The sequence below is a fragment of the Furipterus horrens genome, unplaced genomic scaffold, assembly GCF_987537825.1.
Source record: "Furipterus horrens unplaced genomic scaffold, mFurHor1.1.pri manual_scaffold_9, whole genome shotgun sequence".
Classification (NCBI taxonomy): Eukaryota; Metazoa; Chordata; class Mammalia; order Chiroptera; family Furipteridae; genus Furipterus; species Furipterus horrens.
In genome coordinates, this window is record NW_028327179.1 from 78,826,579 (window position 1) to 78,970,757 (window position 144,179).

The following is a 144,179-nucleotide window of genomic DNA, read 5'->3' on the forward strand; positions in this document are numbered from 1 at the left end:
TTTGATTTTCTGGAATTTTGATTGATTTATATATTTTTTATGTAGATATATTCCTTCTTAGTTGTGGAGGAAGATGCAGCATGTCTACCTATACCTCCATCTTGGCCAGAAGTCAAAATTCACCAGTTTTAAGGGCTTAATTCAGTAATTTTGGTAAATATGTCCTTTCAGGTATAGTTGTTCATCAGGTTTATGGTCTATGGGCAAAAGTAAACTTTAGATTAAAAGTAAAATTTATATATATGTAAATATATATAATATATATCGTCGTCGGCAGCCGTCCGTCTCGAGAGACGATAGTGTAGCTTCTTAAGAGTCTATCTGCACCGCCGAGAATGGCTGTGCAGTCTGACTCGGGAGTGACACGGTATCTGTCTCCTCCCGTGTTGAATCGACATCTTGCAATGACGCTGGAGTGTCCTCTCCAGTGAAGCTGAAGCTACAGAGCCTGGGCAGGGTGATATGGAGGGTCTGCTGTTGCCCAAGCAGCAGACCCCACCTCTCTTCGCAGCTGAAGGGTCCAAGGGAAAGACGGAGTCAATACAGCTTGGTTTCAGGTGCGCCGCAGGAGTTGCTGGTGTTGACTACAATGTCCAACCGCCTTAGGGACTCCGGCTCCGGATTTTCTGTCGGGGTTTACTCCCTTAGCCTTTCCCCTGAAGAGGTATGCCGCAAGGCAGCGGAGGTTTTTTGGAGTCAGAGTTTTCCTTCTCTGATGTGCCCTGACTGGAAGATCGAATTTATATATATATATAGAATCCCTCCCCCCCAAAAAAAGTTAATTATCTTCTGGAGGGAGGGTTCCTTGTAGTACAGGCTTCCCCCACTATGTGAGTATTATAAAAACCCATCTGTATCAGTGTACCAACTGATCAGTTAGTATCAGTTGTGAGAGGCTGCATTTGGCTTCAGTGAATTTTTTTTTTAAGACTTTCAGCACATATGCACATTTCACAATGGGTGATTTACAAGCACAACCTGTCCACACTGTGCTGAGTATTCAGCAGTTTTTGACCAAAAATGGTATCACCTCCATACCCCACCCTTCCTATTCACCTGATCTTTCCCAGAGTGACATTTTTGTTTCCGCAATGAAAAAAGTCCTCAAAGAGAAATGTTTTATCAATGTGGAAGAGATGAAACAAAAAATGGCACAAACACTGAAAGACATCAAAATTGACAAGTTCAAAACCTGTTTTTGAGCAGAGGAAAACAAAATCTCGATAGCTATATGGCATCAAATGGAGAATACTTTGAAGGTGACTGAAGTTTAAACATGTAAGAATAAATACACAATTTTTTATAAATAAATTCCATTTTGTGGGGTCCTCCCTCATAGAACAGCCCATAGTTCAGCAGTAGAGTACTACAGTAGTAAAGTTTTATTCAGATTAATCCACTTTCCCTCTTATTTATTAAGATTTGTATTAAAAGTATAAGTATTTTATTGAAATAACAAATATTCACATTAACCTAAGTTGTTTTCAAATTTTAACCTTCATCACTATCACCCTGGCTTAGAAAACCAGACTGGTGGATCCTATTTCCTGAGTTTTCCATCTACCATTTCCCAGCTGAGGTTAATGTAGCTAATCTTAGGACCATAACTTGAGAGCTAATCTATTAGAAACATGATTGTTTTTCAGCCATTTAGTAATGTGTCAAAATGTATTTCTGATATCTTTATTTTAAAAAGCTTTAATAGGCTACCTGTCATTTAAAAGTCTGAAATAAATAACAAATTACTAGATTAAAATAATGACAGATAGTATGTGACTATAATTCTGTAAAAGAAATAAAAAAGAAAACCTTGCCAACCTTCAGAATCGTCTACAGCACTTAGAATAATAATTCCATTTAGATAATTTCTCAATAAGAATGCCTTAGTTTCAGAAATAGAAGCAGTAACATCCAAAGGGAACTCAGAATACTAAATATCTACTACACTGTTTGTACAACACTTTGGAAGGAAGCTGTTCTCCTTTAAGAAGCCCCTGAGGATACATTTTTTGTTATTGTTGATTCTCTTCCTGCTTATTAATATCCACATGTGTATATTTAATATTTTTTCTGTCAATTTTTATGAAAAAATCAAATCTTATATCTTTTTACACAATTTTTTAACTTTTAACTTTTTTTAGAGTATGTACTAGATTAACTGATCAGAGAACCTTTCATTCTAGTACACTTGAAATAGATATCTCTAGTTAACTGAAGAAGAATTTAATTTGGGGAGTATTTTTCATAACCAGAAATTAATTAAAGCTGAAGTTCAGTTTTAGTTACATAGAAATTATTTGGAATAAAATTGATAAAATGATGCCAAAAGCATTGCTATAGAAAAGGGACTATTATTTAAGAAACTCTTATTCTCTTTCACTTTGTATAAGAGCAAACTCTTCATCCTAGTCATAGTAATAAGTCTCTCCTTTATGAGGTTGTCCTACTGCACTTTCTATTCTTCAGTAACATTGTTGACATGATGATTCACAAATTCAAATAAATCTCCCCTTATCTTGGCAGAATATTAAATGCACCTTCACTTTCCTCTGACATATCAATATTCTGCTTTTTCCACTCTTCACTTAAAATAATATGCCCACTATTGAAGGATTATTTCTGGTTCTAAATGCTCCAAGAAATATGCCTTGATAATTTCTAATAACATGTTTCTTTCTCATCTTTCTAACTCTTTAGAGATATCTTTACAAATATTTTAAAATATGTTTTCTATGTTTTTATTTTCTTAAAGAATTTCTCATTAATTCTTATGTGTCCATGTTACCATCAACAAGATAATTAACTTCTTAATAAAGTCAGGTGTTATGTCATATGCAGTAGCTGTGTCCACTATAGTTCTTAGCAACTACCAAAATTAACAGTCATTACAAAAACTCATATTAAATTCACTTAGCAATTAGCCTCATTTGACTGGGAAAATTAAAATACAATTCTTTATAATAAAAGTACCCCTCTATGTATTGAAAAGGAAAAAAAGAAAACAGATTTAAGTAATAACCTTTCCTTTGGTGATTCACACTTGATCAATGTGGACACTTGAATTTTGGCAGTTCAGTTTTATGCAGGTAAGCAGGAGCAATCATATTACATCTCAGAAAATTATATTTAGATACTCATACTCCAAGTGGGAGCTCATAAATTGATCTTGAAACAAAATGTCAGTGCTAAAGTTATTATATTTAACCATGTACAAGATGATAAGAGAAAAATATTTCTTCACAGAAACTTACTGGATTGAAAACTTTGAAGACTAGCTTTGGCCTGAAAGAGCTATGAAAAAAATAGCTATTTAATTATTTGTATGTCTTGTATTCCTCATAGAACCTACTATACTTTAATAAGGACTTAAACATTTTATTGCATAGATTTATTAATTTTCCAAAGGGATAAAATATTTTTGATTTTCTGGAGAGACTTAGGCTTAAAAAGTTCATGTAAATTTTTACACAGAGATGTTTTCAGACATTTTTTCTTTCTTTTTTATTATTATTATTTTTATTGATTATGCTTGTTACAGTTGTCCCAATTTCTTTTTTCTCTGCTCCCCTTCACCCTGTGACCTCCTCTTTTCAGTCCCCCCCCCTTAGCCCATGCCCATTGGTTGTGCATATAGTTCTTCTCAACATTTCCTGTCTACTCCATTCCCTCCTACTATGCTTCTTAATTCCTGCATCATCTCCCTCCCTTTTCCCCCTTCCCCCTCCCCACTGACCTCCCTCCAATATGTTCCCCTTACCTATAATTCTTTTTCCACTCTCGTTGCCTACTTAGTTTGTCTTTGTTTCAATTCCCTAGCTTCTGTTGTTGGTTGTTCTGATACAGTTTTCATTTTAATGTTTGTAGTTTTGATCCTCCTTCTTCTAAACAAGTCCCTTTACCAGTTCATATAACAGTGGTTTGGATCTAATGAACTCCTTCAAATTTATGTTGTCCTGGAAGCACTTTCTCTGTCCTTCTATTCTGAATGATAGCTTCGCTGCATAGAGTAATCGTGGTTGTAGGTTTTTGATTTTCATTACCTTGAATATTTCTTGCCAGTCCCTTCTTGCCTGTAAAGTCTCCTTTGAGAAATCAGCTGATAGTCTAATTGGGACCCCTTTGTACATAATTCTCTTCTTCTCTCTTGCTGCTTTTAAGATTCTCTCTTTATCTTTAATTTTTGACATTTTGATTGTAATGTGTCTTGGTGTGGTCCTCCCTGGGTCCAGCCTATCCGGAACTCTCTGTGCTTCCTGGATCTGTAAGTCTATTTCCTTCCTCAAGTTAGGGAAGTTCTGCTTCATTATTTTTTCACATAATTTTTTAATTTCTAGTTCTTCTTCTTCACCCTCTGGCAACCCTATAATTTGAATGTTTGTTCACTTACAGCTGTCCCAGAGATATCTGAGCCTCTCCTCATATTCCTCACTTTTCATTTCCTCTTTCTGCACTGATTGACTGTTTGTTCCTTCCCTATGTTCTGATTTGTTGATTTGATCCCTGGTTTTCCTTTCCTCATCACTTGTCTCATATGTATTTTTGTTCATTTCATCAGGACTACCCTTCATTCCTCCCCTGTCTTGATTAAGTACCACTGTTAGGTTTGTAAACTGCCTTAGGACTATAGCTCTGAACTGAGCCTCAGAAAGATTTTCTATTGGTTCATCGGTTAAGTCCCATATTTGCTTTTTGGTTAGCTGCATAATTGGTATTTCAATCATTAATTCTGCCATTCTGACCATTTCTTTTTACCTTTGCTTCCTGAGTGGGGCACTGTTACATCTCCTACGCAATATTGGGAAGAGCCCCATGTACTCGTTACAACCCAGCAACCCTTCTCACCACACTGTGCTGCTTTGTGTGGGGGTAGAGGTCCAAGATGGATTCCTGCCATTACTCTCGACTGAGAGACCAGGAGCCTCCTCCTCCATCCCCACGCCCTCTGGACCTCACAGTCCGAGACAATGGGGGTCTGCCTTCCTCGGCATTGGAATCGCAAGCTGATGGGCCTGGTCTGCAGCCAGGGTTGGTTCCTGGGTGCTTCTCTCTCCCCCTTAAATACAGGTGTCTGTGCTTACTGGGTCCCACTCCTCATTGCTGCAGCTGCCACCTCCAGCACAGCTTGATCTTTCAGCCACAGCTTCGTCCCTCCTACCCATCTTGATGAGCACCACTTATAACTTCATGTGTTGGACTTCCATGTAACTTTATTTTCTGGAACTTCTGGTTACTTCTGGATTTATGGTAGTTGTAGTCCTTCTTAGTTGTGGAGAGAGACAGAGTGTGTGGGTCTAGACTTTCTTGGCTGGAAGTCCATTTTCAGACATTTTAAATGAAATGATATGATATACTTATTCAACGTCTTTTACTATATATGTACATATATACAAGGGAGGGCCCCCAAAAAAACTGGAATTGCCTTCTGGAGGGTGTGCTCCTTGTAGTGCAGGCTTCCCCTGCTAGGTGAGTGTTCTAGGAACCTATTTGTATCAATGTACCAGCTGATGTTGTGAGAAGCTGCTTTCAGCTTCAGTGAATTTTTTTGAAGACTCTTTTAGTGTGTTTGCCCTTTTCATGATGGGTGATTTACGAATGCCCCTGCCAAGACCACGCTGAGTGTTCAGCAGTTTTTGACCAAAAACAGCTTGACCCCCTCTGCCCCACCCTCCCTATTCATCCAGTCACAGTTCTAGTGACTTTTTGTTTATTTTTTTCCCCTGGATGAGAAAAGTCTTCAAAGGAAAACATTTTGCCAATGAGAAAGAACTGAAACAAAAAATGGCAGAAGCACAAAAAGGCATCAAAATAAATTATTTCAGAAACTGTTTTGAGCTGTGAAAATAATGTCTTGATAGGTGTATTACATCAAATGAAGAGCAGTTTGAAGGTAACTGAAGTTTAAACATGTAAGAATAAGTACACAATTTTTATAAATAAATTCTGGGTTTCTTGGTGTCTCCTTTTGTATATGTATCTATTGAATTATAATTATTATGAATAAATACATATTATATATAAAATATATAGTGATAATGTATATATCATTTTTACATATATGTACTGAATATTTATTTAATATTTAAACTTATCTCACCTACTGTGTGGGGTTCTTTTTTAGGTTCAGTGCCTTAGGCCTTTGCACTGCTTTTTAAATCTGTCACATGTATACATGTGTTGTTTCTTCATTTCTTTTTAAATTTTTGTTTATTTATTTAATTTGTTCCACTTATTTATGGATTCACTGGTTGTTTCTTGTATGTGCCCTGACCAGGGATTGAACCCACAACCTTAGCATATCAGGATAATGATCTAACCACTGAGCACCCAACCATGACCTTGTGGTGTTTCTTCATACATAGACTTAAGGGATCCTCTTCTCTGGTATCTATGGCACCAAGGTTTCCCAGACTTGTTTCTCTATGTCCTCCAGCAAAAAACAAATCTTTCTGGTTTTATGGTTTTAATTTCCCTACTGCTTCATGTTTTGGCTCACTTTCTGAGAAAATTAATTTAAAAGATACAAGAAGCACATTGTAGCAATTATTGATCTAAATTTTGATTCACCTCAGTAACCTGCCTCTTTATGTTTACACAATAGATTTCTCAGGAAATTAATTATTTTATAAAATAAAATAAATTTTTAAATTTTATCCACACACTTTTAGCTATTACAATCAGGAGAATATATTAAAATAGAACAATACTATCATTCCAAATCAGAAATGCAGCATTCATCTTTAAAACCATATCAGTACATTTAGTTTTATTATATATCTTTAGAATTTACATAGCTAGATCAAGTGTATAACTTTGAACTTCTTGTCCTCAAAGAATATTATTACATCATTTTAAACTTTCCTCAACACTTTATAGAAATTCTGTTTTCCTACATTTTCACCAGTGCTGAATATTAGAAAATTTTATTATTTCTCTCAGTTTAAGAGAAGGAAACCAGTAGCCTATTATTGCTTCACATTTTATTTCTTAATGTGATATTTTTGGTCATCTGTTTGTATTACTGTTTGTTAAACTGTCTGATCATGACAATTTGTTATTTATATTTTGTGTGAATCCCTGAAGCAGAGAGTTTATTTGGAAATATCTCTCAATCCATGGGGGAAATATCTTAATGCTGTGCATAAGTCCTTTCATGTTTTATTTTTTATTACTCTATTTTATTATTATTTTTCTCCCTTGATCTATGCTGTTAACTCCTTGTTTTATTCTTCAAGGATCCCACTGCAGTATTTGGTAAATGAAGTTAATTATGAATATTTTATTAAATATAAATATATAATCCAGTTTTGGTTAACATTTATTTACATTTATGTAAGAAGAATTGTGTTAAGTTTTTGTTGATTTTCTAAAGTTTTGAGGCAACATAATTTTAAAATAGATTTGTGATGCTCTATATACCATTAGTTTGTGTCTGATTGCTACATTGTATTGCACTGTCTCACCATATTTTACTAATGGAATAAGTTAGTAATGGACACCTAAGTTATCTCACTTCCAGATAACAATATGCTTGTGCGTTTTATTTAACTACTAACAAATTGTTTTTTTGAATGACTTTAATTATGTATGTTGGTATAATAATGTAATTTTATTAATTTACTTGATTATGTTTTCCTTCACCCATGACAATGTAAGTCTCCTGAGAATAAAATAATTTTTTAGTTTTGTTTATCTTTCTTTCCATAGCACTAACCCCATAACATTAGAGATAGAAATTTCAAGATTCACTTTTAAGAATACATTTATTTTAATCTAAAGAACAACAGTAACACCAAAGGCTGGCAAGTAAAAGAAACCTAATAGACAAAAAAAAATAAAATAAAATAAAATGTATTAGAATAAAAGCATAAGAAATTTCTCTAATAGTATTCACTATGGAATTCCTTAATGTAAGTTTTCATTAACTTAATAAAGTGTTAAAAATACATAATTAACTTTTTGGTAGAGTGTTTGGAGACTGGAGAAACAATAAGAAATTGGTATAGAAATTTAGTGAGCTATAAAGATAAAGTGTTGACCTATAAGTTAACAGACAAAATAATTTTATTTATTAGGAATAGTTTACTCATTAATTACAAGTACATCTAGAATATACTATGAGATGTCTTTACATTTTATGACATTACCAAGACCAACTCATTCTCTGAATTCAAGAACATCTATGGGTTATTATGAAGAGATGCCATCAATAGTGCCAACTGCTGACATCAATGTGGTTGATCTGAATGAGCACAGATATTTGGGATTGATCTTTGCTTTCACTTGTAAGGAGAAGTTTACTTTGGAGGTTGTTTCAAAATAGATACACTTTTAAGTATAAATGTAAATAATGATTTTAATTTTATGTATTATACAGAATATCTTTCTCTATTACCTGATAAGTTGTCATAATCTAAGGAAGACCCTGAACAAAACCAATTGTAGCATAGGAAACAAAGACAGCAGTTTCTTAGCTCAGTTTTTGCTTAACAGGGAATTCATTTTTAGAAAGGTAATAGTTTTAAGAAAATTGTTTCAACAGAAACTCTTCATTAGTAAGAAATGTGGTGAAGGGCACGCGGTGGCGCGAAAACACCTCAGCCTGGGGACAATAGGCGCCAATCCTGGGGAAAGCTCTTGGGCCGCCCATGAGTGCGGGGACGCGCACAGGGACACCTCGGCGCGAATGCAGAACCACCGCGGCCCGCAACAACAGGCGCCAATCCCGGGGAAAGCTCTCGGGTGCCCGCGAGTGCAGGAACTCGCGCAGGGACACCTTGGCGCGAATGCGGAACCACCGCGGCCCGCAACAACAGGCGCCAATTCCAGGGAAAGCGCTCGGGCCATCCGCATGGGTAGGCTCTTGGGCCACCCACGCGGGCAGGGACACGCAAACGCGAAACCACTGCGGCCAGGCAACAATAGGCTCCAACCACGGGACAAACTCTCGGGCTGCCCGAGCGCGCAGGGGCTCGCGCCCAAGGGCACCTCAACTGGCTCCAGCGGGCAGCAAGGGAGCGCGCCGTGCTGGCAACCGCGGGCGCGCACCATAGCGGCAACCGGGGGCGCACACCAGTCCTGCAAAACACAAGAACCTCTGACCTGCCACACTAGACCAGCTGCGGACCCAGAAAAAGAAGGCAACACACCAAGGCTAAAACGGAGTAAAAGCATCGCTTTTTTTTTTTACAATTTTTTTTTACAATTTTTTTATCCCTTGTTCTTTCTTTCTTCTTAAGTATTTCTTTTCTGTCCTTCTTTCTTTATTCTTTTCTTGGGGTCTTTTTGGGGGGTCTTTGGGGGGTATATATTTTTTTTTCAATTTTTTTTCTCTGTTTTTTCTTTCTTTCTTCTTTCTTCTTTCTTTTCTAACACTCTTTGTTCCTTTCTTTCTTCCCTTTTGGGGTTTTTTTTGGGGGGGGTTTGTGGTAAATTTTTATTTTCTTCTCTTTCTTTCTTCTTTTCTTTCTTCTATTTTCTTGGGGTTTTTGGGGGGCGTGTTTTTCCTTCTCCTCTTCTAAAAATAACAAACTTTATCTCTAACGTGTTGCATATAACCTCTCCTTCTCATCCTTTCTCTTTAATCGTTGTTTATTCGTTTGTGTGTCTAGTTTAGCCCCCCTATCGTCGGCAGCCGTCTGTCTCGAGAGATGATGGTGTAGCTTCTTAAGAGTCTATCTGCATGGCCGAGAATGGCTGTGCAGTCCGACTCGGGAGTGACACGGTATCTGTCTCCTCCCGTGTTGAATCGACATCTTGCAATGACGCTGGAGTGTCCTCTCCAGTGAAGCTGAAGCTACAGAGCCTGGGCAGGGTGATATGGAGGGTCTGCTGTTGCCCATTCAGCAGACCCCCCCTCTCTTCGCAGCTGAAGGGTCCAAGGGAAAGACGGAGTCAATACAGCTTGGCTTCAGGTGCACCGCAGGAGTTGCCGGTGTTGACTACAACGTCCAACCGCCTTAGGGACTCCGGCTCCGGATTTTCTGTCGGGGTTTACTCCCTTAGCCTTTCCCCTGAAGAGGTATGCCGCAAAGCAGTGGAGGTTTTTTGGAGTCAGAGTTTTCCTTCTCTGATGTGCCCTGACTGGAAGATCGAACCAGCGACACTTAGCTTGCAGGCCGACGCTCAATCCATTGAGCCAAACCATAATTACTATATAAACCCAAATACAACACAATCCCACTTTCTTACTATATTATGTATTTTTCTATCCTTTTCTTCTATTTTTATTAACATACAATGTAAATATTACTTACTGGCTTGCACAGTCTCAACTATTATTAATCTATCACCCCCTCTATCAAAAATTATGTTTTTCCTCCCCCAAAACAACTCTTATCTATTCTTCTTATACTATAAAAGCTCTAATCTCTTTACATTTATATTAATATGGGCTAGTTGGCTAACGATAGCAGGATAGAGTGGGGGATACTTTTTGAGCGTGTGGGTCTCCTGCCTGGGCTGTGTGTTTATGTCTTTAACAGCATATCCACAAAAGAACTCAAGACAAAGCGGATAGACTGACTCTCAACCAACTAGCCAGAAGGAAGATCCTATCAAAGAACATCTGAAATATAACCGAACAGCATAAACAAACGACATAAAGGGTAACTCAAGAACATCAGGCTCAGGATATCAAAGAGACTGCACCACTGAAACTCCCAGATCTCCGATAAAGAATCTCATACCACAAAGAAGGGAAGTCAAAGCAGACCATCACCCCCCCAAAAAAACAAATAAATGAATAAAAACAAACAAAAAGAATCCAACATGATAAGATGCAAAAATAACCACTCAATGAAAAGAAAAGAGGAATCCTCAGAAAGAGAGATAGATGAAATAGACATAGCTAAAATGTCAGACATGGAATTCAAAACAATGGTGGTAAAGAAGCTCAATATACTAGACATCCTTAAAAACAACTATGACAACCTCCAAGGAAGTTACCAGCAGCTCCAAGAAAATTACAGGGAACTTGCAGAGAACTATACCAGCATAAAAAAAGACATAGAAACTATTAACAAAAACCAGGAAGAATTGAAGAATTCAATCTCTGAACTGAAAAACACAGTAGAATCAGTCAAAAGCAGACTAAATGAAGCAGAGGATCGGATTAGTGAGTTAGAAGATAGTGTAGAGAAAAACTCCCAGACAATACAGCAAAATGAAAAACGATTGAAAAAATATGAACAAGATGTAAGGGAATTACAGGATAGCATTAGGAAAAATAATTTAAGGATCATCGGAATACGAGAGGAAGAAGAAAAGGAGCATGGAATTGAAAATCTGATAGGAGAAATAGTGACAGAAAATTTTCCGAACCTAATGAGAGAAAAAGCTATGCAAGTCCAAGAAGCACTGAGAGTTCCAATCAAGAGGAACCCCCAAAAACCCACTCCAAGGCACATCATAGTTAAAATGGCAACATTCCAAGACAAAGAGAGAATCCTGAAAGCAGCAAGAGAAAAATAGCAAATAACATACAAGGGAGCTCCGATAAGGCTATCAGCTGATTTCTCAACAGAAACATTACAAGTCAGAAGGGAATGGTCAAAAATATTTCAAGCAATGAAAAACAAAGGCATACAACCAAGAATACTCTACCCAGCAAGGCTCTCATTCAAAATAGAAGGTGAAATAAGGAGTTTCTCAGACAAAAGAAGACTGAAAGAATACATCTCCACCAAACCAGCATTGCAAGAGATGCTAAAGGGAGTGTTCTAAGAAAAAAGAAGAAAAGAACAAGAGAGGAGAGGAACAGAGGTACAAAGGGCAATAAATAAATACACGACAATAATAACCTTAAATGTAAATGGATTAAATGCTCCAATTAAAAGACATAGGGTAATGGAATGGATAAGAAAACAGGACCCACATATTTGCTGTCTACAAGAAACACACCTCAAAACAAAAGATTTACACAGACTGAAAGTAAAGGGATATGAAAAAATATTCCAAGCAAACGGATGGGAAAAAAAAGCCGGGGTAGCTGTCCTCATATCAGACAAAGTGGATTTCAAAGCAAGGACAATAAAAAGACACAACGAAGGACATTTCATAATACTAAAGGAACAATCCATCAAGAAGATATGACTTTGATAAACATATATGCACCCAACATAGGAGCACCCAAATACATAAAGAAAATACTAGAAGACCACAAAAAGGATATCAACAACAACACACTCATAGTAGGGGACTTCAACACTCCATTATCAACAATAGACAGATCATCCAAGCAAAGAAACACCAAGGATATACAGGCATTGAAAAACACACTAAACTACATGGATCTGATATATATAGAACTTTTCACCCAAAAGAAGCAAAATATACATTCTTTTCAAGTGCACATGGGACATTTTCAAAGATAGACCACATGATAGGTCACAAAACAAGCCTCAACAAATTCAAGAAAATTGAAATCATATCAAGCATCTTTTCAGATCACAATGCCTTGAAACTAGAAATCAACCTCAGAGAAAAAAATCAAAGACACCCAAACTCATGGAGATTGAATAACATGCTATTAAATGATGAATGGGTTAACAATGACATCAAAGAAGAAATCAAGAAATTTCTAGAAACTAATGATAATGAGCACACAACAACCCAAAACCTGTGGGACACAGCAAAAGCAGTCCTGAGAGGGAAGTTTATAGCAATACAGGCATATCTGAAAAGGCTAGAAGAATCTCAAATAAAAAACCTAACCACAATGCTACAAGAACTAGAACAACAACAACAAACAAAGCCTAGGGCAAGAAGAAGGAATGAAATCATCAAGATCAGAGCAGAACTAAATGACATAGAGACTAAACAAACAATCCAAAAGATCAACAAAATTAGGAGCTGGTTCTTTGAAAAAATCAACAAAATCGACAAGCCTCTAGCCAGTCTAATCAAGAAAAAAAGAGAGAAGACACAAATAAACAAAATCAGAAATGAAAGAGGAGAAATCACGACTGATACCTCAGAAATACAAATGATAGTTAGAAATTACTTCAGACAACTGTATGACAAGAAATTTGACAATCTAGAAGAGATGGACAAATTTCTAGAAACATACAACCTTCCAAAACTGAATCAAGAAGAAGTAGAAAGTCTCAACAGACCAATAACAAAGAAGGAAATTGAAACAGTAATCCAAAATCTCCCGGCACACAAAAGCCCTGGACCGGATGGCTTCACAGGCGAATTCTACAAAACATTTAGGGAAGAACTAACTCCTATCCTCCTCAAACTGTTCCAAAAAATCCAAGAAGAGGGGAAAATCCCAAACTCTTTCTATGAAGCCAGTATTATCCTAATCCCCAAACCAGGTCAAGACACAACAAAGAAAGAAAACTACAGGCCAATATCACTGATGAACATCGACGCTAAAATCCTCAATAAAATATTGGCAAACAGGATCCAGCAATACATCAAAAAGATCATACATCATGATCAAGTGGGCTTCATTCCAGGGATGCAAGGATGGTTTAATATTCGCAAATCAATAAATATAATACATCACCTAAACAGAATGAAAGACAAAAAACACATGATCATTTCAATAGATGCTGAAAAAGCATTTGATAAAGTACAACACCCATTTATGATGAAAACACTCAGCAAAATGGGAATAAAGGGAGCATATCTTAACATAATTAAGGCTATATATGAGAAGCCTGAGGCCAACATCATACTCAATGGACAAAAACTGAAAGCATTCCCCCTGAACTCAGGAACTAGACAAGGCTGTCCACTCTCTCCACTCCTTTTCAACATAGTGTTGGAAGTCTTAGCCACAGCAATCAGACAAGAAAAAGAAATAAAAGGCATCCAAATTGGGAAAGAGGAAGTAAAACTTTCATTATATGCAGATGACATGATAGTATACCTAGAAAATCCTATAAACTCCACCAAAAGACTACTCGATATAATAAGTAAATTTGGCAAAATCGCAGGGTACAAAATAAATATACAGAAATCTAAGGCATTTCTGTACACCAACAATAAAACAGCAGAGACAGAGACAAAAAAGAAAATACCATTTACTATAGCAACAAGAAAAATAAAGTACCTAGGAGTAAACTTAACCAAAGAGATAAAAGACCTGTACTCTGAAAATCACATAACATTGAAGAAAGAAATTAAGGAAGAAACAAATAAATGGAAGCAAATACCATGTTCTTGGATGGGAAGAATCAACATCATCAAAATGGCCATACTACCCAAAGCAATTTACAGATTCAACGCAATCCCTATTAAAATACCAATGACATATTTCACAGACCTAGAACAAATACTCCATAAATTCATATGGAACCAAAAAAGACCCCGAATAGCAAAAGCAATCTTGAGACAGAAGAACACAGCAGGAGGAATCACGATACCAGACATCAAACAATACTACAAAACCACTGTGATCAAAATAGTCTGGTACTGGCATAAGAACAGACATATAGATCAGTGGAACAGAATAGAGAGTCCAGAAATAAACCCAGGCCTCTATGGTAAACTAATATTTGATAAAGGAGGAAAGAACATAAAATGGAGTGAGAAGAGCCTCTTTAACAAATGGTGCTGGGAGAACTTGATAGGGACCTGCAAAAAAATGAAACTAGACCACCAACTTACACCACACACGAGAATAAACTCAAGATGGATCAAAGACTTAAATGTAAGCCGTGACACCATAAAAGTCCTAGAGGAAAACATAGGCAAGAAAATATCAGATACCTCACGTAACAATCTCTTCACAGATACATCTGCTAAAGCAAGAGAAATAAAGGAAAAAATAAATAAATGGGATTACATCAAACTGAAGAGTTTCAGCTCAGCAAAAGAAAACATCAGCAAGATGAAAAGGAAACCAACCATATGGGAAAACATATTTGCCAATGACATCACAAACAGGGGACTGATTTCCAAAATATATAAATAGCTGATACGACTCAACATCAAGAAAACAAACAACGCAATTAAAAAATGGGCAAAGGACCTGAACAAACACTTCTCCGAAGAGGACATACAGAAGGTCCATAGACACATGAAAAAATGCTCAACATCATTAGCCATCAGGGGGATGCAAATAAAAACCACAATGAGATACCATTTTACACCAGTCAGAATGGCCATCATCAACAAATCAACAAGCAACAAGTGCTGGCGAGGATGTGGAGAAACGGGAACCCTACTGCACTGTTGGTGGGAATGCAGACTGGTGCAGCCACTATGGAGAACAGTATGGAATTACCTCAAAAGATTAAAAATGGAACTGCTTTTGAACCAGCGACTCCACTACTAGGATTATACCCGAAGAATCTTGAAACACCAATTCAAAAGATCTTATGCACTCCTATGTTCATTGCAGCACTGTTTACAATAGCTAAGTGCTGGAAACAGCCTAAGTGCCCATCTGTAGATGAGTGGATCAAAAAACTGTGGTACATTTACACAATGGAATACTATGTAGCAGAAAGAAAGAAGGAACTCCTCCCATTTGCAACAACATGGATGGAACTAGAGAGAATTATGCTTAGTGAAATAAGCCAGGCAAAGAAAGAAAAATACCATATGATATCACCTAATACAGGAAACTAAAGAACAACAGAAACAAAGGAACTAAATAGAACAAAGAGCAGAATAGCAGTCAATAGGGGGGAGGGGAGAGGGAGAGAAGGGGGATAAGTAAGGGAAGGGTTTAATTAAAGAGCCTTATAAAAGAGTCATGGACATGGACAACGGGGAGGGATATGATTGCGGGAGAGGGGGCGGGTTGGGTGGTGGAGAGAAATTAGGGGAAAAGGGGACAACTGTAATTGAAAAACCAAAATTAAAAAAAAAAAAAAAAAAAGAAATGTGGTTGCATTATATGGCATTATAGGTGGATCACAGGAGTTGGTTTTGTTTTCAAGTGTATGAGTTAATAGACATAGTATTACTGAGTTTATATAGCCATTCATTTATTGTTCTGATTGTAGATTGGAAATATTACATTCCACAAATAAAAACTTACCCTTAAATTACTGGTTACAGAGTATTACTATGAACTTCCATCCTCCTCTAATTGTAAATCATGTCAGCATTGAAAAATACTGCTGTCAAAGAAAATTTATGGATTCAGCATCCATAATTAATAGAATAATTGATACACATAAAGAATGCACTTATTAAAGTCAGTAGATGATTAGAGGTAGCAAACTTGACATTGAAACTTTATTTTAGACTACTATCATTTTATCTGGATTTTTACCTGTACAGTTTAATAACAGTTCTAGACATCTCTTAATCTATTACATTGCATAATGACATTTAAAAACTGGCTCTCATCAATAACAGCCAGGCTTTAGTAACTAAGGACTTCATTCCCTAAGAGAGTCTTAAAAATATAATACATATTGATCTTCAATTACCCTGATTTAAGCTCACAAAATATAGAATGTCTATGATATATGTGAATGAATGTATGTACAGATAGTCATGTTGATATATATGAATGTGTATGTAAGTATATTCATGTATGTAGACATTCTTTCTATGTGATATTTCTGTTGTTTATCAGCATATTTTCTTATTAGAAATTACCACACTTTATTGGCATAAGAACAGACATATAGTTCAGTGGAACAGAATAGAGAGCCCAGAAATAAACCCAGGCCTCTATGGTCAACTAATATTTGATAAAAGAGAAAGGAACATAAAATGGAGTGAAAAGAGCCTCTATAACAAGTGGTGCTGGGAGAACTGGACAGGGACGTGCAAAAAAGTGAAACTAAACCACCAACTTACACCACAAACAAGAATAAACTCAAGATGGATTAAAGACTTAAATGTAAGTCATGACACCATAAAAGTCCTAGAGAAAAACAGAGGCAGGAAAATTTCAGATATCCCATGTAACAATATCTTCAGGGATACATCTCCTAAGGCAAGAGAAATAAAGGAAAAAATAAACAAATGGGACCAGATCAAACTAAAGAGTTTCTTCTCAGTGAAAGAAAACATCAGCAAGATGAAAAGGAAACCAACCATATGGGAAAACATATTTGCCAATGATATCACAGACAGGGGACTGATCTCCAAAATATATAAAGACCTTATACAACTCAACATCAAGAAAACAAACAACCCAATTAAAAAATGGGCAAAGGACCTGAACAAACACTTCTCTGAAGAGGACATACAGAAGGTCCATAGGCACATGAAAAAATGCTCAACATCATTGGCCATCAGAGAGATGCAAGTAAAAACCACAATGAGATACCACTTTACACCTTTCAGAATGACCATCATCGACAAATCAACAAACAACAAATGCTGGCGAGGATGTTGAGAAACGGGAACCCTACTGCACTGTCGGTGGGAATGCAGACTGGTGCAGCCACTATGGAGAACAGTATGGAATTACCTCCAAAAACTAAAAATGGAACTGCCTTTTGAACCAGCGATTCCACTGCTAAGATTATACCCAAAAAATCCTAAAACCCTAATTCAAAAAAACGTATGTACCCCTATGTTCATAGCAGCCCTGTTTACAATAGCTAAGTGCTAGAAACAGTCTAAGTGCCCATCTGTAGATGAGTGGATCAAAAAACTGTGGTACATTTACACAATGGAATAGTATGTAGCAGAAAGAAAGAAGGAACTCCTGCTATTTGCGACAACATGGATAGAACTAAAGAGAATTATGGTTAGTGAAATAAGCCAGGCAAAGAAAGAAAAATACCATATGATATCACCTAACACAGGAAACTAAAGAACAACACAAACAAACGAACTAAATAGACAAAGACTAGAATAGTAGTCAGTAGGGGGGAGCGGGGAGGGAGAGAAGGGGGATAAGTAAGGGAAGGGTCTAATCAAGGAACGTGTATGAATGACTCATGGACATGGACAACGGGGAGGGATATGATTGTGGGAGAAGAGATGGGCTGGGTGGGCGGAGCAATGGGGGAAAAATGGAACAACTAATTGAAAAACAAAAAAATAAAAATATAATAAATAATAAAGAAATTACCACATTTTAATTCTTAGTTATGGATCAAGTTGAAATCTTTAGATCTTTAATGTTACATCTGTTAATGCCTTGTTTATTTGTTTTTTATTTTTTTGCAATGTAGATACTAAAATCAACAGGTACTTTCAGTTCAAGGTGACAGACAAGAGAAATATTTACTTTTTGTGTTTTTCTGAAACCATATCTAAATAAAATTACAGAAATCTCAAAATTAATACAGTATTCCCTCTCTATATTGTGGTTCACTTATTGTAGCCTCACTGTATCGTGGGATTTTTTAAAGTATTATATTTAATTATTTATTGCAGTTTTTTCACTATATCGCAGGATTTTTCGGTACTGTATACGTATGTTGTCAAAGTTACATAGGTTTAAGAGTGTAGAATATGTTTAAGTACATAAGTAGTGTTTATAAAAGTGTGGAAAAGGTCAATAAGGGAGTGGGAAAGGTTAATAAGAGACTGGGAACTGTTTATAAGTGTGTGGGAAGGGTTTATAAAACCTTAAAATATATACAAATACTAAAATAAATGTAAGGTTCCTACTTCACAGATTTCCACCTATTGCTGGGGTGTCTAGAATGTAATACCCGCGATAAGTGAGGGAATACTGTAAACCAAGAAAAGTCATGAAATTGTGGAAGTCGAAATCATCAGCGCCAGAATGGTTTTGATGCATTGCTGAAAAGAGAGAGATGAGGGGTAGGGAGAAGCAAATTTATTTTAGGAAAATATATTTATTTAATGAGCTCCAAAAATCACACAATATATACGCACCTTAATTCTGTATGAATTACAATGGATTGTTGGTAAGACAAGACAGTGTTCAACCACGGGTTGTCAACTATGGCTTATTGTCACTATTACAAATTCCATGCAATGCTGCCAACCCCAAGGTTTATTTGATATGACTGGAGATTGGTGCTTTAAAAATGGTTAAATTAGAAATAGTCTCACCTGGCAACTAAAATTTGTTGTTATTATTAAAATATTTTATTAACTATTAAATTAAATTATTTAAAAAATAGTCTTGACAAATTTTGCCTCAACTTGCTTGTTTCTGCCAAGCCAAATTTCTCAGTACAACCATTTTCATCTAATGTGATTTTGCCTTAAAGTACAAATAGGATAATATTTTACATGTCAAAAAATAATTCTGTTCATCTACTCCTATTTGACAAGACATCAGGAGGTGGATTTTTCTGTATTATCCTTGTCCGAATTTCCTTTTATTGTCCTGAAATCTCAAAATAGATCATATGTTCAATGAAATTTTTGTCTTTAAGAAAAAAAATTAAAATAACATGACTGTAATTTATTTTTTCAAATAAATATGACACATGATCATCTTTTTCAGAGTTTCTATTAAAAAAAAACCTTTTCCTAAATTTGTTCCAACTTGCTATTTTTATTCAAATAGGAAAAAATCAAGAGATTGCTCCTTACTGAACTCTCCTCAAATAATATAAAAAATATGCTTAAATATCATAACTGTAAATAATTTCTGCTCTGGAGAGGTTAGAAAAGGCTTATAATATTTCTTCTTTAAAATTAAATAGATTAAAAATAAACAGAATTTGGATCTGTTTGAAGGAGCAGAACATTTTGTGTCTCACTTGATTGGTGTGGCTCATTTGGTTGGGCATCACTGTGCAAAGCAAAAGGTCACTGGTTTGATTCCCAGTCAAACCTGCTCAGAGTGGGTATAAGAGGCAATAAGTTGATGTTTCTCTCCCTCTCTTTCTCTCTCCCTTCCCCTCTCTCAATAAATAAACAAACAAACAAACAGACACACCTTTTGTGTCTTACTAATCTTAAAAAATGTTGGGGATAAAAATCCAAATTTACTCTCACATGCTATTTTTAAAATTATAAACACAAGACTAAAGCTGATTTTGTAAATATGAATTATATTAAATGTTATTTTAAGTAGATTTTTACCAAAAATATAAATTCAAATAATTTTACTGATCTACATGATCCCTGGTTCTGAAATTCCTGTATGGCATGTGAGTGATATACAACATCAGCTCCATAATAGAGAAAGCATTCCAATGAAGTAAGCCAAAGAAACAAGATTTAAATTAGATAATGCCATGTGTGGATCAAGGTTTTTCAGATCTTTCTTGTCATGCTGAAACTTCCATCTCCTGGAAATAAATAGCATGCTTCTCTTATCCTGGACACCCATGGGTATGTCTCCTCTCTTGGCAATAATAATATCTAAAGTTACATTTAGATGCCAATAATGTGTAGTGAAGAGTGGATCCAACTGGTGTCTCACACTGATCAAATTCTGTTGCTCTAACTCTAATCCAATATGTTATTCTATTATAAACTTGAAACAAATGATGCATTTACTTTCTAGACATGAATGAGATGCCTTATTAGATACATTCCATGAAGGCCAGAGAAAGTGGCTTCTAATTTACATGGAATAACATGCTGGTGATTATCTTTCAGGATAGATAACCATTTGTCTAGAATATAATTTTTACACATTTTGATGCTTCAAACTAGGTGAAAGAGAATATACGGACTGCAAGGCTCAATTAGATATGTGGGATGGAGCCATGCTGACAATTGGTAGTCCTTGACCTATGTCTTCTGGCACTAGACATGTATTGTCCATGATCAATTTATGAAATGAACTAGAGACCTCTTATTGAGAATATATATGCTTATTATAGGTATGACATGGTGCTAAGTACTATAAAGGTTACAATAAAAAGGAAAGGGAATGAAAGGAAAGGAAAGAAAATGAAAGGGGAAAAAAAGGAAGGGAAAGGAAAAGTAAAAGGAAAAGGGAAAGGATGGAGAGGAAACAATAATGATATATGATGAATATACCATAAGGAAAAACCACAGTCCAGAGCAGGAACTTTGTGATCACAAGCTGGGTTTGAACCCTGACCAAGCAGCTACCAACTGTATGAGCTGAGGAATGGTCTAAGGTTTAAATATTTTTTTACCAAGTTTCTAAAAAAAAAAAAAATAAGTGAAGAAAGAACTTGTCTGCCAGAAAGGAATGTTGTGGAGTACGGCACCCAGTCAGGTAAGAACTTTGTGTCTACTCCTCAGAAACTATCACACCTGGCTGGTGAGGCTGATGGGCAGTCATGGAGAAAGGGCACCTGACGTCAGACCTCATAGAAAAACTAAGAATGTCTTTGAATGTGGTAGGCTGTGATCTGGGGGCTCCAGCACTGGGCAGACTCTGGTCTCTGGGACCCTAGGTAAAGTGCTCAGGAGCCTGTGGCTTTTCAGGATTTAAACACTTGCAACTTACTGTGGGAAGTCACAGGTACTAGAAAGTCCAAAAGGGAATGGTCAGCCATTGAGGCCTCACCCTTTGCTTTGTGCCATTTTCTCTGTAGGATTTGGATTTGTGGCACACATTCTCTATCTCTGCCCTTAGTGTGCCCCTGTCCCCCTATTCTCTGTGATATCACAAGTCCCTGGATGAAGTTAGTTCAGTGCATGCTAGACCTTGAAAGGAGTGGAAAGCAAAGGAGAAGGTATCCCAGTTTCTACTCCCTTGTCAAGTTTGTTTGATGCACAACTGATTGTAGATGAGCAATTTGAATCTAAATTTCATCTGTCATTCTGCCACCTCAGTCCTTTGCCCAACGGACATCAGCCACTAGTTTTCCCTGTTATCCAGGATGATGTCCAACTTGGTTGGGGTCATCCTGCTGCTCCAGCACATGCTGTGGGTCCTGGCCACTGGCTGTTCCTCCAGGACCCTGTACAATTACCATTTGGCTTTTACATCAAGCAGAGGAGATGGCCTCCTCTCCTACAAACCACATGCTCCTCTGATGAACTAGAAGGGCCCTCCAAAGAAGCCTGTGCTGTCTGCTTGTAATTCCATGTTTGATACTTGAGAATCATCAATATCCCTCCTCCAAGGTGCAGATTTTCTCCCCCATATTGGCCACCTGAGCAGGTAGTTAAGGCTGTGAAGCTGGGAGCATTCAGTGCCATCTCACTTTCTTCCCCAAAGGAAATGGAAGTAAAGGTTCAAGAAGAGTCCCCAAAAGGTATGGCAAATATCAAAGAGGATAAGATAGACACCAGCAAACAGGATGATGGGAACATCCCCCATAGCAGTGGGAATCAACCACTGACATCTAAGGTCCTGAAGACCAAGGGAGTGTTCACTTCCCGCAAATGCATTCCTGGGCTTCTGGACCTCAAGACCAAACACCCATAAGACAGATTGATTGGGAATGCCCAGATGTCTTCCATGGGCTCTTCCTCTGAAGGTCAGGAAATCACAAGCTCACACAGCCCTGCAGGAAATGTCCTGCCACCTCTGAAACTTGACTCAGAAGCAGCAATGTTCCAGCCTAGATGGAGACCTAAATGGACATGCTGCATTTCCCTCCACAACTAAGAAGAAATACAACTATCTCAAAACTAGAGAAAACCAGAAGTTCCAGAAAATCAAGCTATAAAGAAGAAATGCTCATCCAGACAGATATGACACCTCTGCCTAAGACACAGAAGCAAACAAACACAGCCCATCTAGATGAGAAGAAAAAGAAGTATTGCCCAAAAGAGGGAACAGTCAAGGTTCCCGTGGGAGGACTAAGCAACAGGGAGATAGCCAACATAACAGATGATGAGATAGCCAACCTAAGAGATGTAGAGTTCAAAACACTGGTGATAAAGATGCTCACAAACTTGATAGGTATGCTTAGTATGGCAAATGCAGAAAGGAAGAAGTGAAGGCTATGTGAAATAAAACTAAAGAAAATCCACACAAAACCAATGATGAAGGGAAGGAAACCAGGTTCAAATCAATGATTTAGAACATAAGGAAGAAAAAAGCAGTCAACCAGTACCAAATGAGGAAACAAGAACTGAAAAAAAAAAAAAATAAGGAGAGGCTTCGGAACCTCTGGGACAACTTTAAACGTCCCAACATCTGAATCATAGGGCTGCCAGAAGGAGAACAGAAAGAGCAAGAAATGGAAAGATTTTGTGAAAAAATAATGAAGGCAAACTTCCCAAATTTGGCAAAAGAATAGACATACAAGTCCAGGAAGCACAGAGACTCCCAAACAAGCTAGACCCAAAGAGGACCACACTAAGACACATCATAATTAAAATGCCAAATGTTTGAGATAAAGAGAGAAGTAGAGAATTACCTACAGAGGGGTGCTTATAAGACTATCAGCTTATTTTTTAAAAGAAACTTTGTAGGCAAGAAGGGACTGACAAGAATTATTCAAAGTGATGAAAAGAAACGACCTACAACCAAGATTACTCTATCCAGCAAAGCTATCATTAGAATGAAAGGGCAGATAAAGTGCATCCCAGACAAGGTAAAGCTAAAGAAGTTCATCATCACCAAGCCATTATTAAATGAAACATTAAAGGGACTTATTTAAGAAAAAAAGATCAAAATTATGAACATTAAAATGACAACAAACTCACAACTATCAACAACTGAATCTAAAAAATAAAAACAAATCCAACTAAGTAAACCAGAATAAGAACAGAATCAGAGGTATGGGGATCATTTGGAGGGTTATCAGCTGGGAGGCAGGAGGGGGAGAAAAGAGCAAATGGTGCATGGATTAAGAAGCATAACTGGTAGGTACAAGATAGATAGGAAGATGTTAAGAATAATATAGGAAAGGGTGAAGCCAAAGAATTCACATGCAGGACCCATGGACATGAACTAAGGGAGGTGGGATTGCTGGAGGGGAGGGGTGTACTGGGAAGAGGGGAGCAAAGGGAAAAGAAATTGGGACAACTGTAACATAATCAATAAAATATACTTTTTAAAAAAATGAATAAGAAGCAGCAGTGCTTTCTGAGCCAACCCCATGTTGCTTACTGCTGCCAGAGAATTCCACAAAGGAAGTTCAGGGTGAAGAACATCTGCCCATCTTTCCAGGATCACTAACTTTAAGTAAGAAAATGAATGCTGAAAACACATCAAACAACAATTTTCTACTGGCCTCTGCCAACAGGAAGCCCTGCAAATACAAAATGTTCACACCATGTTGGCTACCACTGCCACCACTGCTGTGGGTTCAAGGTGAGCTGCCTCCAGTTCCTAAGCTGCCTTACCTGGATGAAAAACTAGGCACCTTGGAGAACATTGAAAGAAAGCGCAAAAAGACCTGGGGGTATAAATCTGAGGTCATGGCTGACTGCAGTGCCACCCAGCCTGTCCCTTCTTTCTTTCCACCTGGCTCAACAATGGAAGACACCCTGCCCCTGGCCACTTAAGCTGGACTGGTCCCTGATACCACTACCAACTTGGCTGACCTGGTTGCCTCGCACCAGAACCTGTTTGTCCCACTTGTGCAGTATCGAGGTGATGCTATGGGAGGATACAGCATGCCTCCATGATGGGAGGACTTGTTATTCCCACTTTTCATCAGTATATCTGGGGTCCACGTAGCCATTACACAGGTGGTGCATTTGTACTGAACAATGCCTCACCTGTGATGGGAGATGTCTGTGTCACCATGTGCCATCAGAACACTTGCCGCTCAACTATCCAGACCACAAGTAGAGTGATGGGGAATAGCACAAAACCTGCAATGATTAGATATGCTGTGGACCACCATTCTCAGAGAGTTCTTGCCTCCCCAACACATGACCAAAACAGTAGTTCTATGTGAGGGAACACCAGATATTTTTAGAGAGAAACTTAACTCTCAGTCAAAACACGTACCTCTTAAGTTACCCTTGGAACTGTCAGAATGCCACACACACACACACACACACACACACACTCTTGTTCTTGTTAATCTGCCTCTGCTCCTGTGTCTTTATTCTTTACGTCAGTCATAGAGGAAGAACTGATATATGAATGGAGATATGTTGAGCCAGATGTAACTGTGCAGAATTTTTTTTGTGCTAGTGACTGGCATATGGAAGTAACCACACTTTAATGCAGCATGTGCTGACCCCTAAAATATTCTTTTGAGTGTAAATGATGATAACCCAGGAGAAAGTAAGGTTCAGTCAGAGGAGGGGAAAATGGGGTGAATCACTTTTGCCTCTTTTCTCTATGCTTTTCTCTTCTCTCACACCTCTCTGACCTTATGGAGGCTAGATAATCTCTGATGTGAAATAGGAAACAACACTTTACAGTTGCAGTTTTTAAAAATGTTTAAATGTTGTAATGTGTGTCTCATTTAATTTAGACTAGGGTAGTAATTCTCACACATTTTCACTTCTCCCAGAGAGGATAAATTTGGCGTCTAGGTTTTTGAGTCTGGAGGAGGAACGAAGGAAGAAAGAGCTCCTGCTTGTTCTGTAATTACTGAAAACTTATGTTAACTTAGGATTTATTACACTGCTAAAAACATCAGAAAAGATCATCTTTAATAATCAACCTGGCTCTAATCTGAACTGCTAAAATATTAAATCATTTATGGTAAAACTGAGCCCCATTCTGGCTGACCCTAGAATTCTGCAGTGTGTCCACTAGCCTTAATAAAGGTAAAATTCCTACTTTGTGGAGCCTACATTCTAATTGGAGGGGAAAAAAAAACCAATAAAGACATATAAGTTATCTGACAGGTTAGCCTGTAACAACTGCTATAGAAACTAAAGCAGTAAGTGGAGGATTGAGATTTTGGGGTGAGAGAAACTGAGTTTTTAGTTTAAACAGTGGACAAAATAAGTCTCACTGGGAAGGTGACATTTAAAAAGTCTAGAGGGAGGCAATTAAGTTAGACATCTGAGGGAAAACATTCTGAATGATGGGAATAATCACTGCAAAGACTCGGAGGAATAATGCCTTGGTTTTTCAGGGAGCAGTTGGTAAACAGATGTGGGCGGAATAGAACCAGTGGGAGGAAGGAGAGGACAAAGATGTGAGTTGAATTCCCTGAACTACCGTTCACTGGCTGCATAATCACAAAAGACTCAAACTGCAAGTATCTTAGTGAATTTGGGAATTTTTTATGGCCTATTTACCTTCCAAGATGTTCAGAAGGATTAAATGAAATAATATAGGTAAGTAACTTACAAGCCATCTTGTTATTGTATTATACATGAAGATATATAATAGGTAGATGGTTAGATAGATAGATAGATACATAGATGATAGACAGATAGATAGGGCACAGAGACTGAAATTTTATGTCTCCCTCCCAAAAATCCAGATGTTGAAGCCCTGACTCCCAATGTGGCGGGTATTTGGGGTTGGGACTTTTGAGAGCCAATTGTGTTTAGAAGACGTCATTGGGGTGGAGCTTCCATGATGGGATTAGCACTGTTAAGAGGGAAAGAGAGAGGGAGAGGGAGAGACCAGAGCCTTCTCCCTCTGACACAGCAGGGAGGTGGCTGTCTGCATGACCTAAAAAGGAACTTCACTATAAATTAAATGTCTTGATTTTGGCCTTAGCCTTTACAACTGTGAGAAATAAATGTTTGTTTTTTAAGCTTCCCAATCTGTATCTTCTTATAGCAGCCTGAGCACACTAAAACAGGTGCTCGGGTAAGGAGATAAATATAAAGACAGACAGTCAGACACATGATAAATACATAGATACATGATGTATGGAGATAGAATATATAAATATGTGTGTTTGCTTAATGAGTTTCTTAAGCAACTGTGTTTTGACTGCCTTTACCGAACAATTCAAATAAGAGAACCCCGTTTTAAAGGGAACATAAAAATGTTTGCTTTTATGAAGTAAATGCATGAAAAAAATATAACTGAGTCTAAAAATACACAGCCACTGAGCCTAGTGCAACATTTACCAGATTAGCCTTGTATGATGCTGAATCAGTTACTATAGGTTGTTTATTACAGTTCTGGAGGATTAAAGTTCCTGCTCCCTGACTTCAGAGAATAGTCTGCCCTTTGTAATCAGAACTGTCTCTCAGAAGCAGGGTTGAAATCCAGTTTGCTCCTAATAGTCCAGGACTCTCTTTCTGCCATGCCTGACAATACTACTAAGGACATATTCTGAATATCCTTCATTCTTGACTTTTCTTTTTAAAGGGGCTTTGAACTAGATATGGCCTACTAAGGACATATTCTTAATATTCTTCATTCTTGACTTTTCTTTTTAAAAGGGCTTTGAACTAGACATGGCCAGGTGGCTCAGTTTGTTGGAGCATCATCCTGTACATCAAAAGGTTGCAGGTTTGATCCCCTGTCAGAATGTGTATGGGAGACAACTGATTGATGTTTCTCTGTCACATCGATGATTTTTTTTTCTCTCTCTCTTTCTCTCTCTCTCAAAAAAAATAAATAAATAAACATATCCTTGTGTGAGGATTTAAAAAAAAAGAAACCTTGAGCTAAAATAATGATTCTGATAAGGGAAATATTTAACAAATGCATAAGAAATGTAAAGATGATTTTTAATTTTATATTTTGATGCACTCACACAGTTGAAGCTATTTCTATGTCAATAAAAATAGTACTTTATCTTTATAAAAATACCACATAAATATGATAGAAACTTGAACAATACTGAAATTCAACCCTTTTTACCCCAGTTCCCCTCTCCAGAGATAGTTTTTTCACTACTTCAATATTACTCCTTTACTTCTAAACATTATGCTTATTCTGCTGTCTCATAGCATATTTACTTTAGACATTTTACCACATTAACATGGGAGGATAAATTCTAACTCCCCCGACTTTTCCTCTCTCTTCCTTTCCAATATGTTATATTTATTTTATTAATTTGCTGTTTATTTCTGGTAACTTTATGCAATTACACTAGCTTTATAAGGAAAGAGGTAGCATAATGGCTAAAAATACCTGGGCTGGGATTCTTGTTCTTTAGATTATTAACTCTTAAACTTCCTGTGCTTTTGTTTCTTCATCTGTAAATTAGGTGAAAGAATACCTATTTTATTAGGTTGTTCATGACGATGCAAATAATAATGCATTTGTAGATGATACATTTGCTAAGGGGTTAATACCCAAATTTTATAAATAACACATGCAACTCAGCACACAAAAAAATCTTGGTTAAAAAGGGGACAGAGGGTCAGACTACACCTTCCCCAAGAGGACATACTGATGGCCAATAGACTTAAGAAAAGATGCTAAACATCACTAATGAAGAGAAATGCAAATTAAAGCCACAATGAGATATTACCTCACACCTGTCATAATGGATATCATTCTTAAATTAACAAGTGTTGGCGAGGATGTGAAGAAAAGAGAACCCTTGTGCGCTGTTAGTGGGAATGCAGATTAATGCAACAATTTTGGAAAACAGTGTGGAGATTCCTCAAAATATTAAAACAGACTGGCTTTAGGATCAATTTGTTCCACTTCTGGGTCTTGTATATCTGAAGAAACTGAAAACACTAAGTTGAAAGAACATATGCACCTCTTATGTTCATTGCAGCATTATTTATGATAGCCAAGATATAGAAGCAACCAAAGTGCCTATCAATAGATGAGTGGATAAAAATGCTGTGGCATGTGTATGCAATGGAATATTACTCAGCTATAAATAAAGAATAAAATCACTTGTGACAACATAGTTGGACCTAGAAGATATTATGTTAAGCAAAACTAGCCAGACAGAAAAAGACAAATATTGTATTATTTCACTTATATGTGGAATCTAAAGAACAAAATAAATGAACAAACAAAATAGAAACTGACCTATAGATACAGAGAACAAACTGATGGATGCCAGAGGGGAGTAGGGCTAGGGGTGCTGGGTGAAAAAGGCAAAGGGATTAAGAATTACTAACTGGTAGTTACAAAATAGTCATAAAGATGTAAACTAAAAAATAAGGAATATAGTCAAAGTTATTGTAATAACTATGTGTGGTGAAAAGTGGTACTTCAAATATATACTGTGTTAAGTATATGATTGTGTAACTGCTCTGCTATACACCTAAAACTGATACAAACTAATGTTGAATGCAAACTGTAAGTGAAAAATAAAATTTTAAATAAATAAATTAAATTAAAAAAATAAAAAATAGCAAGATATTACAAACACTTATGAGAACTTTTTGAGAATGGTTACTAAAAGTGTTTCTATATTATGACTTATAAATTCTATCACTAGTTATATACTCAAGAGAATTGAATGTAAATATCTACTAAAAGATATGTGCAAAGTAAAAAAACAAAACAAAAAAGATATGTAAAAAATGTTCATAATAGCTTTATTTCTCAGTGCTCAGATTGAATACACCCCATTGTTTGTGTATAGTAGAATGGATATATAAATTGTAGTATATCCATACAATTGAACATTTTGCACCAACAAAAAAGAGCAGTTGCTGCTGCATGAAAATCATGATGAAACTCACAGTCATAATGATGAACAAAAGAAACAAACACAAAGTTTGCACTTGCTTGATTCCATTTATAAGAAATTAAAAAATAATTTCCATTGATAAAAGTCAGAAATAGTAGTTTTCTCTGGGACATAGGACTGGGGAAGGGCACAATGGATCTTTCACATGTGTTAGTAATGATCTAGCAAGTGATTATACATCATATTGCCTTACACACTCTATGCTCTTCAGGTTTTTTATACCTCAATTAAAAATAAAATGAACTAGCATATAGTACTGAGAATCCTCTCTTAACATTCTAAGATTCTCTCTTCACATTAAAGAAAAGTCAAGAAACAATTTAAATGTTTGCTTTAAGTCTTTTGAGAAAACCCATATAAAATTATTTCTATGTTTATTCTTTATATGTTATTGTTTCACAGATGTATACATCTGTAGAGATTAGCTTTAATCTTTTGCCCTGGCTTTAGTAACAAATACAGCTCAACTATTCTTGAATATATTTTGAAAAAATATGTATGTAGCTTAACTTTTGTAAAAGTTTCTATTTCTTTTCTTCTTCTTTTGACTCTTGAAGGTGCAATTTATAAATGAATTGGCATTTCTGGCAATTTTATTTTGGGGGTTGTGAGTTTCTTAGGTGTCAGCAATTTTGTTTATGAAATAAGAACACCTTTCAATTAATCAGTGGGCCATTCTTGGTGCAGTTGGGACTTTTCTTTAGCCAGAATGAATGGCAAACTATTTAGAGCAGAATAAGTAGTAGGAAACCCTAGGAACTCTTAATCAACATTTATTATGTTTTCACTGAGGCAAGCTCTGTGAAAGAACTTTGGGGAAGTAGGCCCATATCTTATTGAGCTCATCAAATTTCTTGGTGGGCTGGAAATTTTCAGCTGTTGATACTTTAACATAAATTGCACCTTTGTAATATATTGTATTGACAAATGATCACTAAGATTAACTATATTTATACAGTAATTATTTTGATAAGAAATACAATCCTGTCAGATGCCAAAGAGTTGGAATTTTTACATTTAATGATTAAACATTGCTATTTATTGATGATTTACCCTGTAGAACTGTATTATTTCTAACTATGAAATAAAAGGGTGATGTAAACACACACACACAAAAATCCACTTTGCTCAAACAATATACAGCAAACAGTGATTTCAGAGCAGGAGATAACAGAAATTTTTAAAATTAAAAACTGATAACTTTTGAATGAATTATTTGACCTTTCATCCTCTGAAACTATGTAATTTTGACAATGAGCCCAGACTGTGAACATAAGATATATTTTAAATTTTGCTTAAGCATAAAAAAGATCTCTTAATAATTAATTTATTGATTGATAATTGCTTCCATTTAGTTGTGTTCTTGGTCTGAGGTAAAATTCATTGTTGTCTGTTAGCGAATACCTGCTCTCTTGGAGACCCCAGGCAAAGTTACCTTTGCTGGAAATATGATTTTCTGTTGGGAAGCTATCCAGGCTGAAGTGCTGTCTTTCTTTCTCAAGAGATCACCTAGAGCAACAAAATTCTTGTACTCAAATGATTCTACACATTTTTATTGTGCAACATTACAGCAGATATAGATCCTTAATATTTTCTCATGGGACTTGGGAAGAGACTGCTTATACTAAGTCTTCTGAAACCCCTTTATGCTCTACCCTGGATTAATGGAGTGAGTCTTTTTAATGTATATGTTATGTTGCACCTATTCTTAATAAATTTCTATAAAAATTCAGTACCAACTACTTATGTGAACTTTATTTTAAAGGCAAACATCATTTCAGTGAAAGTCTTGTTATTGAGATCTACAAAGTGAACTCTAACAAATCTGTACATCATTTTTTTTAATATCTCCCATGAATTTATGAATCAGAAATGAAATGATTAGACTCTTGGTTCTCTACTAGTAACTGTTGTTCACTTTTTCTATACAATCTATTTTAAAGGCAAATAAGTCTTCTTGTCAAACAAGTATTTTACATAAAATATCATTAAGAACACATTAGTGATATATTACTGTATTTTATTTACCTTAACTTTGTTTTATAAAATAAATAATAATTTATTTCATAGAAGTTCACAGAGATGTAGATTTGCCTTTCTGCTTTTCTGTTTTTCTAAAAACTTAGCTTTAAACTTAGTTTTCCTACTAGAAGCAGAGGTATTTCTGCAGGAAAGCACTATATCAAGCTGTTAACTCTGTCCCATCATTTTATACACATCAGATTGCAACTGGAAATATTTATAGAGAAATTTATATGGTAGCATTAAGTAACTTCAAACTCAATGTATTTTTTCAAGGATGAACAAAGTCTTCACATACAGTTTATGTTTAATAGCCATGCAGAAGAACATTGAAGTTACTTAAGGGGTGAGAGAAAGCCGAGCCCTCTAGTTTTCAGTGCTTCTACTGAAAGTTTTAGTAATGACAAAAATGTTCTACTAAGTGCATTGCCTTTTATAGCCTAATTTTTCTAGGAGTTGTATTGATTCAATGTACTTTGGCAGCAAAAACTGAACAAATGATGTACTAGTGTAATAAATGAAGAACCCTAAGGAGAGCACATAAAATAAGTATTACAAAATAACTCCATCACAAATAGCCAGTAGCACATGTGCAATATTAAAAAAGCGAGTTTGAAACTACAAACTGCAGAACATTAATCCATTTCCTCCTTATGCTGTCCCAAAGGACAGCTCTAGAACCTGATAGGGGTTTATGTTTAAATAATGTTACACCCTGGCTGGAGTAGCTCAGTGGATTGAGTGCTGGCCTGCCATCTGAAAGGTTCCATTCCCAGTTAGGGCACATGCCAGGGCTGCAGGCCAGGTCCCCAGTTTGGGGTTTACGAGAGGCAACCAATCCATGTTTTTCTTGAATATCTTGCATATCATTTCTCTCACAGATCAATGTTTCTCTCCCTCTCTTTCTCCATCCCTTGCCCTCTCTTTAAAACAAATAAATTTAAAAAAATAAACTGCTCCTATCTTTCAGACAAATGAAAAAAATAATATTATATCCTCACTAACTGCCCTTCATGGTTTGTCCAAATTACATAAGAAAAGATAATGCTTAGGACAAAAATTGTTTTGAGAAAATGAACATCTTTGCAGAGTCTCTCTGGAGACAACCTTTCAAACTGACACTGTGATTTTAAAAAGACATTTGAATTCCTTTTAAAATACAATGGGAAAGCAATCACTAAGTGTGTATTAATAATTATGAAAATGCAGGATTGGAAGTTTCTGAGTTCATGTTGCACTTGATTATTTCTGCAAATACTTTGTAAGTGTAGAAGTTAGTAGACTTCTTCTACAGAACCCCTTCTCCTATTGTGTGCAAGAGCAGTTTATGTCACCCAAACATTTAAAAACTTCATGACATACTGAATTTATGAAGTCAATGTATTTATTTTCATAGAAAATAATATCCTCATGGGGGCCAAGAGGGAAGTTTTTTATCATTATGTTTAATGGAAATATGGATGATCTGTATTATGATCTGATATATAGGTTGTTTCAAATGTTTTGAAGTTTTAACTGCAATCCCAACCCTATTTCCAAATTCAGCCACTTTTGTTGCAGAAGTAAGTATTAGGTTCTCTGAAAGCGCAGTAGGAAGAGGCCCATTTGGAAAATCTGTGTATCCATACTTACCTGAATTTCACTAATACCCATGGTTCAGCTCCCATTTACAAATCTAATTTCCATATGGCTTTTGTAAGGTCCTAAGAGCCTGAATTTAACATGGTGAGTGATAGTATTTTTTAAATTTTTTAAAAGTATATTTTATTGATTATATTGTTACAATAGTTCTACTTTTCCCCCTTTGTCCCCTCTGCCCAGTACTACCCTCCCCCAGAAATCCTCCCCAAGTCCATGCCCATGGGTCGTATATAAAACTTCTCTGGCTTCGCCCTTTCCTATATTATTCTTTTTTTAAAAAATTAATTAATTAATTAATTAATTTAACAATAAAAAATAACATTCCCCCCTTCTCAGACTTAAGACCCTTTATAATCTTATAAAGGACAATGGGCAAATGTCTTGAGCTCCTCTAGCTGCTTCAAGCTGTACATGGTCATTGTTCTATCTACCCTTGGGTCCAAATAGTATTTTTAAACTACCAACATCACTATCAATATTTGTAAATATTTTTTCAAAATTATTTACATCAATATTACTGAGAATTTAAATTAAACATATAGAAAATAGTCTATTATGGTTTAACTTGATTAGTTATGTTGTACTTATACATTTATAGAAAAATCAATTAGAATAGCTATCATATATGGAATGGCACTTTTACTTTGATTTTCTAAGACATTAATGACACCTTTAAAATAAGACTTCATGCACTTCTGTAGTATTAAATTTCCACAATGCATAATTTTAACTTAATCTAAACTACAAAAGTTTTCCTTTGAATTATTCATGTAGTGATAAATCAAAACATACAGAAACATAGCTTGACTTTAGTGCATGAGAGGGAATGCAGTATTGTGAGAAATTTAGCTTAATTTGTTTGCATAAAAAAGTATTACATGATTGTTATCTACTTTCTATATCAAAACATTTACCATTTAGAATATTGCTTCTTATGTGTTACATTTTTTTTTTTTGAGAGGGGAGGAGAGGGAGAAAAATATCACATCGATGTGAGAGTGAACATATATTGGTTGCCTTCCATACAAGCCTCGACCAGGCACTGAATCCACAATAAAGGCATATGCCCTAACCAGGAACTGAACCAGTAACCTTTAAGCTTACAGGATGATGCTTAACCAACTGAACCACACCAGCCAGGGCCCTAGGTGCTACATTTTTTTAAGATTTTTTTAAGAGAAATGAGTTTATTTTTCTGATAATTATAATATAGATTATCCTTTTATTATGACTTTTTGCATATAAAATACAATATACTGAACTCCATATATGTGTTCATATAATTCAAATTTTATAATAGTTAGCATACTTTAATACATATACACATATATATGAAAATAATATGTCCATAGAAATCATGAAAGGTTAAAAAAAGAATGACTGTTAATTTTTATAAGACAATAGGAAAGTAGAATTTTTGGTCAAACATTCCAAAAAATCAATTTTAGTTATATTACATAGTACATATATATCACATGATTATATTACACATCAGAAGTGTGCCTTGATAGACTATAGATAGTATTTATACATGCATTTAATAACCTGCTGGAATCTCATTCAATACATACAGTCAACAATTTTAATTATGGGGTTTATATATTGATTTTTAAATATAAAGTTTTAAAAAATGCAGTGTGTAAATATACCTTGATACATTTTTTAAAATTTTGTACCATGTTTCTTGCTTTTGATTATTAGCCATATCTATGTAATGATGTAATTCAGTAATTTATTTTCTTGACTACTCATTCAAATTGGGGAATTTTTTTGTGTGTATATTTTATTGATTATGTTGTTACAATAGTTTCAAATTTCCCCCCTTTGCTCCCCTCTGCCCAGTACCCCCCTCCCCCTAGCAATCCCAGCCCTCTTAGTTCATGTCCATGGGTTATGCATACAAGTTATTTGGCTTCACCCTTTCTTGTATTCTTCTTTTTAAAATAAATAAATTAATTTTTTATAACAATAAAAAATAACAATTACCCACTCTCAGACTTAAGACCCTTTATAATCTTATAAAGGACAATGGTCGAAGGTCTTGTGCTCTTCTGGCTGCTTCAAGCTGGACATGGTCATCATCTAACCTATCCTTGGGTCCAGAAATCCCTAATAAAAGTGGGGATGTGGAGAGGATGGTGGACTTCCCACATGGGAAAGGATCTTGCAGACTCCAGGTTAGTTGACTGTCCCCAGACCATGAAATTCTTGGTTTAACAGGCTGGTGTCCTTGTTATATTCTGGGGGCAACAGATTTGGCAACAGGGTTAAAAGGCATCATTTAATCCATAACCACTCAATGACAAAATGCAGGGATTAATTTTTCAACATCTCATATTAGGGGGAAAGGAAAAAGGCTCTTTGGAGGAAGGTGTGCAAGGCATGTCACACCAATCCAAAACCCTTTTGCCCACTATACTTAGTTTGGGCTGAGGGGATTATTTTAGGTTTCCCTCCTCTCAGACCTCTGGGCCCTTTCTTTCCAAGCCATTAGGATAGAAAAGAGTAACCAGTTTTAAAGTGAAGCCCACAGACCACCCCATTCTTCACCAACCCAGCCACTTAGTTCAGCCAAACCATTGAGTCTCAGGAGGCAACAATGCAGACAGAATTAAGTGAGGCCTATACATACAGACAATCACTTAGGTAATGAGATTATAGGCTTATGTCCTATGAAAACAGAACACACATGTTAATTTATGCAACATAACCCACAAACCAGTCTCAATACCTGCAAGATTATCTTATTGGAAAGACATGCATTAGCAAAGCATTTGACATTCTTCTTGCCTGTAAATTAAGCATCTTTGATGATGCCATAGACCTAGTTTAACTTTCAAGTGAAAACAAACTTTAAATGAAAATAAACTTTAAAGATGGCTAGCTTCACTTCTTTATAGTCTACCACTGAGCATTGTGGTTTTCCTTGAATCATGACCCTTCTCCTTAAGATTACCCTCCTTGTCATTAAAGGGACCGCATTAAGTCCAGTTTTAATTTATCCTGTTCATTTGCATAAACACAACAAGAGCAGCAAATGATCACATATGATCTTTACATCTGCTTTGCTGGAACTTACACAAGGATACTTTAGGGTGACTTTCAGTCTGCCCTTCAGGGCACAGGAGCTGAGCCACATACCTGCCATTCAGCCTTGCCTGTACACACCTTTTCCAAGTCCTTCGGATTTCAATTGTGCTTTAAAGTCCCTTCTAGCCATCTTTCAGGAAAGCAACCTTCGTTCCTTCCCTGGAAAGATTGCCGTGGACCACACAACCAACCAAGATACTAGGCCTCTTTTTCTTGGGGGCTTTTATTAGCTTTGAGACTCAATCCCAGTTCCTCAGGGCTTTTTTGTAACAACCAAAGCCCAAGCATGTCTCCTTTAGGCATGACATTCGAGTCAAAGTCACAGTCAACAAAACCTCTATTAACAACTGGTCTTATTAGTTCTGTGCAAAGAACCTTATGTCGTTACTTACTTATTCAGAATGCCAAATTCTGGAGGGATCAGGTAGGAAAAAATATATACAATGCCAAGAAAAATCCCTGTCCTTCTAATATTCACTAAAATTGCATTTCCATACTTTATATTTTCTTTTGTTCACTGTCCTACATGTGAGGTGTTTTTTTGTTTGTTTGTTTGCTTATTTGTTTTTGGTTTTGGGGGGGTTGCTGGCTCATTTATTAATTTAGTTTGCTTTCATTTTCCCCCCACTAAACATTTTTGTTTGTTTGTTTTTCTATTACAGTTGTCCCACTTTTTTCCCTATTGCTTCTCTGTACCCTGCCCACCCCTTCTCCCACAGTCAGTCCCCACCCAATTGCCCATGTCCATGGGTCATTTATACATGTTCTTTGAATAGATCCTTCCCCTTCTTACCCCCGTCTCACACCCCCTCCCCCTCTGTCACTGATAGTTTACTCCTTGTTCACATACCTCTGGTTAAATTTTGCTCATTTGTTTGTGTTGTTCATTAGTCTCCTGTAATAGGTGATAGCATAAGGTATTTTTCTTTTGTTGCCTGGCTTATTTCAATAAGCATAATTCTCTCTAGTTCCACCCATGTTGCTGCAAATGGTAGAAGTTCCTTCTTTCTTTCTGCTACATAGTACTCCATTGTGTAAATGGAGTACTGGTATTTTAAAAAAACCAGTGCCTGGTCTCCAATGATCCTAATTGGTATAGGGACTTTCAATTTATCTCAGATCCAATGTAGTTTTAGTCTGCACGCATATGAGCATCAATCTGGGAATTATTTTAAAAATAGCCATGCCTGGTTCTTGCCCCATACCAATTTAATTAGGATTTTTAGAGATAAGTTAATATTATGATTATGTAAATTAAAATAATTAATGTCATAAAATTGTGTAGAACTATACAATAATAAACAATACAATATAAAAAAGGTATTATTATCATCCTAATTGCTCAAACATGAAGATTACACATGGAGAGATGTAATAACTTGTCTAAATCAATATAGTTCATAAATTGAAGCCAAGCATACATATGACTATGGTAAAATATATGACTTAGAGCCAAGAGACATTGTCATTTTTACTTCATTGGTTAAGTATTTGATGGACTATCATGTATCATTTCATTATTTTTGTAACTACTCTAGAAGACCCTACTCTGACCAGTGCAGTTTGCAAGCAACTGCCATCTATTGAAATTTGAAGTGAATTTGCCAATGCAACTTGTAAAAAAAACAACTAATATGTTTTAAGCATGTCTCTTCTATAGGACTATCCTAGCACTTTTGCTTATTATTAATACCAACAATTACCTATGTTTGAATCCTATGGAACTTGGGACAATGAAGTACAAAGAGTTCAGCAACTATTATAACACAGCTTATTACACTGGAGTGTCTGCAAAGTATGCTTAATTCTATTTTGGAAGATATCAAAGTGAAAAAGCAAATATTATTGTAAAATACTAAATTATAGAATTCCAATAATGACCTTACTGTTGCTTTTGAGTTTTTCTTTGTTTGTATTGTTTTTTCAGGGGGTGGAGGGTAGTAAAAGGTAAAAGGGTTCAAATATATGGTAATGAAAAAACACTTGACTTTGGGTGGTGGACACACAATGTAATATACAGATGATGTATCATAGAATTATACACTTGAAACCTATATAATCTAACCATTGTCACTCCAATAAATTCAATTAAAAATTAAAAATTAATAAAAATAATATAAAAATATATAACTTTATAAAATGAAGCAGAAAATTCTTAATGTGCTGATTGTGCATCTCATTAACAATATATTTAATAATTGCCCCTTAATCTAATGTTTAGTTCTACTTTCTCTAAACTAAACAAACATTAAATAAAAACATTTACCAAATACTAGCAAATTTAGTTTAGTGATTATTACTAGTTATCTACAATGTTATGTTCATTAGTGCAAATACTTGAAACAAGCAAATTAGTACTATATGGCCTATAACCTCTTAATTCATAATGTTGGAATATATCTTGTAAAGATCATTGAAGGCTTCATAAAATGTAAATGTCATTAGTATTTAGTAATTAAAGAGTTTAAAGGTTTAAATGTCTTGCTTTAAGATTAATTTGACATTATTATAGAGATAATAATTTAATTGAGATACATGGATAGGGAAGGGAGTTGGCTAATTATAGCAATCTTAACTTCAAAACTATTTGTTGAAAACATGATATTATAAAATATATGTCATTCTAACCTAGATTTTATTTGTAATCTATTTCCATTAACCATAATTATCCATGCTATCAACTGTTCAGCACACTAATAATACTTTTCTTTGCATGTAATCATTAGGGATGAGCATTGGAATTCACCATGTTTTAATGTAGTTTTTAATATTGGTGCAATATTGGCCTTATAGGATGAGTTTGAAGATATATTTCTTCTTCAAGTTTTCTGAAAGCATTTACAAAGCACTACTATTCCTTCTTTATACATTCGGTTGGATTTGTTTTGTGGAGTGAATTTTAGTCACTAATTCAAATACTTCACTTCTAGATCCATTCACATTTTCTATTTTCAGCTGCTATAGAGAAAAATTGAAAAACAGTATGAAGTAATAAAAGTAGATAAGCCTAGATTTTATGATTTGTCCAAATTTATAAAGTTGTATCAATATTAATTTAACATAAAATTTTAATGAATCACTTTTTCAATGTATTTCCAAAATATTAAACTGAGTACCCATAGAAGCAAACATCTCAAGCTCAGAGTTTACTGTGCTGTAATACTTAATCAAATTATACAATTACAAAAAGAAGTAGAACTAGGATAAAACAATTTGGTGACAAACGTAAATGAATTTTGGAGTCTCCCTGATGGGAGCATATAGAAAAGATTGCCCAGAAGTTCTCTATATTATGTGACTATCAGTGAATATATTTTCAAAGAAAATGAAGATTATGCTTTAACCTAGATAAACATTTAAGTGACTAATTAAAAGAACTTCTATAATATTTATTTATTATACTACTCAAATTATTCTTTTAAAAACAGAAATGAATTCACTTTAACCTATTAGAGTAGAAATTATTTTCATCATCTGGAAGCACTGGCTCCTCAACTTAAGTATTTGAAAGACAAAAAAATTGTTATGTGTTTTATGGCTATATATAAATGATACAAAAGGTGTCGCATAATAATTTAATAATCAATCATTTGTTACTAGTGGCAAAAAATATCATTGAAATAGTAATTATGAATCTCTTAGATGTTTTATGAAAAATATGCATTACTGGACATACATTTGTGCATAAAATGCAATACAGTGAAAATATGCATAACAAGTAAATTCTGAAGGTGCTCGTGCATAAGGGCCCCTTAATCTCTTCATAGCAGGGAGTGACTGCTTTATATTACTTCTGAGACTGACAAAATGCTGTGAAGTTGAAAGAAAGCCTAATAGAAATTTCAGGGCTGTAAAATTGATTGTGATCTTTTCCTCCTATAAAACATGACAAAACAAAACCTAATTATCTGGAGTTGCTCTATGTTGACAGTATTGTGTTTCAGCACATCATTCAGGACCCTTCTAAGTCTTTAAATTCCATGATATTTTAAAGAAACACTTAATAAATATTGTCGACTGAAGTGTCTTCCCCCACATTTCATTTGTCAAAGCCCTAACCCCATATGATTGTATTTGGAGGTAAGACCTTCAAAGAGGTAATTAAGATTAAATGTGATTAGAAGTATAAGATCCTAATACAATGTAACTCTTGTTTCATAGGAAGGAACAGACACTAGGGATGCAAGGGTACAGAGAGAAAAAGGCCCAATGAGGACAGAGCAAGACAGTGGCTATCTGCAGGCCAAGGAGAGAGCCTGTGGAGAAATCAAACCTGCTAAAACTTTTATCTTGAACTTCCAGCCTCCAGTCTGTGAGCAAATGTATTTCTGTTTTTTAAAACATCCAGTGTGTGGTATTTTTCTATCGCAGACCTAGCAAACTAATACAATAAACTACTCTGGTGAAAATAGTGTAGCAAATGCAAAATTAGTTATGAAAGTTAAGCATATTTATGTCAAGTTCCTTTTGTTGCTATTTTTAAAGAAGGCATTACAGCTAAATATAATTATCATGGTTTATATATATTAATTCACTTTTGTTTAGAACAATTTTAACCTTAGTTTAGAGCCCTACATTTAATTCTTTGGAAGTCCTCACTAATATATGGACTATCTAGAAAGTTGTATTACACAAAAGCTTTAGACTGACTGTACAAGCAATTTTGCAGTGTAATTTATGAAACATGTTATAGGGTTATAGAATCACTAAAGAGTTATAAGATCTCCTGCTAGGTTGAGAGAGTCAATAAGGAAAAAAAAATTAGGAAAGAAAAATGAGATTAGATTTATGTAACATACTCTTAAACTCATCAGTTTTATGATATCCTGCTGGTAGGGAAAAATTAAATTAGACTCAAATATAACAGTGACATTTTAGATTATAAACTGTCACTTTTTCTTGCTAGGCAGGCTTATATTACTTTTTTTTACAGCAATCACAATTTTTAAATTCAATGATCTACGAAAATCTTTTACCTACTCTCAATGCTAAACTCTTCAACACTCTTGGCAGGAGAATCTAAATCAGTGTGAAGCTTTTACCTTTCTTGTCTTGGAAATTTTTCCTTCTAATGGAAAAACATGTTGATTAGTTTTGCTCCTAATTGTAGGGGATCCCGGGATAAAATGGCTTTTAACTTTTCTTTGTTTAAGTTTTGTCGACTACCTTAGATGATAAAATAATAAGAACAACTAGGAAATATGGAAATATACCAAACTTGGAATCTATAAAGTGAAATTTACATAATACCAAAGCAGTTAGGGGGACTGAAATATTAGTAATATACATCTGTTATACCTCCTATTCATTTGAAAAGTTGAAGTATCAGGCAAATAAGATCATTTGAAATTATGCAGGTGGCATGGCTAAGAAAACTTGCCTTTAATTGACTGACTGACAACCAAATAGAGAAGTCTTATGACTAAAACATTTGACTCCCTAATGGACCTTAAAAACATTTAGCTTATTTCATCTGCTTCTTTGGGTGAGAAACATACTTCAAAATATTAAATGGTTTCTCTAGATCAAAGTATTGAGGGAAAATTAGTTGAGAACTCTATTATGAAGTGATAGCATACATTTATATTTAGATGTATGTAGATGCTTTTTTTTGAAATTTACAAATTAGTAATTTATAAATGTAATATAAAATATTAACTTATTTTAAAAATCATTGAGGTATTGTATGTATTTTAAATGCATTTTGAACCAATAGATGTGGTTTCATTTTTAATACACATGGAAATAATTTGTCTTGGCATGCTCTATTTATTAAAACCCATTTAAAAAACAAATATAACTTTATATTTAAAAGTGTCAGAATTAATTTGGAAGAGTGACTATGATTTTGAAAAATTTAACTAACAATATTGCAAGACTTTTTTTAAAACCAGACTGATAAACTCTGTTTTCTTCCTTTTTAAAAAAAATATCTTTGTAAACCTGTAGAAAACCAAGACTACAAGAGGAAAATATATTGGGTCTTATGTAAAAAATATTTTAGGTACATACCAGTAAAATTATTAAAAATCATTTAAAATTCCAATGTTCAGCGTGAACCTGTTCATCCCAATAGCATTGCTGCTGCTACACAAAACTAGCACTGAAACTGGTCCTGGCCATCTGACAGCAGGGCTATCTTGGAAGCAATGTAATTGAGCTAATCTTATTATTAGCTCTAAAATTTGAATTTTCTAATTTTATGCTGAACCTTTTATTTTATCCATGTTAATGTACTTAATGCAATATTTAAAATTTTGTTTTATAATTTTAAAAAAATAATTGAGAAATTTTTAGGTGTATAATTTTAAATTATTTCGTGAAGTTGAAGTCAGCCTTCACTAAAGTGGAAACTGTTGCCACTTTTGTTGAATTATTTGCTATACTAACCTTAATTTTTCAAAAGTAATGTGACTATTATGAGAAAACTCTGATAATGGGTTATAAATCTTTTAAAAGCTATGAAATAGCATTTATAAATATGCAAGATACTTCCTTTCACAGAGTTGGTAATGTTTTCTTGATGGAAGTGGGGTTCTTGTGATATCTAAAGAAAAAGAATTTCCTGAGACCCACAAGGAGAATGTAATCCTGTGGTATAGTTTGCTGGTGATGTACAATTAATGAGATTCCCCTGCTGACATCACAATGTCCCATCTCCATCCATCTTGCCATGGAAAAAGCCCTATCTTGTCTTCTGTAGAGACAGATGAAGACCACTACCAAGAGTTTAGGCTCTATATCAAAGTACACTTCAGTCCAGCATCCAGCTAGTTTAGTGTATGTTTCCAGCTGCAGGCTCTTGCTGTACTTCAGTATTCAGGCTCCCTCATGGAGCCCGCATGTGGAATTGCATGGCCATGGGCCACATAGCTGCTAAGGCCATATGGCCATGGAGAGAACAGGCAAGGGCACCATGTCAGAGAAAGAGCTCATTTGTCCCCCTGTGGTTATAACCATGAGCTTGGGTTTGGGACAGACCAGGTGTTTTCTGAACATGACCAATCAGCATTCTACCTTTCTGTGGGTTTTGAGTGGTCCACACCCTAGTTAGACTGATGAGCCTCTATGGTTCAATACCTCCCCTCATGCCTCTTCAACAATCTGTTACCTTGGGGAGGCAATGCTGTAATCTCCTGGAGTGTGGAGAGCTGTAGCTTCATAGTAAAGCAAACAGGTTCCTGCTTCCCAGTTTATTAAGATTAATGTCCACTTCCTTTTGCTCTCTTTTCTTTTCTAAATAACTAGCTAAATAGTAATGGTAACAGTAAGATACTCAATGAGTAATCTTCTTATATCTTATTTCATTTCTTGGCATTAAGAAGCATATATACTTTTTGGTGAAACCTTAGTTGTCTACAGGATTCTGAGCCCCTATACCAATTCTATTAATGTAAACTATTTTAGTTTTCCTAAATATATATTCAGTTGCTCTTGATTTCATATAATAATTCCCCTTGTTGTATATTTTGGGAAGATTCCTTGTGGCTGTATATATATATATACTATTTTTATCATACTTTTATTTTTTCTTCTATGAGTGACTATCACCTAGCACAGTTATTGCTGTGGTGTATTTCATATCCTTTATTTAATCAACATTTTTAAATTAAATTATTAATTTACTTTTTTAAGTTGTTGTTCTATTACAGTTGTCCCAATTTAAAATTGAAATTCTATTGAAAGAAAGAGCTTTCCCTTCTACTCTTACATTTTATTCGATTATTTATATAAGCATATACTCATAAATACTTATTTTATTGTATGGAATATATGTTCTTTCTATACTTATTCAATTTTAGTGCTCAATTTTCCAAAGTTTGGCTACTGGGACCTTTTTTGAAATTGGTACCAGTGTCTTTTCCCCATATTTTTATTTTTTTACTATTTCTTTTAAGATTCTGAAATAGATTTTTTTTTCCTGTTAGGTCTGAATAAAGCATTTCTGCAAAGAGTTGTTTCCTACTACTGAAGAATGGCATTTAAAAATTAAGATCTGAGTACATTTGTATTTATTGCTACTTGATTATTTTTGTTTCTGGGACATCCAGCCATAGCTAAGAAATACATGCATATATACCCAAATACATTCACACACACACAAATTATTATTTATGCAGTTGTTTTCTCTTTTGTTATATATTTTTATTTAATTTTATTGTGACCAGAGAGTACTTTTGTTTTCTCTTAAAACTTATTTTTTAATCACTTTATGACTCATAATATAGTCAGTGTATTTATTCTGGAATACAGTTTCAAGAAAGTTTTGTACCCAGAAGTAATGTATTTCTATTCTCTGTCCTTCATTTTCTTCATCTGTGAAAAACAGTGAAACTTTATTCCTGGCTCTGACATTTAATATTTGTGTAAATCAAGTAATTTACATAATTTCTCACTGAACTGTCTTTGTGCATCTTAAAATGATGGTTATAACAATAAACATTTCAGAAATGTGAGGATAACAAGATAACTTATAATCCTGCACTCCTGAAAAGTCACCTGAAAGCTAAAATCTACCTTGCCAGCACCTTTACCTTGAACTTCTCAGCCTCCAGAACTGTAAGAAAATAGATTTCTCTTTTAAAGCTATTGAGTCTATGGTATTTTATGATAGCATCCCAAGCAGATTAAGACAAATTTTAGTAATGAAAAGGGGGTGTTGCTGTAATAAATAACTAAAAATGTTGAAACCTCTTGGGAACCGGGAAATCAGTGGAGGCTGGACGAGTTTTAAGATGCATGGGAGAAAAAGCCTGGATTTTCATAAAAGGACTATAAATAGAAATATGGACATTAAAGGCAATTCTGGCAAAGACTAAAAAAAAAGAGAGAGAGAGAGAGAGATGTAGGGGACCACCCTGCATGGTTTCAGGCATTTTAGCCTAGCCAGAAGCTAGGCCCTCCCTCCGAGGCCTAAAAGTCTTAACCAGAAGACCAGGAAGGCTGCAGGCAGGCATGACCTCCAAGCCCATTCAGGGGGTTCCTGTGGGAATTGGATTTAAAGAATGCATATTCTGCTTTGAAGCTTGCTCTGTTTTTCTCATCTCTTAAGGTAGCTATAGACCTTGTGTAACATAAAATACCCAGAAAATGTATAAAGCTTTGCACCTGATGTCCACGTAATGCCAGTATACCTAATAGACTGTGACCCAGAATGCTCACTGTGTTCTTTGCATTGTTATCAGTGATCAGTGATTGCTAACAGTAATTCAAGCATTTGAAATTGACTGATAATTTATGTATCCTGACTCTGTATCTCCTGGATACCCTACTCAATAAAAGGAATTTGGAAGGCACGATTGGGGCTCTTCTCCACTAGAGATCAGCCACCTTTCCTCCTCCCAGACAAAATACAATGTTTGAGTTACTTATTGTCTCTCATCCATGATCCTGAGAACACTGCTGGACAGTGAGCCTCCACCAAGCTGAGGGCATTTTGGGCAACCTGTCTCAGAGAGAGAGAGAGAACCTGGACCAAAAAGCCTCCATATTCTTAGATAATATATAAATAATAATAAACAGAATATTTGTAGAAGTATGGATATCTGTAGGCTATTCTCTGAGGTCTCAGATGGAAATGAGAAAAACATTATTGGAAAATAGAAGCAAAATGATCCTTGTTACAAAGTGAAATAAAAAAACTTGGCTAAACTTTGTTCTGGTGTTTTCTGGAAGGAAGAATTTATGAATGATGAAATTGTATATTTATCAGAGGAGATTTTTAAGCAAAGTACTGAAAGTGTACTTTTATTGCTCTGCGCTGCTTACAGTAAAATGTAAGAAGAAAAAAGAAGTTGAAGAATAAATTGGTAGGCAAAAAGGAACCACAGCTTGGAGAGTTGAAAAATTCTCAGCCTATTTATATTGCAGAAAAATGCAAAAGCTTGTTCTGAAGAGAACACTAAGGGTATGGGTTGGCTGAGTAACCACTTGATAAAGAGATCATGGGTGTAATTTGGGGACTTCACAATAACAGGAAAGTTGCATTTTAGACTAAAGTAAACTGAATGGTGTGATTTTAAAATTCTAGGATCCTTCACAAAATTTAGCTTACATTCAGAAAGAAATCTAATTACCAGACTGTTAACAGCCATCTGTGAAAGCTCAGCTCAGGGTCTAAACCAAGATAATTGAGGTTTCTTCAGTGCTTTGGCACTAATTGGTCATTTGAAGCCCAGGGAGTTTTCAGATTGATACCAAGTAAATGAAAACCTTTTGCTTATTCACTGTGGGTAAAGTGACAAGAAGCAAAAACAAAGCCAACCTTACTCATTGGAAAAACTCAGAAATTTCTGCAAAAACTGTTTAGAAACAAGTATATCTAAAATATATGTGCTATTCTGTTTGCTTTTTCTTAAACCAAAGCAAATCAAGAGTATTAATAATTTTTACATAACATAAATTAAACAATACTGTAATCATGGAAAATTGTGACCCAACCCACCATTCTTTTGACATTGTTTCTGTAAATGATGACTCTGCCTAATATGTAGCTTTTAGATATGCAGCATGTTTGTATAACAATCTTAGGAACAAATTTAAAATATACAGACTCTGACCTTTAGTCATCAAAGCTCTGGGGAATTTGCTGACCTGAAACTGCAACACCTGGATGATGAAAACCAGGATGATGAACACCAGACCATCACTTGACCAGTTTTGAGGTCCTTATCAGAATGGATTATGCTGATCTGCACACAGGGGAGTCTTTAACCCCCTCTCTTGATTTCTTTATTCTTCTTTCCCTCTCCATCCTTATAAAAAAAACCTCTGCCTGCAACAGAGATGTGGAGGTGAGATTTGAGATGAGTCCCCCATTTTCTCAGGTGGCCAGCTCTGGAGTAAATATCTTTTCTTCTCCCCAGCACCTGTATCAGAAGTTTGACTTTTGTTGTGGCAGGCAGCTGAACCTATATTTAGTTACAGGTTTTGATGACTCTGCCAGGACAGCGTGGTCCCTGGTAAGCCCTGGATGGCTCCAGCTGTGGTCCCAGGTGCTTATGGCAGGCTGACTCTATGACGGGGATTGCAGTAATATCTAAGCAGCTGCCAAGAGTTCTTTATTTCAAGGACTCTCCCTGCCCTCCCTCTAAAGGCATCAGCTGCCAGAAACCCTTAGCTGTTTAAAGGTAATAGGTTATTGTTGGGCTCTTGAGCCTGAAACAGGGTAAGTGCCTATATGCACAATCAGAAGCCCTCTGCCCCACCATCTGCATCTTTGAACCTCTTTGGGATACCATAGGAATCACGTGGTAGCTTCCATTCTGTGAGAAGCAAGGCTCTGTGATGAGAAAAATTCCAGTTCCCTGATGTGTAATTTGGTTACAGCACTCTTTCTGGTCTGGTTACATGGAATTCTCAGTACTAAATCTTAATTGCTTATGTATTGTGGAATGTTTTTATCATTGTGTTTTTGATGTTGGATGTGACTGCCTTGAGAAATTTGTATAGCAATAATACTGCTCTTTTTATCTGTCTGTTAGTTTTGTTTCTCTGTACTAATCCCAGTTTCTCTGTGGGAAGAAGTCAGTTTTTGTTTGAGAGCTCTTGTCTGTCTGTTCTGTTTGAGAGATCTCTGAGAGCTCTCATATTTTTCTCCTGTCTGTTTGAAATAAAAATTTGGTTACATTTGTTCTTTGCTTGCTTTCTCATATTTTGGGAACTATGTTTGATCTTTGCTGTTTTGCACACACTGGGAATCTTCTGTCTTCACCATCTGGACTTTATGCCATTTGGACTTTGTCAGGGTCCTTTGTGGTACCTAAGACTAATGTCCCAGCCCCTCTATATAGATGATTTAGCTTGAGAGTTCTCATTTGTTTGAAATTTGTCTTTACTTTATATGTTGTTTTGTTTCTCTTTTGAAATGGGTTGGTTCGATCTTGATCCCATTAGAAATCCCATTAGGATGTATTTTAGACTAATTAGAATTGTTTTGCCAAAGGTATGGTAAATGGGCTAAAATATTTTTGGTGCAGGCTTTTGTGTTTTTATATCATAAATATTCTACTCAGATAGTAAAACTCAGAAAAAAATGAGAAAATGAGTTTTTTAAACACCCTAAATTTTCCTGAAAGTTCAGGAGATGCTGCAACAATGGGGACAACAGGGAAATTAATGTCACCCCAAACCCTATGTAGGCTGTGGAAATCTATCTCCCCTGCCTCTTCTCATGCCTTCTAAAAGTTGTGAAAGACACACAATAATTAAACAGCTCACTTTTGAGCACACTAAAAAAATGCACTAATCATCAATAATCCAATTATGTCTTTAAAAATTATTAATATAAAATAGGTTTGCTTTGTCTGGGTTTACAAAAAAGTTCATGTTATTTTTGTTATGGTTTTTAAAATGTAAGTGTATTTGCCAGTGGAAAAGAACTTTTTTCTAAAAATTAAGGAATGTGTTCATAAAGTTGCCAATCCAAACAATGCTAACTATTTACTGTTAGTTGTCACTAAAAATTAAGATTTCTAGGGATTAGGAATTCTAATTAAGTTAGAAAGGAACTTCACAAGAATTGAAATTACATTTTCTAAAAATTATTATTTCTGAATAAATTTTTTTAAAGGAACAACAAAAAGAGACTAAAAAAGTTGCAGAGGCTGTGTGTAAATTGAAGAGGGTCTGTGTAAGTGGTAGTAGATTTGTGTACATCACAGAGGGTTTGTGCAAGTTGCAGAAGGATTGCGTAGAGGGAAATAAAAAATAAGAATTGAGGAAGTGAAAAAAGGTGAGAGAATAAAATAAAGGGACATACATATTATATGGAGGAAAGACATTGGAGAAGGAATTCTCAAGAAGGGAAATAAAAATGGAAAAAAAATAAGAAAGGAAAGGAAATGTACATAGATAGATGATAAAATGGAGTGGTAATTTTATTGGAAGGCCAGAAAGCTCCCTTTGATTTGTCAAAACCAATTGTAAATTCCCTTCAGGAATGCTAGGTAAAATGACAGAAGGGAACAAATTAATGATTTCTTAGTTTGATAAAATTTCATTTGTAATTCTGAATGTTACCTTAAACTACTTTTATGGAAAAAGAAAATTCCTTTGTCAATTGCATTATAATCAGATCTATAACTGTAATTTTAAGTAATATTTGTCATTTAGAGGCAGTCATTATTTTATTTTGATGCATTTGCAAAAATGTTACATCTTCAGAAAGATCCATGGAAATGAATTTCTCAGAAAAAAAATTTAGATCATACATTTATAGTGGACATTTTATAGAACTCTAAGGAATAACTGGATATATGAAAAATACTGACCAATAATCAGAATTAACAGGAATTGATTATAGGGCTAAGTGAATAGAAGCAATATATTGCTGACTTAATAAAAACTTGTTAGTTTCTTAGAGCAATTTGGTAAATTGGATCTTAATAAGCAATATTGAAGCATTTATATTTTTTTCCCTACTAGATTCCTGAGAATTTAAAAACTCTTAGTGAGTATTATTATTTTCATGGCAATTTGCTTGCATAAGTCCAATAGGAATCTAATTTCTTCAAAACAAGACACATAAATCCAGTTGCCAATTGTGGTTTTATTAACCAAGACTTTGACAGGAATGTCATGTTTCAGAGAGACATGATTAGATTCTGGATGTCAGCAAAAAACTTTAAGGAATTAAGATTGTCTTTGAAAACCAATAAAAGCCCCTTGGATAGATGACATAGTACCTTACTTATTCATATGGTTTATGGCAGTCTTTCCAGGTAAGGAGTAAAGGTTGTCTTCCTGGGAGATGGCAAGAAAAGAACCTCAAGGTGTTTTGGGGACCTTGAGAATTTGAGGAATTTACCCAGATCTATAGGTATTGCAGGCAAAGCCTGATGGCAGCTATGTGGCTTGGCTTCTTTTCCCTGAGAGTCTAATTAAAATTCAATCAAGAAATTTCTTGTGAAAGTCTAGCAAAGCTGATTTAAGAAAGCTTATATGATCAATTGCTATTTCTTTATACTAATAATCAGGCCAAATTGAAACTGGACTTATTGTAGTAAATAAATTGCTCTTGAATAGATGCTTTGATAAAAATGAGGGTGGTTTTAGGACAAAATCGTATTCCAATAAAATATATTATACAGCCCTGGCTGTTTTGGCTCAATGGATTGAACACCAGCCTACAAAGCAAAGGGTTGCTGGTTCAATTCCCAGTCAGGGCATATGCCTGGTTTGTGGACCAGATACCCAGTTAGGACATGCAAGAGGCAACCACACATTGATGTTTCTCTCCTCCTATTCCTCCCCCCTTTCCTCTTCCTATAAAAATAAATAAATAAGCCCTGGCTGCTGCAGCTCAGTGGATTGAGCATCAGCCTGCGAGCCAAGTGTCACTGGTTCAATTCCCAGTCAGGGCACATGACTAGGTTGCATGTCCGGTCCCCAGGTAGGGGCATGAGTGAGAGGGCAAACACACAGTGATGTTTCTCTCCCTCTCTTTCTCCTTTCCCCTCTCTCTAAAAATAAATAAGCAAATAAATAAATTATAATTAATTAATTATAAATAAATAAATAAAATATTTTAAAAATTAAAATGCTCTACAAAACATATCATACACAATTATGGAAATTAGTTCAGTTAACTGTATAAAATTTTACTTTTCACCTATAAACTAGACTGAATCCTAAATGTTTCTCGTTTTCTTAAATGTTTTGGGTACAATCCTCTAACTTCCATTGAAATGGAAGAAAAATGGACAGTTGGATATTGTAACAGTGGGGAATTGCAAGCCACCCCACATTCTTTTGACATTGTTTCTGTAAATGCAACTAATATGTAGCTTGGAGATAAACAGCACATTTGTATAACAATCCTAGGAACTAACTTCGAAAGATACAGACTTCAACTTTCAGTAATCACAGCTCTGGAAGATTTGTTGACCTGCAATCATAAAACCAGGATGATGTAAAATCAGGATGACAAGACAAGGATGACACACACCAGACCATCACTTGACCACTTTCGAGGTCCCTATCAGAATGGACTGTGCTGTTCTGCTCATAGAGAACTTCTCAACCATTCCCCTTGATCGTTTCGTACTGCTTTTTCTCTCTCTCCTTATAAAAACCTTTGCCTGCACTGAGATGTGAGATGGGTTTTGAAACAAAAGCCCCCTATCTTCTCAAGTGGCCAGCACTTGAATAAACTTCTTTTCTTTCCCCAAGCACCTATCTCATGAGTTTGCCGTTCAGTGTGGCAGGCAGTCATATCTGACTTTGGTTACAGTACCTGTACTTTATTTCCTGGAATTCTTATTTCACATTCAATCCCCAAAAAAGTACAAATTTTCATAATAGCTCGTGAGGTGGACCAGCCTAGAAACAGGTTCTTGTAGTGTCATGATAAAAGCATTTTGGAGACACTTGCAAAGGAAGATTTGAATGAAAGTGGCAAGATTTATTAGAGCACAAAATTACCACCTGAGAAAATAAAGGGAGCACAGGGCACAGATGCCCTTGAAAAGGCTGCCACACTCAATGAGGTGTTTTACCATCAGGTCCAGCAGCTGAAGCTGGACAACATTGTCAGTATGCCCCTGGATACACCCTGCCCGATACCTCATTCATGACCAGGTGGTTTAGCTCCACCTCACTGCAGAAGTCTAGCTCCTGGGACAGAGACCTGTATTTACCAGGCCCAGAAATTCAGCACCATCACCCTCGCACCTGAGCTCCAGTAGCTCAGCTCAGTCTCAGTCTCTGCTTCCATCCGGCTCCTGCAGCTGTCTCCCCGACTACTTCTACCCAGATGGGCTTCTGTTTGTTATCTCACTACATTTCCTTGGGCTTGGGAAAAAGAGCAGGCTTTCTCTCAAATTACCAATCTCATTCCTGGCTTTTCTTAGGCCTGTGTTTGTGCCCACACCCTATCTAATCTCTTTCCTGGATCTCCCCAGGCCAGTGCCCTCCCACTTTTATGGTAGCCATTTTGGCTTCCACTGCGCATGCACTTAGTGAAAGAACTGGCCCCTGTGTCATCTTCTCCCACCCCCTGCTAGTGCGAGGACTCCTGGCGGTGACTGAACACCTTAATCAGGCTTAATCAGATAGGTGGTTCTGTTCATGCTTTCCCTTTTGATTAGTATCTAAGTGCCTACTGTAAGATGATGACATTTTAGAATTATATCAATTTGAATATTCTTAAAATTATACATGCCAAAATTTTGGAAGTCTGCTTTAAGTGTTTAGCTACTACTTATCAATCTTTTTTCAAAATTTAAATGTATGATAAAAACGTGAGTGAATATACTGGAAACTGACCTTCTAAGAAATGGAATACAAGTTAACCTTATTAGGCAAGATTCCCTCCCATGCGCAATTTCTGTTGACTATTAGATATTGAGAGATATTAAAACCTATAGTTTTCTGAGGTACTGCTCACACTGAGTACTGCTTGCCTGACATTCTAAAAATAAGGGAAGTAAGATTACATTGAATTATTCAGTGTTACTGTATATCATCAAACTAGGTTACATATTCACACAACAGATATTATTTATAAAGTGTCACATTAACTGTCTGCCTCAACTGCTATTCTGACTTTTCTAATAAGTATGGCAAATGACTGCTTTTGCTTTCAACTAAAATATTTATATAGTTTTATGTAGATAGAATTCCAGTGGTAATTGTAGTAGATATTTTAAAAAATAAAAACAAAACAAATTATATTATGGTCACCTCAGAATTCAGAAAAAAAATGTATTGAAGAAAGGATGTATTCCTTTCTCTCTTACATGTTGGGATATCTTTCTTGACCTTTTGGTTTTTCTATCTGACCATTTCTATTTAGTAACTTATGGCTTTCACTTCATAATTCTGTTTTAATTAATTCTGTGCTCACTCTCCTCTTCCTAAATACATTTCACTTTCTATGGGCTCAATAGTTATTAGTAATATAATAAGTTAGAGAGAATGATAGACTTCAAAGCCTTCTTAAGTGATAGAATCTCTTTTTATTTAAACTGCTTCCTGGGACAAATATACAGGTACTTTAAGATCAACATCTATACATACACCTAGTAGCACTTTTTTCCCCCTGTATCCTTTATCTACATGAATTACACCATTATCTATCCCCTTGCATAAGAGAACATAAATTGGACATCAGTGCTTATTAATGATATTTTCAAGCATGTGTATACTCTTCAATTTTTTGTTGAATCCAAATGCCACAATTTTTTAATTACTTGCATTTATTTATCATTTAAAAATATTAAAAATTCTGTATATATGGGTAAGTAGTAAATACTGTTTATTTATTTTTCATTTAGTGCTTACTTTGAATAATCCTGCATGAAACCCAGAAGTCTATGATACATAATTAGTAACTATAAACCTTTCTCTTTGAATATAAAATACATCTGATACTGATATATTTTAGATATTCATTATGTATTGTCAAGCTTATTGGAATAACCTGCTAAAGGCCCTTTCTTCCTGATGTTGTGATGCTTTATAATCTTGTTCAATATGAAAGTTTTTCCCTAAAACACAAATATATTCAATACCTCCTCCCAGGTAGATTTTTTTCAAGTGCATGGTAAATCTTGAACATTTATTAGAATGATAGATAAAGTAATTTTTGGTCTGGTACTATCTCACTCATTTCTCCCATATATACACAATATTGTTCTCATATTAAGATGCTTGTAATTTGACAGTTTGACTACTTTTTGCTTCTTCCCTTGGGAAGTTGCCTACATTATGCCCTCTAGACACTATTGAAACATCACCATCTGTCAAACTTTGCCTATTTTTCCTAAGCAAATATCAGACCCTCTCTTGATAGCACCTTGCTAATACCGTAATAGAAAATATATCTGATTTCATCAAATTTTTTCAATTATATGTTTAATTTCAAATTAATGTGCCAGCTCTTTGAGAACAGAGTCAGCCTTATTTACCTTTGTATCTCTAGCAGCTAGCAATGCAAGAAAGGAGAGAAAAACATGTTTCCAAACCAAAACTTCTATCTTCAACTTCAGATTCATATAACTACTTGCTTCCTGATAATTTTTACCTCAATGTCTGGCAGATTGCTCATAAACAAACAAACAAACCCTCAAAGTTATTTTCTCCCTTGCTTTTGCACTTTTACCTTATGTTATTTTGACCCAGAATGATGCACACTAATATTATTACTTATATCAACAATATTTGAATTTTTAATTCCTCTGGCCCATTTTTTCACAAGACATTTCCTGAACCCCCTAAGTAGTTAAAACTCTCTGTCTCCCTAGAGCCTTCAAGCCACTTTCTTTATTTTTTTACTCAGGCCATTTAACATTCTCTGTGAGGAAGACCTTTTATATTCACTTTGTCATTTTACTAGATATTAAATGTCTAAAAAACAGGTCCTCATCACTTGCCATTTTCTCAGTTCCACATACAAAATAGGTCACCAAAAATGTTCTCTAAGCCAGATTTTTTGAAGTAATATTTTGCTGTAACCAAAGCTATAAAGGCAATATTCTATTATTTTTCAGTTGTATATCAGCTTAATGTGTATCTTTATTCAAGACATTAATTAAAGTAAAAAAGATAGCCCTGGCTGGCATGACTCAGATGATTGGGTGTTTTCCTGTGAAACAAAAGGTAACCAGTTCAATTTCTAATCAATACACGTGCCTGGGTCATATGCCTGGTCCCTGGTTGGGGTGCATGCAAGAGGCAACCAATTTATGTATCTCTCTTACATCGTGTTTTCCCCTCTATTTCTCCCCACCTTCCCCTTTCTCTAAATAAATAAACAAATTTTTTAAAAATTACAGTGAGAAAGATAAAATGCTAAATATGATGTATACTCTAAAAACGTTAATATTTTTCAAATAATTTGGCTATGAACATGAATTATTAGGGAAAATGTCACAATAAGATCATTGCTTTGAAATTTACTTGAAATATTAAACTATTAGTTTAACATAGCATATTAAAAATAAAAGAGATTTAGGAAGAGAAATTTCTGTTTTGGAACTTATTTTTAGAAAGTTTAATTCTCCTAAGGTAAACAAAATTGTCTTTTCAGTGAAATAATAAACTAAAGAAATAGATTAAGTTAGTCTTTTATGGAAATAGATATAAGATCCAGAAGCTTCTCTTTCTGTTAAGACGACTTAATTTGGGGGAATAATTATACATTTTAATACCAATATATAAAAAGAATTTGTAAAAATTCTTCCATTTTCCTAAAAGTTTCCTTCAGAATTCCATATGCATATTAGGTAAACAAAAATGGCTACTGTCATCTCCTCTGGTTAATCTGAAGATATTGTTCATGTATATATTGACTCACCCAAAACCTTTAGTTTAATGCATTAGAATACACAAATGTTTTAATGTTAAGTAAGTTACAATTTCATGTATAACAATATTTTAAAATCACCGTTGAATTTATGCACAAGCCTTGGATTATTTGAGAAAATAGCACAAAATCACAATTAAGAAGTATTTTGTGAAGATGACAACATAGGTAAACACAGCTCACCTTCTTGCACAACCACATCAAAATTACAACTAAACTATAGAATCATCGTCACTCAGAACCACCAGAAATCAAGCTGAATAGAAATTCTACAACTACAGAATTAAAAAACAGATTGCATCATGACTGGTAGGAGGCATGGAGATGAGGAATGGACTGGTCCCACAATCACATGTGGCAGTTAAAAATTAGCAAGGATATCTCAGGAGTGAGGGTCCCAGCCTCACACAAGGCCCCCAGCTCAGGGTTTCAGTGCCAAGAAAGTAATTCTCTATAATTTCTGGCCATAAAAAACCAGTGGGGATTGAGACTTTAGAAGACAGAAACTACTGAAATCCCTGGAAATTACTCTTAAAGGGCCTGTACACAGACTTACTCAGACTCACTTGCTCTGAGCTCCAGTACAAGGGCAGCAGATTGAAAGTCACCAGAGACATACAGCGAGAAACTGAGTTGTCTGACATCAGAGCAAGAGCTGGGGGAAGCTTTCTCCCAGACAGAAGTGCCAGCAGAGATCATTGTTCCTTTTCTGAGTCCTCCCCCCACAAAGCCAGAGAGCCAGCAGGTGGACATCATATTAGAGATTCCACCAACCTGGCTCACATTGTTTGCCCCACTCAATGTATGGGCTAACCCATGCTGTTTCCAGTGGCTTTTCCATACCAATGGCTTGTCTTGCCCTATGAATCAGAGGTTCCAAATTCTCTCAAATAAGAAGCATCTGGCTTCAGTGAGCCCCCAGGCCAGGCACTAGCAGCAACTGGCCTTGATTCACAACTTGGCCTCTCATGGGCAATTCCAAGCCCAGCACAAGTAGCAGCCACCTGCAGATAGCTTTGTAGTTTATGTTGTGTAACTCCAGAGAAAACATAGGTGGTGGCTGACCTTGGATGTGCCAAGAAAAATCAAGCTCAACTACAATTGGAAGGTATATACTGCCCACACTGTGGGTACACCTCAAGTACGCTTGGGTTATAGGGGAGGCTGTGCTGGACCCTACAGGACACCTACTACTTTAAGCCACTCTGTCAAGCTTAGGAGACGTACCAGTTATACCTAATGCAGAGAAACAAACACAGGGAGGCTACCAAATTGATGAGATAAAAAAGCATGGCTCAAATGAAAGAACAAAACAAAACTCCAGAAAAAAAAACTAAGCAAAATGGAGACAAGCAAGCTACTAGATGCATAATTCAAAACACTGGTTATACAGATGCTCAAGGAACTTAGGGGAAGAGCAGATGAACTCAGGAAGAACTTCAATAGCATACAAAAGAACATGAAAACCACTAAAAATAACCACTTAGAAATGAAGGATACACTAACTGAAATTAAAAACAATTTACAGGAAATCCATAGTAGAGTAGATAGAGATGAAAATCAAATCAGCATCTTGGAATATAAGGAAGATAAAACAACCAATGACTATAGTGAGGACAAAAATAGAATCCAAAAAAAAAAAATGAGAGCAGTATTAGGAGCCTCTGAGACTACATCAAATGTACCATTTGCATCGTGAAGTTGCTGGAAAAAGAGAGAACAAGGAATTGTAAATCCATTTGAAAATTTAATGAAAGAAAATTTTTCTAATTTGGTGAAGGAAACAGACATACAAGTCCAGGAAGCGAAGAGAGTCCCAAACAAAATGAACTCACTGAGGCTTACCCCAAGACACATCATAATTAAAATGCCAAAGGTTAAAGACAAAGAAAGAATCTTAATAGTATCAGGAGAAAAGTGGTTTGTTACCTACAGGGGAGCTGAATTTTTAAAAGAAACTTTGCTGACTAGACGGGAGTGGCAAGAAATATTCAAAGTGATGAAAAGCAAAGACATACAATCAAAATTATTCTATCAATTTATAATTGAAGGACAGATAAAGAGCTTCCCAGACAGAAAAAAAAAAACATAAAGGAGTACATCACTACCAAATCAATATTATACAAAAGGGTCTTCTTTAAGGAGAAGAAAGAGAAAATAAAAAATAAGAACAATAAAATGGCAACAAATACATATCTATCAACAATTGAATTTAAAACACAAAATAAACAGCCAAGCAGAACAGAAACAGATTCATAGATACAGGGAACATTTTGATAGTTGCCAGATGAGAGAGGGGTGGGGGGCTGGGCAAAAAAGATGAATGGATTAAGAACTATAAATTGATAGTTACAGAATAGTGATTGGGATGTAAACTATAGCATAAAAAATAGAGTATCCAAAAAGCATATATACATGACCCATGGACATATACAACAGGGTTGAGATTGCCTGAGGGAGTGGGAGATGCTAGTTGGAGGAAGGCCAAAGAGGAAAAATTGGGACAACTGTAATAGCATCATCAATAAAATATAATTTTAAAAAGAAGAATTTTGAGCTGTCTTTCAAATACTGTACAGACAATTTATTCAATATAACATATCCAAAATAAAGGAGAGTAAAAAAAGACAAAACTAATTCTGATCCTGAGCTTATTTTTCAAGAACTTATTGTATCAAGGGGAAACAAAAACAACTTCTTATTCAAAGTACCCAATAAAAATAGTAGATTAAATAAGTCAACCCATTATGGAAATGGAAATGAGGCCCAGAGGCTTCTTCACTTTCAATTAAAAGCTTAATTTGAGGGAAACATTATACTTTGCAATTACAATACATAGAAAGATTGACAAGAATTTTTTTTTTCTCTTAAAGTTCATAATCTCTTTGCACAGATTTTTCTTTCAATGAAGGTTTTGGTGTAAATGACAGCTTATTTGAGCTTCATCTCAGATTATGATATGTCAGACTGGTGTGATGATGCATTGATCAGAATGATGTTAAACATTATTTGATGAGAGTTTTTGTTTGGAAGAGAGATTTTTCTGAAGAGAGTGAGGGGTATGAAATTTGGTCGAGTATATCTCAAAAAGTATGAGGGTTTGTTTCAAGTTCAGACTCTGGCCAGACTCCACAGTCTTGTGTCCTCTGAAGAGAACCTATGGAGACAGAGGCTATAAAAAGAAAACACAGTTTTTATTAGGAGTCAATGATACATAAACATATCTTCTTTAGATCAAGAGTACAAAACGTGAGAAAAATAAGGGGAAAAAGGTAGCTTTCTCAACACTTCTATGTAGAACACAGTACTACTTTCAGATTTGTAATCTTAGGGACCATATGTTCTTTCCTAACAGAACTTTGTGTGTAAGGTGGAAACAGGTGGTCAGTGAAAGGAGATATGGCTACGGAAATGCCCTGACTCAAGTAGCTTCTAAGGCAGGAAAACTCCGTGAGACAGCTCAGAAACATGACTTGTGTGACATACCAAGAAGTATCTCAGGAGTCAGGATTTTATCGGCACCCCAAGTAATTTTCACCATCTCCTTCACCAGTCACTATCCATATCATCCTCAAGTATAACCTCCATTTCTAACTTTATATAAATTGAATCACAGAATATGAATTGATTTGTATATGACTTCTCATACTCAATATTATGCCTGAAATGTGTGTAGTGGCAATTTAATTATTTTTATTGTTGCATATTATTATAATTTCATGCACACATTATAACATATTTATCAATTTTCACTTGATGTACATTTGGATTGTCCCCCTTTATAAACTCTAATTAGTGACCTTGCTGTGAATAATTTTATACATATCTTTTGTTTATGTGTACACAGTTCTGTTGAGTATATCATGAAGAAGGAAACTGCTGGGTCATAGGGCATGCATACAGGTCAACTGCAGTAAATACTAGCAAACAGTTTTCCAAATAACTGATTAGGAGTTAAAACTGATTTTTTAAATTTCATATAGATACACAATCTGCCTTGTACCATTTGCTGACAAGAGCATTATTTCCTTAATGCAGTGCAGCGTCACTTTTTTCACATCAGGTCTTCCACTTTGACCTGTGTATTCAAGAATGCCTTTGCCTTCCACTGCAACTAATATTAACTTTTCCATTTGGGGAAAAAATAAACAGAATTTTGATTGGATTGTGTTAAATCTACACATAGAATAGAGAAAAAGATGGCAGCAGAGTAAGTAGCAGTGTTGTTTGCTTTCTCTCATTGCAGAAGGACTTGGAGTACAAACATGGAGTGGAGAGTGAGTGAGAGCAGCTTTCAGAGAGTGTGAACAGCGATGGGAGTGTGGGAACAGTGTGGGAGAGGGCAGAAACCATGGCTCACTCTCTCCAACTGTAGTTGATGGGTTTCCCAGACCAATGCCTCCACTGTACCACATAGGGCCAGCTGCTGCCCAACTTATGATCCAGAATCTTCTTGGAAACTGTGTTCCTGCTATAGACACCCTGACCAGTGACATTCAGGAAAGAATCAGTGAGAAGGTTTGGTGAAACAGTTGGAGATGCAGGAAGACCGAGGATAGACCTGACTGGGAGAAACTATGTGAATTTTGGAGTGGGGGAGAGCATGGAAAGCAGGGTCACCAGGGACTGGTGCTGAAGCATGGGGGCCAAACTGAAACTCTTTTAGAAGGAAAGCTGAGACAGAATCCAAGATCTGGTAGGGACCCCCAGATTGGCAACCCTGTGCCCACGCACATGTGCACAAAGGCTCTGCCAAACAAAAAAGCAGACCAGTGCTGCAGTTTGGAAGCCACACAGCGAATCTTTTTGAAGAAGAGCTGAGACAAGACCCGAGACTGGGCAGGGACTATGGACATGCACACCAGCTCACCGTCAAAGTAGCATTGCTGAACAAAGACAAAGAGTGCTAGAGGGTGCTACAGGACTAGTGGAGGGGACCCAACTCAGTGCGGCTCACTGCAGAGAGCTGCAGTAAGAGGAAAGGTCAACAAAACCATGAGCAAGAGAATAGCAGCTCCAGAATCCAGCTAGATCTCCTCACAGACAGACAGCCAGAAAGGAAGATATGAAACCCCTGGAAATTTGACCAAGGGTTGATCCAGAAAGACAAGAAAGTAAAAACCAGATATTACTGGGATGAATTCCACTGCAGTATCCTTCATGAGTTATTTTCTTGCTCTCCCAGTTTATGCACTTTAAGTTACTAGTTCTTATATTATAGTTTATTCCAAATATCATATGTTGCTCCTTTCTTTTATTACCCCACTTAAACATCCAATTTCCTCTACTGTCTTCTCTCCTACTACAACTAGTATCCATTCTTTCAGCTTAAACTTGAAAAATTTTCTGTCTCCTAGCCTGGTTTTTACTCCTCATTCTTAGTACACCTACTCCCTCTATCATCACAAATTTACTTCCCTTTCCTTTGGACATCTCTGAAACTTATTTCTTTTTTCCATCTTATTCCTATCCCATCTATATCAATCATAGCCCAAAGTTTGTCCATAGTACTGAGGAAAAGTGCTTTCTTTAATCTGATTCCCACCTTCTCTTCCCCTTCTTCTCCTTTTCATTTATTTATTGTTTTGTTTAGTTTATATTTCTTCTCACACTAAATATATATCCTATAACTTCTGCATAAACATAATACTGTATGCTTCTCTTGTTTTACTCCATTTTGCCTTCTTCCCTCCCTTTTCAAATATACGATGTAAATTTTACTTACTGTCTTGCATTGCCTTGTCCCTAATCACTACTATTATTACCCTCCCAAAGTTCCTCTCAAAAATTGCCTTTCTTTCAGTTAGTCAACTCTTATCTGTTTTTCCTTTAGTATAATAGTCTTAATCTGTTTACATCTATATTAGCACTGCCTCATGTGCTGCTGATAGTGTGATTGTGGGTGGGGGATGTTTTTGAGTGTGTGGGTTTCTTGCCTGGGTTGTGTGCTTATGTTTTGATGGCATCTCCACAAAAGAATTCAAGATGTGATGGACAGAGTGACTCTCAATCAGCTAGCCAGAGGGAAGGTTTTACCAAAGAGCAACAAAACAACAACCAAAATGTAAATACAACTAGACAGCCTAAACAAATGGCATAAAGGGCATCCCAAGAGAATCAAGCTCAAGATATCAAAGAAGCTGCACCACTGAATCCCCCAGGTCTCCTATTATGGAAGGTCACACCACGAAGGCAAAAAATTAAAAAAGACAAATCTAAGAAATAAAAACAAACAAGAAGAGTCACCTAAAATGAGGAGACAAAGAAACAACTCCCACCAAAAAAAGGAAAGGAGGAATCCCCAGATAGAGTGCTAGATGAAACAGAGGCAAGCAAACTATCAGACATGGAATTCAAAAAAGTGGTTATAAGGAAGCTCAAAGAACTAGAAAAACTTGGAGAAAACTACTATGAACTCGAGGGGAATTACAGAGGACTCCAGGGACACTACAAAGAACTCCAGGGAAGCTACAAGGAATTTAATGAGAACTAAACCAGCATTAAAAAGGATATAGAACTATCAATAAGAACCAGTAGGAAATGAAGAATACAATTTCTAAACTGAAGAGCACATTAAAAGGATTAAAAAGCAAACTAGAGGAAGCAGAGGATCAGATCAGCTCGCTAGAGGACAATGTAGAAAAAAATTCCCAGATAGTGCAACAAAATGAAAAAAAAAAAACTGGAAAAGAATGAAGAATGATAAGAGAGCTGCAGGACAACATGAAATGTAACAATATCTGTATCACAGGGGTACTAGAGGGAGAAGAAGAGGAGAAAGTGGTAGAAAACCTGTTTGAAAAGGTAATGACAGAAACTTCCCTTACTTGAGGAGAGATAAAGGTACACAAGTTCAAGAAGCACTGAGAGTCCCAATGAAGATACCCAAAGAGGCCCACTCTAAGACACATCATAATTGAAATGGCAACATTCAAAGACAAAAAAAAATCCTAAAGTCAGCAAGAGAGAAACAGCAAATAACATACAAGGAAGCTCCAATAAGACTGTCAGCAGATTTCTAAACAAAAACACTTGAGCCAGAAAAGAATGGCAAAAAAAATATTTCAAGAAATGAAAAACAAAGGCCTACAATCAAGAATACTCTATCCAGAATAAACAATAGGAGTCACAAAAATGGGGAGACAGAGAAACAACCCCCCATCGAAAGGAAAGGTAGAGTCCCCAGAAAGAGTGCTAAATGAAATAGAGGGGAGCAAACTATCAGATATGGAATTGAAAGCATGGATTATGGAGAAGCTCAATGAGCTCAGCGGAAACTACAAAGAACTCCAGAAAAACTACAGTGAACTCCAGAAGAACTATAAGGAACTTACTGAGAATTATACCAGCATCAAAAAGGACATGGAAGCTATCAATAAGAGCCAGGGGGAAATGAAGAATACGATCTCTGAATTGAGGAACACAGTAGAAGGAATTAAAAACAGGCTAGAGGAAGCAGAAAATCGGATCAGCGAGCTGGAGGACAACGTACACAAAAACTCCCAGACAATGCAACAAAATGAAAAAAGACTGAACAAGACTGAAGAGATTCTAAAACAGCTGCAGGACAACATGAAACGTAATAATATCCGTATCATAGGAATTCCAGAAGGAGAAGAAGAAGAGCAAGGAATAGAAAACCTCTTTGAAAAACTAATGACAGAAAACTTCCCTAACATGAAGAGAGAAAGAATCATGCAAGTCCAGGAAGCACAGAGGGTCCCAATGAAGATGAACCCCAACAGGCCCACTTCAAGACACATCATAATTAAAATGCCAACATTCAAAGACAAAGAGAGAATCCTAAAAGCAGCAAGAGAGAAACAACTAATAACATACAAGGGAGCTCCAATAAGGCTATCATCAGATTTCTCAGCAGAAACACTACAAGCCAGAAGGGAATGGCAAAATATATTCCAAGTAATGAAAAACAAAGGCCTACAACCAAGAATACTCTACCCAGCAAGGCTCTCATTCAAAATGGAAGGTGAAATAAGGAGTTTCCAAGACAAAAGAAGGCTAAAAGAATACATCTCCACCAAACCAGCATTGCAAGAGATGCTAAAGGGTCTGCTTTAAGAAGATGAAGAAACAGAGAGAGACAGAGAGGAACACGAGTACAAAGGGGGAAAATGACAATGAATAAGTACTGAAAGAAAGAAGGAACTTCTACCATTTGCAACAACATGATTGGAACTAGAGAGAATTATGCTTAGCGAAATAAGCCAGGCAACAAAAGAAAATTACCTTATGCTATCACCTGTTACAGGAAACTAATGAACAACACAAACAAATGAGCAAAATTGAACCAGAGGCAAGAAGAATGTCAAATGCCTTGCAACTGGAGGTCTTTCCGATAAGACAGTCCTACAGATTTAGAGACTTGTATGTGGGTTATGTTACATAAATTAACATGTGTTTTCTGTTTTCAAAGGGCATAAGCCTACGATCTCATTACCTGAGTGATTGTCTGTACGTATAGGCCTCACTTAATCCTGTCTGCATTGCTGCCTCCTGAGACTCAATGGTTTGGCTGAACTAAGTGGCTGGGTTGATGAAGAACGGGGTGGTCTGTGGGCTTCACTTTAAAACTGGTTTCTCTTTTCTATCCTAATGGCTTGGACAGAAAGAGCCCAGAGGCCTGAGAGGGTGGAAACCTAAAATATTTCCCTCAGTCCAAACTAAGTATAATGGGCACAAGGGTTTTGGACAGGTGAGATGTACCTGGCATACCTTCCTCCAAAGAAGCCCTTATTTTCCCTAATGTGGGACATTGAAAAATTAATACCTGTCTTTTGTCCTCTAGTGGTTATGGATTGAATGATGTCCTTTAACCCTGTTGCCCCCAGAATACAAGGATGCCAGCCTGTTAAACCTAGCACGCCGTTGTCCAGAGACAGCCAACTAATCTGGAGTCTGCACAATCCTTCCCCTTGTGGGAAAGCCACCCTCCCCTCCACACCCCCACTCTTATTTGGGATTTCTTGACCCAAGAGTAGGTAGGACGACGACCATGTCCAGCTTAAAGCAGCTAGAGGAGCTCGAGACCTTCGTCCATTGTCCTTTATAAGACTGTAAAGGGTCTTATGTCTGAGAGGGAGAGATTGTTATTTTTTATTGTTAAAATATTTAACTAATTAATTAATTATTTTTTTTAAAAAAAGAAGAAGAATATATGAAACGGTGAGGCAGGAGAGCTTGTATGTATGACCGATGGGCATGGACTTGGGGAGGGGATTATTGGGGAAGGGGGGTGCTGGGCGGAGGGGAGCAAAGGGGAAAAAATTGGAACTATTGTAACAATATAATCAATAAAATGTACTTAAAAAAAAAAGAATACTCTATCCAGCAAAGCTCTCTTTCAAAATGCAAGGTGGAATGAGGAGTTTTCTAGACAAAAGAAAGCTAAAAGAAAACATTTACACCAAACCAGCATGGCAAGAGATGCTAAAAAGACTGCTTTAAGAAGATGAAAAAAAAAGAGAGAGAGAGAACACAAGTACAAAGTGGAAAAATCACAATGAGTAAGTACCTATCAATAATAACATTAAAAGTAAGTGGATTAAGTGCACCAATCAAAAGACATAGAATAGCTGAATGGATTAGAAAGCATGACACACATATATGCTGTCTACAAGAGACCCACCTCAGAACAAAAGATCTACACAGACTGAAAGTGAAGGGATGGAAAATAATATAACAAGCAAATGGACATGAAAAAAAGTGTGAGTAGAAATACTTAGACAAAATAGATTTCCAACAAAGACCATAAAACTAGACAAAAAAGAAAACAATAATACTTAAAGAAAATATTGATCAAGAAGATATAACCCTGGTAAACATATATGCACCCAACATAGGAACACCCAAATACATAAGAAAAATCTTGGAAGACTAGAATAAGGATACCAATAGCAACACACTCATAGTAGGAGACTTTAACACCTCATTGTCAACATTGGACAGATCTTTGAAGCAAAGATACACCAAGGATATTGAGGCATTGAACAATGCTCTAGATCAAATGGAGTTAGTTAATACATATAGAACTTTTCATCCCAAGGACGCAAAATATACATTTTTTCAAGTGCACATGAAACATTTTCAAAGATAGACCACATGGTAGGACAGGAAATAAGCCTCAAAAATAAAAATAAAAAATTGAAATTATATCAAGTACCTTCTCAGATCAAAATGGCTTGAAACTGAAAACCAACCTCAAAGAAAAAACTCCAAAACATGCAAATTCATGGAGAATTAATAACATGCTAATAAATAATGAATGCATTAACAGTGACATCAATGAAGAAATAAAAAAAAATCCTGGAAACAAATGATATTGAATACACAATAGCCCAAAACCCATGGGACAAAGCGAAGGTCGCCCTCAGAGGAAAGTTCATAGCTATACAGGCCTACCTAAAAAGGATGAAAGAATCTCAAATAATAAATCTAACCTGACAACTACAAGAACTAGAGGAATAACAACAAAGTCCAGAGTGAGAAGAAGTAAGGAAATTATCAAGATCAGAGCAGAAATAAATGACATAGAGAGTAACAAACAATTAAAATGATCAATAAAACCAGGAGCTGATTCTCTGAAAATATAACAAAATTGACAAGCCTTTAATTAGGCTCATCAAGAAAAAAATAGAGGACCCAAATAAACAAAATCAGAAATGAAAGAGAAGACATCACAACCGATACCACAGAAATACAAAGGATTATAAGAAATTACTACAGACAACTATATGACAAGAAATTTGACAACCTGGATGAAATGGACAAAGGTCTGGAAATTTGGATCTTCCATAACTGAATCAAGAAGAAGCAGAGAGCTTAAATAGACCAATAACAGATGGTGAAATTAAAGCAGTAATTGAAAAACTTCCAGGACACAAAAGCCCTGGGATTGGATGTCTTCACAGATGAATTATACAAAACATTTAGGGAAGAAGTAACTCCTATCTTTCTCAAACTATTTAATGAATCCAAGAATATGGAAGACTCCCAAACTCTTTCTATGAGGCCAGTATTACCCTAGTTCCAAAACCAGGTCAAGACACAACAAAGAAAGAAAACTGCAGGCCAATATTGCTGATAAATGTAAATGCTAGAAACCTCAACAAAATGTTGGCAAATCGGATCCAGCAATACATTAAAAGAATTATACATCACAATCAAATGAGATTCATCCAAGGGGTGCAAGGATGATTTAATATCCATAACCCAATAAACGTAATGCAACACATAGACAAAATGAAAGACAAAAATCATATGATCATATTAATGGATGCTGAAAAAGCTTTTGATAGTGTATAACACCCATTTATGATGAAAACACTAGGCAAAGTGGGAATAGAGGGAGCAGACCTCAACATAATAAAAGCCATATACTAGAAACCTGAAGCCAATATCATACTCAATGGGCAAAAACTGAAACCATTACCCCTAAGATCAGGAGCAGGAGAAGGATGTCCACTCTCTCCACTCTTATTGAACATAGTTTTGGAAGTTGTAGCTACAGCAATCAGACAAGAGAAAGAAAAAAAAAGGCATCCAAATTGGAAAAGAGGGAGTAAAACTGGCATTATTTGCAGATGACATGATAATGTACATAGAAAACACTATAGACTCCACACAAAAAAACTACTCAGTCTAATGAGTAAATTTGGAAAAATAGAAAGGTACAAAGTAAATATTCAGAATTTGAAGGCATTTCTTTATACCAAAATAAAATATCAGAAATAGAAAATAGAAAAAACATCCTATTTACTATAGCAACAAAAAAATAAAGTATCTAGGAATAAACTTGATCAAGGAGGTAAAAGATCTGTATTTGGAAAATTACATAACACAGAAGAAAGAAATTAGGGAAGATACAAATAAATGGAAGCACACACCATGTTCATGGATGGGAAGAATCATCATTAAAATGTTCATACTGAGCAAAGCAATTTATAAAGTCAATGCAATCCTTATTAAAATACCAATGCCATATTTCACAAACCTAAAACAAATTACTTCAAAAATTTATATGTACCCAAAAAGGACCCCAAATAGCCACAACAATCTTGAGGTAGAAGAATACAGTAGGAGGAATCACAATTCCTGATACCAAACTATAATACAAGGCCACTGTAATCAAAACAGTATGGTACTGGCATAAGAACAGACATATAGATCAATGGAACAGAATAGAAAGCACAGAATAAACACATGTATATGCACAACTAATATTAGACAAAGGGGGAAAGAGCATAAAATGGAGTGAAAAGAGCCTCTATAACAAATGGTGCTGGAAGAACTGGGCAGGGGCATGCAAAAAAATTAAACTAAACCACCAATTTACACCACACATCAGAATAAAATCAAGATGGATCAAAGATAAGTGTAAGCCATGACACCATAAATGTCCTAGAGGAAAAGGCAGGAAAATCTCAGCTATTCCATGTAACAATATTTTTGCCAATATATCTTTAAGGGCAAAGGGAATAAAGAAAAGAATAAACAAATGAGACTACATCAAACTGAAAAGTTTCTGCTCAGTAAAAGAATACATCAGCGAGATGTAAAGGGAACCAACTGTATGGGAAAAAATATTTGCCAATGATACCTCAGACAAGGGTTTAATCTCTAAAATATATAAAGAACTTATAAAACTCAACACCAAAAAGACAGATAATCCACTTAAAAAATGGGCAAAAGACTTAAACAAGCACCTCTCCAAAAGGATATACAGAGGGTCCATAGTCATATGAAAGAATACTCAACATCACCAGCCATCAGAGAGATGCAATTTAAAACCACAATAAGTTAGCACATCACACGGGGCAGAATGATCATCATCAACAAATCAACAAACAATGAGTACTGGTGAGAATATAGAGAAATGGAAACCCTAGTGCATTGCTGGTGGAAATGCAGACTGGTGCAGCCACTATGGAAAACGGTATGGAATTTCCTCAAAAAACTAAAAATGAAACTGCCTTTTGATCCAGCAACTCCATTGCCAGGATTATACCCAGAGAATTGTGAACACCAATTCAAAAGAACCTATGCATCCCTATGTTCATAGTAGCACTGTTCAGAATAACCAAGGCTGGAAACAGCTTAAGTGCCCATCTGTAGATGAGTGGATTAAAAAACTGTGGTACATTTACACAATGGAATACTATGCAGCAGAAAGAAAGAAGGAACTCCTACCATTTGCAACAACATGGATGGAGCTGGAGAGTATTATGCTTAGCAAAATAAGCTAGGAAGCAAAAGACAAATACCATATGATAGTACCAAGTATTTGACGCTAATGAACAACACAAACAAATGAGCAAAACAGAGCCAGAAGAAGTAAACAGGGAGCAGACTTTCTCTGACTAGGGGGCAGTGGGGAGGGGTGAAGGGGGGAAAGAAGGGGAAGGGTCTAGTCAGGGAACTAGTATGAATGACCCATGGACATGGACAACGGGGTGGGCATTTATTTTGGGAGAAGAGTTGGTGGGGGGAAGCAATGGGGGGAAAAGTGACACCACTCTATAGAAAAAAACAATAAATAAATTTTTTAAAAATCTACACATAAAGTTGGGGAAGTTATTTACTCGTCCAATTTGTAAAATCGACCATTTTTCCATTTGTTTTGGAACTTAAATTTAATTATTTATTAATTGGCTTAAAAAGAAATAACTTTCATTAGATTTTCTCCTGGGAAATTAATGTTTTTTTATACTAATGCATAATAGGCCTTTTAATTTAATTTTCTATTTGCTTTTTTCTGGAGTATATAAATATTAATATAAATAATTATGAATGTCATTTTGTTTTCATTAATGTTGACATTAATTTTATTATAATACATTCTTTCTATGTCTTTGAGGACACAACATAATCATGTGAAAAAAAGTATTTTCCCCTTCTCCAAACCTGTGTCTTTTATTTCCTTTCCCTGCTTTCTTTCACTGGCTGTAGTATCAAGTGGTCATAGCTAGAATACTTACACTTATCTCATTGCTGATCTCAGAAGGAAAATATTATGTATAATGTTTGCCCTAGAAATTTTCAATACACTTTATTACCTTAAGGGATGTTTTCTCTCCACTTTGTATACTTAAAAGGTTTTGATAAAATAAATTTGTGTTTAATTTTTATCAAGTGGTTTTACTATGATCTTATATTCTGAATGGATCTCTTATAGCAGCATGTAGATGGGATTTTTAAATCCAATCTCACTATCTTAACTTTTAATTTGAATATTTTTTCATTACAGTAAAGATATTTGCATTTTCATATAAAATTTTATTATTTATTTTCTACTGAATTCATGTGTTTTGTGTTTTCTTTCTCTTTTATTGCTTTCATTTGATCAATCAATGCCATTATTGCTCTACTTCTTCCCTTATCCACCTGTTAAGCTTCTATTTATATTTTCTTTTATCCTTTACTTAGTGCTAACTTTAGAGTTATAAAATGCCGCCTTGGTTTATAATTTTACCACTTATCAAATAATGTAGTAACTTAGATCACCTTACCTCTATATCACCTTCCTTCACAATTTGTATTATTTCAGCACATTTAATTTATATTTTTAAATACCAAAGTATATTACTAGTACTATTTTATAAAGTCAATATTACTTTATATTTATCTAAATATTTGTTATTCATTGGTTATTTATTATTTTCAATATTTTTGTGTGTCTAACCTGAAATCTTTTATCTTCTGTCCAAAGAACTCTTTCTAATGTCTCTAAGTTTTTGTTTACATGAAATTTTTTTATTTTGCTATTATTTTGAGGGGACATATTCAGTTTAGAATTGAAATTAATTTACTTGAACACTACATAATATTCCATTATTTTTTGCCTTCCACTATTTCTATTGAGATGCTACATTGCAAAACTATTATTTTTCATCTTAAGGAAATAGGTCCCTTTCCTTTAGCTGATTTTACATTTTCTCATCTATATCTGTCTTCTATTTTATGATAATGTTTTTAGATATGTTTTTCATTGTATTTTTGTCCTTAGATTTGTAGAGTTCTGAAATGTGAGTATTAATAACTTTCATTGTTTCAATATTTCTAGTCTAATGTCTATAAATATATTGTTTTGTACATTATATTTCTTTTCATTGTTTCCCACCTCATTGTCTCTCTCCCTCTCTACGTCTCTCTCCCTCTATTTCTACCTGTATTTATTTTAGTTTGAATATGTTCTATTGACTTATTTTTCAGTTCATAGCTCTGGTTTTCTACTGGAGCTACGCAGCCATTAAATCCCATCTAAGAAATTTTAGTATTTTAGTTACTAGGAATTTCAGAATTTTGATATTTATGCAGAATTTACATTTAAATTTATTATTTTAAAAAATCTGTTATATTTCACTGGTGAAAATTATTCCTCATATTATGAATAATTTTGAAGTAGTTAAGGCAAGAAGAAAACAATACTAATCCTTTTGTGGCATCTTTGAAAAAAGCATGACAGTAATTAGCCACCTAAAAAGAGAAAAGAAAACTGAGTTTATGAAGATAGTAGAACCAATTATAAAGGGGAAAATTGTCAATAAAGGACTATTTTGAGAAAATCGTATTGTTTAAATAGTCAGCCCCGTAAGAGTTTTAACATAGCAGGAATAGTCTTCTAGTAAATTCATAGGATTGAGGAACAATTACACCCTACCCATTATGCCAAATATTCCTTTAGAGGTTCTATGCATCTTTTAAGTACTGTGAGTTTGACCATGTCAAACACAGTTCAGAGATTTAAGAGCATAAAGGAAGAAAAGGCCCCCTCTGCCTTCTTACAAATAAACACATAGAGGACACAGGTTTTAATCAGAGCACGTTGACTGATGAGTCCTTCAGAAAGATGTTCTAAAATATATCACAAAATCCATCTTTAAGCTGAGAAGAGAACCTTTATTAGGAACCTTAGCAGCCTGCACTGGGATCTTGGAATCTTAGCCTCTGGAAATACTAGAAAATTAATTTTTGTTGTTTCACCCAGTCTATGGTATTTTGTTATGGGAGCCTGAGTTGACTGATACATACTTTACTGAGTTTCTGGCATTTCCTTAGGTGTGTTGTGGCCATTACCTCACTTAACCTCATGTTAATGATAAAAAAGTATTTTCCCTCCATTGTTAACAATAAGGAAATTGATGGTCTGATAATGTTCTGAATTACTCACTGAAGTTTTTGGCTCCGATGATATTTGCATACCACATAATTAATCTCTCATCTAATGAAGAATTCAGGCTGAAAACAAAAAGCATTGAAAAGAAACAAGGATACACTGAATTAAACATCTTGGACAAGGAAAACATGGGCTTAGGGTGGGCTCTGAATTTAATTAAAGATTTTTCCTCATTATTTAGATACTTTACACAACATGATCTCCTTCATTCTCCCCAAGTTATAATATGGTAATGTAAATATAAAGCCTATGTATAGCATTTTAATCATCATAATAGAAAAGTTTATGAATGCTCCAGATTGTGCTGTTTTTAGATGGACTGTAAACGTACTATAAAGAAAGGTAGCATTTTATTTTAATTTGTAGCATTCATAATTTGTGTTCTATATTATGAATACAGAAGACTTAATAATTAGTAAATCTTTTTTTCCCCAGTGCTTTTGGCATATCAATGTTAGGTGTTGGGTTTACTTTTACTGAGTACTTCTGGAATCCACCAGAATTGATAATCCACACATTAGCATGAAGTGCAATTTGAAGAATGTCTTATCTTTCTTTACAAATATTTTTGTTAATTTATGAATTATCTTAAGTTTAACATACGGTGTTAGAATTCTCTCTCCAGTGCTTACTGTGTAACACTGGTCAAGTTACCTAGAATCTTTTAGCCTCTGTTTTTTCATTTGTAAAATGAGAAAAATATAACTGGATTTACTTATGATGTACAGTATTCCCTCACTTATCACAGGTATTACGTTCTAGACATGCCCCCTCCCACCCCCGTGATAGGTGAAAATCCATGAAGTAAGAACCTTACATTTATTTTAGTATTTATATTTTTAAGGCTTTATAAACCCTTCCCACACACTCATAAACCATTCCCAGTCCCTTGTTAACCTTTCCTACTCCCTTATTAACCTTTTCCACACTTTTATAAACACTACTTATGTTCTTAAACATATTCTATACTCTTAAACTTATGTAACTTTAACAACATACATATACAGTACTGCAAAATCCTGCAATATAGCGAAAAATTTGTGATAAATAATTAAATATAATATTTTTAAAATCTCTCGATACAGTAAGGCTGTGATAAGTGAATCGTGATATAAGGAGGGACTACTGTAATTTTTAATTAATATATAACAATGGCTAAGTGTTAGTAAATATTTATCACTCAAAAATATTAATTTTACTGTGTCTTTGCTGTTATATCCTAGGATTTCTCAAACCAAAGTGCCCACAGTAGGTTTGACAAATATGTTGGGTTTAATTCTTTTAATATACTCAGTATAGTATGGCTACATCAGAGGCAATTAGATATTTTACATTCATTATCTCAAACTAATCAGGATATCTATTTTGGTATATTGTAAAGACAGAACAGAACTCTTCATCCTAAGATTCCAGCTTAGATTTTAAAAGATCTGGATTATGCAAAACACAAGGCTAAAACATACAGACAACTGATTTGTTAAAGATTAGAGAAATTCATTTAAATGAAAAAACACTGACAGCTTTTCCATGTAACTGTTGAACAAGATCTATGACTGTGGACATATATCTGATCATGTTTTACCCCTTCCATGCAAGATCACTTGAGAATGTCACTCTCCCAGAGGACCAGGCTGTATTCTTCCCTTCTTGAGCTTATGGGTACAAGTTGATGTATGTGGCAGTAGCTGCTTTATTCTACAATAGTATGTACTGCAGTTTAAATATTTGAGTTAGATGAAGAACACTTGGCAAAAAAAACCACTTTGACATTTTAGAATTTATAGGTTTTTCTTTTAAGCAACAAAACTGTTAAAGATAGGGAGAGTTTATTAAGCACAAAAACATATATTCTTAATGGCAACTCCTTTATACCCATTTAATTGTTCTTGTATCCAGAGGATATCTCTGTGAGTACTCCAACACTATTTACCAGAAAAAAATGTGTTTTGTGAAAGCTACAAAAATCAATTAGATTTTGTCCACTTTGGGGGCCAATTAGGCAGGGAATTAACCTCCGACTAATTTCCAAAGTCATTTGCCAGCTGATGGCTTAGTACATTTACTGTTACAGGCATCAAGCACTTCAAAATATTTGCAAAATATATGCTGTACAGTGTAGGAAATATATCATCTGGGTCATGATAAACTCATGAGCCATGAGTTTTTATTTATTTTGCATTCCTAAAGTCCCCTGAGGACCAGAAAATACTCAATTTAATATGATTATTAAATATATTTCTAAAGTCAACAAGAAATCTTATGTTTTCTAAAACAAACTAAAAATTTTCCGGTCACTTAATTAAATTATTCTAACAGGTACAATAATACTGGAGTATTAATATGATTTTAAATAAATTTCATGTTGAATTTCTTTTGTAATATAAAGAAATAGAAACCAACTTAGGACATTATGACTCTCATAGATGATGAAATCTCTTAAAGAAATTGATTGCTTAAAAAAAAGCATAATGAGTTAATAGAAACTATGGTCTATTATCCTTTTAGGTTCTAAGTTATTAAAATTATTAATACAAACAGATTAAATCTCCAGGGACACACTCTTAAATTGTCTAAAATTTAGTAAGAATCTTTGTTTTATATTTTTACAGTGATAACTGTTTGTATCATTTAAAACACTGATTTGGAAATTATCTTAAAATTTGTAAAGTCTTGTACTTTCTACTTAAGTGTATGTATATATTATGCATAGTGGCTAATAAATATTACTTTATATAAAAGCGTAAAATGAATAAGAAATAAAAAGAAAAATTTCTCCAAAGACATCAGGATAATAGGATAAAAAATGTAAGTGTTCTGAGCATCAACTTGTGTAAGAAAATTCTCTTTATGCATTTCATCTATATTAACATCTTAGAAAGATAACCTAATAAAGATGCAGTGTGAAAGAAAATTGATATTGGGCAAAGAACAAATAAAGTATTTGTTAGGATGTATTTAGACTATCATTTGCAACACTGTGTGATCAAGATACAAATATGTAAGTGGAAGAATATATCATGCATGTGGATAGGAAGAATTAATGTTGTTAAAATACTCATACTACCTAAAGCAGTCTGTAAATTCATTGCAATTCCTATCAAAATATCAGTGATGCATTTAACAGAACTACAATAATCCAAAACATTTATATGAAACCACAAAAGTCTCCAAATAGTCACAGCATTCTTGAGAAAGAACATTGTTGGAGAAATTATGCTATCTGATATCAAACTATAGTACAAGACCAATGTAATCAAAATAGCATGGTATAGGTATAAAAACAGACATATAGAACAATTAAACATATTAAAGACCCCATAAGTAAACCCACACGCATATGGTCAATTAATATTTAACAAAGGAGGCAAGGACATACAATGGGATAAAGACAATATAATATATGTTGTTGGAAAATTGTACCTATACATGCAAAAATAGTGAAACTAGACCACCTTCTTACACCATACACAAGAATAAACTCAAAATAGATTAAAGACTTAAATGTAAGACTCAGGATCAAATAAGACATTAAATATGCACATTTTTCAAAAACTTGAAGACACTTAATAACATTCTTTTGTTTCTCTGCTTCAGAGTCTAATCAACTACATACATGTTTCTTAATTCAGTCTTGTTAATATTTATCTCATTTATTCAAATAACTTTGGTTTATAATTATCATGTTATATATATAGAAAAGGTTCTCAAGACATTGACATCATATAAATATATTTAGAGAGCTAGTTAATTAAATAGGCAATACCCAGAGAAGAGACAGGTAATCTGAGGATTTTCCAGAATTTTATATATCTCCAGATATCTTCTGCCCCATAGCATAAAGTACTCACTATTAAATTGCTAATAGGATAGTGAATAATCTTGTGAACTAAAGTCCTGAAAGCAGGCCTTGGCAATTCCTGAAAGCGATTGCCACTTTATGACTTCTGGGCCATGGAGCAGATATAGGCATAAGTGAGAACTGGAAGGGCAGAGATTAAAATGAGGAAATGCTGGAGAAAGCTGGGTTATTCTAAAATGAGAGGAAAAACCAGCAGTTCATATATTTTCCTCATATATCTTCACTGTGTTTTTTATTTTAGTTTTCTTTGAACTGATTAAAATTTTAGTAATATAATATCTACCAATGTAACCATAATTATAATATTATGTTGTCAATGAATAAGAATTTATTATATTCCAGACATTGTACTTTGCATTACTTTTAAGATGTATTTGATAAATGAGCACTTTAAAAGATTTTGATACTGGGACTTTGTCAAACTAGAGTAATTAGCAACTTGTCAGAAAAATCTAGGTATAAACTAAGGTACAAGATTCTTTACTTTTTTATTTAAATGGGAAATATCAAAAGAAATTATTGCTTACAGTGGACTACTTGAACATATGCTCCCCTCTTTCCCCAACCATGTCTAACCAATGCAGGTTCTTAACCTCCAGCTGGAGAATTACTTTATGAAAGAATTGACAAGTATTACTAACAGAACTAAAACTACAAGATTCAAGATATTCAAAATGACAGAGGAGTAAGTGTAAGCTACAGTAACCTCCTCCCAGGACCAATCTGGAATTACAACTTAATTCTGGAGAAATCATCTGGAATAACCAACTAAACACTAGCTAGAGAGAAGTCCTATAACCACAAAGAGACAGAAAAGGCCACTTGATCACAACATGACTGGTAGGAAGTGAGGAGACACAAAAGGGCTGGCTGGACTCTAATGGGTGCCAGCTGAAGGGACTGAGAAACAGCTCAGCACTGGGGAATTACCCCTGAGAAAGGCAGGGTCTAAACCCGCAGCGGGGCTTCGCAGCCTACAGCAACAGAGCGGCATCCAGCTGTGAAAAGCAAAAAGACAGAGGGTTTTTTGCTAGCCTGAAATAAACAGCTGGAGAGAGAGAACTCTTAAATAGATCATGTACAAAATAATTTTGGCACCCACTTACAATGGGCTCAAGCAGAGGGAGGGCAGAGAAGACTATAGATGGTTGAGGAGAATTTGAGGCAGTGGCTTTGGGGAGAGGACTGAGGAGCTGCCAACCAGGTCCCAGAGCTGACTCATTCCCCATATTGCAAGCAGACCATTCCCCTTGAAGTGACGTCAGAATGAGGGGAAGCGAAAGTCCCACCTGCAGGAATTAATCTGCCCCACCCTCGGTGCTTAAGTCTGACTGTTGATCACAGATTGAATAATTTAACAACTAAAGGAGAAGAAAAAGGCAGTAGATCTCTGGTAGTCTCCAACAGGCTTCCTAGGCCCAGACTTGTACAAGATCTGATGTCACTAGGGGCGAATTCAGGAAGTGCAGAGCAATCTAAGAAGCAGCAGCAAACAAGAAGAGTCACAAAAAAGGGGAGATGAGGTAACAACCCCACATAAAAAGGAAAGGAGAAATCCCCTGAGAGACTGCTAAATGAAATAGAGGAAAGCAAGCTGTCAGACATGGAATTCAAAACATAATTATAGAGAAGTTCAATGTGATCAGCGAGCTCTAAGAAAACTACAAAGAACTTCGGTGAAACTACAAGGAGCTTCAGGGAAACTACAAGAAACTTACTGAGAATTACACCAGCATGAAAAAGAACATAGAAGCTATCAATAAGAGCCAGGAGGAAATGAATAATACAATTTCTGAACTGAAGAACACAGTAGAAGGAATTAAAAACAGGAAGAGGAAGCAAAAAATCAGATCAGTGATCTGGAGGACAACGTAGAAAAAAATTCCAGGACAGTGCAACAAAAAGAAAAAAAGATTGAAAAAGAATGAAGAGGTTTTAAGAGAGCTTCAGGACAACATAAAATGTAATAATTTCTGTATCATAGGAATACCAGAAAAAGAAGAAGAGGAGCAAAGGATAGGAAACCTGTTTGAAAATCTAATGAGAGAAAACTGCCATAACTGATTGAGAGAAAAGTCACACAAGTGCATGAAGCAAAGAGCCAATGAAGGTGCGGCCAAAGAGACCCACCTCAAGACACATCATAATTAAAATGGCAACATTCAAAGACAAAGAGAGAATACTAAAATCAGCAAGAAAGAAAGAGCTAATAACATACAAGGGAGCTCCAATAAGGCTGTCATCAGATTTCTCAACAGAAACACTACAAGCCAGAAGGGAATTGGAAAAACTGTTCTAAGCAATGAATAACAAAGGCCTACAATCAAGACTACTCTACCCAGAAAGGCTCTGATTCAAAATGGAAAGTGAAATAAGGAGTTTCCAAGACAGAAGAAAGTTAAAACAATACATTTCCACCCAACAAGCATTACCAGAGATGCTAAAGGGTCTGTTTTAAGAAGATGAAGAAACAGAGAGAGACAGAGAGGGACAGAAGTACAAAGGGGAAAAATGACAATGAATAAGTACCTATCAATAATAACCTTAAATGTAAATGGATTAAGTGCACCAATCAAAAGGCATAGGTAGCTGAATGAATTAGAAAGCATGACCCACATATATGCTGTCTACAAGAGACCCACCTGAGAACAAAGTTCTACACAGACTAAAAGGAAAGGAAAGGAAAAAAAATATTTAAAGCAATGGACATGAGAAAAAGAGCTGGGATAGCAATACTTATATCAGACAAAACAGATTTAACAGTAAAGGCCATAAAAAGAGACAAAGAAAGACAATTCATTATACTTAAGGGAAAAATCCATTAAGTAGGTATAACCCTTGTAAACATATATGCATCCAACATTGGAGCACCCAAATATGTAATGAAAATTTTGAAAAGCTTCAGAAAACATATAAACAACAGCACATTCATATAGGGGACTTCTACACCCCATTGCCAACAATGGACAGATTTTCCAAGCAAAAAAACAACAAGGATATTGAGGAAATGAACAACACTCTAGATCAAATGGATTTAGTTGATATATATAGAACTCCTCACCCCAAATAACAAAATATACATTTTTTTCAAGTTCACTCGGAACATTGTCAACGATAGACCAAATGGTAGAACACAAAATAGCCTCAAAAATTCAAGAAAATAAAATTATATCAAGCATCTTCTCAGATCACAATGCCCTGAAACTGGAAATCACCATCAAGAAAAAAACTCAAAAACATTCAAACTCATGGAGAATAAATAACATGCTATTCAATAGTGAATGGGTTAACAATAACATCAAGAAAAAAATAAAAAAGTTTCTGGAAACAAATGATAATGAACACACAACAACCCAAAACCCATGGGATACAGCAAAGGCAGTCCTGAGAGGAAAGTTCATAGCAATACAGGTCTACCTAAAAAGGATAGCAGAATTTCTAATAAAAAAATCTAATCCCACAGCTACAAGAACTAGAACAACAGCAACAAACAAAGCCCAGAGCAAGTAGAAGGAAAGAAATCATCAAGACCAGAGCAGAATTAAATGACATAGACACTGAACAAACAATTCAAAAGAGCAATAAAACGAGGAGTTTGTTCTTTGAAAAGATAAACAAAATCAACAAGCCTTTAATAAAACTCTTGAAGAAAAAAAGAGAGCAGACCCAAATAAATAACATCAGAAACAAAAGAGGAGAATTCACAACCGATACTACAGAAATACAAAGGATTGTAAGAAATTATTATAAACAACTGTATAACAAGAAATTTGACAACCTAGATCAAATGGACAAATCTCTGGAAACAAAATCTTCCAAAACTGATTCACGAAGAAGTAGAAAGCCTGAACAGACAAATAACAACTAGTGAAATTGAAGCAGTAATAAAAAAAAACTGCTGGCACAAAAAAGCCCTGGACCAGATGGCTTCACAGGTGAATTTTACAAAACATCTAGGAAAGAACTAACTCCTTACCTTCTCAAACTATTCCAAAAAATACAAGAAGAAGGAATACTCCCAAACTCATTCTATGAAGCCAGTAGTACTCTAATTTCAAAACCTGGTCACACACAAAAAAGAAAGAAAACTAGAGACCAATATCACTGATGAACATAGATGTTAAAATACTCAACAAAATATTGGCAAACAGGATCCAACAACACATTAGAAATATCATCCACCATGACCAAGTGGGATTCACCCCACGGATGCAAGGATGGTTTAATATTCTCAAGTCAATAATCGTAATACATCACATAAACAAAATGAAAGAAAAAAAAACACATGATCATATCAATGGATCCTGAAAAAACATTTGATAAAATACAATATCCCTTTATGATGAAAAGATTCAGCAAAATGGGAATAGAGGGAGCAAACCTCAACATAATAAAAGCCATATACAAGAAATCTGAAAGCAACATCATACTCAATGGGCAAAAACTGAAAGCATTCCCCCTGAGATCAAGAACAAAACAAGGATGTCCACTTGCTCCATTCCTATTCAACATAGTCTTGGAAGTTCTAGCCACAGCACTCAAACAAGAAAGAGAAATAAAAGCATCCAAATTGGAAAAGAGAAAGTAAAACTGTCATTATTTGCAGATGACATGATAGTGTACATAGAAAACCCTATCTCGTCGGCAGCTGTCCGTCTCGAGAGACGATGGTGTAGCTTCTTAAGAGTCTATTTGCACCGCCGAGAATGGCTGTGCAGTCCAACTCGGGAGTGACACGGTATCTGTCTCCTCCCGTGTTGAATCGACATCTTGCGATGTCGCTGGAGTGTCCTCTCCAGTGAAGCTGAAGCTACAGAGCCTGGGCAGGGTGATATGGAGGGTCTGCTGTTGCCCATGCAGCAGACCCCCCCTCTCTTCGCAGCTGAAGGATCCAAGGGAAAGACGGAGTCAATACAGCTTGGCTTCAGGTGCGCCGCAGGAGTTGCCGGTGTTGACTACAACGTCAAACCGCCTTAGGGACTCCGGCTCCGGATTTTCTGTCGGGGTTTACTCCCTTAGCCTTTCCCCTGAAGAGGTATGCCGCAAGGCAGCGGAGGTTTTTTGGAGTCAGAGTTTTCCTTCTCTGATGTGCCCTGACTGGAAGATCGAACCAGCGACACTTAGCTCGCAGGCCGACGCTCAATCCACTGAGCCAAACCAGCCAGGGCTCATTTCATTTCTACACTGCATATTATATACATACTGTGCTGCATAGTCCCTGCGTGGCTGTGCTACCACTCATCGGAGCAATAGAATCGTATTTGCTACTTTGTACTTACAAAGGCTCTCCTGTGGTGTAGACTTACGATATACGCAAATATGCAGGGATGTAAATTAGTTTGTAGATATGTACTTGTTTCATTTACGGTTTTAAAAATAGTTTTCTTTCTTTTTTTCTGTGCATATAAATAAATATTCAGGTAATTTGAAATTATATTAAAATAAAATTAATTCTTACTGTTGAAATTATATTAAGATAAAATTAATTTCTGTTGTTACATCAGTGCCTGGATTTTTTGTAGTTTATAAATAATTTTTGAATTTTAATTAATCATTAATCTATTGCACTATAATGAAAAATCTCTTCTCTAGCATTCTAATCATTCAGACTATTAAATTTTATATTTTTATTTTCATTGGCAGCTAGAAAAATGATACGTGAAAACTTTGTGATTATTATGCTATTATTAGTATTATTCACATATTCAAATTTTATTGGAAATATAACATTAACAATACATAATATTTTTATTTATTTAAAAATATGGTTAACATGTACTTTTATTTACCCTGTCTCTCTTTTTTTAATTTTTTTTATTTTTGTTTTTTATAATTTATTTACTTGTTTGTTTTTCCCCTGGCTGGTTTGGCTCAGTGGATTGAGCGTCGGCTTGCGAGCTAAGTGTCGCTGGTTCGATCTTCCAGTCAGGGCACATCAGAGAAGGAAAACTCTGACTCCAAAAAACCTCCGCTGCCTTGCGGCATACCTCTTCAGGGGAAAGGCTAAGGGAGTAAACCCCGACAGAAAATCCGGAGCCGGAGTCCCTAAGGCGGTTTGACGTTGTAGTCAACACCGGCAACTCCTGCGGCGCACCTGAAGCCAAGCTGTATTGACTCCATCTTTCCCTTGGACCCTTCAGCTGCGAAGAGAGGGGGGGTCTGCTGCATGAGCAACAGCAGACCCTCCATATCACCCTGCCCAGGCTCTGTAGCTTCAGCTTCACTGGAGAGGACACTCCAGCATCATCGCAAGATGTCGATTCAACACGGGAGGAGACAGATACCGTGTCACTCCCGAGTCGGACTGCACAGCCATTCTCGGCGATGCAGATAGACTCTTAAGAAGCTACACCATCGTCTCTCGAGACGGATGGCTGCCGACGACGACTTGTTTGTTTGTTTGTTAATTTTTAGAGAGGGGGAAAGGAGAAAGAGAGGGAGAGAAACATCACTGTGTGGTTTCCTCTCACTCGCACCCACAACTGGGGACCTGACATGCAACCTAGTCATGTGCCCTGACTGGGAATCGAACCAGCGACACTTGGCTCCCAGCAGGACTCTCAATCCACTGAGCCACAGCAGCCAGGGCTTCTCTCTTTTTCTTAAGGGGCCCAACATTTTCTTCTGCACCTGGGGCTTCAACCAACCTTGACCCGGCTCTGATAATAGCAGCTTCCCTTATAGCATTCACAGATATTTTAAAAGTTATCTTTGAGCATAACTTTAGGTATTAGTTTCTACCCATTAAATCATTATCATATAAAATACATGCAAAAATATTTTAATATAACCACTTATCCTGTATCATGTTAATTTTTCTAGTTTAATATTTGGGTTTATATGTTAAATCTGTGCTTTATGTTATAAAAATGACTAACTTTATGTTATTTATAATGAATTAGCTTTCTTTCATAGAACTTCAGTATTTCTCATCCTCAGTTTCATGCCAACTCTTGACGATGTTGCCACAACTAAATGATCAGCGACAGTAAGAGATGCCTCACTTTCAGCACCCCATATTATAAAATTTCTCTTTCTGACCCTTAAGGACTTTGAGGAGGCAAATTGGAGTTAAATCATCTTAAAAAAATTATCATATTGGATAAATTATTGAGTTTCACTGAGAATCTATTTAAATGAACAATTTATTCTGAGACTTTTATGAAAATTAGAAGTCAAACACATAGGAAATTGCACTCACTAAATATTATTCTGTATCTTCCAGCATGAAGTCTCTTCATCCTAAGCAGTAACATTAATCTTTCCTTATTGTCCTTTTCTTCCTGAACACCTGACCATGTTCAGACTTCATAGTCAAACATTTTAACTTTGTACTTACTTTAGATTTACTGTTTTAACATTATTGTTGACACTGTTATGGATGGCTCCATCTTCCCCTTTCTTTGCCCATCTTCAACTAACCCCTGTCCCCTCTTCCCTCTGACCATCACCACGCTGTTTTCTGTGACATGGGTTTACATATATTTTCTTTAGCTAATGTCTTCACCTTCTTTCATTCAGTCCCCTCCTCCCCTCTGACAGTTGTCAGTCTGTTCCATGTACCCATGCCTCTGGTTCTATTTTGTTCATCATTTTATTTTCTTCATTGAATTCCACATATAACTGAGATCATATGGTATTTGTCTTTCTCTGACTGGTTTATTTCACTTAGCATAATAATCTCTACGTCCATTCATGCTGTCACAAAAGGTAATTATTTTTCTTTTTTATGCCTGCACAGTATTCCATTTTGTAAAAGTACAACAGCTTTTTTTCCACTCATGTACTGATGGGCACTTGAACTATTTATAGATCTTTCATTTCCTTCAGATATATTCCCAGAGATAAAATTGCTGAATTATATGGTAGGTGTTTTATTGTTTATTTGTTTTTTGTTTGTTTTGAGGATTCTTTATCCTGTTCCCATAGTGGCTACACCAATTAACATGCCCACTAGCATGCACAAGAATTTCTTTTTCTCCATACCTTCCCCAACACTTGTGATTTCTTGGCTTTTGTTAATAACCATTCTACCAGGTCTGAGGTGATATCTTATTGTAATTTAGATTCAGCACTTTTTCATGTGCCAATTGGATGTCTATATGTCTTCATTGGAAAATTCTCTATTCAGTTTCTCTACTCAATTTTAAATCAGATGTTGAGTGGTATGAGATCTTTACATATTTGGTATGCTAATTCTTTATAAAAGATATGACTCACAAATATTTTTTCCCATTTGGTTAGTTGCATTTTCATTCAGTGGGTGGTTTCCTTTGCTGTACAGAAGGTTTTTATTTTTTTGTATCCCATTTGTATATTTTTTGCTATCATTGCCTTTGCTTTTGTTGTTAAATCTAGAAAAATTATTGCCAAGACCAATGTACCATATTTTTTCTTCTAGGATTTTCATTATTTCAAATCTTGCATTCAAGTCTTCAATCCATTTTGAGTTAACTTTTATGTATGGTATAAGATAAGGGTCTTTTCATTCTTGTACATGCGACTGTCCAGTTTTCCCAAAATCTATATTGAAGAAACTTTTTCCCAATTGCATATTCTTGGCTATTCTTTCATATATTTATTGACTATCTATGTGTGTATTTTAGAACTCTATTCTGTCCGAATGGTCTGTGTTTTTTATAAGTATATTTTATTGATTATGTTGTTATAGTAGTTCCAATTTTTCCCCCTTTACTCCCCTCTTCCCAGTACCCCCCTTCCCTCCAGCAATCCCATGCCCCTTAGTTCATGTCCATGGGTCGTGCATATAAGTTCTTCGGCTTCGTCCTTTCCTATATAATTCTTAACTCCCCCCTGTCTATTTTGTACCAACCAATTATGCTTCTTAATCCCTGCACCATTTCCCCATTTCTCCCCCTTCCTCCTCCCAGCTGATAACCGTTCAAATGATCCCCATACTTACGATTATGTTCCTTTTCTGGTTTGCTTAGTTGGATTTTGTTTTTATTTTTTAGATTCAGTTGTTGGTACTTGTGAGTTTGTTGTCATTTTAGTGTTCATAGTTTTGACCTTCTTTTCCTTAAGTAAGTCCCTTTGACATTCCATATAATAATGTCTTGGTGATAATGAACTCTTTTAGCTTTGCCTTGTCTGGGAGGCACTTCATCTGCCCTTCCATTCTAAATGATAACTTTGCTGGATAGAGTAATCTTGGTTGTAGGTCCTTGCTTTTCATCACATTCGATACTTCTTGCCAGTCACTTCTTGCCTGCAAAGTGTCTTTTGTGAAATCAGCTGATAGTCTTATAGGCATCCCTTTTTAGGCAACTCTCTGCTTCTTTCTTCTTTTATGATTCTCTCTTTATCTTTCACCTTTGGCATTTTAATCATGATGTGTCTTAGTGGTCCCCTGTGGGTCCAGCTCACCCGGGACTCTCCGTGCTTCCTGGACTTACATGTCTTCTTCCTTTGCAAAATTGGCGAAGTTTTTCTTCATTATTTTTTCGCATAAGTTTTCAATTTCTTGCTCTTCCTCTTCTCTTTCTGGCATTCCCATGATTTGGATGTTGACACATTTAAAGTTGTCCCAGAGGTCCCCAAGCCTCTCCTCATTTTTCAATTCTTGTTTTCTCATTCTGTACTGGTTGACTGTTTTATTTTTTTTCTTCCTTATGTTCTAAATCATTGATTTGAACCCCAGTTACCATCCCTTCACCATTGGTTTTGTATAGATTTTCCTTCGTTTCATTTAGCATAGCCTTCACTTCTTCCCTTGTGCATTTGCTGTACTCAAGCATATCTGTCAAGCCTGTGAGCATCTTTATCATCAGTGTTTTGAATTCTATGTCTATTAGGTTGCCTATCTCCTCATCTGTTAGGTTGGCTATCTTCTCATCACTTAGTTCTCCCACTGGAACCTTGATCTATTCCCCCTTTTGAGTGATACTTCTCTGTTTCCTCATCTTGGCAGGCTTCTGTTCTTGTTTGCCTTGTGTCTTAGGTAGAGCTGTTGCTCCTGTTACATTGTAAGGAGTGGACCCTTAGGGATTCGTCAGTACAGGGTGACCTGTTTCACCACGTTGTGGCGCTGTATGTGGGGAGGGGTCTGAGAGGTAACAATGCCACTTGCCCAGCACTCGCCCCTTTTCCAGGCACTTCTCCCACTTCTGTATGGGACTTACACCCATCTAGCTGTTGCCCTGGTTGTTGTTCCCAGAGTGAGTGGGTCTGTGGATGTTCTAGGACCATGGGGGCCCTTTAAACAAGTGGACTCTGCTGAGAGACTGGCAGCTTCTGCCTAAGCCCCAACCCCCACTGGTTTTCACAGTCAGAAGCAATGAGGCTTGATTTTCCCCAGCACTGGGATGTGAGCTGCACGATCTGATCAAGAGTTGGGAATGCTCCCCAGGTGTCCTTCCTGACTTTTTTAAACATATAACTGTGCTTTCCACTGGCCTGCCGCTGCTGCTGCTGCTGCCACCACCACACCATGTCCTCTCTGCCTCTGCTCTGCCCTGTAGGTTTTGGAGGGGTACTTTGGATTTTTTTAACTATATTAATTATTCTATACCATAAGCACATAGTATTGTTTCATTTATTTGTGTCTTCACTTAAAGTCTTATTACCTGCTTTCTCAAGTTTTCTCTGTCATTCTTTTAGTGTTCAATCTTAAATAATTAAACTCATCTACTGTCTTAGTTGACAAACTAGACTATATTCAACCACTTTCTAAGTTATAGACTTAAACACAAATCTTCTCAGTCTTAAATTATTTACTTAAAATTTTGGTGGTATAGTTTTGGTAATAATGCAATGCATAAAAATTTCTTCAATTTGGCCTCTGTGATTTTTTTCTTGATACTCCTTGCCTAACTCCAACCAATTTTTCACATAATAGCAAAAACATTTTTTCTCAAATAAAGTAAATTATACCTTCACCCATTGTTTTAAGTAGCTTCAATAATTTCTCAATGCACCCAGAGGGATGAAATAAATCCTTAAAATGTTCAAGTCTTCAAGGCCGTTGATAATCAGTTTCTTTCCTAACATTACAGTTGTGTTCTGTGCCAGTCTCCCTTTTCTCATTATATACTCATCACACTATTGTTTTTTGATTAATTTAAAAACTCTCTCTTTCCCATCTTGAGTTCTCTATATATGCTGATTGGCCAACTTGAATGCTCTTTTCTCTCTTGTTTCACAGGCTTAATTCCTCTTAATTTAAATCTTGGGGAATCCTTTCCTAAACTGTCTACCTAAGGTTAGCTCCCTTTCCCCTTCTATCTCAGCTCTTTTCTCAGTAACACCAATTTTAATTTGTAAGTATTTTGCAATGTTGTTTTTGTCTATACCCTAAATTAGCACAAAGTCAAATAAGGGCACTTCAATTCCCTGCCTTCTCATCAGCGCATTTTTTAATATAGTTTAGAAGTCAGCGGCAATATAACCTTGTGAATGTACAAATAAATACCAGGTGCTCAATAAATATGTCCAAATTTGTGTCAATCCCAATTGAATCCCAAAAAAGTGAAAGCTATAAAGGAAAGTAAAAAAAATATTTCCAGTAATAAAAAAAGTAGAAAATCCATTTTTTAATTCTACAATTGTTAGTTTATTTCTAAAATGTCTTTGATGGGTTATAGTGTTTACTGAAAAAAATATTAAATGCTTTCATTTTGATGTATCACAGTTTTACTATAAGGGTAGATTTATAATGTCAGATATCAGAAAACTTTTTGTGCCAGCTGGTTTTAAGATTTTTCAACGTTTTCTCAAAATACTTTTTCAATTAAATGAAATTAATTTAGAACGGCTTGGTAAACTAGAATTTCTATGATTGTGCTTTTATTTTAGCAGGTGATTAATGTTAGGCATACAGCATAAGAGTTTAAAAATATGTATGTGTATTTTTACATATGAAAATATACATACACACATACAATATATACATGTTCGTAAAACAGTCATTACCAATTCATTTGGTTAGTTCAGTATAGCTGTGAATATGGCCACACTGTACCCTACCTCTTCATTATGTTTTTTGCTCTGTGTCATGGTAAACAAATGGTTTTATTAACTTTACTTTATTTTAGATAGAAAAATCAGAAAAACAACAACAATATAATTTTCTGTCAACCTCTATCTCTCTTCAAAATACAAATGACCAGCTTACATTGTCAAGTATAAGTAACAGTTATCTTTGTGGCCTTAAACTTACATTTAACCAAATATTGAAAGCAAGAATGTTTCTTATAATATAAGCTTTATTAATAATCAAGGTTTAAGTTTTAATATTATAATTCATATTATAATATTATAATTTTTAAATATTCATCAAGGTATAATTTTTTTCTTTTACATTTTTCCTTAGCTGCTTGGTCAGTAAGGGAATCACTTCATCTATTTTTATAATATTAAAGCCTCTTAATTTATTTGCATAATAATTTGTCTGTTTCTCTAACAAGAAGAATGGCTTATAATCAAAAAGAATATTTTAATAATTATATAATATTATTTATAGTGTATAACACAAAAACACTTTAATCGTATCTCTGCAAATATACTTATGATGTGTTTGCTAGGTGATTGAACATTGTTTATACTGATGTAAAATCTTTTTTTTGTTGTTATTGTAATAACAAGATCACAGAAACTTAAAAGTAATTCTAAACTTAGTTCTTTAAAAAAAAATAAAGAAACAGTTTACATACTTTTGGTCTTCTTGGATTAAGCTATTTATCATTGAGGGTAATTACCTCATTTTTCTTTATTTTTCATATATATATATACATTTCAATTTTATATGTAAATTTTTAACTATTTTATTCTATTTAATACTTTTTAAAAGGCATAAAAATTACCTAAATATATATTCTAAAATAAAGTAAACCAGAGCTGGTCAAAAGAAAATCTTCTGATGTTTTTCATTGGATGGGCCTTCACTACCATATTCTTTGTTATCTAAAATAGTCCACACAGTTCTAAAACAATAGACTAATGGCATGGAATAAATGCAATAATAATATTCTGATTTTCCTACCCTGACCACTTATCACTACATTTCCAAAATCAAATTATAAGTTTTGTTACACAGTACACACATACATTCTGTTAGATACACAATATTTATTGAGTTCTTACCCATGAAAGTACTTTATATAGACTTCACTCAATTATAACGAAAACTCTACATGTATGTGCAACAACTGATTATCCACAGTGAACATCTTTGTAAACTAAAACTTAGATGTTAAAATACATTTTCGTGATCATTCCAGGGTGTGACTTACTCAGGTAGCTCAATTGAATAGACCTATTCTAAGGCAAAAGAAAGGGAACTACTTGGCATCCCTGATACTCTTCCTAACTCATTATCGGGGTAGATACCTACCCCTGCTATTCTAGACAGTGCATGTAAACTGATTACCTATATTTCATTTAGTCAGTATTTTCTTTTCCCTGTTTCTGCATAACTCACCTTAATGGTTTTAAATTCCTCTTGCAATCATCTCCATTACAGTTCTCACACCACTTTGTACCTGAAACAGAACCTCAGATAAACAAATAAATACATAAGTAAATAAACACACAAGCAAAAATAAAATGAAAACTCAATTGTGAAGCTAATTGTCTAGTTATTTCTCTCTTAAGGTTATTCAAGAATATAATTTCCCAGTTTTCATCATTGGACTCTGCATCTTTCCCTAGTTATTAAAAATATATATTCTTGTTCATCTAAGTGGGCCCTATTTCAGCTTCTTCTTATGCATCCCACTATTTAAAATCAATATTTAACTTTGGAGCCCATTTTGGGAGTCTAATTAGTGACCTTTGAATGTTGATAACACCTAGCTTTCATGAGTACCCTTCTGATAGTGGAGCCATGCCCATTTGACTAAATTTTGTCTGAAACCTAACCCTATCATCACCTTTTTATTCTCAAAAAGTCCTAATGGTGGTATATGCCATATTTTTCCCTAAAACTGTCTTAATATTACTTCTGTAAACTATCTCACTGACCTGACCAAAATCTCATAAAAATATTTCTTTAAATGTTGATGTTTAGTTTTTTAAGAGCTTGTTTATTTTTAGAGATGGGAAGGGAGGGAGAAAAAGGGAGAGAAACATCAATGTGTGGTTTCCTCTGGTCACTCTCAACTGGAGACCTGGCCCACAACCCAGGCATGTGCCCTGACTGGAAATTTAACCAGTAATGCTTTGGTTCACAGGCTGGCACTCAATCCACTGAGCCACAGCAGCCAAAGTTGATGTTTAAAAGTGTGGCATGAAGGGGTCATAACCAAGTATCTTGCTTTATAACTTCTCTCCCATAATTAACAAATATAAAACTAGGCAAAATACATAGAGTACCTCTTCTCATATATTGCATAACAGATACAAAGGGCTGTTATCCTTCAGAGAAGAGAAACAAACTAAGTAAACCCTACAGTTTCTTCATCTTATTTATAGTAGAACTTTCCAGACCATAGCACAGGAAAGAAATAAGCAAGCATACTGGGACAACTAAATAGAAACTTGCAAAAAAAAAAAAAAGTTGGACCTTTATTTCACAACATATGAAAAATAACTCAAAATGGATCAGAACCTAAATATAAGGTCTAAAACTATGACACCCTTAGAAGAAATCATAGGAATAAATCCTCATAACATTAAATTTTGAAAGAGATTCTTAGATAAGAAATCAAAAATATGAGCAATAGAAAAAAACATTGTGCTTCAAAGAAAACCATCAATCAACAGTCAACTTCCAAAATCATGTGAGGAAAAAACAAGCCCTGGTTTTAAAGGCACTTTTTATTTTATTTTATTGATTATGCTGTTACAGTTGTCCCAATTTCTTTTCCACCTGCTCTCCCCTCCCTCCAGCTGTCCCCCCCCCACTTAGTCAATGCCCATTGATTGTGCATATGGTTCTTCTCAACATCTTCCTGTCTACTCCACTCCCTCTTACTATGCTTCTTAATTCCTGCATCAACTCCCTCCCTTTTCCCCCTTCCCCCTCCCCGCTGACCTCCCCCCAATATGTTCCCCATACCTATAATTTTTTTCCCTCTCGTTGCCTACTTAGTTTGCCTTTGTTTTGATTTCTTAGCTTCTGCTGTTGTTTGTTTTGACACAGTTTTTATTTTAATGTTCATTGTCCTGATCCTCCTTGTTCTAAGCAAGTCCCTTTAACATCTCATATAACAGTGGTTTGGATCTAACAAACTCTTTCAGTTTTACTTTGTCCTGGAAACACTTTCTCTGCCCTTCTATCTTGAATGACAGCTTCGCTTCATAGAGTAATCATGGTTGTAAGTTTTTTCTTTTCATTACTTTGAATATTTCTTGCCAGTCCCTTCTTGCCTGTAAAGTCTCCTTTGAGAAATCCGCTGATAGTCTAATTGGGACCCCTTTGTACATATTTTTTCTCTTCTCTCTTGCTGCTTTTAATATTCTCTCTTTACCTTTAATTTTTGACATTTTGATTATAATGTGGTTTGGTGTGGTCCTCCCTGGGTCCAGCCTATCTGGAACTCTCTGTGCTTCCTGGACCTGTAAATTTATCACCTTCCTCAAGTTAGGGAAGTTCTGCTTCATTATTTTTTCACATAATTTTTCAATTTCTAGTCCTTCTTCTTCACCCTCTGGCAGTCCTATAATTCAAATGTTTGTTCACTTATAGCTGTCCCAGAGGTTTCTGAGCCTCTCATCATATTCTTCATTTTTTGTTTCATCTTTCTGCACTGGTTCACTGTTTGTTCCTTCCCTATGTTCTGATTTGTTGATTTGACCCATGGCTTTTCCTTCCTCACCACTTGTCTTGTAAGTATTTTTGTTCATTTCAGCAGGACTAGCCTTCATTCCTTCCCTGTCTTGATTCAGCCCTGCTGCTAGGTCTGTAAGCTGCCTTTGGACTATAGCTCTGAACTGAACCTCAGAAAGATTCGCTATTTGTTCATTGGTCAAGGCCTTTATTTGTTTTATTGTTAAGTGTGTGATTGGTGTTTCAATCATTAATTCTGCCATTCTGACCATTTTGTTTATCTTTCCTTCTTGGGCGGGGTGCTGTCACACCTCCTATGCTATATTGGGTGGAGCTCCATGTGCTCGTCACAACCTGGCGAGCTTTCTCACCACACTGTAGCGCTTTGCGTGGGGGTGGGGGTCCAAGATGGATTCCTGCTGTTACTCTCTGCTGAGGAACTGGGAGCCTCCTCCATCCCCACAGTCCAAGACAATGGGGTCTTCCTTCCCCGGCATTGAAATTGCGAGCCGATAGGTCTGGTCTGCAGCCAAGGCTGGCTTCCAGGCACTTCTCTCCTCTCCCCAAATATGAGTGTCTGCTTACTGGGTCCTGCTGTTTGCTTCTGCGGCTACTGCCTCTAGCACAGTTTGATCTCAGCCATGGTTTCACCCTTCCTACCTGTCTGGACGAGCACCACTTGTTTATGACTTCATACGTTGGACTTCCATGTAGCTTTATTTTCTGGAACTTCTTATTATTTTTGGTTTTGTGGTAGTTGTAGTCTCTCTTAGTTGTGAAGGGAGACAGCATGTTGGTCTATGCCTCTATCTTGGCTGGAAGTCTTAAAGGCACTTTTAGAAACCTATATTTTTTCTTGCATCTCAACTGAAATAGAAGACTATGATGACAAGGCTGTGAGTACCAGGGGAAAATAACTGTGGTAGACAGAACTCTAAAACAGCCCTCGACATTCCTCCCCTGGTATCTACACCTTTTTGTAATCACCTGCCCTGGCCTGCAGGTAAACCTGACTTCTTTGTAGCCATGAAATATGGTGAAGGTGATTGAATAGTTACTTTTTTGAGTGAATTATGTTATGTAAAACTCTGTCTTAGCAGATTGAAAAGAGATTTCCTTTTGATCTTGAAGAAATTAACTGCCAATCTGGGGAGAGGACCATGTGACATGGGGGGAAGCCTGTGGGAGAACCTATAGAAGCAGAGGGTAACACCCTCCAATCACAAGGAACTGATACTGCAAACAACCAGTGAGCTTGGAAGAGTCCAAATCATGAGCCACAGGTGAAATCACAGCCCTATAATGTATATTTTTAGTGGAAATTAAATTGTAAAATACATTTAACTGAGGTTTCTATTTAAATTTTTACTTTATTTTAATTTTATTTATGGAGATTTCCTTCTTCAAAACAAAAAATAAAGCTGAAGAGACACACGCTCCTTTTTATTATGTGTAGAAACAGATTCGATTAATATTTTGATACATTCATATAATTATTTGATTACTGCATGCGTATAGCTTTTTGCTTTACATGTAATAGATATTCATAGTATATTTACATAGTTCTCTTCTTTAAAATATATCTTTAAGTGAACAGACACAATCAAACTCAAAGCCAATATTTACCCTCTTAAAATGTATACTTTTTATTAAAGATTGTGACAATATTGTAATTATTACTGGTGCCTTTCCCACTTTTCCTTCTTACTTTCATTTTTTTAGAAATAAAGAACAGGACTACATTTAATATTTTAGTGAGAAAATCTTAGGCAGAGTTTATTTATAATCTTATCCACCTATATCAAAATTTTATGCCTAATTCCATCTTTTATCTAACTTGAAAAATGTCCTTTATATACATTTTATAATATTCAAGATTACCTTTATATACATAATTCTAAACAAGCTAAGAAAAAAGTGACAATATATTGAATTCTGTTCTATTAATAATAAACTACCTTGTTTCTTTTATTTAATAATCATGACAACTTTGTGAGAGATAATCACAGCCTAAAACAAAGCTTAACAGAAGAATGACATGATCTCCAAAGTTCCAAATATGTAAGTCTAGAAATGGGAGCTAAAATTTCCTGATTCTAACTCTAGTGACTTCAATATATTCCTGATTTCATTTTAACATGCAGAAATATCCAGGTGACAATATCTGAGGGCAGAATTGAAGCAATTTTACCTAATGGTCTCACAGCCTTATTCATAATGCCAAACCATTTTGAATATTTTGGGCCTTTATCTTCATAAGCCTACACCCACTACTGTTTTTAATGGGATATCATAATAAAATTATGAATAAAAGCACCACAAATTAATATCATCTAGATGGAACTGCTGTGATTTTTATTTTTGGTTTATAAACTTCAGTTTCCAACAAGAAAGTATGTAAAAGTCGTCGGCAGCCGTCCGTCTCGAGAGACGATGGTGTAGCTTCTTAAGAGTCTATCTGCACCGCCGAGAATGGCTGTGTAGTCCAACTTGGGAGTGACACGGTATCTGTCTCCTCCCGTGTTGAATCGACATCTTGTGATGATGCTGGAGTGTCCTCTCCAGTGAAGCTGAAGCTACAGAGCCTGGGCAGGGTGATATGGAGGGTCTGCTGTTGCCCATGCAGCAGACCCCCCCTCTCTTCGCAGCTGAAGGGTCCAAGGGAAAGACGGAGTCAATACAGCTTGGCTTCAGGTGCGCCGCAGGAGTTGCGGGTGTTGACTACAATGTCAAACCACCTTAGGGACTCCGGCTCCGGATTTTCTGTCGGGGTTTACTCCCTTAGCCTTTCCCCTGAAGAGGTATGCCGCAAGGCAGCGGAGGTTTTTTGGAGTTAGAGTTTTCCTTCTCTGATGTGCCCTGACTGGAAGATCGAACCAGCGACACTTAGCTCGCAGGCCGATGCTCAATCCACTGAGCCAAACCAGCCAGGGGAGATGTAAAAGTAATAATACAGTTATTATATACTAGGGTAAAAATATAATATTCGATAGATTCAAAGGGTTGTCTCTTGTTAGCAGACCTGTTTGCTGAGATACTCAGATTCGATCCAGATTAACACTGCGAGTACTTGGGATGCCTGCTCTGGAGTTTCTCCTCTTAGTTGAAGCCTTTACTAACTCCTTCAAGAAAATCCCTGTAACCTTCTCTCCCCAATCAAACCACTTTCAGCTCACTTTTTTTTATTTTGTCCATTCCTCCCTTGTTTTATCCCCAAATAGAGAGATTTCTCTCAATTATTTAAGTACTATGACCTGCCTTTCATGCGTGCAAGAAAGGGTCTCTTAGGTGGACTTGCAGTCCTCCTAGAACAACAGTGGGGGTTGGGAGGTTCAGCATTATTCTCATTTGCCTATTGAGAGACCCTTCCTTCCATGCTGTTGAAGAGTGAGCAGGCTGAGACTAAAGTCAGCAAGCTGAGAGGCTCGGAGCTCTAATATGCAGTTTAAAAGCCAAAGACCAAGACATGGAGGAAAACACTCGCTGGCCTTATTCTTTTTACAGTTACATTTTCTTTATAGATTGTGAGCTCTTCTTGGACAGACTTTTTCTCACCAACATGGTGGTGAAATATGAAGAGTCAAAGTCCAGGTGTGCATTGGGAAAGAATCAGGCAAAAGACAATATTTTGCCTATTTTAATAATCTGGTCTCTGTCCTTAGAAAGATAAATTTCTGTGTGGCATAGTCACATCAGTGTCAACATAGAGGTTATAAGCCAAAAACTTCAGTAGAAACAGTCTGTTTTGTTGTTTGTTTACTAACCCTGTTACAGAGTGGGGGTGTCCAAAAATCCCCAGAGCCTGCGGGTTGGGGGATGGGGAAAAGGAAACAACCTTTAAGATGCCTTCACATGCCTGTGGCTAGAGGCTAGTGTCTTTGTTACACAAATGGCTTTGATACTTCCAAGACCCCAAGAAGATGGGAGGGCTTTTGGGCCATGGGATGGTACGGAAAGAGCACACATAGCCTGTGTAAGGTTCTGTGAATGGTCAAAACTAGTTATCATGCCCACTGCATCAAATGACACAGTCAGGGGTTTAAAAATAGGTGGCAGACATTTTAGCTGGGTTCTCCATGTGGTTTTGAGAAGGGAGGATACCACGTAGCTTTGAAAGGGCAAAGGAGAACCATGTGTGATCCAGTGCAACACAGCACATGTTTTCCTGGACTGTTGTATGGACGCTGATAACATCACACCCCAGATCCTGAAGGAGAGAGCTGACAGATAAGGGATGGGGAATTTCTGGGCATGTTTTTTGTTTCTAGCCTTTTGGGGAGCAAGGGAAGTGCTGGGTTCTGTGGGAGAACAGGGCTCTGAGCTGAAGTGCTCACTATCCTCCTCAGGTTGGAGTATTATAAATAAAGACCTGTTTTCCTCAACACTAGTTGTTGGGTTTTACAACAAGGCACCACGTGAAAGAACCCCCTTTTGCTCTGTAACAACCACACTCTTTGCCCATATATTTTCTTTGAGATAAGTATTAAGTGGCTTAAGAAGACTAACTCAGTATTTCAGTTACTTTTATTTCTGGATCCTATCTTTTGATGTCTTCACACTACCAGCATGCTATGTGTTTGTCACATCATGATTACTTTTAAGTAAGTTTATCTTGTCTACAAAACTTGCCCTGGCTAGTTGACTCAGTGGATTGTGCCCTGGCCTGCAAACCAAAGGATTACAGGTTTGATTCCCAGTCAGGGCACATGCCTGGGTTGCAAGCCAGGTCCCCAGTTAGGAGCACACAGGAGGCAACCACACCTTGATGTTTCTCTCGCTCTTTCTCCTTCCCTTCCCATCTCTCTAAAAATAAATAAATAAAATCTTAACAAACAACAACTAAGTTTCTCAAACTCGTCATGGAATATTCATTATTTATATTCTCTTCCCAGGCTATCTTTTCCCCTAGCAAGTACTTGATGCTTGCTGAAAAAAAGATAAAAGGAATGACAAGAGTACTATAAAACAGGTCACTCAAATAACCTAGAGAGTATTTTACAGCTCTAATTTAGAAACTGCCACTTGAATATTCAACTCACACAAAAACATACTTTAAATAAAATGCTTGGAAATTGTTTAAGTCATGTTCTTTGTAAAGTATGATATAACAGGTTTAGTATTAGTATCTTCCTACTTTTGTACTACAGAAAAACACTTCACATAAATAATTAACCTACTAAAGATTATATGTAAATGTGTGAAAATGAAGCAAATTTATTAGTCTCTGAAATTCTCCTATCCAGCTACATCTGTCAAGTTTAAGTTGTAGACATAATTTATCAATTATTTTTCAGAAAAATGTTAATCAAAGAGAATAGACCTATATCTAATACTATATTGTTTTTTAATGTCAGTCACAGGGTTTCCAGAAATGAATGCTTCTCTTGTCATTCTCCAATACAATATTCAAAGATACAGTTAAGCTTTGTTTTGGAAAATTTTAATGTAGTGGACAAAATGAATATTAACAAAAGTAGTTATAATTTATTACAACTTTAACATCTTGTAAAAGAGAAATTTTGAAGCGGTTTGTAAAAATGCAAAAGTGAATGATTTCTCTGCTTGTTTGACTTACCTTTTTTTCCTTTGGCAATGACCATTTTGAGTGTTTGTACTCAACAGTTTAATTCATTTAGTGAAAACAACATTTATTTCTCTGAAGACATTTCCTGTCTACTGCCATGATGTGAACAAAGAATATGAACTTGGAATAAGTAGAACTGAAGACTGCAATTTACCTATAAATAAAAACAATTACAGTATTCACCTAATTTGTATTCAGTAACAAGAGTCTTTTTTGTATATATTCAGTGCAAGTGTCTGCACTGACATTTTAAAGCAGTCTCTAATTTTCCTCTCACTTATCTTGGTCATTCTTCTGTAAGAAAATCAATAAAAGTGGGGGATAATATTAACATTTTAGATTGCATTTAAAATGATTATGCAGCTGGCCTAGATCTATAAATCCAGGTGGTGATTTTGCAATAATTGGGTTGTGATGTTTTCAGCTTGATGGGTTGTTCTTCTCTCTGATTCAGTTAGTTAGTGTTATTTCATGATTGGCATTTTTGTCTTGGAAGTTCTTGAGTTGGCTCATGTTACTAAACACTAATTCAGTTATAAATAGCCATGTTGGATTGGTTATAAAATGACTCATTCCAGTTTGGAACAGAGAATGAGATTGTGAATTTGTTGTCATATTATTTTAATCTCACACCTTGGCAATTAGTTCTAAATAACAATCTGAATCACGTCCCAAAGCATCAGTAGCAGTTTATTTTGATAAAAGGCATTTTTCTGCAAGAATAATTGCATTATTAACCTACAAGTTCTACTTTGTGATTTTATTTAAAGAGCTGACCTTCTGTATGGGCATTCATGAAATATTCTCTCTTATTTATAGCCTCTCATTTGGATTTATATTCTATATGTGGAAGCTCTCTTATTAACAATTGCCATCTAAGACTAATATAAATTTTTTGAAATTATTTCTGATATTTTCCAACTTTTTGTCTTTATAAAATATACAATAGTTGAATTCTATTTTTTCTTATAATGGCTATTGTGTTGTATCATTTTATGAAGATGAATGGCATTAAAAAAAGCCTCTTACAATGACATATTTATCAAACATTAACTTCTATGAATATCTTTTGTTTTAAGGAGCTTTAATTATTACTCATTCCAAATCTCGTTTTAAAGGAAAAGTAGATGGATTAAGATCAGGCACAAAAATGTTTTCTTTAGGTTGAGAGACTCATGCTTCAATACTTTCAATATGTAGCACTTGATGAAAGCATGAATTGAAATATATCCTGAATATTCCGTTAGTATTTCCTATCCAGGTTTAGTGTCATAAACAAAAAAAGAAAGAACAGAAGGAGTAGGAGGAAGGGGAGACGATATGCTTAAGAGTAAGAGGGAAAACAAAGGTCAGATGACTGCAACCTAAATTACAACCACCCATTATTTCTACATTATGTGTGTGTGTGTGCGTGTGTGTGTGTGTGTGTTGAGTATGCATACAATATCATGTCTAAGTTTGTACGCACAAAGGTTGAAGTGGGTGTTGTACAGAGATTTAAAAATATGGGATAAATACTTTGGACTTCATTTCAGATATCACACTTGTGAGAATATTGTTCTATTTTTCTGACACAAGTGTATGATTACCACAAATATTTTGAAAAAAATAATTGTGGGGCTACTAGCTATAGTTGAAAAGGGAGCATATATGTAGCTTATGATCTGTTTCCACACAATAAGACAAGATACACCTGGGTTTCCTGCAGTCAGTTAGGTACTATGATTCTATTTGAATACAGAAGACGTTCTAATCATGTTTATAATGTTAAAGTTTATTTAAATACATTTTATAAAGCTTAAACATCAGGGCACTAATTTATCATTATATATACAATTTGTTGTTATCTTGAACTCAATTAAAACTGCAGAAGTTGAATAACTTAACCTCTTCTAGGTTGTAGGTTAAGAGTATCTTGAAAATATACATATAAGTTATTTATATATTTTCTAACTTAAATACTACTTTACAAAGGAGTTTGTTTCAATAAAGAAAATATATTTAAGCCTGAAAGTAAAGTATAGTTAAAAAGTCAAAGCTTATCACAAGATTATTTTTATTGCCACTTGTCTGGGGTCACGTTTTATAACTAAACACTTTCTTAAGAGGATTTAGAGAACACAAAAGAATCAAATTTCAGTAGTTCCTGCAATTCATTTTTTATTGTTTCTAACTTAAATATGTTTACTGTACAGCAAATATGTCACTAATCTGGAAGCCTTTTAAAATTCTTTTTCTTTATATGTGAACTTTATTTTACCATGGTTTAACATTGTTTTCTTAAATTTATTTTAGGTATGTTATTATTTAGAAAATGTTTGAGGACTTGGAAGATGGCGGTGGAGTACGTTGCGGTGTTGTCTGCTTGCTCCCATCACGGAAAGACTTGGAGTGCAAACACAGAAAGGAGTGAGTGAGTGTGGATTTCAGGCAGCGCAAACAGGGAAGGGAGTGTGGGAGCAGCATGAGGTAGGGTGGAAAGTTCAGCCGCGCACTCCAGGCTGAGTTGCTGGGCCTCCCGGGCTGGCACGTCTGCCAGCTCATTAGCCAGGAGCTGCTTGGAGGCTTCCCCCTGCCAGGGGCACACCGACCAGTGAAGTCTCACAGGGAATCAGCCAGAGGGTTTGGCTGAAAAGGCTAGAGGTGTGGGAGGACAGTGAACAACCCGGACTGGGAGAAACTGTATGAACTGAGTCTAGGTGGGAACCCCCTTGACTGCAACCTGGGACTGAAAGCTCTGTGCTCTGGGTGCAAGCGCTGCAAGCCTCACTAAGCAAAGGGGCAGATCTGAGCAACAGAGAGGGGCCCATATGGGAAAGCTGTGGCAGAACTGCAGACTCAGTGGGGACCCCAGGTGGGCAGGTGGCACACACGCCGACACTTTGAGCAATCGCTCCAGGGCCCTACATAACAAAGGGACAGTTCTGAGCCACAAAGAGGAGCCCATACAGGAAAGTTGCTGCGGAACTGCAGACTCAGTGGGGACCCCAGGACGGCAGGTGGTGCGCTCAGGCATATAGGCAGGGACACAAGTGGATGCTGTAGCTTTAGAATAGAGACAGGACTGAAGGCTGAGCAGAGATTACTGGCATGTGCACACTGGCCCACCAGCAGAACAGTGTTGCTAGACAAGCCTGAGGAGGGCTGAGGGTGCTGCAGGAGGGGACTCAACTAAACGCGGCTCACAGCAGAGTGGTGATAGGCCCACAAGTAAGAGACTAGCCATCCCAGAATCCAGCTGGATCTCCCCACAGCCAGCCAGCAAACCAGAAAAGATTTGAAACCCAAGGAATTTTGACCAAGGGTGGATCCAGAAAAAAAGAAGACTATGCCCAAAAGGTTGAACTGCGTAAAAACTTTTTTTCTTCTTTTTCCTTTTTCTTTTCCGTCTCTTTTCTTTCTTTCCTTTCTTTCTTTTTTTCTATTTTTTTTAAATTTTTTCTTTAATCTGTTTCCTACCTTCTATCCCTCCTACCCTTCTTCTTTAATTTTTGTTTGTCTGTTTTGTTTATCCTCCTTCTCACACTAAGCATATAACATATAACTGCTATATAAACCTAATACTAAACAACAACTTTCTCACTTCATTCTGCATTTTTCTATTCCTTTTTGAACATACAATATAAAAATTACTTGCTGTCTCACATAGCCTTGATCCTACTTGCTACTATTATCATTATATCACCTTCCTTCTCAAAAAAAAGCTTTATTTATTTAAAACAACTCCTATCTGTTTCTGCTATATATAACAGTCTTAACCTTTATACATTCATATTAATATTGGCTTGTTTGCTGCTGATAGTGGGATTGTGGGTGGGGAATATTTTGGAGGGTTTGGGTTTTTTACATGGGTTGTGTGTTTATGTTTTAACAGCACCTCCACAAAAGAACTCAAGACAAGTTGGGCAGAGTGACTCTCAATCAACTAACCAGAGAGAAGGATCCACCAAAGAGTAACTGAAATACAACCAGACAGCTTAAACAAATGGCAAAAAGGGCAACACAAGAGTGTCTGGCTCAGAAGATCAAAGAGACAACACCACTGAATCCTCCAGGTCTCTTATAAAGAATCTCATATTATGAAAGTGGGAAATCAAAGCAGACAAATCTAATAAACAAAAACAAACAAGAAGAATTCAACACGGGGGGCACAGAAACAACCTTCCGGTGAAAGGAGAAGAGGAATCTCCAGAAACAGAGATAGAAGAAATAAACATAAGCCAATTATCAGACATGGAATTCAAAAAACTTGTTATAAAGAAGCTCAATGACCCTGACAATCTTAAAGAAACTACAACCAACTCCAGGGAAATTACCAGAAACTCCAAGGGAACTACAAAGAATTGCATGGAAGCTACAAGGAACTTATGTAGAACTACACCAGCATAAAAAAGGACATAACAACTATTAATAAGAACCAGGAAGAAATGAAGAATACAATTTTTGAGCTGAAGAACACAAAGAATCAATCAAAAGGAAGCTAAACAAAGCAGAGGATTGGGTCAGTGAGTTAGAGGACAATGTAGAAAAAAATTCCCAGACAATACAACAAAATGAAAAAAGATTTAAAAAGAAAGAAGAGAATTTAAGAGAACTGCAGGACAACATGATATTAAATAACATTAGAATCATAGGGATACAAAAAGGAGAAGAGGAGGAGCAACAGATAGAAAACCTGATTGAAAAAGTAATGACAGAAAATTTTCCTAACTTGATGAGAGAAAAAGTCATGGAAATCCAGGAAGCAAAGAGGGTCCCAATAAAGATGAACCCCAAAAGGTCCACTCCAAGGCACATCATAATTAAAACAGAAATATTCAAAGACAAAGCAAGAATCCTAAAAGCAGCAAGAGAAAAACAGCAAATAACATACAAGGGAGCTCTGATAAAGCTATTGACTGATTTCTCAACAGAAACACTACAAAATGGCAAAAAATATTTCAAGCAATGAAAAACAAAGGCCTACAACCAAGAATACTCTACCCAGCAAGGCTCTCATTCAAAATGGAAGGTGAATAAGGAGTTTCCCAGACAAAAGACTAAAAGAGTACATCTCCACCAAAGTAGCATTGCAAGAGATGCTAAAGGGAATGTTTTTAAAAAAAGAAGAAAAAAAGAGGAGAGGAACACAGGTACAAAGGAAAACGAATAAATACATGTCAATAATAACCTTAAATGTAAACGGATTAAAAGCTCCAATTACAAGAGATAGGGTAATGGAATGGATAAGAAAACAGGACCCACATATTTGTTGTCTACAAGAAACACACCTCAAAACAAAAGATTTACACAGACTGAAAGTGATGGGATGGAAAAAAGTATTTCAAGCAAATGAACATAAAAAAAAGCTGGGGTAGAAATACTTATATCAGACAAAACAGATTTCACAGAAAAGGCCATAAAAAGAGACAAAGAAGGACATTTTATAATACTTAAGGGGAAAACTCATCAAGAATATACAACCCTCATAAACATAGATGCACCCAACATATAAGCACCCAAATATGTAAGTAAAATTTTGAAAGACTTCAGGAAGGATATAGACAACAACACACTCATAGTAGGGAACTTTAACACCCCAATGTCAACAATGGACAGATCTTCAAAGCAAAGAAAAACCAAAGATATTGAGGCATTGAACAACATCCTAGATCAAATTGAATAGTTGATATATATAGAACTTTTCACCCGAAAGAAGAACAATATACATTTTTTTCAAGTGCACATGAAACATTTTCAAAGACAGACCACACGTTGGGACACAAAAAAAGCCTTAACAAATTCAAGAAAATTGAAACTATATCAAGCACCTTCTCAGATCACAATGGCTTAAAACTGGAAATCAACTTTAAGGAAAATAACTCAAAAACATTCAAACTTATGGAGAATGAATAACATCCTATTCAATAATGAATGGGTTAACAATGACACCAAGGAAGAAATCCTGAGAGGAAAGTTCATAGCAATACAAGCCTACCTAAAAAGGATAGAAGAATCTTTAATAAAAAAATCTAACCCTGCAGCTACAAGAACTAGAGGCAAACAACAAGCAAAGTCCAAAACAAGTAAAAAAAAGGAAATCATCAAGATCAGAGAAGAATTATTTGATGTACAGACCAAACAAACAATTCAAAAGATTAACAAATGTAGGAGCTGGTTCTTTAAAAAGATAAACAAAATCGACAAACTTTATCCAGGACCATCATGAAAAAAGAGAGAAGACCCAAATAAGTAAAATCAGAAATGAAAGAGGAGAAATCAAAACTGATACTACAGAAATACAAAGGATTGTAAAAAATTATTACGAAGAACTATATCACAAGAAATTTGACAACTTAGATGAAATGGGCAAACTTCTGGAAACATAATCTTCCAAAACTGAATCAAGAAGAAGCAGAAAGCCTGAACAGACCAATAACAAAGGGTGAAATTGAAATAGTAATCCAAAAATTCCGGGCACACAAAAGCCCTGGAGCAAATGGCTTCACAGGGGAGTTTTCAAAGCATTTAGAAAAGAAATAACTCCTATCCTCCTCAGACTATTCCAAAACATCCAAGAAGAAAGAAGACTCCCAAACTCTTACTATGAAGCCAGTATTACCCTATTTCCAAAGCCAGGTCAAGACACCACAAAGAAAGAAAACTACAGGCTGATGAACATAGATGCTAAAATCCTCTACAAAATATTGGCAAACCAGATCCAACAACACATTGAAAAGATTGTACATCACGATGAAGTGGGATTCATCCCAGGGATGCAAGAATGGTTTAATATTTGCAAATCAATAAAGGTAATACACCACACAAACAAAATGAAAGCAAAACACATAATAATATCAATAGATGCAGAAAAAGCATTTGATGAAGTACAACACCCATTTATGATTAAAATACTCAGCAAACTGGGAATAGAGGGATCACACCTCAACATAATAAAAGCCATATATGAGAAACCTGAAGCCAACATTATACTCAATTGGCAAAAACTGAGAGCATTGCCCCTGAGGTCAAGAACAAGACAAGGGTATCCAGTCTCTCAACTCCTATTCAACATAGTCTTGGAATTTCTAGTCACAGGAATCAGACAAGAAAGAGAAATAAAAGGCATCCACATTGGGAAAGAGGAAGTAAAACTGTCATTATTTGCAGATGACATAACAATGTACATAGAAAACCCTGTAGACTCCATGAAAAAACTACTCGATCTAATAAATGAATTTGGCAAATAACAGGGTACAAAGTCAATATTTAAAAACCAAAGCATTTTTGTACACCAACAATAAAATATCAGCGATAGAAACTGGAAGAAAAATCCCATTTACTATAGCAACAAGAAAAATAAAGTGCCTAGAAATAAACTTAACCAAGGAGGTAAGATACCTGCACTCAGAAAAGTACTTAACAATGAAGAAAGAAATTAAGACAGATACAAATAAATGGCAGTATATACCACGTTCATGGATGAGAAGAATCAACATCATTAAAATGTCCATACTACCCAAAACAATTTATAGATTCAATGCAATCCCTATTAAAATACCAATGACATATTTCACAGACCTAGATCAAATACTTCAAGAATTTATATGGATCCAAAAAAGACCTCGAATAGCCATAGCACTCTTTAGGAAGAAGACACAGTAGGATGAATCACAATACCTGATATCAAATTATACTACAAGGCCAAGGTAATCAAAACAGTCTGGTACTGGCATAAGAACATACATATAGAGCAATGGAACAGAATAGAGAGCCCAGAAATAAACCCAGATCTATATGGTCAACTAATATTTGACAGAGGAGAAGAAAGATCAAATGGAGTGGAAGAGCCTCTTCAACACATAGTGTTGGGATAACTGAACAGGAACATGCAAAAAAATGAAACTAGACCACCAACTTGCACCATATACCAAATAAACTCAAGATGGATCAAAGACTTAAATGTAAGCTGTGGCACCGTCAAAGTCCTAGAGAAAAACAAAGGCAGGAAAATTTCAGATATGCCGCGTAGCAACATTTTCACTGATATATCTCCTAAGGCAAAGTAAAATAAATGAAAGAATAAACAAATGGGGCTACATAAAACTAATGAGTTTGTGCTCATCAAAAGAAAACATTAGCAAGATGAAAAGGAAACCAACCATATGGGGAAACATATGTGCCAATGACATCTCAGAGAAGGGATTAATCTCCAAAACATATTAAAAACTTATATGACTCAACATTCAGAAGACAGACAACCCAATTAAAAAATTAGCAAAGAACCTGAACAAACACATCTCCAAAGAGGACATACAGAGTGTCCATAAACATAGGAAAGAATTCTCAACATTACTAGCCATCAGAGAGATGCAAATAAAAACAACTATGAAATACCACCTCACACCAGTCAGAATGGCCATCATCAACAAATCAACAAACAACTTGTGCTGGCGAGGATGCAGAGAAAAGGGATCCCTGGTGCACTGCTGGTGGGAATGCAGACTGGTACAGCCACTATGGAAAACAGTTTGGGATTTCCTCAGAAAACTAAAAGTGGAACTGCCTTTTGAATCACCAATTCCATTGCTAGGATTATATCTGAAGAATCCTGAAACACCAATTCCACAGAGCATATGCACCCCTGTGTTCATATCAGCACCTTTTACAATAGCCAAGTGCTGGAAACAACCTAAATGCCAAACTGTAGATGAGTGGATCCAAAAACTGTGGTACATTTACACAATGGAGTACTATGTAGCAGAAAGAAAAAAGAAACTCCTACCATTTGCAACAACATGGATGGAACTAGAGAGAATTATGCTTAGCAAAATAAGCCAGGCAATGAAAGAAAAATACCTTATGCTATCACCTATTAAAGGAGACTAATGAGCAACACAAACAAATGAGCAAAATTGAACCAGAGGTGTGCAAACAAGGAGTAGACTAACAGTGACAAAGGGAGAGAGGGGAGGGAGAGAAGGGAGAAAGAAGGGGAAGGGTCTCATCAAAGAACATGTATAAATGACCCATGGACATGGACAACTGGGTGGGGACTGACTGGGGGAGAAGGGGTGGGCAGGGTGCAGGAAAGCAATAGGGAAAAATGTGGGACAACTGTAATAGGAAAACAAACTAACAAGAATTTTAATGGGGGAAAAATATAAAGAATGGAAATGCAATTTTATTCGATATTAGAAGAACAGGGATTTTCCTTCACATTGTATATTTTTCTCCCTACCTGATCCCTCCAGAATTTGGCATTTTGAAAAAGTAAGTAATGACATAAGGTTCTTTGCATAAAACTAGTAAGACCAGTTATTAATAGAGGTTTTGTTGACCAAGACTTTGACTGGAATGTCATGCCTAAAGAGACATGCTTGGGCTCTGGTTGTTACCAAAAAGCCCCGAGGAACTAAGATTGACTTTAGAAGGTAATAAAAGCCCACAAGAAAAAAGGCCTAGTTTGGTACCTAGTTTGGATGTGTGGTCCATGGCAACCTTTCCAGGGAAGGAATAAAGGTTGCTTTCCTTAAAGATGGCTAGAAGGGACCTTAAGGCACAATGGAAAACCTGAAAGGCTTGGAAAAGACAGGTATTTACAGGCCAGGGTGAATGACAGGTATGTGGCTCTGCTCCTGTGCCCTGAAGGGCAGACTGAATGTCACGCTAAAGGTTCTTTGTGTAAGTTCCAGCAAAGCAGACTTAGAGATTATATGTGATCATTTGCTGCTCTTGTTGTGTATATGCAAATAAATAGAATAAATTAAAAATGGACCTAATGTATTCCCTTTAAGGACAAGGAGGGTTATCTTAAGGAGAAAAATCATAATTCAAGAAAAATCACAATGCTCAGTGGTAGACTATAAAAGAATGCAGCTAACCATCTTTAAAGGTTCTTTTCATTTAAAGTTTCTTTTCATTTGAAAGTTAAACTATGTCTGTGGCATCATCAAAGATGCTTAATTTACAGGCAAGAAGAGTGTCAAATGTCTTGCAACTGGATGTCTTTTCAATAAGACAGTCTTAAATATTTAGAGACTGGTTTGTGGGTTATAATGCATAAATTAACATGTGTTTTCTGTTTTCAAAGGGCATAAGCCTATTATCTAATTACCTGAGTGATTCTCTGTATGTATAAGCCTCATTTAATCCTTTCTACTTTGCTGCCTCCTGAAACTCAACTGTTTGGCTGAACTAAGTGGCTGGGTTTGTGAAGAATGGGGCGGTTTGTGGGCTTCACCTTAAAAATGGTTTCTCTTTTCTATCCTAATGTCTTGGACAAAAAGGGCCCAGAGGTATGAGAGGGGATAAACCTAAAATATTTCCCTCAGCCCAAACTAAGTATGTGGAAAAAGGGTTTTGGACAGGTGTATCGTGCCTGGCACACCTTTTCTCAAAGAAGCCCTTTTGTTCCCTAATGTGAAACATTGAAAAATTACTACCTGCCTTTTGTCATCTAGTGGTTACGGATTGAATGATGTCTTTTAACCCTGTTGCCAAACCTGTTGCCCCCAGAATACAACAAGGATGCCAGCCTGTTAAACCAAGCACGCCATTGTCTAGGGACAGCCAACTGACCTGGAGTCTGCAAGATCCTTACCCATGTGGAAAGGCCACCCTCCCCTCCACACCTCCACTCTTATTAAGGATTTCTGGACCTAAGGGTAGGTAGGACGATGACCATGCCCAGCTTGAAGCAGCTAGAGGAGCACGAGACCATCGCCCATTGTCATCTATAAGATTATATAGTGTCTTAAGTCTGAGGGAGGGGTATTTCTTATTGTTATAAAAATTAATTAATTAATTTAAAAAATAATAATATAGGAAAGGGTGGAGGTGGAAAACTTGTATGCACGGCCCATGGGCATGGATTGGAGGGCATGGGATTGCTGGGGGTGGTGCTGGGCAGAGGGGAGCAAAGGGGAAAAAATTGAAATTATTGTAACAACATAATCTATAAAATATACTTAATATATTGTAACTATGCCTGGTGTCAGATGGGTACATGATTTATAGGTGGGTCACTTTATAAGGTATGTAAATGCCTATTCACTACATTGTACACCTTAAACTAATATAATATTGTATGTCAACTGTAATCGAAAATTATTTTTTTAAATAGTAATATATTTTCATAGTTTATTTCTGGGGTTCATAAATATAGTTGTTACTAACTTGTGTCAGTGATATTTGATTACTCACAATGCTTTTGTGGTTCAATGTCTTAATCTAACAAATGGTTTACACTAACTCCTTAACTCAGTGATCACCAAACTTTTCATTAAATGGCCAGAGGGCAAATATTTTAGGCTTCGAAAACCCAAAAGAAAAAAAATGTTTGAGTCTTTTATGTTTTAAAATTAATATGCATATCCTAAACACTAAGAATATTGTGTTTACATTTACTATATCAGTTGAAATTTTCGTGCTTACAATGCATTCTTATCTGTTAATATAAAGCTACATATCTTGCTCACACTCCCAAAAAATGTGAAAGATGAGAATAAATTGGGCAATGGGATATAATACTCAGAAACATTAATGAGACACATTAATAAAATATATGGTCAGAAGACTTAGAAATAATGAGAGAGCCCCTAACTATGGAGATGAGGACAATGCAAAGGTGCCAGAAGGCAGTTCTTCAGACTTAGAAATGTTCAGACATCACAACATGTTCTCGGTCATCACACTTCTTTCCCTTCTCCTCAGTCAGACCTGGCATTGTTGCCCATCTCCTGTCAGATGTATAGTAGCAGCCTATTTCTAATAACATTCCTCTTTCTTTCAGGACCCTCTATTTAAAGAATTAAAATAAAAAAGAAAGCATATGCCTGCTTCTAACAGCTTTTCTGAATCTACAATCAAATTCAATGTATCTAAGACCAAACCACAATGGAAAAGAAAACAATATTAGTTTGTTTGTTTTTTTCTACCTTTGATGGGATTAGCTTCAGTCTAATATTTATTGCCCCAGTTCTGTGCCAATAGAGGACAGCAAACATGACCTTTTAGCCATGAGTTAAGATCCAATTCTAGAATCTTCAGTTACTCTTTTGATGGGCACGCAGTTTTGTTAAGACTTGGTGTTCTCATATGAATACTAAGGAGATTAATATGTGCCTTATAACATCATGTTGAAATTTAATATATGGTTTATTTGTGTCCTCCAAAAATATCTTTCCAAATCTTACCCCCCATTACTGGTAAATAAGACTTTATTTACAAACAGAATGTTTGCAGATGTAATTAAGTTAAAAATCTCAAGAAAATATCAACCTGGATTTAAGGTACAATCTAAATTCAATGAAGGGTGCATTCTAAGAGAAAAGAGAATACATGAAACACCTAGGGAAGAACATCACATAAATATAGAGGCATAGATTGGAATTATAAAGCCCCAAGCCAAAGCATGCCAAGGGTTTCTGGTGGTCACCACAGATTGGAAGACAGGCAAGGAAGAGATTCTCCCTGAGAGACTTTAGAGAGTATTAACACAGTCAACAACTTGACTGTGGATCTGGAATCCTTACCTGGAAGAACAAATTTTATGTTGTTTAGTTTGTGATTATATATTACAATTGTCCTAGGAAACTAATACAGTCTTCAGAAATTATTCTCCATAATCTCTTCTTTTTCTACAAACTTCATATTTTCAGAAGTATAATCTACTGAATGTGCACTAATATGGCCAGGTCAGTTAAGTGATTTGTGTAGTACTCAACTTGGGTAAGATTTGGACTGTGCCAAAGGGCCATTACATAGTTTGACTTTCACCCCACTATATGTTTTTAATACTGCCCCTCCACATTTGATTGACTCATCCTGAGCATTGAAAATGTACCCATGGATGGTGTGCATTTTGGAAATACAGATGAAGTTAAAAGGGAGAGAGCAATGCAACAAATTATGGAATACGGAAGAGGTTAAGTTTAGCCTGGTAAAACAGGAAATACTATAAGTCTTGAGGTAAGAACAGGTAATATTTAATCCTTAATCACTTTTATAGTAGAAATGCATGTAAGACCACATAACATTTTCCCCAAAACAGTAAGTACTTCTCAGGGATTTTAAAGTCTAATTAGGACAGTGAGATATATACACTTGAAAATGTAACAAGAAGTAGTAGCAAATTATAAACGTCATCCAAGAGGTGGTGACAGAAATAAATTCCTGATTTCATTGTTCATTGTGTATAAAGACCAAGAGCTTGTTGTAGGCTATATATACCAAAAGATACCTATATAATACATGTGGCATTTTTTTTCAGGTAAACATATTACTAAACATTCATTCTCCCCAACACATACCTATGGACAATTAGGCAAGAGCTGTTTACAGTGAAGTTTTATCTCAAGCTGGAGAACAAACAGAGGTCAGATGACAGCAGCCAAGACTGTAAGTCTGCTTTCTTGGATTTGCTGGATGTGGTTTCCTTTGCTTTTTCTCAAGGATATTACCATTTGCTTTTTACCTTATAGAAATTCCTTCAAATCTGAATTCTTCTGATGGTACCCTTTTTCTACTTTTCAGTACTTTCATGGCTTCTATTTATTATTTTTTATTAACATCTTCATATCAAATGGAATTTTGGGTTGACTAGAAATAGGTACCTATGCTCAAACTCTGATATAGAGCCCAAGATCCTCATTTAATATTGATTTATTTACACTTATAACTTTAACCAGTGTTTTACTGTGAATTGTAACTACTAAACATCATGAAAATATGTCTATATCAATCAGCTTATTTGAAAGTGAAAAATTTAGCATACCAGCAAGGCATGAAATATCTAAATTTAACTGAATAAGAAACTGTCATGATTGTGATGTGTCTCATATTTTGACTTACTTGTTCTTTAACTTCAGTTTGTATAATGTTCCTTCTCAGAAGTGTATTTCCCTCTTGTTAAAAGCTTTAAATATAGTCTAATTAATTTATTGTTGTTTAGCTTCATGGTCAAGATATTGAACAGATTTCTTGAGACTAATTTCTCTTAAGTATTAAAACAGTCTACATTCATATTTTCTTTTGTCATTATTTAATGCATTTGAAAACACAGACTGTAATCTATTAGCCTCCCTTTGAAAATCCTAAGTATGTTTCCTTTATATAGCTTATTTCTTTCTTTTAATAATAATTTCTATCAGCTTGTATACCTTAAGATATTTTTCCAGTGTATTTTCTCAAAAAGCCACTGAGTTGAAGTCATTAAACACATCATCCTCTTACCACTAAGGCTATTTTTTTAATCAATGACCTATATGAGAGGCATGATCTACTTGGAAAACTTGCAAATACCAAATTATTGTGAAATTCTTATTAAATTATCTGGTTTTCCTATAGTTTATTTAATTAATGTATTTTTATATCCTGGGTGTTTCAATTAATTAGTAAAGTATCAGAGAAGAAATACTAGCTGCTAATATTTTCTAACCAGCCAAAAATGTAATGATCTAGTCATCACTCCCCATCATGTTTAATAGGAAAAAATAATTCCTGGGTAACTCTTACAGAAAAGATATATGCCTATTTCACAAAATTTTTTGAAGAGGTAGTAGCCTGGATGTTAACAATTTTAGCAGCTTTTTTTTTGGAAGGGTGCCAATTCTGAGTGAGTGAAATGGAAACACAAGTCATTTTCAAATGTATAAATCATACTTTTAAAAAATTTTTTTCTTTTATTGTATATTTTCATTACCATTTATCTCCCTTATACCTTCCCCCACAATCAGCACACTGCTGTGCATGTCCATGAGTTATTTTCCTTTTGGACCTGGAGAACAGTAAAATAAGCCAGTCAGAGAAAGATAAATACCACATGATTTCACCCATATGTGGAATCTAATGAACAAATTGAACTAACAAGCAAAATAGAGACAGACTCATAGAGAGCAGGCTGACAACTCTAGGGGAGAATATAAGAAGAAGGGGTGACCAAAAAAATGAATCATACTTTTATACTATTGACTTTAAAATTCAAATATTGAAGCAACTCATTAGGTTAATGAAAACTTCTCATTACATTTACAAACATTAGTTTTTCTTAACAACATTTCTCAATAGATTGTTCTACACTTGTTTTTAGAAAAATATCAAATTATTGTATTGCTTTGGTAACTCAATTTTAGTCATTATTGCTAAGATGAATGATTTTATATTCATCTTCCAATCCTGGGCTTTAGAAATGCAAGTTAGTCCAGTGCAATTTATGAATATAAAAGTGAAGCTACTGTCTTAGTGATTGGTCATTGTGGTTAAAATTTTCATCATTGAGTAAACATGTATGCTTTTCCAATAATAGAATTTAAAAATATAGAAAAGTTAAAGAAGACTTTGTAAAAATTTCTATGACACAATCTGAATTTTGAGAAATTAAATTGAGCTGCTCTTGTCTTCTTCCATATAGCTGTGTCAATATTTCATCTACATTGCTTAAGTGATGAATTAGAAAGCTATAGAAATATAAAGTAATCACCTTCAGTTAATCTTGAAAAATACATCTACCTTTGTTTAAGCTTTAAGCTCATTTTATTCTTGTTAATTTTTAATTCACATAGCAAATGAATGGAAAGATAAAGTTTTCAGATTTGTAAAACCCCATTGAGCATTGCATAATAGAAAGGAAAACTGATTTGATTATTTTGTGATTTCAATAGTGAACTAAGTCAATTTATGGCTTTTTCAATTTGAGAAAAGGTGAGGCAAATGTCTTGCCAATTATATTTGCCATGCCTTTCATTTCCTAGGTCATATATATCTATAATCATAATCTCAATTTTTTTAAATAACTATACCAATAGGATAAGATATATTTGAATAGTAAAATGTTAGAAAACTATTTGAAATAACTGCGATAACAAGAAGCATGTGATCAATAAGATGAGGGGTACTGTGCTCACTGAAAGAGAATCTCTAAGCTTCAGAGTATCTTGAAACAAATAGGTATAGTAATATGTTCTAGTTTAAGAAAAATAACTAAATATCTTGGAACATTTTAAACTGTGATACAAAAATGAATGTAATTATTTTTTTCTACAGTATCACCTCTCTCCTAAACATTATAGCTACTGAGAATTTAAATAAAGGGGTCCATAAAAGCCTGTCTCTTTACAGGCTAATTGGTCACTATTAAAATGTGTGGGCACAACAGCAGTCAGCCCCATCCATGAAGTATATGTGTGCTCATGACTGCTGACTGCTGCATAAAAAATGAGAAAAGAAAACAAGTATTTAATCAGGGGTTACACTGGGTTGATTTTCTTGTCAGATGTATTATATGTATTAAATAATTAATTGCATGGGGAAAAAATCTGTCATTTATGAATGACCTCCTTTAATAGATGAAGACACCAAGTTTCTATAGCTTCTTCTATAATTTACCATGGTTTACAAGGAAAATTTAAAAGTTGAACCAAGTTCTCTTTCTTTCTACAGCTATGACCAAAATTTGATCTTGAGTTAAGATATTGAATAATCAATTAAGTACTGAATGAATTGCCCTAGGATAACAATGAGGATGATTTAGATAGAGGGATAAAAATTAACATAAAATCCATTTTGTTTTTCCTTTGCCCACTCTCATGACTCATCCTGCAATTTAACACTAGGCTGTAAAAATGAAAGAAGAAAAGAGCTTTTTTATTGGCTATATTTAATTTACAAGCAAGTACCTGCATTTGGTCTCTCCTACCTCCTTACCTGTTCACAGGTGAAGGATCTATAGACTGTGGATTGAATAGAGTTGAGTTAATTTACGTACTAGAAAAATCCACAAAGGTTATGAACATTACAGTAAAGCAACCGCTGCCCCAAAGTTTAGTCTTTCCATTCCTTAGAATCAGAGCAAGACTCACTCATTTCTGTCCCCGAATCTAATTTCTTCAGAAATCAGAAAGTGAGTGTGAGTGAAGCTAAAGGGCTGATATTTCTCTAGGCAACCAAGGGAGACAAGTTTTGATAATACTATACATCACAATGATTTTTTTTTTGTCAGATTCTTCTAGTAGTACAAAATTATCGTAGTTCAACTATACAGTTAGTAACTCCGTGCTGTTTTAGTCTATTATAATTCATCACCTACCAAAATGCCAACCTGTCTTCTGTCTATATAATCCAGTAACAAATCTCCAATGCCTCTCTCTGGTTCCCCTTTCATTAATTCCCTGCTGTTAGCTACATCTTTTGCTAGCTACTTTTTGGCAAAATTAAAACTTGACTTTCTGTCAATACACCTCTACCTCCCACATCAGTAGTATTGAACAGTCCTTTTGAACATTTCCCACTGTACATAAGTGTGTTGTACCAAGAGTCACAGTGTTCTCCTTTCCTAGTACCCTAAAAACATGAAATATCTTGTAGAACACTAGACCAGGCTTGAGAAATGTACTTGAATGTGGCAATGGGCAGCAATAGGAATCTCAGTAGTGTTTTTCTCTACATCTTTCTTCTTTGCTTCCCTAGTAATTCTGAAATTACTTCTGACTAAATTTTTTTCTTGCCTGTCTAAATATCCCCCTCGTCAGCAGCCGTCCGTCTCGAGAGACGATGGTGTAGCTTCTTAAGAGTCTATCTGCACCGCTGAGAATGGTTGTGCAGTCCGACTCGGGAGTGACACGGTATCTGTCTCCTCCCGTGTTGAATCGACATCTTGCGATGACGCTGAAGCTACAGAGCCTGGGCAGGGTGATATGGAGGGTCTGCTGTTGCCCATGCAGCAGACCCCCCCCTCTTCGCAGCTGAAGGGTCCAAGGGAAAGACGGAGTCAATACAGCTTGGCTTCAGGTGCGCCGCAGGAGTTGCCGGTATTGACTACAATGTCAAACCGCCTTAGGGACTCCGGCTCCGGATTTTCTGTCGGGGTTTACTCCCTTAGCCTTTCCCCTGAAGAGGTATGCCGCAAGGCAGCGGAGGTTTTTTGGAATCAGAGTTTTCCTTCTCTGATGTGCCCTGACTGGAAGATCGAACCAGCGACACTTAGCTCGCAGGCCGACGCTCCATGACTATTCCACATGAGTAGAACTATTGCATTATCATTTAAGAGACTGACCAATACTGGAATGAATGGAATTTTCTAATTTTCAAGAAACAACTTTGATCCTGCTTGAGTGAATGCTCTCTTCCGATCTAACCACCATGACTGGGATAAGAAAGACTATCACTTTACATGTATAATTGTCTACAGCTATATGAACACATAGAGAGTAAAAAAAGCTATCTCTAACCAGTGGAGTAAGGCAGACATCTTTATATCATATCATTACTAAATGAGCACAGAGTAATTATCTAAGGTTTTATCTCAATTTTCACTATTTCTCAAGAGATAATCTTACTTCATACTTCACTGATAAATGAAGCTTTCTCGTCTCCCACATATAAACTCTTTTTCCATATGTTGCTATGATATGGAAAAAATTCTTCAGTGAGGAAAAATTAGGATAGCTTGAAAATTGAGCTTATGAATTGAACATCATTCTGATCATCAAAGCTGATTTTAAAAAGGACACATAAAAAAGGAAATGCAGTTAAATGCTTCCAATGACTAGAAACACAGTAGAAAATAAAACACTAGTCTATTTAAATTCCTCCTTCTCTTTGCAGACTCAAATAGTGACTTAAGTATATAGGCTTACAATTTCTATTGTTTACTAAACTCCCACTTCTTCACACATCATGTCTCTAACCAACACAAGACACTATTTGAGCAATATTCCTTTACCCACTCTGTGCATCCCCTATTTTTATTTTTATACTGATCACCCCATCAGCATCGTCGTCGTCGGCAGCCGTCTGTCTCGAGAGACGATGGTGTAGCTTCTTAAGAGTCTATCTGCACCGCCGAGAATGGCTGTGCAGTCCGACTCGGGAGTGACACGGTATCTGTCTCCTCCCGTGTTGAATCGACATCTTGCGATGACGCTGGAGTGTCCTCTCCAGTGAAGCTGAAGCTACAGAGCCTGGGCAGGGTGATATGGAGGGTCTGCTGTTGCCCATGCAGCAGACCCCCCCTCTCTTCGCAGCTGAAGGGTCCAAGGGAAAGACGGAGTCAATACAGCTTGGCTTCAGGTGTGTCGCAGGAGTTGCCGGTGTTGACTACAATGTCAAACCGCCTTAGGGACTCCGGCTCCAGATTTTCTGTCGGGGTTTACTCCCTTAGCCTTTCCCCTGAAGAGGTATGCCGCAAGGCAGCGGAGGTTTTTTGGAGTCAGAGTTTTCCTTCTCTGATGTGCCCTGACTGGAAGATCGAACCAGCGACACTTAGCTCGTAGGCCGACGCTCAATCCACTGAGCCAAACCAGCCAGGGCGCACCCCATCAGCATACAAACATGTTATTTCTCCTATCTTAGAAAGCAAACATACCAAAACAAACAAACAAACAAACAGATAAACCATACAAGAAGTAGTTTTAGCCTACTCTTCTTTCTAGGTACTACCTCCTAGCAAAATCCTTCAACAGGGTTTATAATAATCATTTCTGTTTGTCATCCTCCCATTCCCTCTGAAACTCACCACTCTACTAACAACAATCAGTGCAGGTGCCAGTGCTCTCTATACTACCATCACTGATGGTAAATTCTTGGTTTTTATCTTACATGTCTATAAGCCCAACTTAATACAAGGAATGTTCATTCATTCACTTGGCTTCCTTGACACTTCACTCTTCTGGTCTTTTCATATCCACTAATGCTCCCTTCACCTTGTTTTGCTGGATGAACTCCATTGTCCCAATCTCATATCATAGCATCACTAGCTCATTCCTCAGCCTTCACTCGCCTCTATCTACTCTTTCGGTGGTTTTATCCCGTCTCATGGCTTTAAATATCTCCTTTATGATTACAACTCCCAGATAGATATGTTTCTGTCCAGGACCTCTCCTGACACATCAGATTCAGACATGCAAATCATTTGCAAAAGTCTCTACTTAGATATCTCACAAGCAGCTGAAACATAACTTGTCTCAAATCAATCTTCTGATTTTTACTCACTCCACACAATCTTACTGCTTTTCAAGTTTTCCCCATCTCAGTTAATTTCAACTCCATGGCTCCAGCTTAAAGCCTTTTATTTATAATCCTCATGTATAATATTTTTCAAAAATTCTTTTTAACTGTATTTGTATTGTTTAAACTATTACAGATGTTTCCATTTTTCCCCTTTGCCATCCCCACACTGATGTCTGTGTCTATGGGTTATGCATATATGTTCTTTGGCTAATTCCTTCACCCTCTTTCATCCAGCATACCCTTTCCCTCTCTCCCTTCACAGCTGTCAATCTATCATTTCTATTTTCTGAACATTCAAATTCTGTTGACTTTTCACCACCTCTACTGCTTCCAAAAAGTCTGAGTTTCCAACATCTCTTACTTGTATTATTACATTTCCTTCCTGACTGATTTTCTGATTCCAATCCAGGCCCTTGTATATTTTTAACCAAGCAGTCAGAGGAGTAATTTTAAAACAAATATCAGATCAACACAGTTCCCTGCCTCAAGGCTTCCAGTGTGTCATGACACTCAGACTAAAAGCCATTGTTATTCTCTAACTACTCCAGCAGCTTGTTTTCTCTCTGACGTTATTTCCTCTTATTTTTTAACATTTCTTATAGCTTTCAACTGTTTTATTTTTCTCCACATCAATTTTATTTTTTATTACTCTTTCTTAGTTCTATATTTTTATTTAATCTTTATTGTATTTATTTCCATTACCATTTAGTCCCCTTTTACTTTCCTCTTCCCTGCAAACATCACACTGCTGTTCATGGCCATGAACACTTTTTCCTTTTCGCTCAATCCCTCTACTGCCTAACCACCTCCACCCTACTACCTATCATCTGCTTCCCATCTATAAGTCTGTCTCTGTTTTGCTAGTGTTCATTAGATTCCACAGATGAGTGAAGTCATATGGTCTTTGTCTTTCTCTGACTGGCTTATTTCACTTAGCATAATATTCTCCTGGTCCATCCACAATGTTGCAAAGAATAAAATTTTCTTCTTTCTTATGGCCAAGTTGAATTCCATTGTAAAATGCCTCATAGTTATTTCATCCATTCATCTATTGATGGGCACTTGGGCTGTTTCTTTATCTTGGTGATTTTAAATAATACTACAATGAACATATGGGTACTTATGTTCTTTCAAATTAGTGGTTTGAGTTCTTTTGTATATATTTCCAGATGTGGGATCGGTGGGTCAAAAGGCAAATCCAGTTTTAAATTTTTGACATATCCCCATACTGCTTTCCACAGTGGCTGCACCAGTCTGTATTCCCACTAACAGTGCAAAAGGGTTACCCTTTCTCCCCATCCTCTCCAGCACTTGTTTGTTTGTTTTTTATTGATGACAGTCATTTGGACATGTGTGAGATGATATCTCATTCTGGTTTTAATTTGCATTTCTGTGATGATTAGTGACATTGACATCTTCTCATATGTCTATTGGCCATCTGTATATCCTCTTTGGAGAAGTGTCTGTTCAGGTCCTTTGCCAATTTTTTAATTAAGTTGTTTATTTTTTGGTGTTGGGTTTTGTAAGTTCTTTGTAAATTTTTGGATATTAACCACTTATCAGATGTATGGGCAAATATGTTCTCCCATTATGTGAGTTTTCTTTATACTTTGTTGATGATTTCCTTCACTGTGCAAAAACTTTTTAGTTTGATATAGTCTCATCTGCTTATTTTTCTTTTGTTTCCCTTGCCTGGGGAGAGTATCCCATACACAATTTCTATGAGCAATGTCTTAGATTTTGCTGCCTATATTTTCTTCAACAATTTTTATAGCTTCAATTCTAACATTTAACTCTGATCCATTTTGAATTTATTCTTTTGTGTAGTGTAAGAAGGTGAACTTGTTTCATTTTTCTGTACATATCCATCCAATTTTCCCAACACCATTTATTGAACAAACTTTCTTTAGCTCATTGTATGTGCTTGCTTCCTCTATCAAATATTGATTGACTAAAAGTGTGGGTATGTTTCTCAGTTCTCTGTTCTGTTCCATTGTTCTTTGTATCTATTTTTATGCCAGTATCATGGTGCTTTGATTACTATGGCCTTAAAATATAGTTTGAGAGTAGGTAATATGATTCCTCTAACATTGTTTTTTTCTCAGGATCACTGTTGTTATGCAAGGTCTTTTGTGGTTCTATATAAATTTTTGAAATATTTTATCTAGTTCTGTGAAATATATCAATGAAATCTTGATAGGAATTGCATTCAATCTATAGATAGATTGCTTTGGATAGTAAGGACTTCTTACCTGTTAATTCTTCCTATCCATGAACATGGTATGTGCTTCCACTTATTTGTATCTTCAATTTCTTTCTTCAGTGTCTTACAATGTTCCATGTGCAGGTCTTTTGCATCCTTGGTTAAGTTTATTCCTAGGTATTTTATTCTTTTTGAAGCAATTGTGAGTGGAATTATTTTCTTAATTTTGTTGTATGTTAGTTTGTTATTGGCATATTAAAATGCAACTGATTTCTGAATACTAATTTTGTATCCTGTTATTTTGCTGAATTCATTTATCAGCTCTAATAGTTTCTTGGTGAAATCTTTGGGATTCTCCAGGTACAGCATCATGTCATCTGCAAATAAAGACAGGTTTACTTCTTCCTTTCCAATTTGGATGGCTTTTATTTCTTATTCTTGTCTCATTGCTGTGGCGAGGACTTCCAGTACTATGTTGAATAAGAGATGTGAAAGGGACATTCCTCTCTTATTCCCAATCTTAAAGTGAGTGCTTGTACTTTTTGCCCATTGAATATGATGTTGGCAGGGGTTTTTAATATATGACCTTTATTATGTTTAGGTATATTTCTTCTATTTCCACTTTGCTGAGAGCTTTGATCATAAATGGGTGATGGATTTTATCAAAAGCTTTTTCTCCATCTATTGATATAATCACGTATTTTTATCCATTGTATTTATGTGATGAATCACATTTATTGATTTGCAAATCTTGTACCAAACTTGAATTTCTGTAATAAACTCCACTTGATTATAGTGCATAATCTTTCTGATTGCTGTATTCTATTTGCTAATATTTTGTTGAAAATTTTAGCATCTATGTTTATCAGGGACATTGGCCTGTAAGTAGTGTCTTTATCTGGTTTTGGAATTAGGATAATGCTGGCTTTATATCACAACTTTGGGAGCTTTCCCCTCTTGAACTTTATTAAATAGTTTGAAAAGAAGAGGTGTTAGTTCTTCTTGGAACTTTTGTTAAAATTCACATGTGAAATCCTCTGGTCCAGGGGTTTTGTTTGTTTGGAGTTTTTTAAATTGCTTCTTCAATTTCATTAGCTGTAATCTGTTTATTCAGATTCTCTGATTCTTCCTGATTTATTTTTGGAAGATTGTACACTTCTAGAAATTTATCCATTTCATCCAGGTTGTGTAGTTTGTTGGCACATAATTGTTCATAGTATTTTTTTTTACAATCTTTTGTATTTCTTTGGTGTCAATTGTTATTTCTTCTCTTTCATTTCTGATTTTATTTATTTAGGTCCTTTTTTTTTTGATAAGTCTGATTAAAAGTTTGTCAATCTTGTTTATCTTTTCAAAGAACCAGCTCTTTGATTTATTGATCTTTTGTATAGTTTTTTAAGACTCTATTTCATTTATTTCTGCTCTGATGTTTATTGTTTTCTTCCTTTTATTCACTTTGGACTTCAGTTATTGTTCTTTTTTAAGGTCCTTTTAGTATAAAGTTAAATTGTTTATTTGAGCTTTTGCTTGTTTTGGGAGAAAGGCCTGAAATGCTATGAATTTCCCTCTTAGGATTGCTTTCCAAGAGTCCCACAGATTTTGGTTTATTGAGTCCTAATTCTCATTTGCTTTATTGTATCTTTTGATTTCATCCTTGATCTTATTGTTATTTTATTCTTGATCTCATTGTTAATCCATTCACTGTTTAATAACATTATTTAGCTTTCATATCTTTACATGTTTTTCAGTGTTCCTTTTGTGATTGATCTTTAGCTTTATAGCATTATGGTCAAGGGAGATGCCTGATATAATTTCAGCCTTCTTAAATTTACTGAGACTTGTTTTGTGTCCTAACATGTGGTCTATTCTAGAAAAAGTTCCATGTACACTTGAAAAGTATGTATATTCTGCTGCTTTGAGTTAAATGTTCTGAAGACATCAATTAAATCCATTTTATCTAGAGTGTCATTTAAGGCCTCTTTCTTCTTTTTGATTTTCTGCCTGAGAGATCTATCCATTGAAATAAATGGAGTGTTAAAACCGCTTACTATGACTATATTTCTGTCAGTCTCTCCCTTTATGTCTATCAAGATTCGATTTACATACTTAGGTGCTCCCATGTTGGGTGCATAAATGATTACTAGAGTTATGTTTTCTTGTGGTATTGTTCCATTTTTCATTATGTAGTGTCCTTCTTTAATATAGTCTTGGCTTTAAAATCTCTTTTGTTGGATGTAAGTACTGCTACCCCAGGTTTTTTTCTTTTCCATTTGCATGGAATATCTTTTGCCAACCCTTTTCTTTTATTCTGTGTGTATCTTTCAATCTGATATGGGTCTTTTGGAGGCAACATATATATATATATATATATATATATATATATATATATATATATATATATATAGGTTTTGCTTTTTTCTTTATTAAGCTACCCTCTGCCTTTTTTGGTCAGCGCATTTAACCATTTACATTAAGGTGATTATTGATAGATATGTATGTAGTGCCATTTCATTGTAGACTGTTTTTCTCTCTCTTTTTTTTATTCGCTTCTTCTTTTTCACCTTCCTCTTCTCAAAACAAGCCCTTTAACAATTGTCAGTCTATGGTTTGGTGTTAACAAACTCCTTTAGCTTTTCTCATCTGGGAAGTTCCTTATTTCACCTTCAGTTTTAAATATAGTCTTGCATGGTAAAGTAGCCTTGGTTGTAGATCCTTGCTTTTCATTACCTTGAATATCTCATGCCACTCACTTCTGGCCTGAAATGGGTCTGTTGAGTAAACAGATGCCAGTCTAATTGGTGCTCCCTTGTAGGTAACTACCTGCTTTCTTCTTGTGGCTTTTAGGATTCTTTACTTATCTTTAAACCTTGTCATTTTAATTATAATATGAATCACTGTAGGCCTCTTTGGGTTCAATGTGATTGAGACTCTGAGCTTTCTGGACTTGTGTGATGTTTTCCTTCACCAGATTAGGGAAGTTATCAGTCATTATTTCTTCAAATAAGTTCTCCATCTCTTGCTTACTCTCTTCTTTTTCTGTTATTCCCATGTTGTAAATGTTGTTATGCTTCATGTTGTCCAAAATGTTTCTTAAGCTCTCATCATTTCTTTTTAATTCTTTTTTTCCTTTTGCTGTTCCCTCTGGGTGTTTTTTCTACTTTGTCTTCCAGAACACTGATTTGATCCTCTGCTTTATCTAACCTACTGTTTATTCCTTCCAGTGTATTATTTATTTCAGATATTTTGACTAGTCCTATTTTATGGTTTCTATGTCTTTATTCATGCTGTTGAGTATCCTTATAATCATTACTCTAAACTCTCTATCTGATAAATTATTTGCCTCTATTTCATCTACTTTTTCTGGAGAATTCTCTTGTTCTTTTATTTGGGGTTCATTTCTTTATCTTTCCATTTTGGCTGCTTCTGTGTATTTCCTGTATTAATTGCTAATCAGTCCTAAACTGATTGTTTCTTAATATGATCAAGCTGTAATCAGTGGCTGAGCTTTAGAACCACAGGGTGGGGCGGAGTAATTCCTGTGAGAAGGGGTATTACTTCCCCTTAGGCTGATGACATTTGGAGAGGAGTGCTCTCCCTGAGAAATATGGCTACTGCAGTATGGAGAATGAGTCAACACAGGGATACTAGTGGCTGTTCACAGAGCCACCAACCCCAGAGTCTCCTCAAGCATTGCTAGTCCACTCTGCCCTCCCTTTGCCAGAGGCCAGGGTAAGTGGCTGCAAACAAAGTTTTGTGTCTTAGCCCTTTAAGAAGCTCTCTGTGTCACTAGCCATCTCTCTCTGGTAGACAGAAACCCTGCTGCTTTTCACAGATAGGTGTTATCTGGATTTCTTCCCAGCTCTGGTACTGTAGGTTGGGGAGCCCAACTTGATGTTTAGACCACACACTTTTCAGGGGGAAACCCTGGGCACTGAGATATCCTTCTGGAGCTTCAGCTGCCACCTGTCGGAGCCCAGGCAGCCCTCTCATGCTTCCTCCACACTTCTTACCAATCACATTGTTGTGAAGTGATTTCTTCTGTCTGTCCGTACTTGTAAGGCTTTTTTCTATCCAGTTAGTGTTCATTTGGTTATTCTGAATTATTTCTCTACAATTTAGTTGTAATTACAGATTAGTCCTGGGAGGAGGTTAATGTAGCTTTCCCTTACTCCTCCACCATCTTGGATCCTCCACATCAATGTTAAATGATGCATAACATATTGTGCTTTTAATTTTGTCTTTCCTTGTATAATATGTTAATTCCATGAGGATAACTATTTGTGTGATTTTTTTCTCTCTTCTGTGTTTCCAGCACTCAGAGTAGTTGGCACATGGCAAGTCTAAAATATTTTCTGTATGATGATAAATATATTGAGTATATCTGCCCTGTATGAAAGGTCTGGGGAGTCTGATGTTTTTCTCCTGAGCTCCCTTTCCTACCATTAGTCACTGCCAGAAACTTTAAGTAAGACCCCATCAATCCTGAGCCAATGAGTGAAATAACACAGTTGTTCCTTAACCTTACTGTGCTGTCCCTTCAGTATCTCCACATTTACCATCCATGTGAAATACAAATGAAGAGGTTTTACACTTATTTTAGAAGGAAATCAGAAGACAAGTTAAAATTTATTAGTTTATTCACTAGCTTGTTCAAAAATTATGAATTATCTGGAATTTCTTTAAGTCTGAAAGGTATTGCTACTAGGTATTGACCCTATATGTATAGGTAATATCTCCCTGCAAAACTGCTTTTATTAAACACCCCTCCACATCACCACAGCCCCTTAAAACAACTTACTTCTTCATGATTCTAACCTTTCTCCATCCCTAGCACTTTCCCAAAATTCTCATTAAAAATCCTAAGCACTTTTAAGTTCAAAGTATTATCCCCTTAAGGATCCACAACAATATTGAGAAGTAGTGCAGCCAGAATCATGTCATATGTGTCTTTTCCATGGGGAAGGATGGCAGAGTTAGAGTGGAGCTTGTGAACTCCTCCTGGTTAGAATTCTTTTATGATATTTTTACTTCTGTTAAGTTTTAAACAACATGTATGTTCAATATTGCATCTATTAAATTAAATATTTGTACATCTACAAAAATAAAAATTAATTTCCATGAAGGGTGCAATTTAAATATGTGTTGTAAAATAATTTTTCCCACAATTAACAAGTTTTTTTGTTTCTTTCCAATATCACAAAATTAGCATATGCATTTAGTGTAATGTCGGTAATTATTCAAACAGACTGTTATCTTAAAAAACTTGATACAATAATAAAAATATATATTTGGAAGAATTCACAGGTGGATAAAACAAAAAATGAGTATTACTTTTTTAAAAAGAAAAAGGGATTGTTTTTAAAAAGTACTTCAAAAAGACAATGGTTAAAAAATTGTGGTACTAGTATGCAAAAGAACATATGTATTATACTCTGATTTACAATTACTATCCCAGAAAAAGATTTTATTATGTAAGACAATCTAGTATAATAAATACAGAATTTCAAAAACATGAAAATTGATATGTAGTAAGTGGTCCTGCAATCATTAGTTAGCTATTGAAATAAAATTAGATTATAAATCTATGCTTACTATAATTTCCAGATATAAAGATATAAAAAAAGAACAAATACTTAAAAAGAAGAAATTGATCCAAAATATTGGTTGAAATAACTTTTAAACATGACACAAAAGGCAGAAAAGAAAATCATCATTTGAATTACAGTATCAATGAGAAATACATTTTAGAAATCTAAATAATGTTTTATGTGATAGTAATAAACAAATATGCATTTCTAAGTATGACTGATTTGTTTTTATATATAAACAAACAAGCCTGAAGTTAGAAATTTACTGCCAGGAGTTTTATTTTCATGGGCTTTATTTTATTCTGCCATCAGCCCTAAGTTAAAGAGGCACAGTATGAGTCTTGGCAACTTAAGATGCTCTCTCCAGTGTTCCTGAAGTGCCATGTGGCACAGAAATCTTAACTGCAAACTGAATTTAATGATAATTATGTGTGACAGGTATTTTGAATGCATCTTTGCTACTATTGGGCCATCCTTGTACAATTCTAACCAGAATAATGACAGTCACAAATCTAAACAGAATTTAGGTTTTTTCAACTCCAAAGTCATTTTAAGAATGTGATATTTGGCAGGAGTAATTAGACCGGCTAACAAAGGTGGGACATGTCCTCATACATAATGAACTAGTGTCAGTAAAAAGCAAAGGTATGATATGAAGAGCCACATACTTGTTCTGAGCTGTCCTGCTGCAGGACTTCTTTAGATTGAAAGTTAAGAACAATTTATTTGCTCATAATCCAAATCAAGAAGTCAACATTGCTTTGAACATCAAACAAAATTAAAACATACTTTCTCAGGTGAGAAAATATCTAACATAAGTTTCTTATACAAACTAAGACTTACACAAGATGGGGCAAAAATATGTTTATAGTTGTGAGTATGCAAAACAGAGTTTGTTTTTGTATTCTTATTTATTAATTATTGTATTCTTTTTCATACGAACAACTATAAACCTACTTTTTCCCACTCTGTATATGAGCCAAAAAGAAAAGAAAACCAAAGGAAGATGAAATGAGACTGAACAATATATATATCACAATGGCATAAAGAGATGGTAAGAACCATGGAAGTTATACTTGGATGTTAATTTTCACTAAAATAATTAGCCGTGATGCTATATTCACAGTCCAGGTGCAGCAGAGACCTTATAGATGACCCATTTCAACATAAAATCAGAAATTTCATTAGAAGAAAATTATTAAAGCCTCTTTGCATATAATCTCATAAGGAATATTTTATGTTTGTGGCACTTCATTTCTATGAGGGAAAAAGCCAATTTTGTTTCTGGCTTTAAGAAACTAATCCAACTATATCAATAAATCATCTTTGTTGAATTTGGCCATTAGCTAAAAAGAAACAGTAAGTAAAAAGGAGAAATATGACCCTTAGTCCATGTTTTCTATCTATATATTCCACCACAAAGCTGTATTTAAATATTTATAGAGATAGTATCCAAATAGTACATAAAAATGTACTGTTTTATGAAGAACTGATTCTAGCCATGGTGCAATTGCATCCTATGCATATTTTCTGCAGAAGTCATTTATCTTCATCTGCTTTCTTATCACCTCTTAGGGTGCTACCACCCAAAGGGAGATTCAATGGACATGGACATGAGCCTTCTGAAGCCCCAGAATTATACTTTTTGTTGTGAACCAAAGGCTGACAAAGATTATGACTTTAAGGTGGCTAATGATGAAAACAATCACCAATTATCTTTATGAGTGGTCAGCTTAGGGGCTGGTACAAAGGATGAATCACACATTGTTAAAGCAGAGGCAATATGGCAATCCAATAAGTTAACACTGGAAACTTTGAAAATGTCTGTATAGCCAATGGTTTCCCATGGTGGCTCTGAAATAACACCACCTGTGATCTCATGATTGAAATGTGGTTCAGGGCCTTTGCATTTTAGTGGACAGCACTTAGTAGCTGTGGAGGAAGATGAAGAGGAAAAGGATGTGCAACTCCTATGTATATCTGAAAAGCATTCTTCTCGTGAAAGTGTCAGCAAGTTTCCACAGTAAAAAGTAAAACTTGCTGTTGATGAACATAATGAGGATGACAATGATGATGTTATGATGATTTTGAGGATGAAGAAGGTGAAGAAAAAGCTCCAGTAAAGAAATATGTATGAAGTACTCCAACCAACAATGCACAAAAATCAAACCAGAAAGGAAAGTTTCAAAACCACCAAACCAAGATCAAAAAGTTAAGAACCTTCAAAAAATTCCTAAAACACTGAAAGGGCCTACTTCTGTAAAAGACATTGAAGCAGAAATGGAAGTATAGAAAAATGTAATTCTCTTCCCAGATTGAAAGCTAAGTTCATTAATTATGTGAAGAATTGCTTCTGGACAACTAACCATGAGACGGTTCAAGACTGCTGGCAGCAAAGGAAGTCTCTTTAAGAAAATAGTTTAAATCGTTTGTTAAAATTTTCCATCGTATTTTACTTTCATAACAGTTGATATCTTGTTGTCCTTTTTAAAGTACAGAGGGAAAAATTTTCATATCATGTTTGGTAAATATTGTTTAGGACCTATTGCCAAGAATGTGTCCAAAATCCCTGTTTAGTTTTTAAAGATGGAAGTCCACCTTTTGCTTGGTTTTAAATATATATGGAATGTTATAATAGGGCATAGTAGTAGTGTGGTCAGGTAAATGGAAATGGTGGGGAAACAAAAATATACATGTGACATAAACTCAGTATTTTAATAAAGTAAAAAAGGCTGACTTCATTTGCATAAAATATATGGTGCTGTTTGACATATAAGTGATATGATGGCTCATAATTCATTCTTTCAAGGAGGGCTTTCTATATGCCATGCCATGCATGTGCTCAGTGCTGGACATGATGAAATTGGAGAGATTAAAAATACATCAATTCTTGTTTCAAAGAATACATTGTTCCAGAGATGTATATTCTGAACAGTTTCTAATAATGTGGACTAAATGGATGCATCCATCTTCGATGGCGTTACATTTTGATGAGTGATATGGCTTTGTAAAATTGATGACTGGCAAAGCTACAGCTTTGGTCAAAAACTGGTACATGATCATAAAAGATGGATATTCTGTGGTCAACAGAAGGAATTGTGTTTAGGTTTATAAAGCATCCCAACACTCCAACTAGATTATGTTTATACCTTTTGAAGACAGCCACAATAAAATAAGGAAAAGTATTTTTCTTCACATTTCAATTTTTCTTCTTTTTTATTGTAATTTTTTCATTACCATTTGTCCCCCTAAAATCCTCTTCCACCTCCCCACCCCCCCATTAACAATCACAACACTGTTGGCCATGCCCATGAATGCTTTTTTCCTTTTTGTTTAATCTTTCCACCCCCTAATGCCACCCCTGTCCCTGAGCTATCAACCTACTCTCTATGAGTCCATCTCCACTTTACTTGTTAGCTGTTTGTTCATTAGATTCCACATATGGGTAAAATTATATTGTATTTATATTTCTCTTACTGGCTTATTTCACTTAGCCTTATGTTCTCCAGGAAGAAAAAATATTGTATTGATAGAGGCTTCAAGTTGTTTCTTCTTGGGTGAAACAATGATCTGAATCATATGAATGCTTTTGTTGTCATCATTTAATTTAGAAACAGTGTAAGTTGGTAAAAAAAAAATCCACAAGCTAACAACAGTGTCTGGCCAACCTGGAAAATTACTGAGTGTTAAAATGACTTGCATGAGGGTAGATAGTAGTTTGGAGGTAGGGATGGCTCTGTATGTCTATAGGACTCCTTTCATCCTGGCTTCATGCAACATTTTGTAAGCTTATGGAGGACAGATATGTAATAGATCAATCCATGGAAAACAATTTCTAAATGTTAATTACAATGTTTTTCAGAAACAAACAGATTATATATCTTGAAAAATCAACGGATGTAAGATACTTATAATTTATTATTTAACTCTCTTGAAAATTCCTATACTTCTATTTCTATGTTTTCCTAGACTTATCTATCATTTCCATGTTGTATACAAAAATATGTATGTGTTTGTAAATCTTGTTTAATTTTGTGTTTGAATTCCAAGTAAAAAATAAAGATTCTCTCTCGTTTTTTTTTTTTTTGCTGCTGAGTATAAAATGGAAGATTATAAAAGCTAAATCTTTCAGAAAAAATTATTATTAAAATATTATGTAAATATCTCAAATATATTATAGGTAACTTTTCTTCTATATATAATGCATTCTAAATTTAAAACACCTTTAAGAAATAGCAGCTGTTGTCTGTACTCCACTTAATTTACTGCTTTTGTTTAGTTTAGGCCATAATAATGTGAAATGACTATGCAGCACCCTATACTGAAAACCTCCTACACTTTAATATAACATATTTCTACCTGTGCCAAAACTTCTCTATGAAAATTCTAATGTGATCTTTCTACAACATGAAATCAATTACCATTTATCTGTTTAAAACAAAGAAAAAACATTAAAATCTTATTTTTAACATTAACTAAACAATATAAAGTCCATATGTCTTAATGTGATACATGAGCCTTAACAGTCTAACTGCAATCTCTCAATTTTTATTTTCCATTGTCTTTCAATGATGCCTCATATTCTAGCTATATTAAATGCCTCAGTGCACTAAGTGCATTTTATTATAACATCTTGTTTTTAATAAAGAAGTAATTCATCTAATTTTTTATATATGCTATCTACTTTACTTAGAATACTCTTTCTACCACTAATGGGCTGGGTAATTCCCTCTTGATTTTCATGACCCAGAATTATTTTTTTCCTGGTAAGCAATTTCCTCAGAATTACCCAGCACTTTCCCTGCTTATTTTATTATAATTGTTAATTTATATGTCTATATCTTTATGATGGAGGGAATGATTTTCTGCAACCAAATATAACTCTTGCTTTCATATTTGGGGGGGCTTACATTGAGGTAAAAAAATATTATATGTTCAGATTGGATCTCTGAAAGTAAAATCATTCATAGTGTCAGTTACTTGAAAAAACAGCATGTGTTTCAGAATTTAAACCCCAAATAAGATCTCTAAAGCTTTGAGGAAAAGGAAAAATCTTATTCTTATGATGATGATTGCTTCTGCCTATAAATTTGTGTGGTGTTAATTTCTATATGGAGAGTGGATAGGAACTAAAAAGTGCAAAGCAACATGTTCCTCTCCTTTGTAGCTAAAAGAGAACCAGTGCAGGTAGTAACTGAATCAATTTGGGGTCTTCATGCTCTGAGGAAAAAAATTAATTATGGAAGGTCAGGAATATGCCTTTTTAAACAGCTTTTTGAGTTATAAATTATATATCATAAATATTCATTTTACATATGCACTCCAATGATTTCAGTAAGTGTTCTACAATTATAATCACAGATTAAGCTTGAAATGGTCCTATCCTGTGTAATGAGATACTGAGTTGTTTTACAGTAACAACAACCTAAATCCACAAGTCATTCAGCCAAAGCATATTCAGAGGAGAAAACTTTTACCTTCATTTGCACCAAGAGCCACAGTCTTGCTCCCCCAAACACACATAGACACATACTCTCTCTCTCTCTCTCTCTCTCTCTCTCTCTCTCTCTCTCTCACACACACACACACACACACACACACACACACACACACACACAGAACCAAAGACAACGACATAGCCCTGGAATTTGAAAACTGGAACTCTTTCAGAAGCAAAGGGTCCATTGTGCAGGAAGATCCTATCTTGATGCCCATTCAGCATACATGAATAGCTAAATTTCAAGATCCTCCAATTAAAACTTACCTTACCAGCATTTCTGAATACCTGTTTCCCCAAAATGCTTTAAATACTCTTAACCTAGTCTGGTGTCTGAAATGGATTTGAGGTACCACCATTAGGTCGCCCATCTTTCTTTTCTTTTTCTTTTTTTTTTCAGTTTTTCAAGTATATTTTATTAATTATCCTGTTACATTTGTCCCAATTTTTTTCCCTTTTTTCCCCCTTCACCAGGTACCTCCTTTCCCTCCAGAAATACCTCCCCCCTTAGTTAATGTCCATGGGTCATGCATATAAGTTATTAGCTTCACCCTTTCCTATACATTTCCCTATTTTGTTCCTACAAATTATGCTTCTTAATCCCTGCACCTTTTCTCTGTTTCTCCCCCCTCTTCCTCCTAGCAGATAACCCTCCAAATGGGTTATTCTGTCCCTGTTCTGATTGTTTACTCTTTTTAGATGCAGTTGTATATAGTTGTGAATTTGTTGCCTTTTTAATGTTCCTAGTTTTGATCTTCTTATTTTTCTTAAGTAAGTCCCTTTAACATTTCATATAATAAAAGCTTGATGATGATGAACTCCTTTAGCTTTACCTTATCTGAGAAGCACTTTATCTTCCCTTCCATTCTAAATGACAGCTTTGCTGAATAGAGTAATGTGGTTGTAGGTCCTTGCTTTTCATCACTTTGAATACTTCCTGCCAGTCCATTCTTGCCTGCGAAGTGTCTTTTGAGAAATCAGCTAATAATCTTATAGAAACCCCTTTGTAGGTAACTTTCTTCTTTTCTTTTGCTGCTTTTAACATTTTCTCTTTATCTTTAATTAGCATTTTAATTATGATGTGTCTTGGTATTGTTTTCTCTGGATCCAACTTGTTTGGGACTCTGTGTGCTTCCTGGACTTGTATGTCTGTTTCCTTCACCAAATTAGGAAAGTTTTCTTTCATTGTTTTTTTAAATAAGCTTTTAATTTATTGCTCTTTCTCTTTTCCTTTTGACACCCCTGTCATTCAGGTGTTGGCGTATTTAAAGTTGTCCCATATGTTCCTAATCCTCTCCTTGTTTGTTTTTTTTTTTCAATTATTGTCTCTTCCTTTTGTTCTGAGTGAATGTTTATTTCTTCCTTTTGCTCCAAATTTTTTATTTGAATCCCAGCTTCCTTCTCATCACTGTTGATTTCCTATATATTTTCCTTTAGTTTACCTTATATAACCTTCATTTCTTTTTTTACTTTGTGACAATAATCATTTCTCTGAGCATCTTGATCACCAGAGTTTTGAACTCTGCACCTGATAGGTTACCTATCTCTGTTTCATTTAGTTCTTTTTCTGGGGTTCTGTTTGTTATTTTATTTGGGCCATATTTATCTGCCTCCTCAATTTAGCAGCCTTTCTGTGTTTGCTTCCATGTATTATATAAAGCTGCTTTGATTCTGTGTCTTGGTAGTATGGCCTAATGTAGTAGGTGTTCTGTAGACTCCAGTGGCACAGCCTCCCCTATCACCCCAGCAAGGTACTCAAGGTGCACCCTTTGTGTGGGCTGAGTAAAACCTCCTTTTGTAGTTGAGCCTTGGTTGCTGTTGACAGATCAATGGGAGGTATTTACACAGTCCAGTCAGCTGTGAGGACTGGCTGTGGCCACTGACCACCAACCTCTGCCTTCTGTGGAGCATCAGCTGTGCAGAAGCAGGGTGGTGGTTTCCAATGTGGTCTGTAACTGTCCATTGGGTGCGCTGGCCCTGGCATTTCCTCAGTGGTGCAGGCCAAGGTCAGCCCCCACCTGTGTTTTGCCTAGGGCACCCTGCCTGAATTATAAAGCAATCTGAGATGGCTGGTACTTGTGTTGGGCTTGGAAATTTCCAGGGAAATTGAAGAATATAAACTATCTGCTAGTTGTGCCAGACCCGGAGCTCACTGAGGCTTAGCTGTTGCTTATTTGAGAGTATTTAGGAAGTTGTGAAGCATGAGCCAAGCCAGCCATTCATATGGAAAAGCAGCTTGGGTAGGCCTATATGTTGGGTGGGGAAGAGTCTTTGGGGATCTCCAAGGCAGGTTCAAATAGTGTTAGCTAGGTTGTTGGAGTCTCAGATATGGCTCCAGCTTGTCTGCTCTGTGGGGGTATGGTTTAGAAAAGAGAATGGCCTTTGATGGCCTTGTTACCAGACACTTCAGTTTCTCCCTGTATACCACTGGCATCTTTCAAGCTGCTATCCCAGTGCAGAATCTTGGAGGGAGTAAGTCTGAGTAGGTGAATCCATGTTTGTGGTTTTTTTAAATGAATTACTTGGGGCTCCAACAGTTTCTTCCACCAACTCAATCCCCACTGATTTTTGCAGCCACAAGTTGTGGGGACTTATCTTCATGGTATTCTAACCATGGGCTAAGGGGCCTGGTGCAGGGCTGGGACTCCTTGCTCCTTAGATATCCCTTCCAAGTTTTTATCCATCACACATGGGTAAGAGACCAGTCCATTCCACATCTGCGCCCCTCCTACTCATCTCTCAGTGGATGTGGTTTCTTACTCCTATAGTTGTCAGACTTCCATTCAACTCAATTTCTGACATTTTGGCTGATGATTATTGTATATTTTAGTTGTAATTTTGATGTGGTTGTGCGAAAAGGCAAGCCACATCTGCATACACTGCCATTTTGACTAGATCCTCCCAAATCTTCAGTCTCCCATCTTTTCTGTTGGTACTTTCTCAGTCAATGGCTTCCCTTATTCCAAACTCTGATGCTTTGTGATTTGACCTTCACAGCATCAGGCACACAAACCTGGGTTCAGTAATACAATTATCACCACTATCTAGTTTTAGGACATTAGCATCACCACAAAAATATTATGTATTTCCTGACTATTTGTGGCCAATCCCTGTTCATATCTGCAGTGGGTTATATTATCCCAGTCCTGGGAAATACCAAATGCCTTTTCAAAGTAGCCAATCAACGTCCCAGTCTTTTCCAATCTTCTGCTGGTTCCTCCCTCTAATCAATCCGTTTCCTAGATCTTCTGGGATTCTGTGTATCTTATCCAATCTGATCCTAAGCAGCCACTGATTTATTTTCTGTGTATAGATTTGCCTTTTCTGGACATTTTGTGTAAGTGGAATCATAAAATTTCTAATCTTTTGTTTTTTTGGCTTCTTTTACTTAGCATAATGTTTTTAAGCTTCATAATATAGCATGTATCGGTAGTTTACTTCTTTTTTAATTGCTGAATTATACCTCTTTGTATGATATACTATATTTGTTTATTTTTTCACCAAATGATGGATATTTGATTTTTTTTTTCAGTTTGGTGTTATTATAAATAATGCTTCTGTGAACATTTATGTGCAAGTCTTTGTATGAACTTATATTTTCATTTTCTCAAGTAGAATCCTAGGAATGGGAATCCTTGTCATATGGTAAGTTTATTTTTAACTTTTTATGAAACAATAAAATATTTTCTAAATGGAGGTAATATTTTAATTTTTTCATTGGCAATATATGAAGAAAGTTTCTGTTTTTTCCCCTCATCAATAATACTTGTCTTGTAAATTGTATCAGTTCTAGAGAATAAAGTGGAATCATATTGTATTTTTGATTTATATTTCCCTACTGACTAGTGTTTAACTTTTTTTTGTGCTCATTAACAATTCTTATATCATCTCTGGTGAAAATTATAATATAATTTTTAATTTGTGTCCTTTTATTTTGCTGGTGGGAATGAGGTCCTTTCATGGAGTCATAAGAAAAGCATTTCAGGGACATGTGCATGGGAGGCTGTGGCATAGTGGTAAGGTTTATTGAAGCTGGAACAAACACAAAGGACTATTCTAGGTTTAGCTCAGTGTCTCATCTCCATCCATCCCACCATGGAAAAAGTCCAGCTTTGTCTTCGTAAAACCCAGAACAAAGACCAAGATCCATGAGTTCTGTACCGTGCTGAAGTTTAGTCCAATTTAGTCCATGTCTTTACTCAGCTGGCTAGTATAGTTTGTTCCTGGCTGCACTCTGGTTGGTGCTGCTTCACTGTCCCCATGCTCATACCTGGGATCCAGGACCCCAGGTGGCTTCTAGGGCTGCATAGCTGCTATGGAGAGAATGTGAGAGGGGAAAAAGGTGAGTGCATCTTACCAGGTGAGAGAAGGGAAGAGAGAAAGAGAGAGCAAGATTTTTGTTAAACTTGGATTATATTATTTCAGTCCTGGGAAAGACCAAGCACCCTTTCAAACAAACCAGTCAACTTCCCAATCTTTTGTAATCTTCTGCTGGTTCTTCCAGCTAACCAATCCATTTCCTAAATCTTTTGTGGTTCTGTGTATCTCATCCACTCTGATCCTTTTACCAGGCTAGACAAACAGGATTCTATGGTTGCATGCCTCATAGAAGCACCTCCCCCTATGCCATCTTCATTTCTACTGAGCATGCACCCAGCAGAGGAATTTCTTCATTATTGTTCTATTCTTCCACCCCATAATCTTAGCATATTAACTAGTTGTACCCTGGTGATATTGAAAAGCTTATTCTTTCTTCCTTTCTTTGGGAATGGGGGTGGGTGGGAGGGGTGTTAATCCCCTTGGTGTGGAAATACTGTGATCCCCTGGAAAGCTTATGAATGCTGTAAATTTCTAGCAGAGCAGGCCCACCATTCAATTCAGCTCCCCAGTTTATCACATTTAATAATGTCTGATTTCCTTTGCTCCCTTTCTTTATTAATATCTAACTACCTATGCTAACACTTTTTTCTTATAATTGAGGTATAAGACTTCTTTATATATCCTAAATAAAAACATCTTAAAAGATATGAGTTGAAAATGTTTTTTCCCACTCTGGGTCTTGTCTTGTCTTTTGTTTTTTTCTTTTCTTTTTCAATTCTTTCTTTTTCTTGTGGTTTCTGTTGAAGTATTACAAGTGTTTTTCATTTTTATGAAGTACAGTTTACTATTTCTTATGTTATAAATACTGCTAAAATATTTTTGCCCAACCCAATGGTCACAAATATTTTCTGGTATGTTTTCTTCTAAATGTTTTATAGTTTTAGCTCTTTCATTTAAACTATAGTCTTTTTTGGGTTAATTTTGTGTATGATGTGGTGTAAGAGCCTGTGGTATTAATAAATGTTTGGTCTTTGTCCTGGTTCCTGGCACAAAGCTCCCAAAGCTGTTTGAATTTCCTGAGTCATAGGAGTGTCTTTAGTTTTTTATGTAAGCAATCCCTTTTGACACAAACAAGTTTATGCTAATGAGATGACTGAGGGTGGGTCCCCTAATTAACCTCAAGATTGTGCTGGTCACCAGAACAACAAAGAGATTAGGAGGATGAAACATTTTAGCCCTATTTAAGAGTCTAAAGGAAGGAGGAGGGGCTGGAAATTAAGCTCTATAAAAACTCTTGAAGAGTTAAGATTTAATGATTTTCATGTTGGTGAACACTTTCAAATGCTGGGAGGTTAATACACCCCAGTTTCATGGGAACAGAAAATTCTGAGTTTAGGAACCCTTCTGGACTTCAGCTTATGTAACTCATTATCAGATTTTCATCTCCATAATCTTATACTTCATTCATATTATAGCATATAAAATACCCTACATTTTGTTATCTATTTTATTATCCTATATCATAAACCTGTTAAGCATATGTAAATTTTTTTCTGAGCCTTTCTTTTTTTAAAATATTTTTATTACATTTTATAGATTATATTGTCACAGTAGTTCCATTTTTTCCCCTTTGCTCACCCCCCGCCCAGTACCCCCCTTCCCCAGCAATCCCTCCCCTCCCTAATCCATGTCCATGGTTCTTGCATGCAATCTCTCCAGTTTCTCCCTTTCCTATGTTACCATTATTTTAGGATTACTTCATTAATTGATTTTTTTTAACAATAAAAAAAGTAGCACCCCCCCCTCATACTTTAGATCCTTTGTAATCTTATAGAGGACAGCGGGCGACGGTCTCCTGCTCTTCTAGCTGCTTCAAGCTGGGCGTGGTCATTGTCCTACCTATCCTTGGGTCTAGAAATCCCTAATAATAGTGGGGGTGTGGAGGGGAGGGTGGCCTTCCCACATGGCGAAGGATCTTGCAGACTCTAGGTCAGCTGGCTGTCCCCAGACAACAGCGTGCTTGGTTTAACAGGCTGGCATCCTTCTTGTATTCTGGGGGCAACAGGGTTAGAAGACATCATTCAATCCATAACCACTAGATGAGAAAAGGCAGTTATTAATTTTTCAATGTCCCCAACTAGGGAAAAAAAAAGAGGGGCTTCTTTGGAGGAAGGTGTGCCAGGCACATCATATCCATCCAGAACCCTTTTGTCTACTATATTTAGCTTGGGCTGAGGGAAATATTTTAGGTTTCCCCCCTCTTAGACCTCTGGGTCTTTTCTTTCCAAGCCATTGGAACCTGCTTTAAGGTGAAGCCCACAGACCATCCCAGTCTTCACCAACCCAGCCACTTGGCACAGCCAAACAGTTCAGTCTCAGGAGGCAGCGATGCAGACAGGATTAAGTGAGACCTATACGTACAATCACTCAGGTAGTGAGACCCTAGGCTTATGCCCTTTGAAAACAGAAAGCACGTGTTAATTTATGTAGTATAACGCACAAACCATTCTCTAGTTCTGTAAGCCTGTCTTAATGGGAAGACATCCAGTTGCAAGGCGTTTGACATTCTTCTTGCCTGTAAATTAAGCATCTTTGATGATGTCACAGATCTAGTTTAATTTACAAATGCAAGGTAACTTTAAATTAAGAGACTTTAACAACTGTTAGCTGTATTACTTTATAGTCTACCATTGGGCATTGTGATTTTCCTTGTCACAATTTTTCTCCCTAAGCTTACCCCCTTGTCATTGAAGGGACTGTATTAGGTCTGTTTTTAATTTTTCCTGTTCTTTTGCATGAACTCAACAAGAGCAGCAAATAATCACTTTTGATCTTTAAGTCTGCTTTGCTGGAACTTACACATGGAACATTTAGGGTGACCTTCAGTCTGCCCTTCAGGGCGCCGAAGTTGAGCCACGTACCTGCCATTCAGCCTTGTCTGTAGACACCTGTCTTTTCCAAGTCCTTCAGGTTTTCCATTGTGCTTTAAGGTCCCTTTCAGCCATCTCTCAGGAAAGCAACCTTCATTCCTTCCCTGGGAAGATTGCCATGGACTGCACATCCAACCTAGGTATTAGGCCTTTTTCCTCATGGGCTTTTATCACCTTCTAAGGTCATCCTTGGTTCCTTAGGGCTTTTGGTAGCAACCAGAGCCCAAGCATGTCTTTTTTAGGCATGACATTCCAGTCAAAGTCTTGGTCGACAAGACCTCTATTAACAACTGGTCTTATTATTTTCATGCAAAGAACCTTATGTCATTACTTACTTCTTGAGGGTGCCAATTTCTGGATGGATTGAGTAGGGAGAAAAATATACAGCATGAAGGAAAATCTTTGTCCTTCTAATATTCACTTGAATTGTGTTTCCATTCTTTATATTTTCTTTTTTTTTTTCTCTCTTCCCCCCACTACAGAGGGAAAGAGAAAAAAGTAAAAATTGTTTGTTTGTTTATCTATGACATTTCTCCTACATTTTTTTTCCTATTGCTTCCCCTCTCCCTGCTCACCCTTTCCCCCACAGTCCATCCCTACCCAGTTGTCCATATCCATGGGTCATTTATACATGTTCTTTGACCAGACCCTTCCCCTTCCTTTCCCCTTCTCTCCCTCCCCTCTTCCCCCTTGTCATTGTTAGTCTACACCTTGTTCACATACCTCTGTTTCAATTTTGCTCATTCGTTGGTGTTGTTCATTAGTGTCCTGTAATAGGTGACAGCATAAGGTATTTTTCTTTCATTGCCTGGTTTATTTCGCTAAGCAAAACTCTCCAGTTCCATCCACGTTGTTGCAAATTGTAGGAGTTCCTTCTTTCTTTCTGCTATGTAGTACTCCATTGTGTAAATGTACCACAGTTTTTTGATCCACTCATCTACAGACGGGCACTTAGGTTGTTTCCAGCACTTGGCTATTGTGAATTGTGCTGCTATAAACATGAGAGTGAATAGACTCTTTTGGATTGGTGTTTCAGGATTTTTCAGATATAGTCCTAGCAATGGAATTGTTGGTTCGAAAGGCAGTTCCAGTTTTAGTTTTTTGAGGAAGTTCCAAACTGTTTTCTATAGTGGCTGAACCAGTCTGCATTCCCAACAGCAGTGCACTAGGGTTCCCTTCTGTCCTCATCCTCACCAGCACACGTTGTTTGTTGATTTGTTGATGATGGCCATTCTGACTGGTGTGAGGTGGTATCTCATTATGGTTTTTATTTACATCTCTCTGATGGCAAGTGATGCTGAGCATCCTTTCATATGTCTATGAACCTTTTGTATGTCCTCTTTGGAGAAATGTTTGTTCAGGTCCTTTGCCCATTTTTTAATTGGGTTGTCTGTCTTCTTGGTGTTGAGTCATATATGTTTTTTATATATTTTGGAGATCAATCCCTTGTCTGAGGTATCATTGGCAAATATATTTTCCCATACAGTTGGTTCCCTTTTCATCTTGCTGATGTTTTCTTTTGCTGAGCAGAAACTCTTTAGTTTGATGTAGTACCATTTGTTTATTCTTTCCTTTATTTCCTTTGCCTTAGGAGATATATCAGTGAAAATGTTGCTACGCGGGATATCTGAAATTTTCCTGCCTATATTTTCCTCTAGGACTTTTATGGTGCCATGACTTACATTTATGCCTTTGATCCATCTTGAGTTTATTCTGGTAATGGTGTAAGTTGGTGGTCTAGTTTCATTTTTTTGCATGTCCCTGTCCAGTTTTCTGAACACTATTTGTTGAAGAGGCTCTTCTCACTCCATTTTATGTTCCTACCCACTTTGTTGAATATTAGTTGACCATATAGACCTGAGTTTATTTCTGGGCTCTCTATCCTATTCCATTGGTCTATATGGCTGTTCTTATGCCAGTACGAGACTATTTTGATTGCCATGGTCTTGTAGTATAGTTTGATATAGGTATTGTGATTCCTCCTCCTGTGTTCTTCCTCAACATTGCTGTGGCTATTCGGGCTCTTTTTTGGTTCCATATAAATTTTTGAAGTATTTGTTCTAGGTCTGAGGAATATGTCTTTGGTATTTTAATAGGGATTGCATTGAATCTATAAATTGCTTTGGGTAGTATGAACATTTTAATGATGTTGATTCTTCCCATCCATGAACATGGCATATGTTTTCATTTATTTATATCTTCCTTAATTTCTTTCTTCAGTGTTATGTGGTTTTGTGGGTAAAGGTCTTTTACCCCCTTGGTTAAGTTTATTCCTAGGTACTTTATTTTCCTTGTTGCTATGGTAAATGGGACTTTTCTCTTAATTTCTATCTCTGATGTTTTATTGTTGGTGTACAGAAATGCCTTTGAATTCTGAATATTGACCTTATACCCTGCTATTTTGCTAAATTCACTTATTAGGTCAAGTAGTTTATTTGCAGAGTCTATAGGGATTTCTATGTACACTATCATGTCGTCTGCAAATAATGACAGTTTTACTTCCTCTTTTCCAATTTGGATGCCTTTTATTTCTCTTTCTTGTCTGATTGCGGTGGCTAGAACTTCCAAGACTATGTTGAATGGGAGTGGGGAGAGTGGACATCCTTGTCTTGTTCCTGATCTCAGGGGGAATGCCCTCAGTTTTTGTCCATTGAGAATGATGTTGGCTTCAGGTTTCTCATATATGGCCTTTATTATGTTGAGGTGTGCTCCCTCTATTCCCAGTTTTCTGAGAGTTTTTATCATAAATGGGTGTTGCACTTCGTCAAATGCTTTTTCTGCATCTATTGATATTACCATGTGTTTTTTTTTCATTTTATTTATGTGGTGTGTTACATTTATTGATTTGTGAATATTAAACCATTTTTGCATTCCTGGGATGAATCCCACTTGATCGTTGTGTATAATCCTTTTAAATTGTTGTTGAATCCGGTTTACCAATATTTTGTTGAGGACTTTAGCATCTATGTTCATCAGCAATATTGGCCTGTAGTTTTCTTTCTTTGTTGTGACTTGACGTGGTTTTGGAATTAGGGTAACACTGGCTTCATAGAACGAGTTTGGAAGTTTTCCCTCTTTTTGGATTTTTTGAAATAGTCTGAGAAGTATAGGAGTTATTTCTTTCCTAAATGTTTTGTAAAATTCACCTGTGAAGCCATCTGGTCCAGGGCTTTTGTGTTCCAGGAGTTATTTGATTACTGTTTCAATTTCACTGGTTGTTATTGGTCTATTCAGGCTTTCTGCTTCTTCTTGATTCAGTTTTGGAAGGTTATATGTTTCCATAAATTTGTCCATTTCATCTAGGTTGTCACATTTCTTGTGGTACAGTTCATAATAGTTTCTTACAATTGTTTGTATTTCTATGGTATTAGTTGTGATTTCTCCTCTTTCATTTCTGATTTTATTTATTTGGATCCTCTCTCTCTTTTTTTTGATGAAGCTGGTTAAAGACTTGTCAATTTTCTTTATCTTTACAAAGAACCAGCTACTCCTTTGTTGACCTTTTGAATTGTTAGTTAAGTCTCTATGTCATTTAATTCTGATCTAATTTTGATGATTTCTTTCTTTCTATTTGCTCTGGGCTTTGCTTGTTGTACTTTCTCTAGTTCTTGTAGCTGTAGGGTTAGATTTTTTATTAGAGATTTTTCTATCCTTTTTAGGTAGGCCTGTATTGCTATGAACTTTCCTCTCAGGACTGCTTTTGCTGTATCCCATAAGTTTTGGGTTGTTGTGTGTTCGTTGTCATTTGTTTCCAGAAACTTTTTGATTTCTTCTTTGATGTTGTTGTTAACCCACTCATTGTTTGATAGCATGTTATTCATTCTTCATGAGTTTGAATGTTTTTGAGTTTTTTCCTTAAAGTTGATTTCCAATTTTAAGCCGTTGTGATCTGAGAAGATGCTTGATATAATTTCAATTTTCTTGAATTTGTTGAGACTTGTTTTGTGTCCTATAATGTGGTCTATCTTTGAAAATGTTCCATATGTATTTTAAAAGAATGTATATTTTGATTCCTTGGGGTGAAATATTCTGTATATATCAACTAAGTCCATTTGTTCCAGGGTGTTATTTAATGCCTCGATATCTTTGGTGTTTCTTTGCTTCGAAGATCTGTCTATTGTTGACAATAGTGTGTTAAAGTCTTCTACTATGAATGTGTTGTTTTTTATATTCTTCCTGAAGTCTTTCAAAATTGTCTTTACATATTTGGGTACTCCTATGTTGGGTGCATATATGTTTACAAGGGTTATATCTTGTTGATTGATGTTTCCTTTAAGTATTATGTAATGTCCTTCTTTGTCTCTTTTTGTGGCCTTTGCTTTGAAGTCTGTTTTTTCTGATACAAGTATTGCTACCCCAGTTTTTTTTTCATGTCCATTTGCTTGATAAACTTTTTTCCATCCCTTCACTTTCAGTCTGTGTAAATCTTTTGTTTTGAGGTGTGTGGTTCCTGTTTTCATATCCATTCTGCTACCCTATGTCTTTTAATTGGAGCATTTAATCCATTTACATTTAAGGTTATTATTGACAGGTATTTATTCATTTCCCTTTGTACTTGTGTTCCTCTCCTTCTCTTGTTTTCTTCTTTTTCTTACAGCATTCCCTTTAGCATCTCTTGCAGTGCTGGTTTGGTGGAGATGTATTCTTTTAGTCTTCCTTTGTCGGAGAAACTCCTTATTTCACCTTCCATTTTAATGAGAGCCTCATTGGGTAGAGTATTCTTGATTGTAGGCCTTTGTTTTTCATTGCTTGAAATATTTTTTGCCATTCCCGTCTGGCTTGTAGTGTTTCTGATGAGAAGTCAGTTGCTAGCCTTATTGGAGCTCCCTTGTATGTTATTTGCTGTTTTCCTCTTGCTGCTTTTAGGATTCTCGCTTTGCCTTTGAATGTTGCCATTTTAATTATGATGTGTCTTGGGGTGGGCCTGCTTGGGTTTATCCTCCTTGGGACCCTCTGTGCTTCTTGGATTTGCATAATTTTTCCTCTCATCAAGTTAGAAAATTTTTCTATTATTACTTTTTCAATCAGGTTTTCTATCCCTTTTCTTCCTCTACTCCCTCTTGTATTTTTATAATTCTAATGTTGTTTTCTCTCGTGTTGTCCTGCAGTTCTCTTAAACTCTCTTGGTTCTTTTTAAATCTTTTATCGTTTTGTTGTATTGTCTGGGAAATTTTTTTTACATTGTCTTCTAATTCACTGATCCAATCTTCTGCTTCATTTAGCCTGCTTTTGGTTGATTCTACTGTGTTCTTCAATTCAGAGATTGTATTCTTCATTTCTTCCTGGTTCTTATTGATAGTTTCTATGTCCTTTTTTATGCTGGTGTAGTTCTCTGTAAGTTTCTTGTAGCTTTCCTATAGTTCTTTGTAGTTTCCTTGAAGTTGTTGGTAATTTTTCTGAAGTTTGTTGTAGTTTTCTTTGAGGTTGTCAAGGTCATTAACTTTCATAATAATCATTAATTGAATTCCGTGTCTGATAATTGGCTTATGTCTCTTCTATCTATCTCTCTTTCTGGGGATTCCTCTTTTCCTTTCTTTGGGAGGTTGTTCTGCATCTCCTCATGTTGAATTCTTCTTGTTTGTTTTTGTTTATTAGTTTTGTCTGCTTTGATTTCTCACTTTCATGGTATGAGATTCTTTGTAGGAGATCTGGGGGATTCAGTGATGCAGTTTCTTTGATCTTCTGAGCCTGATGCTTTTGTGTTGCCCTTTATGTTGTTTGTTTAATCTGTCTGGTTGTATTTTAGCTACTTTTTGGTGGGTCTTTTCCTCTGGTTAGTTGATTGAGAGTCACTCTGCCCACCTTATCTTGAGTTCTTTTGTGCAGGTGCCTGTCATTCCTCTCCGCGTTCACTCCTGAAGTCCCTCCGCAACAGGAGCGAGCAGAGAACACCGCCCCTACTTCGCTGCTGTCTTTCATATCTTCTTAGCCTTTCTAACAAGTGATTAAATCCAGAATAAAATCCTGGGAACCTCTGTCTTATTGTTCTTGTTCTATCAAGCTACAAATTATACTATAGGAATATGTCTTTTGGACTAAACATTTGTGTGTTTAGTCTAAAGACATTATGTCTTTTCCAAGTAGTCCTACATTAACATTTAGGAAAGACTTTAAGCAACTTCCTTTTGTGTATGTTGTACTAAGAAACAAAGTGAGGTGGCCTTTTGTACCTATTTGACCCAGAGCTATATTCTGGAAACATTTTGTGTAGGTCACAGCTTAGTATCTGCAGTTATATAAATGTGAGAAATAAAAGGGGAGATAAAATTTAAGACTTTGTATTGGAGCCACTGACCAGGAAAGAGCCTTTACCCATCCTGAGATTCTACTTTCTAAACTGCCAGTTGAAGTGTTTGGATTCTCTTTTCCTAGAAGTGGTGGAAATCTATTGCAATTTCTTACTCAATGGTTGATTTCTCAAGGACACACAATAGCTCTATTTAGGCTTAATCATTGTATTGTTGTGGCCCTTTCTATAGTGCCTGTCACATAGTGGTCTCTCAAGGAAAGGTTGCTAAATAAATAAATGAATATGTTAATAATAACCAATCTGAACATAAATATATTCTTCTTTGTATAAACACATTCGTAAGGGCTACTGAAGTAGGTAGTCAGAGGCCTATTATTTTTTAATTAATTTATTAAGTAGTCACTCTTTGGTTTTCTATGTATCTGTTCATAGTCATCATGCTATAATTTATCCTTTTATTTTCTTAATAAGGTGCTGGTTGCTCTTTTAAGAGTATAAATTTCTAACAAACTGTATTTGGGTATACTAGCATCTGTTTTTTTATGATAAAGAGTTAAAATTCTCTATATGAAGCAAATTTAGAAACTTAGCTTAGTTATTTAGAGGGTCTTCCTTGACCTCAAATTTTAGTCTGGGTCATTGAGATTAAAAAGCAAACACTATTACAATTAGTGAGATTTGATTAAGCATTGTTGG